At 42.6% G+C, this 144,179-nt stretch overlaps 1 protein-coding gene and 2 pseudogenes across 1 annotated transcript; all 3 read left to right on the forward strand.

Annotated features, from left to right (window-relative positions):
- The first annotated feature begins 4,099 nt into the window (after window positions 1-4,099).
- Window positions 4,100-5,365, forward strand: LOC120851425 (annotated as a pseudogene).
- Window positions 5,366-14,138: 8,773 nt separating this feature from the next.
- On the forward strand, window positions 14,139-15,509 carry LOC120851426 (annotated as a pseudogene).
- Window positions 15,510-17,331: 1,822 nt separating this feature from the next.
- On the forward strand, window positions 17,332-102,144 carry EVA1A (eva-1 homolog A, regulator of programmed cell death). Its single transcript, XM_040224183.1, has 3 exons — window positions 17,332-17,845; window positions 77,040-77,211; window positions 100,879-102,144. Exons 2-3 carry the CDS (start codon window positions 77,160-77,162, stop codon window positions 101,238-101,240), a joined length of 414 nt encoding a protein of 137 aa, XP_040080117.1. The 5' UTR covers window positions 17,332-17,845; window positions 77,040-77,159; the 3' UTR covers window positions 101,241-102,144.
- Window positions 102,145-144,179: the final 42,035 nt, after the last annotated feature.

A 144,179-nucleotide genomic window follows, 5' to 3' on the forward strand; every position in this document is an offset into this window, starting at 1 on the left:
GGATAGAGGTATAACTCTCACTTTCTTAAAGCACAACTATTAGAAATTTTACTTGGCATGTTTCCTGTTTCCATTGTCTCATTTCTTATAATTAAAACCTCTCAGTTACACAGTGACTTCCTATTCATTAGAAAGACAGTGTTTTGTATGAATGATTTATTAAAATTCTGTTCATGCTTATTTAGCCTGTTAGCTTCGATGAAAAAAGTAAAGGTCTCAGTCAAAGGATGAGAATTGCCCCATGGAAAATACTCAGCTATATTTATAGTTTCACTGGTGAATATGTTTTGATTTAAAACCCATCAGTAATCAGAAGTAATATTGTATTGGGCAGCAGAAACTGGCTAGAGAAATATTTTGATTTCTACTCTGTTACCTCAAACAAGATACGGTGGTTAAGCCAAGAGGACTTAGATTTCTACTCTTCTGACTGGACCCATGGGGAAATAATTCAATGAGAGATAAACTTCCACTTTGCAATAGAATAAAGACATCCTTAGTGGATGCTTGTTCCTCATTATTTCATCTATTTTAAGTGCATAACATTTTAAGAAAGATGGAGGAAATAATTAGAACACTGGGAGGCCAGTTGAGGGGCTTAGCACTTAGCTGTGTGGCTTAAGTTCTCTCTGCTTTTCAGTTTTATGAAATTTTTTTGACTAGTGTATCCAGCATCTCCTTGTATTTCTTGGTATAGGTAAAACATCACTTTCTGAAAATGAAGAAAAGACCAGAGACCATTTATTTGCCTATCTGTCTCTGGAAACTAGGGAGGGCATAACTGTCAATATTGGCTTATTTGGTGATCAAAGGTGAAAAAGTTGATGAAAGGCCTGGCTGTAAGTGGTGCTGCATTCTTCAACCTTTGGTCTCTAAGAGGTATTAGCAACTAATACTATTAAGGTTGGTGATAAAGTAATTGCGGTTTCAGACCATGAATTTTAAATCATTATAACTAGGCTCAAATACATCTTTATTAAACAAAATAGAAACCATTACAATTACCACATTTTTGCCAATAAAAAATAAATTTGTTTATTCCTGTATCATAAAAATCCATACCTCAGATTTGATGAACTCTTGGAAAGCATTTTCTGCACGCCCTTGGTTGTGGAAGTGTTTTCCTTGCAAAAAGCTGTCAAGATGTTGAAGAACTGGTAGTTGGTTGGTGAGAGGTCAAGTGAATATACTGGATGAGGCAAAACGCTGTAGCCCAATTTATTTAACTTTTGAAGTGCTGGTTGTGTGACATGCGGTCAGGTGTTGTCATGAGAAGAATTGGGCTCACTCTGTTGACCCATGCTGGCTGCAGGCATTGCAGTTTTTGGTGCATCTCATCAATTTGCTGAGCATACTTCTCAGATGTAATGGTTCTGCTGGGATTCAGAAAGCTGTAGTGGATCAAACGGGCAGCAGACCACCAAACAGTGACCATGGCTTTTTTTGGTGCAAGTGTGGCTTTGGGAAGCACTTTGGAGCTTCTTCTCAGTCTAACCACTGAGCTGGTTGTCTCCAGTTGTCATATAAAATCCCCTTTTCATCACACGTCATAATCTGATAGAGAAATGGTTCGTTCTCACTGCATGGAATAAGAGAAGATGAAACTTCAAAACAACGATTTTTTTGATTTTCAGTCAGCTCATAAGGTACCCACTTATCGAGCTTTTTCGCCTTTGCAATTTGCTTCAAATGCTGCACGACCACAGAAGTGCCAACACTGAGTTCTTTGGTATCTTCTCGGAAGAGGATCAGCTTCAATAATCTTCTCAATTGTCATTGTCAACTTCCGATGGCCAGCAAGCTCTCGTCTCCTTTGAAAACTTCTTGAACCACCGCTGCAGTATATGTTTGTTAGCAGTTCCTGGGCCAAATGTATCATTGATATTGTGAGTTGTCTCTGCTTCTTTAAGATCCATTTTGAACTCAAGTAAGAAAATCTCTCAAATTTACTTTTTTGTCTAACATCATTTCCCAAATCTAAAATAAATGTAAAATAAACAGCAAGTAATAAGCAAGTCATAAGTCACTAAAAAAAACCATAAAATGAGAAATGCACATTAAAATGATGTATAATATAACCACATTTATTTAAGAATGTAACTCAATATCAAACAGCAAATTTCAATAATGCGAAACCGCAATTATTTCTGCACCAACTAAATATCATATGATTAGCATCATTTCAGTGGGAAGTTATGAGGTGAATTTATTTTTTTTATTTTTATTTTTACTTTATTTTGCTTTACAATACTGTATTGGTTTTGACATACATTGACATGAATCAGCCACGGGTGTACATGAGTTCCCAATCCTGAACCCCCCTCTCACCTCCCACCCCATATCATCTCTCTGGATCACTCCTGTGCACCAGCCCCAAGCATCCTGTATCCTGTATCGAACATAGACTGGCAATTCGTTTCTTACCTGATAGCATACATGTTTCAATGTCATTCTCCCAAATCATCCCACCCTCTCCCTCTCCCACAGAGTCTAAAAGTCCATTCTATACATCTGTGTCTCTTTTGCTGTCTCGCATACAGGGTTATCATTACCATCTTTCTAAATTCTATATGTATGTGTTAGTATACTGTATTGGACAGAGTCGGACACGACTGACGCGACTTAGCAGCAGCAGCAGCATACTGTATTGGTGTTTTTCTTTCTGGCTTACTTCACTCTGTATAACAGGCTCCAGTTTCATCCACCTCATTAGAACTGATTCAAATGTATTCTTTTTAATGGCTGAGTAATACTCCATTGTGTATATGTACCACAGCTTTCTTATCCATTCATCTGCTGATGGACATCTAGGTTGCTTCCATGTCCTGGCTATTATAAACAATGCTGTGATGAACACTGGCGTACATGTGTCTCTTTTAATTCTGGTTTCCTCAGTGTGTATGCCCAGCAGTGGGATTGCTGGGTCATAAGGCAGTTCTATTTCCAGCTTTTTAAGGAATGTCCACACTGTTCTCCATAGTGGCTGTACTAGTTTGCATTCCCACCAACAGTGTAAGAGGGTTCCCTTTTCTCCACACCCTCTCCAGCATTTATTGCTTGTAGACTTTTATGAGGTGAATTTAAATGTCACCTGGTTAATGACTATCCATGGGCGTTAACAGAAACTTTATTAGTTTTATTAGTTTTCCAGGGAATGTAAAGTTAAAAGTGAGAAGGTGGATTTTTTAAAAAAGAAGAAAAAAAGGAAGCAAGAAACAAAGAGAAAGAAATTGTCTTGCATCCTGTAATATTTTACACAATGTTAAATATTAAACAAGATTATTTAAACAATCTTACTTATGTTAAGATTAATAAATATGAAAAGACTATAGGGTAGAACATTTTAAAAAATTCACAGCTTCCTGATTTTCCTAATGTATATCATTAATGGTGGCTGTATAAAATCCCCATTGACAGACACTGATGTCTGTCTGCACATCGATTAGTCTCTTATAAGGTCATGAGGATGACAGGGGACCAGATGGTTGGATGGCATCACTGATACAATGGACATGAGTTTGACCAAGCTCCGGGAGATGGTGAAGAACAGGGAATCCTGGTGTGTGGCAGTCCATGGGGTTGAAAAGAGTTGGACAGGACTGAGTGACTGAACAACAAAAGTCGTGAGGCAATTTCTTTTGTCTTGCCTTTACATGTTTATATTACTGTCTTGCTCTGACTCTTAGAGATCATCTACTACTTCTGAAATTATAAGTGCTTGATGTATGAATGCTTCTTGTAAATAGCAGTGTCATAAGAGAAAGGACAAGAATTCTGGTTTTGATCATTTGTACTTTCTTAGGACAGAACAAGATTTCCTACTCTTCAGCATGTGTTGATGGCCTCACTTGCTCAATACTGAGATAAGTCCAGGGATTTTTGTTAGTTTGGTGTTATCTTAACATGCTTCAGTCAAGAGAGAGATTTTGATATTTTCCTTTTCTTGATGGCGCCTTTCCAACAGAAGTGTTTCTTAATCCTGACTGTACATATTAATTACCTGCAGAGGTTGAAAAAATGGGCTCCACCCCTAGAGATTCTAATTCAATTGGTTTGGAGCCCAGCTTGCAATTTTAAAATAGTCTCTATTTCTCTGCTCCTGCCCATTCAACATATAGCCGCGACTTCCATGCTGTGCCAGCTGCATCCCTGAGACAAGATGGTGAAGGCCAGAGTGAACGGATTTGGCCACATCAGGCACCTGGTCACCAGGGCTGCTTTTAATTCTGGCAAAGTGGACATTGTCACCATCAATGACCCCTTCATTAACCTTCACTACATGGTCTACATGTTCCAGTATGATTCCACCCATGGCAAGTTCCATGGCACGGTCAAGGCAGTGAACGGGATGCTCATCATCAATGGAAAGGCCATCACCATCTTCCAGGAGCAAGATCCCGCCAACATCAAGTGGGGTGATGCTGGTGCTGAGTACGTGGTGGAGTCCAATGGGGTCTTCACTGCCATGGAGAAGGCTGGGGCTCACTTGAAGGGTGGCGCCAAAAGGGTCATCACCTCTGTGCCTTCTGCCCATGCCTCCATGTTTGTAATGGGCGTGAACCACGAGAAGTATAACACCCTCAAGATTGTCAGCAACACCTCCTGCACCACCAACTGCTTGGCCCCTCTGGCCAAGGTCATCCATGACCACTTCAGCATTGTGGAGGGACTCATGACCACAGTCCACGCCATCACTGCCACCCAGAAGACTATGGATGGCCCCTCTGGGAAGCTGTGGCGTGATGGCTGAGGGGCTGCCCAGAACATCATCCCTACTTCTACTGGTGCTGCCTAGGCCATGGGCAAGGTCATCCCTGAGCACAACGGGAAGCTCACTGGCATGGCCTTCCGCATCCCCACCTCCAAAGTGTCTGTTGTGGATCTGACCTGCCACCTGGAGAAACCTGCCAAGTATGATGAGATCAAGAAGCTGGTGAAGCAGGCATCAGAGGGCCCCCCTCAAGGGCATTCTAGGCTACACTGAGGACCAGGTTGTCTCCTGCAACTTCAACAGTGAAGCTCACTCTTCTACCTTTGATGCTGGGGCTGGCATTGCCCTCGATGACCACTTTGTCAAGCTCATTTCCTGGTACCACAGTGAATTTGACTAGAACAACAGGGTGGTGGACCTCATGGTCCACATGGCCTCCAAGGAGTAAGGTCCCCGGACCCCAAGCCCCAGCAGGAGCACAAGAGGAAGAGAGAGTTCCCCAGCTGCTGGGGAGTCCTTGCCCCGCCTCCATCCTCCACCACACTAAGAATCTCCCTACCTCCACACATTTTCCATCCCCAAGGCCCTGAGGAAGGGGAGGGGCTTAAGGAGTCCTGCCTTGTCCTGTACCATCAATAAAAGTACCCTATACCCCCCAAAAAAATAAATAAATAATAAAATAAAATATTCTCCAGGTTAGGAGTGAGTGTAACATGCCTCTGGTATCTAGGAAAATTCTTTGTGAAGGCAGGTAGTCTCCAGGAAATGGCAGATAAATTGAACCACACTGGTAAGTAGGCTACAGAGGCCAGATGATTTTGAGTGAGGACATGTCTGGACCTATTTCACTGCAAGCATAGTGCAATATCTTACCTACATCATTTGGGGGTAAAATCATAGGGGCCTGAAGGTCTCACCTTAGTTTCACTGTCCCCCTCTGGGAGCTGTGCCTTAATTTCCTCATCAGTAAAATGGAAATAACCAAAGTTTGAGGTCATATTTTTGTTTGAGGCAAAAACCAGTATCAGTAAAGGTTTGCCACAATAAGCTCTGTGTAATATCATCAAATTGCAGTCATGCAAACACAGATGAGAGTTTGGGAAGTGGAAGCAGCAAAAATGTGTCTGGGGTCCTTGTTTAAGTTGACTGACAGGGCTCCACAATGATGTGGAGTTGGAATCTCCTACTAAATCCTAGCATCATGACATTAGTGTTGCTGAACAAATGCTACAGTCTCCACTGACTGAGGGTTAAAAGTACCACTTCTCTTTTGTGTTAAAAAAAGGGGCTCTGAGGACTGTGTTAAGTCACTTCAGTCATATCCGATTCTTTGCAACTCTATGGACTATAGCCTGCCAGGCTCCTCTATTCATGGGATTCTCTAGGCAAGAATACTGGACTGGGTTGCCATTTCTTTCTCCTGAGGATCTTCCCAACCCAGGTATTGAATCCTCATTTCTTTTTCTTTTAATATAAATTTATTTAGTTTAATTGGAGGCTAATTACTTTACAATATTGTATTGGTTTTGCCATACATTGACATGAATCCACCACGGGTGTACATGTGTTTCCCATCCTGAACCCCCTTCCCACCTCCCTCCCCATCCCATCCCTCTGGATCATCCCAGTGCACCAGCCCCGAGCACCCTGTATCATGCATCAAACCTAGACTGGCAATTCATTTCACATATGATAATTTACATATTTCAATGCCATTCTCCCAAATCATCCCACCCTCTCCCTCTCCCACAGAGTCCAAGACCGTTCTATACATCTGTGTCTCTTTTGCTGTCTCGCATACAGGGTTATCGTTACCATCTTTCTAAATTCCATATATATGTGTTAGTATACTGTATTGGTGTTTTTCTTTCTGGCTTACTTCACTCTGTATAATCGGCTCTAGTTTCATCCATCTCATTAGAACTGATTCAAATGTATTCTTTTTAATGGCTGAATAATACTCCATTGTGTATATGTACCACAGCTTTCTTATCCATTCATCTGCTGATGGACATCTAGGTTGCTTGCATGTCCTGGCTATTATAAACAGTGCTGCGATGAACATTGGGTACACGTGTCTCTTTCAATTCTGGTTTCCTCAGTGTGTATGCCCAAGAGTGGGCTTGCTGGGTCATATGGCAGTTCTATTTTCAGTTTTTTAAGGAATCTCCACACTGTTCTCCACAGTGGCTGTTCTAGTTTGTATTCCCACCAACAGTGTAAGAGGGTTCCTTTTTCTCCACACCCTCTCCAGCATTTATTGCTTATAGACTTTTAGATAGCAGCCATCCTGACTGGCATGAAATGTTACCTCATTGTGGTTTTAATTTGCATTTCTCTGATAATGAGTGATGTTGAGCATCTTTTCATGTGTTTGTTAGCCATCTGTATGTCTTCTTTGGAGAAATGTCTGTTTAGTTCTTTGGCTCATTTTTTGATTGGGTCTTTTGTTTTTCTGGAATTGAGCTGCAGGAGTTGCTTGTATATTTTTGAGATTAATTCTTTGTCTGTTGCTTCATTTGCTATTATTTTCTCCCATTCTGAAGGCTGTCTTTTCACCTTGCTTATAGTTTCCTTTGTTGTGCAGAAGCTTTTAATTTTAATTAGGTCTCATTTGTTTATTTTTGCTTTTATTTCCAGTACTCTGGGAGGTAGGTCATAGAGGATCCTGCTGTGGTTTATGCCAGAAAGTGTTTTGCCTATGTTCTTCTTTAGGAGTTTTATAGTTTCTGGTCTTACATTTAGATCTTTAATCCATTTTGAGTTTATTTTTTGTGTATGGTGTTAGAAAGTGTTCTAGTTTCATTCTTTTACAAGTGGTTGACGAGTTTTCCCAGCACCACTTGTTAAAGAGATTGTCTTTGAACCTTCATTTCTTACGTCTCCTGCATTGGCAGCCATGTTTTTTTTACCACTAGCGCCACTGGGAAGCCCATGGGACTGGACCTCTTCCATGAGTCAAGATGTCCTGCTGCTAACTAGGACACCAGTGTACAGGGTGGTAGAGCCCTGCTCTTACCACCAGCACCTTGGGAGCCTAGCATACTCTTCAGGGAGGCCCAAGCTTGTTGACACTTGGGCTTATAAGCTTGTAAGCTTACAAGCTTACACTTGTAAGCAAGAGTGCTTACAATGAGAGTTTATTTCACAGCTCTGGGCCTGGACCCATGCATGAACTAGTTACTTCAGATTCTGGTTTCCCAGCATGAACACTTTTCCTCTTCTAATTCCCCACCCCTGCCTATAACTGGAGCCACAGGCCATGTCTGTGAGTATGGACTCCCTTCTGCTTCTGCTCCTACCTGGCTCATCCTATGGCTCTCAACCCCAGATTGTGTTCCTATTTAACTCAGCCATAGTGCCAGCCCAGCTGTCCCATAACCAGGGGAGTAGCTTCACAGGATAGCCACTGAGTATCTGCCATAGTCTAGAATAGGGACTTAATAGCCCCTCCTCACATTCAGTCTAAAGTCTTAAAAATTATACAGAATGCCAGATGGCACTAGTGGTAAAGAACCCGCCGGCCAGTGCAGGAGACATAAGAGACACAGGTTCGATCCCTGGATTGGGAAGATCCGCTGGAGGAGGGCATGACAACCCACTCCAGTATTCTTGCCTGGAGAATCCCATGGACAGAGGAGCCTGATCAGCCACAGTCCATGGGGTCACAAAGAGTTGGACACATCTGAAGCAACTAAGCACGCATGCACAGACATGGAAAATAGAGGATTCCCTCTTTTATGATAGTTGTGCTATTAATGAAGTACTGAACCCTCTCATCCTGGGATAAGTCTCCCCAATATGTTTGGTTTCTCATCACAGTCTATAGTTTCTCTCTCCTCATCTCAGGTTATGGAGGATCAAGCCATAACTTGATTGCGTGCTTGCTTGCTAAGTCGCTTCAGTCATGTCTGACTCTTTGTGACCCTATGGACTGTAACCTACCAGGCTCCTCTGTCCATGGGATTCTCCAGGCAAGAATACTGGAGTGGGTTGCCATGCCCTCCTCTAGGAGATCTTCCTGACCCAGGGATAGAACCCGTGCCTCTTACGTCTCCTGCATTATAGGTGGATTCTTAGCTGCTGAGCCACAGAGGAAGCCCCAAGCCATGCATAGTGTCTTGGTAAATGGGCAATCAAGGACAACTTATTTTACATATGGGAAAAGGGGGGACAGAGAGTTTTGATGAAGTGTAACTGTGACAAGTGAATGAGATCTGAAATAAGAACTCTTATTTCTATCAAAATGGTGGTGTGGGGGTAAAAGGGTGGTGATCAACGTGAACAATGGTGGTGGTCAAGTGTACCATTTGAGAAACTTGGATTTCAGGAACAAACAAATCTTCATTTAATGACATCTCAGTTTTCTCATTTATAAAACATGAAAACAAGAGTATTTAACATGTCAGGATGCTGTGAAGGTTAGGAAAAATATATGTGAAAAGAACCGTGGCAGGGTTTGGCTTTTGTAAGTAAGCAAGACAGTAAGTGCAAACAGGTGCAACCATGAAGTGGGTAGCTTTGAAGAGTCCCTTTCCAAGGCTTAACCATATAGTCCAGAGATCTCTTGAGATAGCTTCTGGGAGCATCCGTTCCTGTGGGGCCCTGGAGCAGTCACTCCAAAGCTCTTCCCTCAGGTTGGTCTCTATGGAAGCATTCTCTTTGAAGAGTGACCCCTAAGACCCCCAAGAAGGCTCTCTGGCCACATATGCCCAGTTGCACAACTAGAGGCAGGGGCTGCCCTGGATGCTGCCCTAGGGGCTGCCCTCATCCCTTTATGATTCCTGAAACTAATTGGGCTATAGAAGTTCAACAGTATCTTCTTCATTATAATGAAATGAGGTTATCCTAAGCAGAGCATTTAGCTCAATGCGTGGTGTGTACTAAGCATTCAACAAAGGTTTTATTTTTGTTGTTTTTTAGTTGCTAAGTTGTGTCTGACTCTTTGCGACCCCATGGACTGTAGTCCACAAGGCTCCTCTTTCCATGGGACTTCCCAGGCACGAATACTGGAGTGGGTTGCCTCTTCTTTCTTCAGGGGATCTTCCCCACCCAGGGATTGAATCTACATCTCCTGCGTTGGCCGGTGGATTCTTTACTGCTGAGCCACTAGGGAATAGTTTTAAATCCTAAGCTAGGTTTATGGGTCAAAGTGGTTCCAAATTCCAGAGTCCTTCCTCTAGATTAGGAAGCAAGTGAATATGATCTGGGTTAAGGCCAATTCATGGAACATCTATGCCACCATTATGAATGATATTTATTCATTCATATATTTATTTACACATTTAGTACACATTTACTGAGCATCACTTATGTGTGTTGCTCTTGCTCAGCACATAATTCTCTGATCTCTGGTGCTTATGAATGGCAGCTGCACACAGTGTTTTATCAGGAAAACCCACCTCTGAACATCACTTTTTCATTTGCGTGCTGATAAAGCCAGCAAGTTAGAAAGAGCTCTGATCATGGCACCTTTCAAGCCAAGGTGTGAAATATAGAGTTAGTCATGTGTGTATTTTACAGATAAGAAACTGAGGCCTGAGAGGCCTGAGGCCCCAAGTTTGGAACAGTACTTCAGAGGCCATCTGAGGCTAGAATCTGATTCCCTGATTAGTTTAGGAAACAAGGGCCCTTTCCAGCAGACCCGTTGCCTCTGTACAAGGGTGAGATAATTGGTCTTTACTTTGTCATTTACACATAGGTGTTCTTTTCTTTCTGAAGAGGTATCCTTCAAGGTTAAATGAAATAGCGTTTGAATAAGTCTAGAACAGCGGTTTTTAACTCTGACTGTATTAGACCATCTGAAAAGCATTTTTAAAACACTGATTTTGGAGCCTCACCACCACCGCTGCTGCTGCTGCTGCTAAGTTGCTTCAGTCATGTCCGACTCTGTGAGACCCCATAGATGGCAGCCCACCAGGCTCCTCCGTCCCTGGGATTCTCCAGGCAAGAACACTGGAGTGTGTTGCCATTTTCTTCTCCAATGCATGAAAGTGAAAGTGAAGTTGCTCAGTCGTGTCCGACTCTTAGTGACCCCATAGACTGCAGCCTATCGGGCTCCTCCGTCCATGACATTTTACAAGCAAGAGTACTGGAGTGGGGTGCCATTGCCTTCTCCAAGCCCCACCACAGACCAACTAAATAAACCTTTGTGGGAGCAGGGGTCTGGGGGCCTCATATTGTTTTTTAAAGCTCTCCAGGTGTTTCTAATTAAAAAGCTCCACAGTCTAATACCCAGTCATTCTTATACACAGTCAGTGCTCTAGAGATCAGTGCTTTTGAAATTCTAATGCACATTTGAATTATCTGGGATCTTGTTAAAATTCAGATTCTGATTCAGTAGGTCAAATAGGGCTGTAAAGTTCCCATTTGCAACAAACTCTCAGTTCATGTTAATAATGCCAGTCCCCAGATCACACTTGAAAGAGCATCCCCAGAAGGTGCTCTGGATTCTGGTCATCCACTGGTCACCAGTGTGTCCAGCCAGAGGCCTGGAAGTTGCCTCTTTACTTCACCCACTCATCTGTACCCTATCAGCTCTTGGTCACTAGTTCTTGTCAGTGCCAGCCCACTGTTCTCTGTAGCTTGTCAACTTAAATGCACAATGTGAGAGTTGCAAGTTTTATCTGCAGTAAAATGAGGACTGCAGCCAGGAGACAGCACCTCAGATAGCTCTGAGAAACTGCTCCAAAGAGGCAGTGGGGGAAAGGTCAGTATATATGATTTTTTGTGAACAGGAAATACATGCAATCAAACACATTATTTTTCCGGGTTTCTATTAGTCTTGTGAAGCCTTTGCTAGTCCTGAGGAACAGTGTCACCATGAAGGATTTTAGTGTTCCAGATAGGAGGAGATGCAAGAATTGCGCTCACAAAAATCAGCTCCTGAGAACATCTAACTATCTAAAGACCTGTCCTGTCAGTTTTCCTGGGGCACAGATTGCCTCATTTCTGCTCCTCACCCTGAACTCCTTCAGGGGATGTTGAAAGTCAGCAGCAACAAATGATTGAATCCTTGTAGAGGTAAATGGCAAGCACCCAGGTATGTGTGTGTGCTTAGTCAGTCAGTCATGTCCAACTCTTTGTGACCCCCAAAGACTGTAGTCGCCAGGCTCCTCTGTCCATGGAATTATCCAAGCAAGAATACTGGAGTGGGTTGCCATTTTCTTCTCCAGGGGATCTTCCCAACCCAGGGATTGAACCCGCATCTCTTGAGTCTTCTGCATTGGTAGGTGGATTCTTTAGCACTAGTGCCGCCTGGGAAAGCCAGAGCACCCGTGGCAAGTGCAATCTGTGGTTGACAAGTTCTTAATTCTTTCTTAGTAGACTGGTCACCATTCTCTTCCACATTCATCTACCGTCACTCCCCGTCCTGGCTGTGTTCTCTGATAGACCACCTCCTGACGGGAGTTTTCCATTCCTTCTTAGCTCTGTGCATGCCTTTTTTACTCTGTAGAAAGCTCTTCCAGTACTTGACCTATCTTGTAAGAGACCACAGAATTCCTGGGCCTCTGTCTGCACTAGACACATATTACAATTGTCCAGGAACAACTTGCCCTACTGGTTCTTTGCTAAGTTCCTAGAGCCCAGCTCAGCACGTATCAGGCTCTTAAATAAAACAGTCCTTGAATTTAGGAAAGAAAATCCCAAATTTGAATGAGCAAAACCAAACAAAGACATCAAATACTCTCCTCATCAAAATAACATTCTTTTGAGATTACGCATTAGGTTTTAAACACCCGCATTGGGGAAAAAAAGCTGTCCTTTTCATTATAGGGGACTGGAATGCAAAAGTAGGAAGTCAAGAAACACCTGGGGTAACAGGCAAATTTGGCCTTGGAATACGAAATGAAGCAGGGCAAAGGCTAATAGACTTTTGCCAAGAGAACGTACTGGTCATAGCAAACACCCTCTTCCAACAACACAAGAGAAGACTCTACACATGGACATTACCCGATGGTCAACACCGAAATCAGACTGATTATATTCTTTGCGCCAAAGATGGAGAAACTCTATACAGTCAGCAAAAACAAGACTGGGAGCTGACTGTGGCTCAGATCATGAACTCCTTATTGCCAAATTCAGACTTAAATTGAAGGAAGTAGGGAAAACCACTAGGCCATTCAGGTATGACCTAAATCAAATCCCTTATGATTATACAGTGGAAGTGAGAAATAGATTTAAAGGACTAGATCTGATAGATAGAGTGCCTGATGAACTATGGAATGAGGTTCACGACATTGTACAGGAGACAGGGATCAAGACAATCCCCATGGAAAAGAATGCAAAAAAGCAAAATGGCTGTCTGGGGAGGCCTTACAAATAGCTGTGAAAAGAAGAGAGGTGAAAAGCAAAGGAGAAAAGGAAAGATATACACATCTGAATGCAGAGTTACAAAAGATAGCAAGGAGAGATAAGAAAGCCTTCCTCAGCAATCAATGCAAAGAAATAGCGGAAAACAACAGAATGAGAAAGACTAGAGATCTCGTCAAGAAAATTAGAGATACCAAGGGAACATTTCATGCAAAGATGGACTCGATAAAGGACAGAAATGGTATGGACCTAACAGAAGCAGAAGATATTAAGAAGAGGTGGCAAGAATACACAGAAGAACTGTACAAAAAAGATCTTCACAACCAAGATGATCACGATGGTGTGATCACTCACCTAGAGCCAGACATCCTGGAATGTGAAGTCAAGTGGGCCTTAGAAAGCATCACTATGAACAAAGCTAGTGGAGGTGATGGAATTCCAGTTGAGCTATTTCAAATCCTGAAAGATGATGCTGTGAAAGTGCTGCACTCAATATGCCAGCAAATTTGGAACACTCAGCAGTGGCCACAGGACTGGAAAAGGTCAGTTTTCATTCCAATTCCAAAGAAAGGCAATGCCAAAGAATACTCAAACTACCGCACAATTGCACTCATCTCACATGCTAGTAAAGTAATGCTCAAAATTCTCGAAGCCAGGCTTCAGTAATACGTGAACTGTGAACTTCCAGATGTTCAAGCTGGTTTTAGAAAAGGCAGAGGAACCAGAGATCAAATTGCCAACATCTGCTGGATCATCGAATAAGCAAGAGAATTCCAGAAAAACATCTATTTCTGCTTTATTGACTATGCCAAAGCCTTTGACTGTGTGGATCACAATAAACTGTGGAAAATTCTGAAAGAGATGAGAATACCAGACACCTGACCTGCCTCTTGAGAAACCTATATGCAGGTCAGCAAACAACAGTTAAAACTGGACATGGAACAACAAACTTGTTCCAAATAGGAAAAGAAGTATGTCAAGGCTGTATATTGTCACCCTGCTTATTTAACTTATGTGCAGAATACATCATGAGAAACGTTGGGTTGGAAGAAGCACAAGCTGGAATTAAGATTGCTGAGACAGTGGCTCCCCAGCCCCAGGCCGGGAGGCCCAGATGGGGCAACCCCACGCTGGGGCCCTCTGGACGATGGCAGTGGCTGGACAGGAAGTAAGGAAGGAAGCAAGGAGCGCACCGGCGGAAGTGAGGGGGTGAGGGGTGATGGGAGCCCAGACGCAGAAGGTGTGTGGAGTCCAGACATCGAGCAGAGCTTCCAGGAGGCCCTGGCCATCTACTCGCCCTGTGGCTGGCGGAAAATCATCCTGTCTGATGAAGGCAAGATGTATGGTCGGAATGAACAGATTGCCTGCTACATCAAGCTGAGAACGGGAAAGACCCGAACTCGCAAACAGGTCTCTAGTCACATCCAGGTTTTGGCCGGAAGGAAATTGAGGGAAATCCAGTCCAAGCTCAAGGCCCTGAATGTGGACCAGGTTTCCAAGGACAAGGCTTTCCAGACAATAGCCACCATGTCCTCTGCCCAGCTCATCTCAGCACCTTCCCTGCAGGCCAAACTGGGTCCCGCCCATCCTCAGACCCCGGAGCTTTTCCAGTTTTGGTCGGGGAGTTCTGGGCCCCTGTGGAATGTTCCTGATGTGAAGCCATTCTTGCTGACACCATTCTCCTTGTCACAGACTCCTCCATCTACTGACCTCCGAGGGTATGAGCCCCCACAAGCCCTCTCACCTCCTGCTTTGCCCCCATCTACCCCATCACCCCCAGCCTGGCAGGCTAGGGCTCTGGGCACTGCTCGGTTGCAGCTGGTGGAGTTCTTGGCCTCTCTGGAACCACCGGATGCAACTGATTCTTACCAGAGGCACCTGTTTGTACACATCAGCCAGCACTGCCCCAGCCCTGGAGAGCCTCCCTTCAAGAGTGTGGACGTCCGGCAGAATATATGACAAATTCCCTGAGAAAAAGGGTGGTCTGCGGGAGCTGTATGATCGTTGGCCCCCCCGCCCATGCCTTCTTCCTGGTCAAATTCTGGATGGAGCGTGCCCAGCTGGAGGACGGAAGGTTCGTGTACCGTCTGCTGCGCTCACCCATGTTCGAGTACCTGGTGAATTTTCTGCACAAATTGCGGCAGCTGCCTGAGCGTTACGTGATGAACAGCGTCCTGGAGAACTTCACCATCCTGCAGGTGGTGACAAACAGAGACACCCAGGAACTGTTGCTCTGCACCGTCTACGTCTTTGAAGTCTCCACCAGTGAGCGGGGGGCCCAGCACCACATTTATCACCTGGTCAGGGACTGAAGGGGGACCCCAAAAGTGGCTCACCCTCCAGAATACCCTCTCCTCCCAGGCAGGTCCTCCAGCTTTTCCCATGTTTCTTACATGGGGAGAGGACTGCTCCCTGTTAGGACTGTAAAAGCTGGGTGGTGAGTGGAATGAGCTGGGACTGAGAGGGGAAGATGGATCCTGATCTTGGAACCTCACAGGGGTTTCTGAAAGGACAGGTCACCCCAGAGCATTAGGCACTGAGGACAGGAGTGAGACAACCCCGGGGATAGCACTGGTTTCTGTCTCTGAGGGTGCCCTCCCTTTCCTTTGTTCTGGATGTTCTGCAGGGCCCCAGTGACACATGGGCTCGTCTCTCCCTGTTTTTCCACATCTCCCTGTTCTCACTCTCCCTCTTCTTACCACCTCCATCCCGGGAACCCTGATATCGAATATTGAAGGTTAACCCTTTCTGTGCAGGGGCAGAGTCAGGTGGGCCCTGGAAATATATTATTACTTTTTAATATAACGAGATATTTATAAGTGGGTATTAGGGTCGTGACTTTTTCTCAGCTGGGCAAGCAGTGGGGTGAGGCTTTTTAATCTCATGCCCTCTTCTAAATGTGCCATGGGGCTAGACTGTGTTGCCTCCCTCTCCTCTCTCCTCCCACCCCCCCACCCCGTCCTGCCTCAAATGTGTTGGTTTGTGTTTTGACAGAGGATAAAGGTATTTTACCAAAAAAAAAAAGATCGCCAGGAGAAATATCAATAACCTCAGATATGCAGATGACACCACCATTATGGCAGAAAGTGAAGAGGAACTAAAAGCCTCTTGATGAAAGTGAAAGAGGAGAGTGAAAAAGTTGGCTTAAAGCTCAACATTCAGAAAACGAAGATCATGGCATCCGGTCCCATCACTTCATGGCAAATAGATAGGGAAACAGTGGCAGACTTTATTTTTGGGGGCTCCAGAATCACTGTAGGTGGTGATTGCTGCCATGAAATTAAAAGACACTCCTTGGAAGGAAAGTTATGATCAACCTAGACAGCATATTAAAAAGCAGAGACATTACTTTGCCAACAAAGGTCCATCTAGTCAAGGCTATGGTTTTTCCAGTGGTCATGTATGGATGTGAGAGTTGGACTGTGAAGAAAGCTGAGCACTGAAGAATTGATGCATTTGAACTGTGGTGTTAGAGAAGACTCTTGAGAGTCCCTTGGATTGCAAGGAGATCCAACCAGTCCATTCTAAAGGAGATCAGCCCTGGGATTTCCTTGGAAGGACTGATGCTAAAGCTGAAACTCCAATACTTTGGCCACCTCATGCGAAGAGTTGACTCATTGGAAAAGACTCTGATGCTGGGAGAGATTGGGGGCAGGAGGAGAAGTGGATGACAGGGGATGAGACGGCTGGATTGGCATCACCGACTTGATGGACATGAGTTTGAGTGGACTCCGGGAGTTGGTGATGGACAAGGAGTCATGGGCATGCTGCGATTCATGGGGTTGCAAAGAATTGGACACGACTGAGCGATTGAACTGAACTGATTGGGGGGGAATAAGTAGCTTAAGAGGGGCTCAGGTATGTCCCTGGTGGTTCAGTGATTCAGAGTCTGGCCTTCCACAGCAGGGGGCACAGGTTGGATATCTGATCCTAGAACTAAGATAGGGAACTAAGATCAGAAAAAGGGACCCCCCCCACACACACACACACAAAAGGGCTAAGGCAAGCAAGAGGACAGGAAGGAGAGGATGGGATGCTGGAAGCAGCTTGGAGGTTAGCTTTTAAATCTGGGCTGGTCCCAGCAAGGGCGCCCCTCATAGCTCAGTTGGTAAAGAATCTGCCTGCAATGCAGCAGACCCTGGTTGGATTCCTAGGTCAGGAAGATCCCCTGGGGAAGGGATAGGTTACCCATTCCAGGATTTCTGGCCTGGAGAGTTCCATGGACTGTATAGTCATGGGGTCGCAAAGAGTGGAACACGACTGAGCGACCTTCACTTTCTTTTTCTTTCCTCCTAGCAGGGGAAAAGGGAAGAGCTCTGGGGCAGGGTGGGGACAGCCCACGGAGAACCTTTCAGAGCCCTGGGGACTGTTCGAAGTGCGCGGAGAAGGCACGAGTTTCGGAGCTTGAACTAACTTGCTGCGGAGGGAGGCGCCGCGAGCCGCAGCCATTCAGGTTTCAGGTCTTTCCAGCGCCCTTACGGGTAGCTGGTTTGGGGAAGGGGAGGGGAAGGGAGGGCAGGTCCAGAGCAAAGTGGGTGGAGTGGAGGGGGCAGACTGAAGGAAATGAGACAACCTTTTCCTCCCACCGAATCGTGGTCCTCCTGCGTCTGCTGGGGTTACCACCGCCGCCCGTGAGCGCCCAGGCCGGGACCCCGTGCCCACAGGTCTCCACTGGGATTTCTTTCCGAATCGCCAGTGCCAGCCCAAACCTTGGCCACAGCTGTGTTGCGTCCTCTTAGTGATCGGCTCCTGGTCCCCCGGCTCCGCCCCCAGCACCCGGAGCCAGGACCCCGGAAGTGCGCGTTGGCTGCTCGGGCGAAGGTAAGCGTTGCGGTTGAGCGCGCTCAGGGTGTAGGGGCGCCTGGCATGCCCAGCGCGCCGTGGCCTGCCCTGAACACCCCTGCTTTGGAAATACGTAGAGTACTTCTGACCTGAGGAGGCTGCTTTGTTCCTGACCCCCTGCCCAGGTGTTGTAGCCTGGGTACCCCCAAGGAACTTTGCTTACCGGCGCTTGTTTTCTCTCTCTTCTTCTCACTTTCCTCTTGCTTCCTACCCGCATCCCTCCTTCTCTTTCTTTCTGGATCCAGGAACTCTCCGCTCCTTGCCTATGCAAGCCTGGCTTCGGAGAGCGAGTCCTTTCCTAATCTCTGCACCTCTCTCCTCCTCCGCCTCCGGGACCAGGGGCTTAGTTCCCAGCCGGCGACAGTGACTGGCTTTGACCTCGGACCTGCCCTGTCCGAAATTTCCTTGGCTCTAGTTGATCTCATTTTTGTTCAGTGGCTCAGTCGTGTCTGACTCTTTGCGACCCCAGGGACTGCAGCACACCAGGCTTCCCTGTCCTTGACCTTCACCATCTCCCAGAGCTTGCTCAAACTCATGTCCACTGAGTCAGTGACATCCAACCATCTCGTTCTCTGTTGTCCCCTTCTCCCCCTGCCTTCAATGTTTCCCAGCATCAGGGTCTTTTCCAATGAGTTGGCTTTTCCCATTAGGTAGGTGGCCAAAGTATTGGAGCTTCAGCCTCAGTTCTGGGTTGATTTCCTTTAGGATTGACTGGTTTGATCTCCTTGCAGTCCAAAAGAGTCTTCTCCAACACCGCAGTTCAAAAGCATCATTTCTTCCGTGCTCAGCCTTCTTTATGGTCCGACTCTCACATTCATACATGACTAATGGAAAAACCATAGCTTTGTTTTATGAATGTTTTAAGCCAGCTTTTTCACTCTCCTCTGTCACCCTCATCAAGAGGCTCTTTAGTTCCTCCTCACTTTCTGCCATAACGGAGGTGTCATCTGCATATCTGACATTTACCAGACTCCTTTCCAGGAACTCAGCCTGCTGCAAGCTTTTGGTGGCCCCAGAAATCAAAGTGGATAGGGGGGTGAAAAGGTAGTTGGTGGTCCCTAAATCCTTAGGGGGATGCTGTGCTCACGGAGAGGAGTGTAGTCAGCTTCTTGCAGTTCTGACTGGGTTTCTCAAGGATTAGGGTGTCAGGGTGGGGATGAGCACTGAATATGGGATTTGAGGGTGGAGGTAAGGAGGCTGATTTGGAAGGAGAGGGAAGGAAACCATTTTGTGTTAGTTTGCCATTTCGCTCTTGTTAACTACCCGAGTTCTCACATCAAGCCTCTGAGTAGGGACTCCTATCCCTGTTTTACAAAAGGGCCAAGTGAGATGCACAGAGGGTGAGTAATGCTGCCAAGGCTATGCAGATGGGAAGGGATACAGCCAGGATTTGGGAATCAGCTGGTTTGTACCAAGCATCCCCATATCCTGCCCTACAAAGAGTTCCTCTATCCAGTTTGAGCAGAATACCAACACCTGTCCCTGGGTCATACCACATGGGACCAGGCTCTTTACTTTTTGAGCAAATACATCTTGATTCTATTCAAATCCAAATGATTTATTTAGTACCTACTATCCTCACAATTCAGTGGAAAGCACTGAAGCTTCAACTTGAAACCTCACTCCTGTATCTTCTGCCCGTCATCTAGTCTGTCATCAAATATGTAATTCTTCCCCAGAAGGATGACTTGAGTCTCTCTCCCCAAAAGACTGTTAAGCTTGTTGGCTAACCTAAACCCTAGAATGGGACCACTAGCATTTAAATCCTGCATGAGGCCTTTCTGTAGTTTTCTGTGTCTGGAAAGTAGGGATGGGAGGATTTAAAATAGAAGCTGTCAGCCAGGGTTTCAGTTTTGCCTCCCAAATGGTATCTGACAATGTCTGGAAACATTTTTGGCTCCTAACATGGAAGTTTAGTGTCCTCCCACCCTCAGATGACAGAAGAGATGAGAATCTTCACGTGTTTTACGAGCACTGAGGTAGATCCTGTGCATAATATAATTTGAGAAACACTGTCTCATAGAATAAAATCTAACCTCAGACATTGATCTCAATTTACCTTCCCAAATTCATCTCATGACACTTCCAGTATGCACTTTCTATTCCACCCAACTTCCTATTCTTTTGGTATTCTAGGTCTTGACTTTTTGGAACGCCCGTCTTTCTCCATGGCTAGCAAATTCCTCATTATTCTTTGAGATCAGATCTCAAGTCCCATGCTGGGTGAAGCATAATTCAGCCCCTACAGGTGGTTTGATGTTATCCCTCCCTGCTACCCCATCCCCAGCCATCCTCTCCCATTTTTTCTTTTAATATCTCTCTTGTAGTGTTTACTGTGCTTTATAGGGATCTCTTGTTCATCACCTGACTGGTCTACCTGGAACCCAGCACAGTGCTGTCCTCATGCTGGTGGTTAAACTTGCAAGCTTTGGAATCAGGCTGCCTGCATTCAAATTCTAGTTCTGCCACTTTGTGACCTTGAGACATTGACTCAGCCTCTCAAAACCTTATTAACAAAATAAGAATAGTCTGCCTTCTCTGCAGACGAGTGTTATTAACTAGTGGGATAATAATTGTTCATATTAGCACTGAGTGCCAGGACAGGGTTCAATTTTAGCATTTTATATTTTTACTAATTTAATTTTTATGAGGACCCTATTATTTAGTACTAGTATTACCCTATTTTCCAGGCAAAGAAATGGTGTCCTGGGAAGCTAAGCAGTTTGCCCAAAGTCGCACAGCTAATGTAGGCCAGGATTCACCAGACATCTGGACTGTAAAACACATTCTGGTAAAGGGCTTAAACCACATATAGTAAGTGTATAAACATGAGCTGGATTTGTTGTGTACATTGAGAAGAGCCAAAGTCTATTGGGTTTTTCAACTGCACCACCTTGTGATCTAAGACTGTGCCTTTCTTTTTACAATTCCCATTCCTTTCCTCTCCATCTTGCCCCTAACCCAGTCTCAGAGGGACAAGACACTGGGGTCAGTCTCCTGTCACAGTTCTCGGTCAGCACCAATGACCTTGATGCCAAGTGGAGCCTTTTGTGAGCCAGGTCAGGGTCAGAGCAGCATTCACTCTTTGAGGACGGGCCATAGAATCAGCACACTTGCTGGAGGTGGGAGGTGCTGAGGAGGAGTTAGGAGCTGCCTGACTCCAGCTTCTAAGCATTTTCTGTTTTGCAGTGTGTATAGCACATCAGTATTGTGTTAGATCAATCAGTGAATGTGGGATGAATGGATGAATGGTACGAGGTGGATCTCCTGCCTATGCTCGATGATTCAGAGTATGCTTTTTCTCCAGGTGTTATATATTGAAGGTAAAACTTATTAAGAGAGTTTAATGACTTGCAGAGTTTTTGAGAACCACATTTGCAACCTGTCACTGACCACTTTTATGAGTTATGTGTGACACTGGATACTAGGTTACAGCTGATCACTTTATTAACTTGAGATCCTTTTCCCTGAATGTAGCCCTGCCTTTGTTTTTTTTTTTTTAATATAAATTTATTTATTTTAATTGGAGGTTAGTTACTTTACAATATTGTATTGGTTTTGCCATTCATCAACATGAATCCGCCACAGGTATACACGTGTTCCCCATCCTGAACTCCCCTCCCACCTCCCTCTCCATCCCATCCCTCTGGGTCATCCCAGTGCACCAGGCCCAAGCATCCTGTATCATGCATTGAAACTGGACTGGTGATTTGTTTCATATATGATATTATACATGTTTCAATGCCATTCTCCCAAATCATCCCGTCCTCTTCCTCTCCCACAGAGTCCAAAAGACTGTTCTATACACCTGTGTCTCTTTTGCTGTCTCGCATACAGGGTTATCGTTACCATCTTTCTAAATTCCATATATATGCATTAGTATACTGTATTGGTGTTTTTCTTTCTGTCTTACTTCACTCTTGCTGTATAATAGGCTCCAGTTCCATCCACCTCATTAGAACTGATTCAAATGTATTCTTTTTAATGGCTGAGTAATACTCCATTGTGTATATGTACCACAGCTTTCTTATCCATTCATCTGCTGATGGACATCTAGGTTGCTTCCATGTCCTGGCTATTATAAACAGTGCTGCGATGAACATTGGGTACACGTGTCTCTTTCAGTTCTGGTTTCCTCAGTGTGTATGCCCAGCAGTGGGATTGCTGGGTCATAAGGCAGTTCTATTTCCAGCTTTTTAAGGAATCTCCACAGTGTTCTCCATAGTGGCTGTACTAGTTTGCATTCCCACCAACAGTGTAAGAGGGTTCCCTTTTCTCCACACCCTCTCCAGCATTTATTGCTTGTAGACTTTTGGATCACAGCCATTCTGACTGGCGTGAAATGGTACCTCATTGTGGTCTTGATTTGCATTTCTGTAGCTCTGCCTTTGAAAGCTGAAAGCTGAACCCCTTCTTTGCTGGTCCATTGGCCACTTGCTGTATAGGCCAGACTGCCTTACACGAATACCTGCACATTTGTGTACTCTGGCTTCTTTCACAGCTGAATCAGACAGTTGTGACCCCCCTGAGTTGGCTTGTTTGGCAGGTTGTCCCTCAGACTTTAGTGGAGTGAGGTTGCCTGGTATGTGCAAGGTGTTGAGGTTTTGTTAGGAGGTCACAGAAATACTCTAGTAAGGCTGCTTTTGAGGATGGAGCAGGGTGAGAACTTCCCTGTGCATCAACGTGTTGCAGACCACTCAGATTCCCCATAGCACTTAAGACCAGACTCTTACTGCCTCTGGTGGTAATGTCTCTGGCATTATCCCCTTTCCTGGGTCACCAGATGACTGATCTGAGAAGCATTTCCCTTGAGTGCTAATGACTGGAGTAAAAGGCTCAAGATTTTGGGAGCATCACTTGTATTTTCACTGAGGCATTTATCTAGAAGATAAACTAGCCCAGGAGGGGCATGTCAGGCCCGGCACTATGTTTTCAGGCCTCTGATGTCACAGCTTGGCTGCCGTCTTAGGTAGTACCTCTTAACCTCTTCTACCTCTCGAGTAGGAGCTTGCTGGATTTGTGGGGACTGGTAATCATGAGTGTGACAGATAGAAAGCTGTATGTACCTGGAATATAGCTAAAGAAGGGCCTGACAGATGCATAGGTGTATGGTGACTGGAGGACAAGAGATGGGTCTGGGAGATGGCTCTGACTTTCCAGCAGTCCTGGAATCTGTTTCTGTATGTTGGGAGATAGTGGAGTGGGTTCAGGTATGCTGAGCTCTTTGAATGGTGGCTCTCCCTTCTGTTTCCTCCTGTGGCAGTGGAACCAGAGCCCAGGGGGAGGGACAGTGTGTCCAGTAAGCAAAGAAACCAGAGTCACAAGGTTGTGCTCAGTGGTTGAAGGTTTTTTTTCTTTTCCTTCAAAGCCCTGGCTGATAAACTGTGTGGATGCCTCCTCCTGAGTCTGGATTTTTGAACATTACCTTTAGAGAAGCCAAAAGTCTGTCTGAATTGATAAGTAATTGCTAAGTTTCTCTGGACTTAGAGAGGGAGGAAGAAAGCAACAGAGAGAGAGAGACAAGAAAGAGAGCTAGGGCACTCTCTATCAGGTCTGTTTTTTATAAAATCCAGCGTGTGACCTAGCAGATCACTATCGTGGCTGATACATTTGCTGGGAATCATGTTCACAGTTGCAGTCCTTTTCTTTGATCCAAAAGCCTTTTGTCAAAACACACCTCAGGGGCTAGGTACATGTTTGTTGATTGGACAACTGATATAGGTCATTCCCAGATTTCACTAGTTTGTTTACCACTTAGTGACACGCCCCTCCCCCCACATATAAGCGACACTTAGTGAGTGACAAACAGTGAACAAATGCACTAGCATGAAAGTCACATCTTGAACCTCAATATGTTCATGCCCTAAATGGGGAGATAGACAGGAAAACCAGCACAGCACAGTGGAGTAGTTCTGTGACAGAGAAAATACAGATGCAGAGGAAGACTCAGTCTAGCCAGGGGTCAGGGAATGGAGGCCAAGGGAAAGGAGGTCTCTTTGTGGAACATTCTTCCTCCATGGAAGGTGGTCCCAAGGCGGTTCCTAGTGGTCAGTTGCAATACGAGCACCTGGGAGTTGGTGCCAGAACCCTTGTTAAAGGTTTTATGTCCCTTCGTTGTGTTGATCCTCGTAACCATCCTCTGAGGCCACTATTAGAGGAGGAATCGGAATCCTACCCTTAGCTAAAAGGCAGATCTGGCATTGGACCCAGGCCCCTGGACTCTGAGCCCGTCACCATTGCTCCAGACAGTGTCAGGGTGGTCATATTATCATCAGAGCCAATTCGAAAATCTAATTTTCAAAAAAGAAAGTACAGGTGTGTGGGTTCTTGTTGTCTGGGTGGGAGTGGCCCTTTCCTCTATGTTTTTCCCCCCTTTTCCTCTCCCTTGCCTGATATCTGAGGCCTTGACTTGTGAGAACTTAAAAGCAGTTAGACGCTCTTTGCTCTGGGAATCTGTGCCTCTTTTTTCTACCTCTTACCTCCTCTCTTATCACCTAGGCATCTTGCACTTTTTTCTCCAAGATGAGAGGAGGTGGAAATGCTGCTCATAGACAAGTAACCATAGAGTTTTGAATAAAAGAAAGCTTTCTTAAAGAACAACAACAACAACAACAACACCCTGCTGTAGTTTAAGCCTTTCCCCTTTGCCCTGTGCCCTCCTGCCTGTGTCACTCGGATGGTTAATAGTAGGAGGAAACTGACTTCAGGGGGCCTTGTTTCTACACAGGGACCCTTGATCAAAAGGGCTACCAAAACTTGCCTTACCCTAAGGACCTACACAAATCACAAATATGGCTGACTTGTCTTTTTGCTTGGCAAAGACAAGGCAAAAAGGCAAGACAGGCCACAGCAGCCCATGATAAGGGTCTGTAAGGGCCTCTTATTGGAAGACACATACACTGTTTTCCTTAAGTGCCTATCCAGTGTTCCACTAGGCTGAGCAACCTTTGATGTTAGTTTCCTTCCCTGCTGGAGTACACTTTGAGGACCTCATGAAAATACAGAAAACAGACTTGGACATATTAGAGTCTGGAAAAGACACGCATGAAAGTGAAGAGTGTGCCTGTAGATAGCCTTGTATGCTCACAGAGATGGCTTGGTGGCCTTGGTTTGTCTGCTTAGCTCAAACTGTCAGTGTTTGGGCTTCCCGGGTGGCTCAGTGGTAAAGAACCTGCCTGCTCAAGTTCAGTTCTGTGGGTTGGGAAGATTCCCTGGAGAAGGAAATGGCAACCCACTCCAGTATTCTCGCCTGAAGAATCCCATGGAGAGAGGAGTCTGACGGGCTACAATACAGTCCATGGGGCTACAATATAGTCCACGGGGTCACAAGAGTTGGACCCAACTGAGCACACATGCTGCACGTCAGCGTTTACTGACACCCTCGAGTCCCAGACATCGTTCTAGGCCCTGGGGTTGTAGAGATGAACAAGACGTTCTTCCTGTCCGCCAGGCTTCTTTGCCCATGGAATTTTCCAGGCAAGGATACTGGAGTGGAGTGCCGTTTCTTATGCCAGGGGATTTTCTCAGCCCAGGAACTGAAACTGTCTCTTGCATCTCCTGCACTGGCAGCCGGATTCTTTACCACTAGCAGCATGTGGGAAGCCCCAGTGTAGCCTTACATTATTACAGCACTATTCTGCATCGTAGCAGCATTATTACATTACTGTCTTGTGGTATTACTGTGCTATCCATCTCTCTCATTAAAGCAAATTCTCTGAAAGCAAGACATGTGGGCTTATGCATGCTGAATTGCTAAGTCATGTCTGACTCTTGACGTCCCTGTGGAATGCACCCCACCAGGCTCCTCTGTCCATGGGATTTCCCAGGCAAGAATACTGGAGTGGGTTGCCATTTCCTTCTTCAGGGGATCTTCCCAACCCAGGGATCAGACCTGCATCCACTGCATTGACAGGCAAATTCTTTACCACGGCACCACTGGGGAAACCTAAAACCTGTCTTACTGATTCCTAAATCACTAGAGCCCACCCTGAATTCTTGCACTTTGGTAGGTGTTCAATCAATGACTGTTGCAACCACTCAAAAATTCAGTGCTAGAGGTAATCACTAGCACTTTGGGCATCCAGAGGAGGAACAGCTACACTCAACTTGGACAGCAGATGGGTCCAAGAGCATCTAAGAGGCTGAAGGGGAGGCATCTAGGCTTACAGAAGGGCATCACAGGCAGAGGAATCAGAGAGAAATACAGCATGACTCAGTGAGTGGGCATGGTCTGCTCTAAGAACAAGAGAGAGATAGGTGTGGTTGGAGATAGGGAGGCAGATCTCTAAATGGGCAAAGTGGCACACCAGGAAAAGCCTTGTAAAGAATTGGAATTGTATTCTGAAGACACTGGGGAATTACTGTAGGATTTCACACAGGAGAGATTAGATCAGAGTTTCATTGTAAAAACAGACCCCTCTGTCAGTAGATATTGGAAAGGAATAAGACAGGTGGCAGGAAGACCAGTTAGGACACCATTGCAGTTTAGAGAATAGAAAAGGCCCAGGGTTTGGAGTCAGACAGACCTCAGTCTACATACCAGTCTCACAACATCTTTGTGTAGCTAAAGCTATTATTAAGTTTCTCAGCTTCTGTCTTTCCCATCTGAAAACAGGGAAGGATGATCCTCTCTATCAAGGATAGATGGCTCTCAAGACTATGGATGATGAAGTATGTAAAGTGTCTGCTACAGTAATCGATCAACATTTGGCATGTGAAAATGGTGGTGAATATTAGTTTTTAATATTATTGTCATTAATCCAGGTGAAAAAAAAAATGAGTTTCTGTCTAAGACACTAGTAATAGGAGCAGAGAATTGGGCTCAACTCAGGACATATTTTGGCAATAAAGTTGACACAATTTGGTGACTCATTCATGCTGTGGAATTTGAGGGTGGGGGAAAGAGTCTGGGATGACTGGGATTTTAACCTGAGCAATAAGAGTAAGGACAGTGGGGCCATTCATTAGGAGAGTTATAGAGGAGGAGCATTTGGAAAAAAAGATGATGAGCTCAGTTTCAGACAAACTGAACTTGAAGCATTTTGGGGACAGCTGAGGACTTCCCAGGTGGCTCATTGGCAAAGAATTCACCTACCAATGCAGGTCACAGATACTGAGCTGGGCCCCATTTGTTATACACCAGCTTCCTGGTAGTTATGCTTTTTGCATGTGTTGTGCTTACTCAGTCATGTCTGACTCTTCGTTGACTCCATAGACTTGCCCACCAGACACTGCTGTCCATTGAATTTTCCAGGCAAAAATACTGGAGTGGGTTGCCATTTCCTCCTCCAGGGGATCTTCCTGCCTCAGATTGAACATGTGTCTCTCATGACTTCTGTATTGGCAGGTGGATTCTTTACCACTGAGGCACCTGGCAAGCCTCTATTTTGCATATGATAGCTTCTCTCTCAATTTGCCCTACCCTTTCCTTCCCCTACTGTGATCACCAGACCAATTTCTATGTCCGTGTCTCCATTCAGTTCAGTCCAGTCACTCAGTTGTGTCCAAATCTTCACGACCCCCATGGACCACAGCACACCAGGCCTCCCTGTCCATCACCAACTCCCAGAGTCTACTCAAACTCATCTCCATGGAGTCAGTGATGCCATCCAACCATCTCATCCTCTGTCATCCCCTTCTCCTCCTGCCTTCAATCTTTTCCAGCATCAGGGTCTTTTCTAATGAGTCAGCTCTTTACATCAGGTGGCCAAAGTATTGGAGTTTCAGCTTCAATATCAATCCTTCCAATGAACACTCAGGACTGATATCCTTTAGGATGGATCTCCTAACACCACAGTTCAAAAGCATCAATTCTTCGGTGCTCAGCTTTCTTTCTAGTCCAACTCTCACATCCATACATGACTACTGGAAAAACCAAAGCCTTGACTAGACGGACCTTTGTTGGCAGAGTAATGTCTCTGCTTTTTAATATGCTATCTAGGTTGGTCATAACTTTCCTTCCAAGGAGTAAGCGTCTTTTAATTTCATGGCTGCAGTCACCATCTGCAGTGATTTTTGAGCCCTCAAAAATAAAGTCAGCCACTGTTTCCCCTGTTTCCCCATCTATTTGCCATGAAGTGATGGGAGTGGATGCCATGATCTTCGTTTTCTGAATGTTGAGCTTTAAGCCAACTTTTTCACTCTCCTCTTTCACTTTCATCAAGAGACTTTTTAGTTCCTCTTCACTTTCTGCCATAAGGGTGGTGTCATCTGCATATCTGAGGTTACTGATGCTTTTCCCGGCAATCTTGATGCCAGCTTGTGTTTCTTCCAGTCCAGTGTTTCTCATGATGTACTCTGCATATAAGTTAAATAAGCAGGGTGACAGTATACAGCCTTGATGTACTCCTTTTCTTATTTGGAACAAGTATGTTGTTCCATGTCCAATTTTAACTGTTGCTTCCTGACGTGCATACAGATATCTCAAGAGGCAGGTCAGGTGATCTAGTATTCCCATCTCTTTCAGAGTTTTCCACACTTTGTTGTGATCCACACAGGCAAAGGCTTTGGCATAGTCAATAAAGCAGAAATAGATGTTTTTCTGGAACTTTCTTGCTTTTTTGATGATCCAGCAGATGTTGGCAATTTGATCTCTGGTTCCTCTGCCTTTTCTAAAACCAGCTTGAACATCTGGAAGTTCACAGTTCACGTATTACTGAAGCCTGGCTTCGAGAATTTTGAGCATTACTTTACTAGAGAGTGAGATGAGTGCAATTGTGTGGTAGTTTGAGCATTCTTTGGCATTGCCTTTCTTTGGAATTGGAATGAAAACTGACCTTTTCCAGTCCTGTGGCCACTGCTGAGTGTTCCAAATTTGCTGGCATATTGAGTGCAGCACTTTCACAGCATCATCTTTCAGGATTTGAAATAGCTCCACTGGAATTCCATCACCTCCACTAGCTTTGTTCATAGTGATGCTTTCTAAGGCCCACTTGACTTCACATTCCAGGATGTCTGGCTCTAGGTGAGTGATCACATCATCGTGATTATCTTGGTCATGAAGATCTTTTTTGTATAGTTCTTCTGTGTATTCTTGCCACCTCTTCTTAATATCTTCTGGTTCTGTTAGGTCCATACCATTTCTGTCCTTTATCGAGCCCATCTTTGCATGAAATGTTCCCTTGGTATCTCTAATTTTCTTGACGAGATCTCTAGTCTTTCCCATTCTGTTGTTTTCCTCTGTTTCTTTTCACTGATCGATGAGGAAGGCTCTCTTATCTCTCCTTGCTATTCTTTGGAACTCTGCATTCAAATGAGTATATCTTTCCTTTTCGCCTTTGCTTTTGGCTTCTCTTCTTTTCACAGCTATTTGTAAGGCCTCCTCAGACAGCCATTTTGCTTTGTTGCATTTCTTTTTCTTGGGGATGGTCTTGCTCCCTCTCTCCTGTACAGTGTCACGAAGCTCCATCCATAGTTCATCAGGCACTCTGTCTATCAGATCTAGTCCCTTAAATCTATTTCTCACTTCCACTGTATAATTGTAAGGGATTTGATTTAGCTCATACCTGAATGGTCTAGTGGTTTTCCCTACTTTTTTCAATTGCAGTCTGAATTTGGCAATACGGAGTTCATGACCTGAGCCACAGTCAGCTCCCAGTCTTGTTTTTGCTGACTGTATAGAGCTTCTCCATCTTTGGCTGCAATGAATATAATCAGTCTGAATTTGGTATTGGCCATCTAGTGATGTCCTTGTATAGAGTCTTCTCTTGTGTTGTTGGAAGAAGGTGTTTGCTATGACCAGTGCATTCCCTTGGCATAACTCTATTAGCCTTTGCCCTGCTTCATTCTGTACTCCAAGGCCAAATTTGCCTGTTACTCCAGGTGTTTCTTGACTTCCTACTTTTGCATTCTAATCCCCTATAATGAAAAGGACATCTTTTGTGGGTGTTAATTCTAGAAGATCTTATAGGTCTTCACTGAACTGTTCAATTTCAGCTTCTGGTCAGGACATAGACTTGGGTTACCGTGATATTGAATGGTTTGCCTTGGAAATGAACAGAGATCATTCTGTCGTTTTTGAGATTGCATACAAGTACTCCATTTCATACTCTTTTGTTGACTATGATGGCTACTCTATCTCTTGTAAGGGATTCTTGCCCACAGTAGTAGATGTAATGGTCATCTGAGTTAAATTCACCCATTCCAGTCCATTTTAGTTCTCTGATTCCTAAAATGTTGACGTTCTCTCTTGCCATCTCCTGTTTGACCACTTCCAGTTTACCTTGATTCATGGACCTAACATTGCAGGTTCCTATGCAGTATTGCTCTTTATAGCATCAGATCTTACTTCTATCACCAGTCACATCCACAGCTAGGTGTTGTTTTTGCTTTGGGTCTGTCTCTTCATTCTTTCTGGATTTATTTCTCCATGGTTCTCCAGTAGCATATTGGGCACCTACCAACCTGGGGAGTTCATCTTTCAGTGTCCTAGCTTCTTGCCTTTTCATACTGTTCATGGGTTTCTGAAGGCAAGAATACTGAAGTGGCTTGCCATTCTCTTCTCCAGAGGACTACATTTTGTCAGAACTCTCCACCAAGACCCGTCCATCTTGGGTGGCCCTACATGGCATGGCTTAGTTTCATTGAGTTACACAAGGCCATGGTCCATGGGATTAGATTGGTTAGTTTTCTGTGATTGTATCTCCATTACTTGTCTGTAAATACGTTCTTCAGTACTATTTTTCTAGATTCTGTATATGTGTATATTCACAATCAATAGCCAGACAAAAAATAAAAGATAATTACAGTTGCAAGCTGCAATGGAAACATGATTAACTTAACAATATTAAATAATTACATGCAATTTGAGGGGTCAAGCAGAATGATGCGGGAAGTGGACGTACACACACATGCACATGTTTTCATCTGCCCAGCCAGTCTTTTGTCTTTTGATTGGTGCGTTTAATCCATTTACATTTAAGATAATTATGAATATGTGATCCTCTTACCATTTTCTTAATTGTTTTGGGTTTATTTTCTGTAGGTCTTTTCCTTCTCTTGTGTTTCCTGCCTAGAGAAGTTTCTTCAGCATTTGTTGTAAAGCTGGTTTGGCGGTGCTGAATTTGCTTAACTTTTGCTTATCTGAAAAGCTTTTGATTTCTCAGTCAAATCTGAATGAGAGTCTTGGGTAGAGTATTCTTGGTTGTAGGTTCTTACCTTTCATTACTTTAAATGTATCATGCCATTCCCTTCTGGCTTGTGGAGTTTCTGTTGAGAAATCAGCTGATTATCTGATGGGAGTTCCCTTGTATGTCATTTGTCGTTTTTCCCTTGTTGCTTTCAATATTGTATCTTTGTCTTTAATTTTTGTCCATTTGATTAATGTGAGTCTCAGTGTGTTCCTCCTATGGTTTATTCTGCCTGGGACTCTGTGCTTCCTGGACTTTGTTGACTATTTCCTTTCCCATGGTAGGAAATTTTTCAGCTATTATATCTTCAAATGTTTTTGCCGGTCCTTTCTCTCTCTCTTCTTCTTCTAGACCCCCTATAGTGTGAACGTTGGTGCACTTAATTTTGTCCCAGAGGTCTCTCAGGCTGTCTTCATTTCTTTTCATTCATTTTTTCTATATTCTGTTCTGTGGCAGTGATTTGCACCATTCTGTTCTCCAGGTCACTTATCTCTTCTTCTGCATCAGTTATTCTACTATCGATTCCTTGTAGAGTATTGTTCATCTCTGTTTGTTTGTTCTTTAGTTTTTCTAGGTGTTTGGTAAACATTTTTTGCATCTTCTCAATCTTTGCCTCCATTCTTTTTTCCAAGATCCTGGATCAATATCACTATCATTATTCTGAATTCTTTTTCTGGAGTGTTGCCTGTTTCCAATTCATTTAGTTCCTTTTCTGGGGTTTTACCTTGTCTGTTTATCTGGGATATAATTTTCTCCTTTTTCATTGTGATTAACTTTCTGTAATATGATTTTTGTTTTAGCTGCTGTGAGACTGTTTCTTCTTGCTTCTTCTGTCTGCTCTCTGATGGAGGAAGCTAAGAGGCTTGTGTAAGCTTCCTGATGGGAGGAAGTGGCAATGGGAAAAAGTGAGTCCTGCTCTGGTGGGCAAGGCCTTGCTCAGTAAAGTTTTAGTCCAATTATCTGTGATGGGTAGGGTGTACGCCCTCCCTGGTAGTTTTTTGGCCTGAGGTGACCCAGCCCTGGGGTCTATGGTAGGGTTAATGGTGACCTCCAAAATGGTTTATGTCAAAGGGGACCTTCAAGGCTTGCTGTTTCTATGCCCCTATCCTGGTGGTGAGCCCCTGCCAACCCACACCTCCACAAGAGGCCCTCCAACACGAGCTTTGGTTCAGCAGCCTGTGGGGGTCATTGCTCTTTTCCCCTGGGTCTTGGTGTGTGCAAGATTTTGTTTGTACCCTCCAAGATTGGAGTCTCTGTTTCCCCTAGTCCTATGAAAAGTGAAAGTGAAAGTTGCTCAGTTGTGTCCAACTCTTTGCCACCCCATGGGGTATACAGTCCATGGAATTCTCCAGGCCAGAATACTGGAGTGGGTAGCCTTTCCCTTCTCCAGGGGATCTTCCTGACCCAGGAATTGAACCAGGGTCTCCTGCATTGCAGGCAGATTCTTTACCAACTGAGCTCTGAGGGAAGCCCCAGTCCTGTGGAGTCCTGTAATCAAATCCTGCTAGTCTTTGAGTTCAGATTTCCTCAGGATTCCTAGTTCCTTTGTTGGATCCCCTGGCTGGGAAGCCTAACATGGGGTTTAGAACCTTCACAACAGTGGGGAGATTTCTTTGGTATTATTATTCTCCAGTTTGCGGTTCACCCACCCAGCAGGTTTTGGAATTGATTTTATCGTGATTGTGCCCCCTCCTGCTGTCACGCTGCAGCTTCTTCTTTCTCTTTGGATGTGGGGTACATTTTTTGTGTGTGTTCCAGCCTCCTCCTGTCTATGGTTGTTCAACAGCTAGTTGCACTTTTGCTCTCACAGGAGGAGATGAGTACACATCCTTCTATTCCACCAGCTTGAACAGGAAAGTTTAAGTCTAATTTTTTTGAAATTAAAGAATCTAGCTAATGGTTTGTCAATTTTGTTTATCTTCTCAAAGAACCAGCTTTTAGTTTTATTGATCTTTGCTATTGTCCTTTCATTTTTTTTCCCATTTATTTCAGCTCTGATTTTATGAATATTTCCTTGTACTAACCCTGGAGTTTTTTGTTTCATTTTTTTCTGGTTGCTATAGATGTAAGCTTCACCAGTCCATTCTGAAGGAGATCAGCCCTGGGATTTCTTTGGAAGGAATGATGCTAAAGCTGAAACTCCAGTACTTTGGCCACCTGACGTGAAGAGTTGACTCATTGGAAAAGACTCTGATGCTGGGAGGGATTGGGGGCAGGAGGAGAAGGGGACGACAGAGGATGAGATGGCTGGATGGCATCACTGACTCGATGGATGTGAGTCTGAGTGAACTCTGGGAGTTGGTGATGGACAGGGAGGCCTGGCGTGCTGTGATTCATGGGGTCGCAAAGAGTCAGACACGACTGAGTGACTGAACTGAACAGATAGATGTAAGGTTAGGTTGATTATCTGATGGTTTCCTTGTTTCTTATTTTTTCTCTTTTTTAAAAAAGTTTATTTTTAATTGGAAGAAAACTGCTTTACAATATTTTGTTAGTTTCTCCCATACATCAACATGAATCAGCCATAGGTGTATATGTATCCCCTCCCTCTTGAACCTCCCTCCCACCTCACTCCATCTCTCTGCATTGTCATAGAGCACCAAGTTTGAGTTCCCTGAGTCATGCAGAAAATTCCCAGAACAAAGCTAGTGGAGGTGATGGAATTCCAGCTGAGCTATTTCAAATTCTAAAAGATGATGCCGTGAAAGTGCTGCACTCAGTATGCCAGAGAATTTGGAAAACTTAGCAATGGCCACAATACTGGAAAAGGTCAGTTTTCATTCCAATACCAAAGAAAGGCAGTGCCAAAGAACATTGTAATGTAACTACCTTACAATTGCTCTCATTTCACATACTAGCAAAATTATGTTCAAAATCCTTCAAGCTAGGCTTCAGCAGTGTCTGAATCAAGATCTCCAAATGCACAAGCTGGATTTAGAAAAGCAGAAGAACCAGAGGTCAAATTGCTAACATCTGCAGGATCATAGGAAAAGCAAGGGGATTCCAAAAAAATCTACTTCTGCTTCATTGACTACAAGAATGCTTTTGACTATGTGGATCACAACAAACTGTGGAAAATTCTTAAAGAGATGGGAATGCCAGACCACCTTAGTTGTTTCCTGAGAACCCTGTATACAGGTCAAGATGCAACAGTTAGAACCAGACATGTAACAGTGGATTGGTTCTAAATTGGGAAAGGAGTATGTCAAGGCTGTAGATTGTCACCCTGCTTATTTAACTTAAGCAGAGTACACCATGTGAAATGCTGGTCTGAATGAATCACAAGCTGTCATCAAGATTGCCAGGAGAAATACCAACAGCCTCAGATATGAAGATGATACCACTCTAATGTCAGAAAGCCAAGGGGAACTGAAGAGCCTCATGATGAAGGTGAAAGAGGAGAGTGAAAAAGGTGGCTTAAAACTCAACATTCAAAAAACCAAGATCATGACATATGGCCCCATCACTTCATGGCAAATAGATGGGAAACAAGTGGAAACAGTGACCTATTTTACTTTCTTAGGCTCCAAAATCACTGTAAATGGTGACTGCAGCCACGAAATTAAAAGATGCTTGCTTCTTGGAAGAAAAGCCATGACAAACATAGACAATGAATTAAAAAGCAGACATCACAGTCAGCAGAGGTCCATATAGTCGAAGCTATGGTTTTTCCCCTAGTCGTGTACAGATGTGAGAGTTGGACTATAAACTAGGCTGAGTGTCTAAGAACTGATGCTTTTGAACTGTGGTGCTGGAGAGAACTCTTGAGAATCCCTTGGACAGCAAGGAGATCAAACCAATGGAAATCAACCCTGAATATTCATCGGAAGGGATGATGCTGAATAGGAATGATGCATGATGCTTGACCACCTGATGCAAAGAGCTGACTCATTGCAGGGTACCCTGATATTGGGAAAGATTGAGGGCAGAAGGAGAGGGTGGGACAGAGGATGAGATGGTTGGATGGCATCACTGACTAGATGGACATGAGTTTGAGCAAGGTCTGGGAGTTGGTGATGGACAGGGAAGCCTGGTGTGCTGCAATTCATAGGGTTGCAAAGAGTAGCACATGGCTTAATGACTGAACCACAGCAATCTATTTTACATATGTTAATGTTTATGCTTCAATGCTACTCTCGGTTTGGTCCACCCTCTCCTTTCCCTACTGTATCCACAAGTCTGTTCTTTATGTCTGCATCTCTATTGCTGCCCTACAAATAAGTTCATCAGTACCATCTTTCTCATTACATATATATGCATTAATGTACAATATTTATTTTTCTCTTTCTGACTTAACTCTATATAATAGGCTGTACGTTCATCCACCTGATTAGAACTGACTGAAATGCATTCCTTTTTATCACTGTGTGATATTCCATTGTCTATATGTACCACAACTTCTTTATCCATTCATCTTAATGAATGTCCATTCATCTTAATGAATGTCCATTCATATCCATGGACATCTAGGTTGCTTCCATGTCTTCACTGTTGTAAATAGTGCTGCAATGAATATTGGGGTATGTATGTCTTTTTCATTATGGTTTCCTCATGGTATTAACCCCAGTAGTGGGATTGTTAGATCATATGGTAGTTTTGTTCCTAGTTTTTAAAGGAATTTCCATACTGTTCTCCATAATTGCTGTATCAATTTAGATTCCCACCAACAATGCAAGAGAATTCCATTTTATCCACACCCTTTCAAGTTTTTATTGTTTGTAGATTTTTTGATGATGGCCATTCTGACTGATGTGAGATGATACCTTACTGGTTTTTATGATTTGCAATTCTCTGATCATATGTGATATTGGGCATCTTTTCATGTATTGATTAGCCATCTGTATTCTTCTTTGGTGGAATGTCTGCATCGGTCTTCTGCTCACTCTTTGATTGAGTTGTTTGTTTTTCTGGTATTGAGCAGCATCAGCTTCTTGTATTTTGGGGGAATTAATCCTTTGTCATTTTTTCCTTTGCTATTATTCTCTCCCAATCTGAGGGCTGTCTTTTCACCTTGTTTACAGTTTTCTTTTGCTGTGTAAAAGCTTTTAAACTTAATTAGGTCCCACTTGTTTATTTTTATTTCTGTTCTTCAGGGTGAGTCATGGAGGATCTTGCTGTGATTTATTCAAGGAGTGTGCTGCTTATATTTTCCTCTAAGAGCTTTATTGTTTCTGGCCTTATATTTAAGTCTTTAATCCATCTTGAATTAAGTTTTGTGTATAGTGTTAGGGAGTGTTCTAGTTTCATTCTTTTACGTGTCCAGTTTTCCCAACACCACTTATTGAAGAGGTTTTCTTTTCTCCATTGTATATTTTTGCCTCTTTTGTCAAAGATAAGGTGTGTGGGTTTATATCTAGGCTTTCTATCTTGTTCCTTTTGTATATATTTCTGTTTTTGTGACTGTAGCTTTGTAGTATAGTCTGAAGTCAGGAAGGTTGATTCCTCCATCTCCATTTTTCTTTCTCAAGATTACTTTAGCTATTCACAGTCTTTTGGTTTCCATACAGATTATGAAATTTTTTTTGTTCTAGGTCTGTGAAGAATATCATTGGTAGTTTGAGAGGGATTGCATTGAATCTGTAGGTTGCTTTGGGTAGTGTAGTCATTTTCACAATATTGATTCTTCTAATCCAAGAACATGGTATATCTCTTCATCTGTTTGTGTCGTCTTTGATTTCTTTCATCAGTGTCTTATAGTTTTGTGCATACAGGTCTTTTGTCCCTTTAGGTAGGTTTATTCCTAAATATTTCATTCTTTTCATTGCAATGGTGAATGCAATTGTTTGCTTAATTTCTCTTTCTGATTTTTCATTGCTAGGATATAGAAATGCAAAGGATTTCTGTGTATTAACTTTATATCCTGCAACCTTACTATATTCATTGATTAGCTCTAATAATTTCTGGTGGCACCTTATGGTTTCTATGTATAGTCTCATGTCATCTGCAAAAAGTGAGAGTTTTACATCTTCCTTTCTAATCTAGATTCCTTTTATTTCTTTTTCTTCTCTGATTGCTGTGGCTAGGGCTTCCAAAACTATGTTGACTAATAGTGGCAAGTATGGGCACACTTGTCTTGTTTCTGATCTTAGCAGAAATGCACCCAGTTTTTCACTGTTGAGAATAATGTTTTCTGTGGATTTTTTGTATATAGCCTTTATTATGTTGAGGTAGGTTCATTCTGTACCTACTTTCTGGAGAGGTTTTTGGTTTTTTTTTAATCATAAATGAGTGTTGAATATTGTCAAAAACTTTCTCTGCATCTATTGAGTTGATCATATAGCTTTTATCTTCAGTTTGTTAATATGCTGTGTCACAGTGATTGATTTGTATTATTGAAGAAACCTTGCATCCCTGGGATAAACCCCACTTGATCATGGCATATGAGCCTCTTAATGTGTTGTTGGATTCTGTTTGCTGAATTTCGTTGAGGATTTTTTAATGCATCTGGGTTCATCCATGATTTTGGCCTGTGATTTTCTTTTTTTGTGTGATATTTTGGTCTGGTTTTGGTATTAGGGTGTTTGTGGCCTGATAGAATGAGTTCAGGAGCTTTCCTTCCTCTGCAATTTTCTGTAAGCATTTAGCTCTTCTCTAAACTTTTGGTAGAATTCACCTATAAAGCCATCTGGCCCTTGGCTTTTGTTTGTTGAAAGATTTTTGATTGAAGTTTTGATTTCTGTGCTTGTGATTGTTCTAGTCATATTTTTTTATTTTTTAGCTTTTAGTTCAACTTTGGAAGATTATGCTTTTTCTAAGAATTTGCCCATTTCTTTGGGGTTGTCCATTTTGTTGGCATATAGTTGCTCACAATATCTGTTATAATCCATTATATTTCTGTGTTGTCTGTTGTAACTTCTCCTTTTTCATATTTAATTTTATTAATTTGAGTCTTCTCCCCTTTTTTCTTGATAAGTCTGGCTAACGGTTTGTCAATTTTGTTTATCATAGTTTTAGTTTTATTTATCTTTGCTATTGTCTTCATTTCTTTTTCATTTATTTCTGTTCTGATCTTTTTTATTTCTTCTACTAACTTTTGGAGTTTTTTGTTCTTTTTCTAGTTGCTTTAGCTGTAGCATTAGGTTGTTTATTTGATGTTTCCCTTGTTTCTTGACGTAGGCTTGTACTGCTGTAACCTTCCATCCTAGCACTGGTTTTACTGCATCTCTTAGGTTTTGAGTTGTCATGTTCTCATTGTCACTTCTTTCTAGATATTTTTTAGTTCCTTTTTGATTTCTTCAATGACCTCTTTGTTATTCAGAAGTGTATTTACCACCTTCTATATATTTTTTTAACATTTATTCCCCTTGTTTTGATATCTAATCTTGTAGCATTGTGGTCAGAAAAAAATGATACAATTTCAAGTTTTAAAAATTTGTGAAGGCTTGATTTGTGACCAATGATGTGATCTATTCTGATGAATTGTCCATGTGCACTTTACAAAATAGTGAAATCTAGCCTTTTTGGATAAATGTCCTGTACATATCAATTAGGTACATCTGGTCCAATATGTCATTTAAAGCTTGTGCTTCCTTATTAATTTTCTGTCTGGAAGATCTGTCCATTCGTGTTAGTTGGATGTTAAAGTCCCCACTATTATTATGCTGCTGTCAATTTCCCCTTTAATAGTTGTTAACATTTGCCCTATGTCTTGAGGCAATCCTATGTTGTGTCCATATATATTTAAAATTGTTATGTCTTCTTCACAGATTGATCCCTTGATCATTATGTAGTGTCCTTCCTTGTCTCTTGGAATGGTCTTTGTTTTACTTTCACTTTTTTATGATGAATATTACTACTCTCACTTTCTTTTGATTTCCATTTGCGTGGAATAATTTTTTCCAGCCCCTCACTTTCAGTTTGTATGTGTCCCTAGGTCGGAAGTGGATCTCTCATAGAGAAAAACATTGGGGTCTTGTTTTTTTGTCCATTCATTTCTCTGTGTCTTTTGGTTGGAGCATTTAATCCATTTCCATTTAGGGTAATTACTGATATGTATGATCCATTTACCATTTACTTTATTGGTGAGTGTGTTTTTGTAGGTTTTTTTTTTTCTTGTGTTTCCTGTATAGAGAAGTTCCTTTGGCATTTGTTATAAAGTTGGCTTATTGGTGCTGAATTCTTTGAATTTTTACTTATCTGTAAAGCTTTTGATTTCTCCATCGAATCTGACAAAGCAAAGTCTTTGCCGAGTAGAGTAATTTTGGTTGTAGGTTTTTCCTTTTCATCACTTTAAGTATATCTTGCCACTCTTTTTTGCCCTGCAGAGTTTTTGTTGAAAAGATCAACAAAGATCAGTTGAAAAATCAACTGGTAGCCTTATGGGAATTCCATTGTATGTTTTTTTTTTTCCCTTGTTGCTTTTAATAGTTTTTCTTTCTGTTTACTTTTGTTAGTTTGTATAATAAGTGTCTTGACATGTTTCTCCTTGGATTTATCCTGTTTGGGACTCTCTGGTCTTCCTGGACTTGGGTGGCTATTTCCCTCCCCATGTTAGAGAAGTTTTTGACTACAATCTTCTCAAATATTTTATCATACCCTTTATTTTTCTCTTCTTCTTTAGGGACACCTATAATTTGAATGTTTGTGTGCCTTATGTTTCCCTAGATGTCTGTGAAACTGTTCTCATCTTTTCTTATTCTTGTTTCTTTATTCTGCTGTTTCAGTTACTTCCACCATTCTATCCTCCAGCTTGCTTATTCGTTCTTTTGACCCAGTTATTCTGTTATTGGTTGCCTCTAGTGTATTTTTTGTCTCATTGTTCATTGCTCATTGTCTGTTCTTTAATTCTTCTAGGGCTTTGTTACACATTTCTTGTATCTTTTCAATCCATGCCTCCATTCTATTAATCTGTGCCTCCATTTTTATTTCCATGATTTTAGATTATCTTTACTATACTCTGAATTCTTTTTCAGGTAGACTGCTTATTTCCTCTTCATTTGTTTGGTCTTGTAGGTTTTTACCATGTTCCTTCATCTGCTGCGCATTTTTTGTATCTTTCCATTGTGTTTAATTTCCTGTGCTTGGGATTTCCTTTCTACAGGATGCTAGGTCATAGTTCCTCTAATTTATGGAATCTGCCCGCCGTCGGTGGGGCTGGACCAGTGCCTCATGATGGTTTCCTGGTTGGGAGGACTGGTGCTTTTGTTCTGGTGGACAGAACTGGATCTTGTCTCTCCAAATGGCATTTCTGTATTATCCAGTGATGTGTTTTGGACTGTCTGTGTGCTTAGTATAGCCATACCAGCCTGTCTGCTAGTGTGCAGTGTTAGTCTTCTTGTTTTGCTGATGTTTTGGCTTGAGTCTTCCACACTGGAGCTTGCTGCCTTTAGGTGGTGCCTGGTCTTAGTGTTGAGATGGAGGCCTTTTGGAGAACTCTCACCAGTTGATGGTCCATGGGCTTGGGAGTTCTCTGGTCCAGAGTCCTGGACTCAGGTCTCCTACTTCAGAAGTTGAGGCCCAGCTCCTTACTGTAGCTCTGGACTCCACAAGGCATATAATGCAGAAGAGAAGAGAAAAAAAAGCAAGTCAAATGAATGTACAAACAAAAAATGGATGGACAGATAAAATCCCAAGACAAATGGTAATAGCAATACTCCACAGACAAGAACATCCGAAGAAGCTCACACGCTCACAAGAGGAAGAGGTAAAAAAAGAGAACAAAAAAAGAAAAATAAGAACCAAAAGAGAAGAGAGCAGTGAAGCCAATTAAAAAACCCATAATTAAAACAAATATAAAAACTAGCAAAAATACAAAATGGAAAACATGGGAAAAAATCCTATATATCTACAGAGTACTGTAAAAATAGGAAAAAATGAACAAGAAAAAAATATATATATATAGTGCACAGGAGAGAGAGGAGGAGAAGTAAGAATATCCTCCTGCGTACTCTGTTGTCCTTACCACACAGTGATCACCAGCCAATCTGTCTCCTCAGGAAGTCCTCCAATATCTCTAGGAAGGTGTCTGGACCTTCTGTGGGCATTCTGGGGTCAGCTCAGACCCAGATATGTCCTCTAGCTTGTACTTGCTTCCAAAGTCCACAGTTGCCCCCAAATCAGTCTCAAACCTATTGTGGGGATTTAACCTGGTGTCTGTGACCATGAAATTAAAAGATTCTTGCTCCTTGGAAGAAAAGCTATGACAAATCTAGACAGCATATTAAAGCAGAGACATTAGGTCCATATAGTCAAAGCTAAGGTTTTTCCAGTAGTCATGTATGGATGTGAGAGTTGGACCATAAAGAAGGCTGAAGAATTGATGCTTTTGAGCTATGGTGTTGGAGATGACTCTTGAGAGTCTGTTGGACTGCAAGGAGATCCAAATAGTCCATCCTAAAGGAAATCAGTTCTGAATATTTATTGGAAGGACTGAGGCTGAAGCTGAAGCTCTAGTACTTTGGCTATCTGATGCAAAGAGTTGACTCTTAGAAAAGAACCTGATGCTGGGATAGATTGAAGCAAGAGGAGAAGGGGACAGAGAACAAGATGATTTGGATGGCATAACAAACTCAATGAACATGATTATGAGCAAGCTCCAGGAGATGGTGAAAGACAGGGAAGCCTGGCGTGCAGCAGTCCATGGGGTTGCAAAGAGTTGGACACAACTGAGCGACTGAACAACAACCTGTTGCACCTGCAGCTGCAGGAATGCATTCCCTTCCTCTTCTCAGGTCACACAGCCCCTAGTGCTCAGCTTTGGTTTTGGCCCTGCCTCTGGTTGTAGGTCTCTCTCTGGTGTCTGTTCCACCCAGGCAGGAGAGGGCAAAAGTATCGGCTTATTAGGGCTCACTTTCTCAGACAGGCTAAGGAGATGGAGGGAAATAGCAGATACAGTTGGGGTTTGTGAGGTGTGCCTTCTGCAGCTGAGGCCTGAGGAAAGTTGCTGTAGTCTGAGGTGGTTCATGTGCTCTCCTGAAGAAACTGGCCCTGGACTGTGTGTCCCTTGGCAGAGTCAAGCTGCATAGGCTCCCAGGAAGGTGCAAGTAGTGACCTATGCCTGTTCACAGTTTGGTGGCAGCTGCTACCTCTGGGGTCGGGACAGCAGTGGTGTTTTGTCCCTTGCCTTTCGCACTCGTGCAGGCTTTGGTGGTGGCCATTTGGCCTATTTCCACCTTTGGGACTGAAAACTATATACCCTTCTAGTCCTGCTTCTGTCACTCGTGCCAGCTTTGGTGGTGCTGGCCAGCGTATCTACCTCTGGGGTCACAGTCCGCAGCTGCATCTTATCCCAACTATGGCACCAGCGAAGGCAGAGCCCTGTGGTCTGTGAGTATGTGGAGTTAGAGGGTCCCCACGGCAGTGATCTTTTGTGTCTCTGGCAGGCCCAGGCTTTTCCCTGGACTCCCTCAGCTGTGTCATACTAGCTCTTTCAGAGTATCTTCACAGCAGTCAACCCAAGTCCTTTACCTGGAGTCTGATCCCCACAGCCTGAACCTTAGCACCCAGCCCCTGTTTGCCACAGCAAGTGTGCAAACAGCCTTTCAGCCTACAAGGGCTGGTTGGCAATGATCTCTGTAGTGAATTCTTTCCATTTTGCCTTCCAAGCACCTATTGCTGCATCCAGCTTTGAGGTTCTGAAGCTCCCCGCCCTTTCCCTGCCCGTGAAGGGGTTTCCGAGTGTGTGGAAACTTTTCCTCCTTCACAGCTCCCTCCTTGAGATGCAGGTCTCTGTTCTAAATCCTTTTATTTTTCTTTTCCTTCTATCTTTTACCGTACCCATTCTGTGAAGATAAGCTTGCGTTTTTGGAAGTCTGGGACCTTCTGCTAGCATTCAGGTGTTTTGTAGAAGTTGTTCCACATGCAGATGTATTTTGGGTGGATTTATGGGGAGAAAGGTGATCTCTTAGTCTTACTCCTTAGCCATCTTGAAACCTACTCCCATTTAACTTCTTAATAATGGGAAAGACTGATATTTCCTTATGAATGTTCTGTAACCAGGCTTAAAGGACAGTTCCAGCAAACTCTTAGAAGTGTATCTAGATCCAAAGACAATCTCCATGTTTTAATACATAGAATTCTTTCATTGCTTGACCAGAGGTAGATGCCACAGAGGGCTGAAAGCTTGATTTAAACAAGAAATTCAGCTTTGCCTTCATTCATGGAACTGACATCCCTGAGGCTGCAAGGTAGAAATAGAGTTTGACTGCCAGCTTCATTAATTTGCCTTGGTTGAAAAGGTGTCTTTGCTCTTCTTGGAAACATCTCAGTGAAATGCACACACCTCCATAGAAAGCCTTTGTGGGTGGGGCTGTCTCTCAAAGAGACACTGTCCAAAATCAAAAAGGCCACACAGGAAATGGCCTTGGGATATTTTTTTTTCCCCCTACACTAAGCAGCAGCTAAGCTGAATTTTTCGCTTGATCTTGAGCTTCAGGTCTTAGGAAGAATGAACAATACAGCTTTCAAGAGTCACAGTCTGGGCTTAAAGATTTCCTCTGTTGGAGTCAAGGAAGGATCATTCCAGCCTGGCAGTCTCCTCCAACCCTTCCCACCCAGGCCTCTCATCTGTATGTGGGCATGGTGTGTGGTGCCTTTAGCTGGATGTGGGTGTGATGCACGGATAGGACACCCTCCTTAGGGACAGAGAGAAGTTGCAGTAGTCTTGCTCACCTTTCCTTAGTAGAAAAGGAGCAGAGAATGTCTTTTTCCAGGAAGTCATGGTTGGGATACTGTATCGTTCAGTGAAAATGTAGACTCAGTGACATAAAACTATAGCTTTATTCTAGTTTCACGAGGTCTGAATTTGAACTCATCAAAAGGGCTATGTAAACGTTCCACACAGATTCCAAGAACAAGTGAATAGAACTGTATACTTATTCCAAACATGCCCATCAAAGCCTATCCAAACTTTTGGACCATCTGAATGCCAGAAGAATTTGAGGGGCAGTATCTGGTGTACTCAGAAAGTAACAGTTTTGATTCTTTAGATTATTTCATTGGTATTTGTTTCATTAGTAAAATCTCTGTTTTCTTTTATCATTCATTCATTCATTCAACAAATTGTACAACTATTATTTGGCTGGCTACAGGATACGTGATGGTGAATCCAACAGTCTTAGTTCCTGTCTTCTTGGAGCTCATTGTGATTAGGGGACAGACATTAAAGAAATAAATATACAATGAAATACATGATTATAAATTACAGTAAATTCTATGTTGGAAAAGAACAGGGTGTTCCAGGAGGGAAAGAGAAAAGACAGTTTAGCTTGGGGATGTCTAGTGAGGAAGACAGCTATGTAGACTCATATCTACTGTATTTGTTGGTGTTCAGTTGGTAAGGTGGGTCTGTCTCTGTGACCCCATGGACTGCAGCATGCCAGGATCCCCTGTCCTTCACTATCTCCCAGAGTTTGCTCACAATCATGTTTGTTGAGTCAATGATGCTATCTAACCATTTCATCCTCTGCCCTCCTCTTCTCTGTTTGCCTTCAATCTTTCCCAGCATCAGGGTCTTTTCCAAAGAGTTGGCTCTTCGCATCAGGTGGCCAAAGTACTGGAGGTTCACTTTAGTCCTTCCATGAATGTTCAGCGTTGATTTCCTTTAGAACTGACTAGTTTGATCTCCATGCAGTCTAAGGGACTCTCAAGAGTCTTCTCCAGCAGCACAGTTTGAAAGCATCAATTCTTTGGCACTCAGCCTTCTTATTGGTACAACTCTCATATCTGTACATGACTACTGGAAAAAAAAAAACCCGTAGCTTTGACTATACAGACCTTTCTTGGCAAAGTGATAACTCTGTTTTTTAATATGCTAAGTTTGTCATAGCTTTTCTTCCAATGAGCAAGTGTCTTTTAATTTCATAGCTGCAGTCACAATCTGCAGTGATTTTGGAGCCCAAGAAAATAAAATCTGTCACTCCTACTTTTTCTGCTTCTGTTTGCCATGATGTGATGAGACCAGATGTGGATGATCTTAGTTTTTTTCATGTTGAGTTTCAAGCCAGCTTTTCAGTCTCCTCATTAACCCTCATCAAAAGGCTCTTTAGTTCCTCTTCAAATTCTATCATTAAAGTGATATCATCTGCCTATCTGAGGTTGTTGATATTTCTCCCGGCAGTCTTGATTCCAGCTTGTGGTACATGCAGCCTGACATTTTGCAGGATGTACTCTGCATATACGTTAAATAAGCAGGGTGACAATATACAGCCTTGTCTTACTCCTTTCCAAATTTTGAACCAGTCCGTTGTTTCATGTCCAGTTCTAACTGTTGCTTCTTGACCTGCATACAGGTTTCTCAGGAGATAGGTAAGGTGGTCTGGTATTTCCATCTCTTTAATAATTTTCCAGTTTGTTGTGATCCAGACAGTCAAAGGCTTTAACAAAGTCAGTGAGCAGAAGTAGATGTTTTTCTGGAACTCCCTTGCTTTCTCTTTGATCAAAAGAAGACTGGCAATTTGATCTCTGGTGCCTCTGCCTTTTCTAAAGCTAGCTTATCTATCTGGAAGTTCTTGATTCACATACTGGTGAAGCCTAGCTTGAAGGATATTGAGCATAACCTTACTAGCATGTAAAATGAGAACACCCGTACAGTAGTTGGAACATTTTTTGGCATTGCTCTTCTTTGGGATTGGAATAAAAACTTACCTTTTCCAGTCCTGTGATCACTGCTGAATTTTCCAATTTTGTGACATGTTGAGTACAGGACTTTAACAGCATCATCTTTTAAAATTTGAAATAGTTTAGCTGGAATTCCATCACCTCCACTAGCTTTGTTCATAGTAACACTTCCTAGGCCCATTTGACTTCACACTCCAGGATGTTTGGCTCTAGGTGAGTGACCATACCATCGTGGTTATCTGGGTCATTAAGACTTTTTTTGTATAGTTCTTCTGTGTATTCTTGCCACCTCTGCTTAATCTCTTTTGCTTCTGTTAGGTCCTTACTGTTTCTATCCTTTGTCGTGTCCATTGTGCATGAAATTTTCCCTTGATAGCTCCATTTTACTTAAGAGATCTCTAGTCTTTTCCATTCTATTGTTTTCCTCTACTTCTTTGCATTGTTCTTTGCAGAAGGCCTTCTTGTCTTTCCCTATTCTCTGGAACTCTGTGTTCAGCTGAGTGTATCTTTCCCTTTCTCCCTTGCTTTTCACTTCTCTTCTTTCCTCAGCTATTTGTAAAGCCTCCTCAGACAACCACTTTACCTTCCTGCATTTCTTTTTCTTTGGGATAATTTTGATCACTGCCTCCTGTACAGTGTTACGAACTTCTGTCCATAGTTCTTCAAGCATTCTGTCTACCAAATCTAATCCCTTGAATTTATTTGTCACCTCCACTGTATAATCATAAGGGATTTATGCTCTAAATCAGACCTGAATGGCCTAGTGGTTTTCCCTACTTTCTTCAACTTAAGCCTGAATTTAGCAATAATAAGCTGATGATCTGAGCCACAGTCAGCTCCAGGTCTTGTTTTTGCTGACTATATAGTGCTTCTTCATCTTCAGCTGCAAAGAATATAATCAGTCTGTTTTCAATATTGACCATTTGGTAATGTCCATATATAGAGTCATCTCTTGTGCTCTTTGAAAAGGGTGCTGTGACCAGTGTGTCCTCTTGACAAAAGTCTGTTAGCCTTTGCCCTGCTTCATTTTGTATTCCAAGGCCAAAATTGCCTGTTATTCCAGGTATCTCTTGACTTCCTTACTTTTGCATTCTAGTCCCCTGTGATGAAAAGGATATCTTTTTTTTGGTGTTAGTTCTAGTAGGTCTTGTAGGTCTTCATAGAACTACTCAACTTCAACTTCTTCAGCATTAGCAGTTGGGGCATAGACTTGGATTACTGTGATGTTGAATGGTTTGCCTTGGAAACGAACAGAAATCATTCTGTTGTTTCTGAGATTGTACTCAAGTACTGCATTTCAGACTCTTTTGTTGACTTTGAAGGCTACTCCATTTCTTCTGAGGAATTCTTGCCCACAGTAGTAGATAATAATGGTCATCTGAATTAAATTCACCCATACCCATCATTATAGTTTACTGATTCTTAAGATGTTGATGTTCACTCTTACCATCTCCTGTGTGACCACATCCAACTTATCTTGATTCATGGGCCTAACATTCCAGCTTCCTATGCAATGTTGTTCTTTACAGCGTCAGACTTTACTTTCACCACCAGACACATCCACAACTGAGCATCATTTCCACTTTGGCCCAGTCACTTCATTCTTTCTAGAACTATTAGTAATTGCCCTCTAGTCATCCCCATAGCATACTGGACACCTTCCAACCTGGGGGGCTCATCTTCTGGTGTCATATCTTTTTGTCTTTTCATACTGTTCATGGTTTCTCGCTGCAATAATACTGAAGTCATTTGCCATTTCCTCCTCCAGTGGACTGCATTTTTGTCATAACTCTCCACTATGACCAGTCCATCTTGGGTGGCCCTGCATGACCTGGCTCATAGTGTCATTGAGTTATGCAAGTGCCTTCTCCATGACAAGGCTGTGATCCATGAAGCAATATGTACTGAATATGACATGTCAGTTATTGGTGGGATATTATTTCCAAGGAAGGAGTGCCTGCCCCTTGGATAGGGCTGAGGCAGCAATTCTAGAAGGCTTCATAAAAGAAAGGATATTCAAGAAGTATATTGAAGTACAAATAGAAGTGGGTTTTTGTTGTTGTTGTTGTTGTTGTTTATGTGGAAAGGGTGTAGTGTTGTTCTAGGTGAAGAGATTCTGGTGTGTTTTGGGGAGCCTTATTCTGCAAGAAGTTTAGGCTGCAAGTAGGAGAATGGTGAGAGATGAGTCAGGATAGACTGGTTAGGGCCGACTAACACAGCTTAGACTTTATCTTATAGGCAAGTCACTGAAGGGAATGATGAATTACCAAGGGGGAATGTTCTAGAACAAATTACCAAGGGTACTGCAAGCTTTCTTAAAGAACCAGATAGTAAATATTTTAAGCTTTGCAAGCTATACTGTTTCTGCTGCAGCTACTCAGATCTGCCACTATAGTGTGAAAGTTGTAATAGATGGTACATAAGCAAATGAGCATGACTCTGTTCCAATAAAACTTTATTGATACAAACAGCCAGTGGGCTTGACTTGCCTGGGAACTTACCAATCACTATTCTACAATGACAATTCTAGGGCCTCACTCAAGATTGGATTGGACCATGGGGAGAGAATAGAGGCAATGAAGCCACTTAGGCTCCACTGCTTTAATTCAGGGGAACTAAAACGGAGGGACTTTGAAGAGAAATGGCTTGTGACATGCTCAAAAGTCAAAATGACAGGACTACATAACCAATTTTATGAAAAAATCTCTGGCTGTTTCTTTTGCTCAGTGGACTGATTCTTCCAGTAAAAAAAAAACTAAACTGTAAATATTCTGTATTTGTGACTCAGAATTATGTGTACATCCTGGGGAAGTCACCTCTTGAACACAAGACACTATGCTGGGTGTATTATATAGATTATTATGTAGAATTCTTAAAAACATTTTTTTATTTCCTGTTTTTCAAACTGAGGTTTGGAAATGCTAATCCATTTGCCCAAAGTCAAGTAGCTGGTAAACGGTGGAGCTGAAATTGGACCAGACCTTGTATCAAAGCCTGTGACATTCTTAAAATATAGAGTCTTCTCCCCACCTCTCACAGTGTGGCATGAAGCCCCATTCCATAAGCCTATGCAACTCTCTCTTCTCTGTCCCTGCTAAGACCCACCTAGCCCTTCAAGGTTCTCAGTTAGCCTCTAGCATAGCAAGGACTGTGTTTTAGCTACAAAAAACAGTTAGGTGTGAGATTATTCTTCTGTGTTTGACAAAGGACATGCAGAAAAGCTCAGACCCCAACTTGAGGTTCTAACCTGATGATTTTTGCATGTTACGCTTTGGACAAAGTGTGGTATTAGGTTGTGTATTAGGGAATTCCTGAATTTAAGTGTCTAGATTAGAACATTTTCTTATCCACTGCCTAATCATCTAGGGTATGTTTGTTAAATTCAGGTAATAATATCTGATAAGAGAAAACTTGTTAACTTACACCCTGGAGGTCCAGATTAACTTCTGAAAGGACAAATGACCATTATGGTCAAGGAAATCAATTCAGTTACCATTCTCCCTCAGGTTATCTAGTAACCCCACTGATTATTACTTTAGTGCCTTGTCCAGGTTCAGTAAGAGACAGTCTCTGCATTGAATATTTCAAACAGGCCTTCAGAGACAGAGAAATGTCCAAAACCAACTGAATTATATCATGGATGCTGTGCTGTGCTGCTGTGCTAAGTCACTTCAGTTGTGTCTGACTCTGTGAGACCCCATGGACTGTAGCCCACCAAGCTGCTCTATCTATGGGATTCTCCAGCCAAGAATACTAGAGTGGGTTGCCATTTCCTTCTCCAGCGGATCTTTCCAACCCAGGGATTGAACCTGCATTTCATAAGTCAGGTGGGTTCTTTACCACTAGCGCCACCTGCGATACAGCAGTCCTTTTAGTGAGACCTCTTGGACAGAGTTGGGTCACATGGTACATGGAATGGCAAAGAGATCTCTGTGACTGAAGTGAATCAACTCCATGTCCCATACCTTGGGCCAGGGAGGATGGACAAACAAAGCAGAGATCTAAGGAGGACAGCATCTTGGAGATAAACACCAGTGCCTGCCACAGGTTTTGGTCTGTTTTGACTTCCAGCCTGTATTAGTTTCATAAGGCTGCCATAACAAAGTACTACAAACTAGATGGCCTATAATAACAGAAAGTTATTGTCTCACAGTTGGGGAGCCAGAAAAAATATTAGCAGGGCCATGCTCCCTCTGAAGGTCCTAGGGAAGTGTCTGTGCCAGGTTTCTACCTGGCTTCTAGTAGCCTTAGGCATTTTTGTTTCCTCCCTGTGTCTCTTCACATTGTCTTCCTTCTGTGTATGTCTGCATCCAAACTTCCCCTTTATATAAGGACACTAGTCATATGGAAGGACCCACTCTAAAGACCTCATTTCAACTTGGTTAAATCTGTAAAGATCCTGTTTCCAGTTAAGGTTACATTTTGAGACTTCATATCTTTTTTGACAACCCCTTCTCAAGGAGAGTTCAGGACTCCTTCCTCATACCAAGGTGATTGAGTAGCTCTACCCTAAGGTATCTTCATCTGTGTTCTTTAGGCCACACTCACAGCCTTTGGCCTTCCAGTCTCTCCTTACTTTAAACTTTGCTCATTCATTTAACAGTAAGTGTTCATGTAACAGTAAGCATTGAGTTCCTGTTGCATTTCAGGTACTATGCTAAGTGCCCCTCTACCATGCTCTCTTCACTTCCTTTGGAAACAGTACTCCTTTCCCCCAAAGAGACACTGACCAAAATTTGTTTGTCTTCATAACTCAAGTACTAGTATCCTGCCCGTGTTAATAGGTGCTTTATCAGTAAATGAGTGAATGAATGAATGAATGATTCCTAGGCTATGCTGCACTGCTGCTTTCCAGGCTGCATTCTTCTCTTGGCCTCCTTCCCTCAAAATCATGTCTAGTCACCACTCTTTTTCTACATGCCCAGAGCAAGTAGCACATGGCATTCTTTCCATTATGCTGATACCTCAGCTATGCTGGTCCTAATCATCCATGGATACATTTGGCTACCCATTGACCACCATCTCTCTGTCCTGCTTCACACAAAGAAAAGTCCAACTTCAGTTCAGTTCAGTTCAGTCGCTTGGTCGTGTCTAGCTCTTAGTGATGGGGCCATGACTGCAGCACGCTAGGCTTCCCTGTCCATCACCAACTCCGGGAGTTTACTCAAACTCATGTCCATTGAGTCGATGATGCTATCTAACCATCTCATCCTCTGTTGTCCCCTTCTCCTCCCACTTTCAATCTTTCCCAACATCAGGGTCTTTTCTAATGAGTCAGTTCTTCTCATCAAGTGGCCAAAGTATTGGAGTTTCAGCTTCAACATCAGTCCTTCCAGTGAATATTCAGGACTGATATCCTTTGGGATGGACTGGTTGTATCTCCTTGCAGTCCAAGAGTCTTCTCGAGACAACACAGTTCAAAAGCATCAATTCTTTGGTGCTCAGCTTTCTTTATAGTTCAACTCTCACATCCATACATGACTACTGGAAAAACCATAGCCTTGAATAGACGGACCTTTGTTGGCAAAGTAACATCTCTGCTTTTTAATATGCTGTCTAGGTTGGTCGTAACTTTTCTTCCAAAGAGTAAATGTCTTAATTTCTTGGCTGCAGTCATCATCTGCAGTGATTTTGGAGCCCGTCCCCACCCCGCCAACCCCCCCACAAATAAAGTCTCTCACTGTTTCCCCATCTATTTGCCATGAAGTGATGAGACCAGATGCCATGATCTTAGTTTTCTGAGTGTTGAGCTTTAAGCCAACTTTTTCACCCTCCTCTTTCACTTTCATCAAGAGGCTCTTTAGTTGTTCTTCACTTTCTGCCATAAAGGTGGTGTCATCTGCATATCTGAGGTTATTGAAATTTCTCCTGGCAATCTTGATTCCAGCTTGTGCTTCATCCAGCCCAGCGTTTCTCATGATGTACTCTGCATATAAGTTAAATAAGCAGGGTGACAATATACAGCCTTGACGTACTCTTTTCCCTATTTGGAACCAGTCTGTTGTTCCATGTCCAGTTCTAACTGTTGCTTCCTGACCTGCATACAGATTTCTCAAGGGGCAGATCAGGTGGTCTGGTATTCCCATCTCTTTCAGAATTTTCCACAGTTTTTGGTGATCCACACAGTCAAAGTCTTTGGCATAGTCAATGAATCAGAAATAGATGTTTTTCTGGAACTCTCTTGCTTTCTCAATGTTCCAACAGATATTGGCAATTGGATCTCTGCTTTTTTAAAACCAGTTTGAACATCTGGAAGTTCGTGGTTCACGTACTGTTGAAGCCTGGATTGGAGAATTTTGAGCATTACTTTACTAGAGAGTGAGATGAGTGCAATTGTGTGGTAGTTTGAGCATTCTTTGGAATTGGAATGAAAATTGACCTTTTCCAATCCTGTGACCACTGCTGTTTTCCAAATTTGCTGGCATATTGAGTGCAAAACTTTCACAGCATCATCTTTTAAAATTTGAAAAAGCTCAGCTGGAATTCCATCACCTCCACTAGCTTTCTTCATAGTGAACAAAGCTACGAACAATGTTCAACTTGCTTGCCCACAGAAAGATGGCTCTCATAGGAAAAGCAAAACTTCTTCCATAGGCATCTTTGTTTCTCCATTTCTAAAGTTTCCCTCTGTTGCAATTTCAGAAGGAAGGGACATACCATTTCTGCTACATTGATTATTTCAGCAAGTATTTTTTCTAGTCCCACGTTTATAGATGGGGCTATGTTTAAAGCACATTAACTCTTATCTAGTTTCTACCTTTCTAATAAAAAGGCCTGCTTCTTTAACTTCTTCCTGTTTAATATATTGGGTTTCTCCTATGTATTGAATAACACAGTGATGTTTAAATTTTTTTTAGCATTAATACTCTTCAAATGAAATCTTAAATGGAATATCAATGAGTTAAAGAGAAGAAACAAAAATTGTGTGGTATATTTGAAAACAATGAGACTGTTATGATGAATATAAAAATATAAATTGAAATTTTGCTATGACAGGGCAGCCTTGGAGTCTCCTCACTATTAATACTTCTCTGTGTTTTGTATTGGCTGTACAGCCTTAAGAAAGTTATGGCAGCCAGACATTCAAAGTGATAGCACTTTTAAACAGGATACCTTGCAGATTCAGGTTATTTTGATTAAAATGATCCAGAAACTTGAAAGAAGAATATAGGAAAATGTGGTTTTAATGTTGACTAATTAATACTATGTAACAACTGTTTGCAGAGAAGGCAATGGCACCCCACTCCAGTACTCTTGCCTGGAAAATCCCATGGACGGAGGAGCCTGATAGGCTGCAGTCCATGGGGTAGCTAAGAGTCGAACACGACTGAGCGACTTCACTTTCACTTTTCACTTTCATGCATTGGAGAAGGAAATGGCAACCCACTCCAGTGTTCTTGCCTGGAGAATCCCAGGGACGGAGGAGCCTGGTGGGCTGCCATCTATGGGGTCGCACAGAGTCAGACACGACTGAAGGGACTTAGCAGCAGCAGCAGCAGCAGCAACAACTGTTTGCATTCTTTAATTATAAGGGATTTAATTGAAAGTAATAGATAAACAGGTTCTTCAACCAATTTTTATCTTCCTTTCACAGAAAATACTTCTTCAAAGCATATTGTGCCATAATGATATGTTAATTAAGAGTTTTGTGATTCGGTGCCTGTTTCTATTTAGTAATCACTTAAAGCCCTTAATGGGCTTCCCTGTGGCTCAGGTGGTAAAGAATCCACCTACAATGCGGAAGACCTGGGTTCCATCCCTGGGTTGCAAAGATCCCCTGGAGGAGGGCATGGCAACCCACTCCAGTATTCTTGCCTGGAGAATTCCATGGACAGAGGAGCCTGGTGGACTGCAGTCCATGGGGTTGTAAAGAATCGGACACAACTGAGTGACTAAGCACAGCACAGCACAAAGCCTTAAACACAGCAAAAAATATTTAATTTGGCATGTTGAGGCCAAACTTCAGTTGTCATTTTCATCACTGACATTTTGGCCTGCATTGCTGAGTTGGCCTTATTTGGATTTATAAAAGCCTTCCAAGCACTATAAGAATAAAATAAACATTAAAGATACCAATAATTACACAGTGCCACAGGTAATGTGGTCACTTATTACTATATAGTTTACTGTTACCTCTTTATGTGAGCATGCACTCAATGGATGGATATCCCAGAGTCTGGAATTTAACCGAGCCATGGCATACTTGAGCCAAAGTGGTGGTGGTGGGCTTACTTGTCCAGTTTTACAAAGAAAAGACTTGAATGGATCTGAATCACTAAAGACATTTTCAGAATTATAGCTTTCCTAATTAATGACGTTAGAAACATCATTCCTTGATGGCTCAGTGGTAAAGAATCTACCTGCCAAGCAGGAGATGTAGGAGACATGGGTTCAATCCCTGGGTCAGAAAGATCCCCTGGAGGAAGAAATGGCAACCCACTCCAGTATTCTTACCTGTAAAAAATCCCATGGACAGAGTAGTCTGGCAGGCTACAGTCTTTGGGGTTGCAAAGAGTTGGACATGACTAAGCACAAGCTACCCTTAATATATTCAAACATACTCATGATTTTCCTTTATTCTGTGCTTGTTCACATTTGGCATATCACACACTGAATATATATGTTTATGGTTTAAGAAATATTTTAAAAAACATAAATTGAGTCAAACATTTGTAGAACCCTTAAAGCAAATAGTTTGAACTCCAGTGTGTTGGAGTATGATGTAAGACAATGGTGGCTTCTAGGAAGCTGTAGAACTGACTTGTTGGCATCAGATAAATGTCTGCCCAGCTCATGGCTTTTCACCTTCTGGGTGTTCAGCAGTTTGTCTGCATTGCATTGAATTGAATTGGCCCAGAGCAGGTCCTGTGTATCTCTGGACTAGTTCCCCCTGGAAGGTCTCAGGTGGAATCTATCTACCTTCTCAAGAATCCACACAGCTCCTGCCAAAGAAGGCTGGCACACCCCTACCTAGAATTTCCCTTTTCTCCAGCTCCCTGGGGGACTACCGTGGGTTTCCAGACTCTACCTTGTTTTTCACTCTTCTGACTTCTTGTCTTCTTTGGGCTTCCCTTGTGGCTCAGCAGGTAAAGAATCTGCCTGCAATGTGGGAGACCTAGGCTCAATCCCTGGGTTTGGAAGATCCCTTGGAAAAGGGGAAGGCTACCCACTCCAGTATTCTGGCCTGCAAAGAGTTGGACATGACTGAGCAACTTTCACTTTCTTTCTGACCTCCTCAGTGTCCCTGTGCTTATGCTCTGGTTTTAATAATTATCATGGACAGAGTCAGCTTGGGACTTGGGAAGCCAAAACGGAAAAGAATCATGACCGGTAATGTTTCTTGCTCCCATTTGTGTGTTCCTTGGTGGGGTGTTATTTTTGTGAGTTCTCTACATTTACAGATACCCCAGGTATACAGGACTTGGGAAGCCCTACTGGTGGCAGGTGAAGCCTTTGCTTGAGGAATACAGGTTAAGAATAAAATGGCAAGTGGATTGCCTTTTTTAATGGCCTGGATTAAAGATCCACAAATCTGTCATCATGTTCTGCCTTTTTTGCAACCGTAGAGAGAAAATCACACAGGATTTAGTCAGAATTACTCAAGCACATGTTGGTTGGCTGACCATCAGGACTGAAATTCTTTTCATGCCCAGTGTGGTACAAATGCTGTGATTCTGTTTGACTGCTTCTGCCATCTCCATGAAGTTTCTTCTTTCTCCATCTGACCCTTGGCAGGCTAGTTTTCACTAGGTTTCAGCCATGAGCTCTTTCCTTTATCTTTGGTATTCTTCATCAGGGTTACCTCGTCTGTTTTCATACTTCAGCTGATGACTCTCAAATGCTTTTAATTATCACTCCAGGATCACAGTATGACTCCAGAATTCCTTTACGTTATTATTCCTCCAAACCTCTTTACATGTCTTATAAGCTGACCAAATTCAATGTTCTTGGATCTCCCTACATTTCCTTCATGAAGGAGAATCTGGTATAAGGCCCCTAATTTCAAAGAACTTATATAGCCTAATGCAAAAATATAGGAAACACATACTTTTACCACATGCAAAATATTGTCACAGAGGGCTACAGGGCTACAAGAGAGGGACTCATTCTGTATGATGAGGAGAATCAAAGAACGTTCTTACAGGAGATGATGTGACATGGATCTTGAAGGGTGGATAGGACTCAGAAGTGCATGAATATAGAGAAGAGCATTCAGCAGAGCAAAGCCCAGGGGTAGAACTGAGTGGAAAGTATATGAAGAAGAACATGATTCCATTTGCTGGGACTTTGGCTGTGTTGGAAAGCTAGGTTGGGAAGAACCTATGAAGGGCCTTGATTTACAGGCTCACACTTGAATTTTACTCTGTAGGTGGCGATTTTAGAACAGAGGAGTGGCATTATTAGACCATTGTTTCTGAATGCGCAGTCCGACACCAGTATATGATCTTGGGGTAAGAGAAGAAGAAAGGGGAACTCCTAAGTTAGGTGAGTGGCAACAGAGACCAAAGAGGGGATATGAGGTAGAATTTTCAGGGCAAGGGAGAGGAAGGGCCCAAGATGACTTCCAAGTGTGAGTATGAGTGATTGGGAGGGTCAGGATGTTGTGAAAACTGTGGAGAAAATAGAAAATAGTTTAGTGGGATAATGAACTTAGGACACACTGGGCTGGGGAGATCTCTGAGAAATCCAAGTGGAGACTCTCATCCCGCCTCATCCATCCTCAGTCCTTTAGACTCCCCTTTCAGGTTAGGGTGGTTTGGCTCCCTGCCCAGCTCTCCAAGCTAGAATCAACCCCAACTTATATGCCCAGGCCTGTCTTACTTGGGGCAGTAAATATATAAGAGGATCCCCTGACCTTCCGGGCACATATATTTGGGCATTAGTCAAAGAGTCAGACACAACTGAAGGGACTTAGCACAAACCTACCAGGCCAGCCTAGGGCTGATCCTAAGAACCTTGCAGGTTAGACCACCTCTAACACACATGGTCTCCTTCACAGGACTGGTTTTTGTTTATTTCCCTTTCAAATTCTTGTCCCCTTTCTTGTGTTCTCACTCCTGTATGCCCTCCTGGGACAGAAACCCCTGCTCCCAGACTAGTGCTAGAGTCCTAATACATATGGACAGAATCCAGCGGCTGAAAGCTAGTCTTTAAAGATAGCTTCCTGGATTCTGACCATTTTTAAGGCCCTTAGAGTTGACTCAGGATTCCCAGGTGGCGCTAGTGGTAAAGAACCCACCTGCCAATGCAGGAGAAATAAGAGGCGCAGGTTCGACCCCTGGGTCAGGAAGATCCCCTGGAGGAGGGCATGGCAACCCACTCTAGTATCTTGCCTGGAGAATCCCATGGACAGAGGAGTCTGGTGGCCTACAGTCCTTGGGGCCTCAAAGAGTCGGACAAGACTGAAAGTGACTTAGCTCTGGCACTAGAGATGACTCCACTCTTCTATCTACAAGATCAAATCCTCAGTGCCTGCATCATCCTTAGGGATGGGCCCTGGTTCTCTTCCCACTTCCAGGTGCTACTTCAAGCCCAGTACCACAGCTCACCAGTGACTTCCAGGAAATGTGAGGTGTCCAACATGTGCATGGCACACTCTGAATCTTGTACCTATCTGGGCCCTTATGAAAACATCGTGCATCCTGCCTCCCAAGTTTTGAACATTCCTTTAGATCCTCACTCTTCCCTCTGTTGTACTCTGGTTGACCTCCCACACGACTGGACACCTGACCTTCATGCCATACTGGAGGTATTTGGATTGCTGGTGCTTGATATTTCCCATATTGGTTGTTTCTGCTGCTGGTTGCCCCTTGGTTCGGACAGTGTCATCATGCAATTCCATGGGTACTTCCTTTATGTTTGTGGTTTCGGGACTTCAGAAATAAACTGAAACTGGGGAGGAATCCGGGCGTATCCAGAGCCTTTGCGATTGACTTAGTCAAACATCTTCAATCTCTTTTTTCTCATAGTGAAGACTTCACATAATTAAAACCATTCCTGGCCAACACTAAATAAACTTTGCACATGCTGCTTGAGTTACTATGCAATTTTACCCTAGTGTGGCTTTGTCTGAAATTAATATTTCACTGAAACTCTTCCTCTGAATAGGCTGAAACCAGAAACAGTGGAAACCCAACATTTGCTTTGTACAATGAAACTTTAGGACAGGACATCCCCCCCCCACCCCCAACACATTACTTAGATATGTAGCTCATTTGGGGGGGGGGGGAAGCATTCTTGGCAGAATCCATGTAGCATGAGCCAAATATCCTAGCTTGTGTTTCTATATACTCAGATATAAAATGATGGAGAAAATGCAATTCTAAATGCCCATCGTAGAGCACTGGTGTATAAAAGTTAGGATTACTATTTATTGAGTATCTACTATGTGCCAGGCTGTGCATCCTCAAAAACATCCTGTGAGTATAAATGTGTCAAACCTGGGTCATCTGGTTTTCTGATCCGTACTCTGCCATGCATAGGATGGACTAAATTGGAGGCTGCCTTTCTCAGGCTTAAGGGTGCTCTGATTTCCTGCGAGGTTTGGTCAGTAGAGTTACCAGTGAATGAATGGTTGGAGGGTGAGGAAAGGAGGACGCTGGAGCATTTCCCTCCTCTCTCTTTTCCTCGGGTGTCTCCTCCAGTAGTGGCTGCATCTCCATGGTTCCATCTTCCACTGTTTCAGTGCTCCATGGTTCCAGGTTCCTCCTGGTGACCCTGGCTCCTGGAAAACACAGCCTTCTTCCTGTGTCCCTTCAATTGGCTCCTGCTTATTGTTGCTAATCTCTGGTTTATCTCTGGCCCATCTTGTACAGTCTCACTCCAACTATTTTCCTCTTTTTATTTATTTATTTATTATTATATATTTTTTTAAATTTTATTTATTTATTTGGCTGCTCTGGGTCTTAGTTGTAGCATGTGGGATCTAGCTTCCCTGACCAGGGATCGAACCCGGGCCCCCTGCACTGGGAGCTCAGAGTCTTAGCCACTGGACCACCAGGGAAGTCCCTATTTTCCTCTTTTTAAAGTTCAAACCAATCGGAAAAGATTTTTAAATTCTTGACTTTGTCATCTATTATAGCAATCTTCAAATCTCAGCTTCTCTGTCACCTTCAACCTGTATTTATATCTTTATCAAATGCAGTTCTCTGAAATAAATTTCTTTTGTTGTAAACACTTGAAGCAGTTTCTCTGGTTAGAAGGGGATTGATGGATTGAAGCTGGAATCATTAGCCTCACTTTAAGGATGAGGAAACAGAGGATCAGAGGTTAACTGATTTGCTCAGTCTTAAATATAGGAAATAGAACTCTGGTTTAAATTCATGCTTGATCAGTCCTGAAGCTTGTGCCCTTTCCCCTATGTACATCTGTGTTCTGCTTACTGCTGCCACACAAGTGGAATCTAATTTTTTTCTGTATAAATCCCTTCATCTTCTGGAAAAAGAAAACTCTCATAACCTCCTTCTCCAAGATTTCCCCAGATGAAATGTTCTATATCTCTTCAACTGTTCCTTATGAAAAAGAATTTTGAATTTCCCAAGAATCCTTCTGTGGCCCTTCTATTGCCATACTCACTTCCCTTCTGACCCTAACCTCTCCTTAATCCCTAAAACCACTAATTTACTCACCATTTCTATAGTTTTGGCATTAAAGAAAAAAAGACTATTACATAAAGTCATACAATATGCAACCTTTTTGAACACTTTTTTTTAGATTCACTTTTTAAAAATATTTATCCATTCATTTTTGGCTGCTGTGGGTCTTCGTTGCTGTGTGCAAGTTTTCTCCAGTTGTGGCGAGCGAGGGCTACTCCTTGATGTGGTGTGCAGGCTCCTCATTGTGTTGGCTTCCTGGGGTGCATGGGCTTCAGTAGTTGCAGCCCGTGGGCTCTAGTTGTGGTGCACAGGCTTAGTTGCCCCACAGCATGTGGAATCTCTCTGGACCAGGGACTGAACTTGTGTCCCCTGCATTGGCAAGTGGGTTCTTAACCACTGGACCACTAGGGAAGTCCTGAAATCTTGGATTGAGTTTTTAACTCAACTTAATTTTTTAGAGATTTATCCAGGTTGTTGCATTTATTAAAAGTCTGTTCCTTTTTTCTTGCTAGGTAGTATTCCATGGCATGAATATACCACAGAACATTTACCCCTTGAAGAAAACTTGGGTTGTTTTCAGTTTTTGGATATTACAAATAAAACTGCTTTAACTATCTGTGTGGGTTTTTGTGTGAATGTAAGTCTTCCTTTATTTGGAATAAATGCCCAGGAATAGTGCAATTGCTGGGTTATGTGACAGTTTTTTGAGGAACTATGGAACTGTTTTCTAGAGTGGCTGCCTAATTTTACATCCTCACTAGCAATGTATCACTGATCTAATTTCTCCATATCTTTGTCAGCAATTGGTATTGTCTCTATTTTTTAGTTTTGCTGTTTTGATAGATATGTAGTGGTATCTCATTGCTTTAATTTCATCTTCCTAGTGACTAATGGTGTTGCATATCTTTTCGTGTGCTTATTTGCTATTTCAGTATCTTCTTCAGTGAAATGTCTCTTCATGACTTTATTCCTGTTCTAAATGGATCGCTGTTTTTTATTGTTGAGTTTTGAAGGCTCTTTATATATTCTAGATAGTAGTCCCTTTGACAGATATATGACTTGCACACTTTCCCCCACTCTCTAGTTGTCTCTTCATCCTCTTAACAGAGAGAATGTTTTTAATTTTGATGAAATCCAGATTATCAATTTTCCCTATTCTGCATCATGATTTTGGTGTCAAGTCTGAGAATTCTTTACCTAATGCTAGATCCCGAAGATTTTCTATTTTTTTTCCAAAAGTTTTGTAGTTTTATGGTTTGTATTTGGTCTGTGATTCACTCTGAGTAAACTTTTATGTAATATATGAGGCTTGGGTCAAGGTTCACTTTTTTGCCTTTGGCTGTCCAGTTTCTCCAGCACCATTTGTTGTAAAAGCTCTTTCCTCCATTGAACTGCAAAGCACCTTTGTCAAAAATCAGTTGGGCATATTTATGTGGGTCTATTTCTGGGTTATTTATTCTGCTCCATTGCTCTATGTTTCTGTCTTTCGGAAGTAACACACAGTCTTGATTAATGTAGTTGTATACTAGTAAGTTTTGATATAGGTAGACTTATTCCTCCCACTTAATTCTTTTTCTAACTTGTTTTAACCATTCTAGTTCCATTGCATTTTTATATAAATTTCAGCAAAATCTTATTTATATCTACCAAAAGTCTTGCTGGTTTTCTTGTTTGTTTGCTTTCTGGCTGGGCTTTTAATAAGAATTCATTGTATTTATATCTCTTTGGCCTTTTATACAGCTCTCACAGCAAGTATACTAGGGTGGCTTGCCATTCCCTCCTTCAGCGGATCACATTTTGTCAGAACTCTCTGCTCTGACCTGTCTGTCTTGGGTGGCCCTGCATGGCATGGCTCATAGCTTCATTGAGTTACACAAGCCCCTTTGCCATGACAAGGCAGTGATCCTTGAAGGGGACTGTGCACACAGAAGAGCTGTATAGAAAAGATCTTAATGAACTAGATTACTACGATGGTGTGGTTAGTCACCCAGAGCCAGACATTCTGGAGTGCAAAGTCAAGTGGGCCTTAAGAAGCACTACTGTTAATAAAGCTAGTGGATGTGATGAAATTCCAGCAGAACTGTTTACATCCCTAAAGGATGATGCCATCAAGGTGTTACATTAATTCTGTCAGCAAATCTGGAAGACCCAGCAGTGGCCACAGGACTGGAAAAGGTCGATCCTCATCCCAGTTCCAAGGAGGGTAGTACCAAAGAATGTGCTAACCATCAGACAGTTGCACTCATCTCCCATGCTAGTAAGGCCATGCTTAAAATCTTGCATGCTAGGCTTCAGCGTTATGCGAACCAAGAAATTCCAGATGTCCAAGCTGGGTGTAGAGAAGGAAGAGGAACTAGAGATCAAGTTGTCAATATTCACTGGCTTATAGAGAAAGCAAGGGAATTTCAGGAAACATCTTTGACTGCATGGATCATGACAAACTGTGGAAAGCTCTTTCAGAGACGACTCATTGGACAAGCCCCTGATGCTGGAAAAGATTGAGGGCAGAAAGAGAAGAGGGTGTCAGAGAATGAGAGGGCTGGACAGCATGACTGATGCAATGAACATGAACTTGGGCAAACTTCAGAGGATGGTGAAGGACAGAGAGGCCTGGCATGCTGAAGTCCATGGCTCACAAAGAGTCGGACACAACTGAGCGACTGAACTGAACTGACAGGGCGACCGCACAACAACAACAACTACAAAATACTTGTATATCACTTTGGGGAGAATTAGTATTTTTACTATATTGAATCTTTCAGTCCACAACCATGATTTCCTTTCAGTTTTTAGATCTTTGATTTCTCTCCGCAGCATTGTGTCGTTTTCAGCTTTAGAGTTCTATACATGTTATGTCACATTTATATCTAGGTGTTTACTTTTTTGAGCAACTGTAACTGGTATTGTGTTTTTAATTTCAGTGTCCACATGCTCATTACTAGCATTTAGAAATAAACTTGATTTTTGGATGTTTTATCTTCCCTGTGATATTGCTGAACTCACTTATCAGTTTTTAAGGGTTTGTTGCGGTTGTTGTTGACTTTTTTGTTTTGTGTTTTTAGATTCCTTGGTATGCTCTATGTAGACCATCAGTTCAGTTCAGTTCAATTGCTCAGTCATGTCCAAGTCTTTGTGACCCCATGGACTGCAGCACACCAGGCTGCCCTGTCCATCACCAACTCCCGGAGCTTACTCAAAGTCATGTCCATTGAGTTGGTGATGCTTCCCAACCATCTCATCCTCTGTCATCCGCTTCTCCTCCTGCCTTCAATCTTTCCCAGCATCAGAGTCTTTTCCATTGAATCAGTTCTTTCCATAAGGTGGCCAAAGTCTTGGAGTTTCAGCTTCAGCATCAGTCCTTCCAATGAATGTTCAGGACTGATTTCCTTTAGGATGGTCTGGTTGGATATCCTTGTAGTCCAAGGGACTCTCAAGAGTCTTCTCCAACACCACAGTTCAAAAGCATCGATTCTTTGGTGCTCAGCTTTCTTTATAGTCCAAATCTCACATCCATACATGACTACTGGAAAAACCAAACCCTTGACTAGACGGACTTTTATTGTCAAAGTAACGTCTCTGCTTTTTAATATGCTGCTAGGCTGGTCATAGCTTTTCTTCCAAGGAAGAAACGTCTTTTAATTTCGTGGCTGCAGTCACTGTGTGCAGTGATTTTGGAGCCCCTGAAAATAAAGTCTCTCACTGTTTCCATTGTTTCCCCATCTATTTGCCATGAAGTAATGGGACTTGATGCCATGATCTTAGTTTTCTGGAAGCTGAGTTTTAAGCCAACTTTTTCACTCTCTTTCACTTTCATCAAGAAGCTCTTTAGTTCTTCTTCTCTTTCTGCCATGAGGGCGGTGTCATCTGCGTATCTGAGGTTATTGATATTTCTCCAGGCAATCTTGATTCCATATTGTGCTTCATCAGATAGCTATAGCTTAATTTGCTTTCAAGACTTCTTTCTTTGTTTTAGTTTTCAGAAATTTAATTAAAATGTGTTCTGGGGACTTCCATCTGCCTGCCAGTGCAGGGGACATGGGTTCGATCCCTGGTCCAGGAAGATGCCCAGGGCAACTAAGCCCATGTGCTGGATCTCCTGAAGTCTGTGTGCTCTAGGGCCCATGCTCTGCAACAAGTGAAGCCACACAGTGAGAAGCCTGCACACTTCTCTCGTTGTGGTGAGTCGGGGAGAGAGTAGCCCCCACTCACCACAACTAAAGAAAGCCCACATGCAGCAACAAAGACCCAGTGTAGCCAAAAATAATACATAAAAATAAAAAAAATTTTAATATGTTTTAGCATAGATTTGTTTTTTGATAATAGCTATCTTTATTTAAGTTTAAATTTTTATTGGCATACAGTTGGTTCACAATGTTGTGTTAGTTTCAAAGTAAATCATTTATGCATATATCCACTCTTTTTTAGATTCTTTTCCCATATAGACCATTACAGAGTGTTGAGTAGAGTTCCCTGTACTATACCATAGATCCTTATAAGTTATCTATCTTATATTTAGTAGTGTGCATGGAGAAGGCAATGGCACCCCACTCTAGTACTCTTGCTTGGAAAATCCCATGGACGGAGGAGCCTGGTGGGCTGCAGTCCATGGGGTCGCTAGGAGTCAGACATGACTGAGCGACTTCACTTTCACTTTTCACTTTCATGCATCGGAGAAGGAAATGGCAACCCACTCCAGTGTTCTTGCCTAGAGAATCCCAGGGACGGCACAGCCTGGTGGACTGGCATCTCTGGGTTCGCACAGAGTCGGACACGACTGAAGCGACCTAGCAGCAGCAGCAGCAGCAGCAGTGTGCTTACGTCGATCCCAGTCTCCCAATTTATCTCTCCTACCCCTTTCCCACCTGGTAACCTTAAGTGTGTTTTTTACCTCTGTGACTCTATCTCTATTTTACAAATAATTTCATTTGTACCATCTTCTTTAATATTCTACATATAAGTGATATCATATGATATATCTGTCTTTCTTTGACTTACTTTAATCAGTATGACAGTCTCTAGTCCATCCATGTTGCTGCAAGTGGCACTATTTTGTTCTTTTTTATGGCAGAGTAATATTCCATTGTATATATGTCCTCCATCTTCTTTATCCATTCCTCTGTTGCATGACTTTTAGGTTGCTTCCATGTCCTGGCTGTTATAAACAATACTGCAATAAACATTTGGGTGCATGTATCTTTTCAAATTATGATTTACTCCAGATATATGCTTAAGCGTGGGATTGCTGGATCATATGGTAACTCTATTGTTCATTATTCTTCTTCATAGTGCCTATACCAATTTACGTTCCCACCAATGGTGTGGGAAGTTTACCTTTTCTCCGCACTCTCTCCAGGATTGATTGTTTTTAGATTTTTTGATGATGGGCATTCTGATCATGGTATGAGCTGATGTCTCATTGTAGTCTTGATTTGCATTTCTCTAACAGTGCAAATCTTGGGTGGCCCTGCACAACATGGCTCATAGCTGAGAAAAGAAGTGAAAGGCAAAGGGGAAAAAGAAAGATATACCCATCAGAATGCAGGGTTCCAGAGAATAGCTAGGACAGATAAGAGAGCATTCCTAAGTGAACAATTCAAAGAAATAGATGAAAACAATAGAATGGGAAAGACTAGAGATCTTTTCAAGAAAATTAGAGATACCAAGGGAATGTTTCATGCAAGATGGGCACACTAATGGACAGAAACTGTGTGGACCTAACAGAAGCAGAAGATATTAAGAGGAGGTGGCTAGAATACACAGAAGAACTGTACAAAAAAGATCTTCATGACCCGGATAATCATGATGGTGTGATCAATCAGCTAGTGCCAGACATCCTTGAGTGTGAAATCATGTGGGCTTTAGGAAGCTCACTACAAACAAAACAGAAGGTGATAGAATTCAAGCTTAGCTATTTCTAATCCTAAAAGATGATGCTGTTAATGTGCTGCACTCAATATGCCAGGAAATTTGGAAAACTCAGCAGTAGTCACTGGAAAAGGTCAGTTTTCATTCCAGTCCCAAAGAGGGCAGTGCCAAAGAATGTTCAAACTACTGCACAATTGCACTCATCTCACACATTAGCAAAGTAATGCTAAAAATTCTCCAAGCCAGGCTTAAACAGTGTGTGAGCCAAGAACTTCTGATGTTCAAGCTGGATTTAGAAAAGGCAGAGGAACCAGAGATCAAGTTGCCAACATCCATTGTATCATAAATAAAGCTAGAAAATTCCAGAAAAGCATGTACTTCTGCTTCATTGACTATGCTAAAGCCTTTGACTATGTGGATCACAACAAACTGTGGAAAATTCTGAAAGAGATGGGAATACCAGACCACCTTACCTGCCTCCTGAGAAATCTGTATGCAGGTCAAGAAGCAACAGTTGGAACCAGATGTGGAACAACAGACTGGTTCCAAATAGGGAAAGGAGTACATCAAGGCTGTATATTGTCACCCTGCTTATTTGACTTATATGCAGAGTATATCATGCAAAATGCCAGGCTGCTTGAAGCACAAGCTAAAATCAAGATTGCTGGGAGAAATATTTTTTTTTTTTGGGGAGAAATATTAATAATCAGATATGCAGATGTACCGGGGTCCAGCCCTGGTGGATCCAGGGAATTCGAAGGTTTGGAAAAATACATATTTAATTACAGATATAGAGAGATTAGAAACGGATAGTGTAGTAAGAGATAGTGCAGTGGAGAAAAGGAGGCTGAATCCAGATGGGAATTCAGCCAGAGAAACGGGAGCAAGAAAGAAGCGACATGATGGAATCAGTCTTTCCGGAAACTGATCCGATTTCTTTATTTTGGGGTTTGCTTATATACCTTTTGTTACACATAGGGATGAATACAGAGTCACGCGGGGGGTCTTAGGGATATTACATCATCTTCTGGCCATGAGTGAGACCTGCTGACATTCTATGATCCTTTCTGATAACCAAAAACCTCATTTCTTCCAAGGGTGTTTTTTTTTAAACCAGGCACCACCCTCCAGATAAAGTTGCATTCCTATAGGGTGAGGGTGTAGTGAGTTACAATCAAGAAAGGAATTTATTTAACCCAAGGTTAACAGGATTAATCTTAAAGGTTAATGCTTATCTCTCCTATATGCTTAAAGATTAATACTTATTTCTCCTATATGTTAGTTATATTCATTATAAGGGCAGGGAACATGGAAATTTAGCAGCAAACATCAGCCCAACAAATGAAAATCCTTTTACCAATGCTCCCCTTAAGATCTATTTAGTCTTAAGATAGCGATAAAGTTACATTTTTATATAACAAAGACACAGTGATTTATAACAAAGCACAGTGATCTATTACAAAAGAGAAAATTCATTAACTCAAAAAGTCTAGTATTGCTAACATCAAAAACTACTATATTTCCTTTTCTATATTCCAAATACAATGATTAATATGTTCCCAGGTGCCTAAGGATATGGAGGCCTGGCAGCAATCATTGACTCAATGAGAAGAAAAAGCCCTATGCTAATTAAGACTCTCAAAATACTCCAAAACTCTCTGTGCTGTTTATGGTTAAGAGGTAGTAAACAATCATGTGGCAGGAGTATGGATAATCCTGTCACACAAGCTAGTCTGTCAGCAGAGAGGTTTGACCTGAGACATCCTTGTCCCACCCAGAGCAGGGAATTAGCAGCAATTATTGGCACAACAAATGAAAAACCCTTCACCAATATAATTCCTAACCAACCCACTGTATTAATAATTTCTAACTCCCCAAAAGAATTTGCCTTTAGTAAGTCTAAAACATCTCGTGCCTCTCAGATTGGGAGGCTGTAAACAATCACATGTGGCTGGACAAACCTATACAGGCGGGCTAGATAACCTTCAGAGCAGTCCGTAAGCTGAAACACTCTTGTCACGCCCAGGAATTTTTATTGCCTTGGAGCTGCACGTTTACTCCTTCTCCGAGAGAAATGGTTATGGGGGAGAGCCCCCCGTAAAGTCAGAGGTGTAGACGAGAGCATAAAACAGACTCTGGTTTTGGGGTAGATGCTTGGGAACAGGGGGTTTCCTGAGGCTTGATCACGCCTTTGTGTATGCCAAGCCTCTTTCCTCATGACCTTTGCCATGGGCGGAGTTCCTCACGATGGCCCCCAACACAGATGGCACCACACTTATGGCAGAAAGTGAAGAGGAACTAGAGAGTCTCTTGATGAAGGTGAAATAGGAGAGTGAAGAAGCTGGCTTAAAACTCAACATTCAAAAACTAAGATCATGATATCTGGTCCTATCATTTCATGGCAAATAGATGGAAAAACAATGGAAACAGTGAGAGATTTTATATTCTTGGGCTCCAGAATCACTACAGGTGGTGACTGCAGCCATGAAATTAAAAGATGCTTGCTCTTTGGAAGAACAACTATGATAAACCTCAGTTCAGTTCAATAGCTCAGTCATGTCTTACTCTTTGCAAACCCATGGACTGCAGCACGCCAGGCTGCCCTGTCCATCACCAACACCGGGAGTTTACTCAAATTCATGCCCATTGAGTCGGTGATGCCATCCAACCATCTCCTCCTCTGTCGTCCCCTTCTCCTACCACCTTCAATCTTTCCCAGCATCAGGGACTTTTCCAATGAGTCAGTTCTTTGCATCAGGTGGTCAAAGTATTGGAGTTTCAGCCTCAGCATCAGTCCTTCCAATGAATATTCAGGACTGATTTAAGTTGACTGGTTGGATCTCCTTGAGGTCCAAGGGACTCTCAAATGTCTTCTCTAACACCACAGTTCAAAAGCATCAGTTTTATGGTGCTCAGTTTTCTTTATAGTCCAACTCTCACATCCATACATGACTACTGGAAAAACCATAGCTTTGACTATATGGACCTTTGTTAGCAAAGTAATATCTCTGCTTTTTAACATGCTGTCTAGGTTGGTCATGTGTTACCTTTTATAATTTGAAATAGTTCCTAAAAGATCAACATTCAGAAAACTAACATCATGGCATCTGGTCCCATCACTTCATGGGAAATAGATGGGGAAACAGTGGAAACAGTGGCTGATTTTATTTTGGGGGGCTCCAAAATCACTGCAGATGGTGTCTGCAGCCATGAAATTGAAAGACGCTTACTCCTTGGAAGGAAAGTTATGACCAACTCAGACAGCATATTAAAAAGCAGAGATATTACCTTACCAACAAAGGTCTGTCTAGTCAAGACTATGGTTTTTCCAGTAATCATGTATGGATGTGCGAATTGGATTATAAAGAAAGCTGAGTGCCAAAGAATTGATGCTTTTGAACTGTAGAGCAAGCGTCAATCTTAGTTTTCTGAACGTTGAGTTTTAAGCCAAAAGATCAACATTCAGAAAACTAACATCATAGCTTTGTTCGTAGTGATACTTCCTAAGGTCCACTTGACTTCACATTCCAGGATGTCTGGCTCTAGGTGAGTGATCACACCATCGTGATTATCTGGGTCGTGAAGATCTTTTTTTGTACAGTCCTTCTTGTATTCTTGCCACCTCTTCTTAATATCTTCTGCTTCTGTTCAGTTCAGGTCAGTTCAGTCACTCAGTTGTGTCTGACTCTTTGCAACCCCATGAATCGCAGCACACCAGGCCTCCCTGTCCATCATCAACTCCCAGAGTTCACTCAAACTCACGTCCATTGAGTCAGTGATGGCATCCAGCCATCTGTCGTCCCCTTTTCCTTCTGTCCCCAATCCCTCCCAGCATCAGAGTCTTTTCCAATAAGTCAACTCTTCGCATGAGATGGTCAAAGTACTGGAGTTTCAGCTTTAGCATCATTCCTTCCAAAGAACACCCAGGACTGATCTCCTTTAGAATGGACTGGTTGGATCTCCTTGCAGTCCAAGGGACTCTCAAGAGTCTTCTCCTCCATACTATTTCTTTTTTTTAATTTTGCCCGTCTTTGCATGAAATGTTCCCTTGGTATCTCTCGTTTTCTTGAAGAGATCTCCAGTCTCTCCCATTCTATTGTTTCCCTCTATTTCTTTGCACTGATCACTAAGGAAGGCTTTCTTCTCTCTCCTTGCTATTTTTTGGAACTTCTAGCAGATGAAACAAATCAGGCTCACTTGGCTAGAGGGCCAGTATTTACGGAAATGACACTTAGGATTTTAACTTATCCTTGACAACTGTAGTTCTCAATTTCTTTACCCTTGTTTTTAAAATTTACATTTTAAAAAGATGGCAGAGATAAAGTGTTCCCCTGAATACCAGCTATGAACATTTACATTTTGAAGGTATAGGCAGATTTCTCCTAGGATGACTTTGTTTCCCCTCTGTTTAATACTTACAAGCCTTTTGAGAAAAATAAGGTTTTGGGAGTGGTAAAAGGGATTGGTGGGCTTTGGATTACTTTTGGAGCACACTTCTGGTCCTGTAAAGACCAAATTTGTAAAACAAGGATGGTTTGTTTTTATTTCTCTCTCCCTCCCTCTCTCTCTCTCTTTTTTTTTCAAAGTTTGGGTGGCTACCCCAGTGATATGGAAGGACTAACATACCCATTTGCCTGTGCTGGAATGTTTTTGTTTTACTATTTAGCTTAAGGGAGAAGGCCTTTGCCTAAAATTCCTCCAAATGTTAGCTATGGTTAGTGTGAAAGTGAAAGTGTTAGTCACTCAGTCATGTCTGACTCTTTGTGACCCCATGGACTCTAGCCTACCAGGTTCCTCTGTTCATGGAATTCTCCAGGCAAGAATACTGGAGTGGGTAGCCATTTCCTTCTCCAGGGGATCTTCCCCAGTCAGGGATTGAACCTGTGTCTCCTGCATTGCAGGCAGACTGTTTACCATCTGAGCCACTAGGGAAGTCCAGGATTAGTGTAGTGACCTCCCATTTTGGTAGTCTATTTACAAACACTTTTGAGGATCTTCCCTAGGCTTAAGGAATTTGTACCTTACGTTTAGACACTCTTAAACCGTTTTTACTTAATAATCATTGGCTGGATATCTTCAGCCAATCCTAGAACCTTGATATTCCACGTTATAGGGTCTACTAGGGGGCAGGAGGAGAAGGGGACAACAGAGGATGAGATGGCTGGATGGCATCACTGACTCGATGGACGTGAGTCTGAGTGAACTCCGGGAGTTGGTGATGGACAGGGAGGCCTGGTGTGCTGCGATTCATGGGGTCACAAAGAGTCAGACATGACTGAGCGACTGAACTGAACTGAACTGAAGGCTTCTATTTTAGTTTCAGCTTTTATCTGTTACTTTCTACTTTCTGTTAGAACCACTTGGTGATGAGGGTGATTACCTTGCCCCTCAAGAAACAGAGAAGTCCCTAACTTGGATAATAAATCTCTTCCCATTAAAGGGATGGGACAATCAGGCACAAACAGAAAGGAATGTAAAAACAGCTGGCCATTGATTTTGCACAAAAGAGGTTTCTAGGAAAGTGTGCCCCTTCCTTTTCCCTCACACCCCCATTACATACTCTTTATGGTTGCTAAGGTTTCCAATACTTTGGGTTAAGACTGAAAAGGTTGCAACATATTTAACATATTTCTCTGAGTATGTTAAGACTTTCTGGCCATATCCCTATTACTGAAAACCAAATAAGCCCATTGGAACAAATCATTCATCAGTGTCTGAGGACCAGCAATTATTTTCTGAATTTTGTTTCTGGGGCAGACTTGGATATGAAATGCATTAAAAAAAGGGTCTGTCTCTCAGGGGAGGAGGTATCTGTGTTCATGTACCTCCTTATAGGCTCTACTATATTGGAAGACTGCAAGACTTTTCTCTTGTCCCTGTCAGACCTCTTGTCTCAAACTTCCATCTTGTATGTGGTCCTCTCATAATCCTGAGGAAGTACCCTGCTTGCCACCCAACTCAGAACCAGTCAGCCCTGGTATCCTTTTAGTCTTCAAAGCGGCTCACTCTAAAATCTACTCAGTGGCGGATTCATGTTGATGTATGGCAAAACCAATACAATATTGTAAAGTAATTAGCCTCCAATTAAAGTAAATAAATTTAAATTAAAAAATAAAAATAAAATAAAAGTTTTAGTGATACACCAAAATAAATAAATAAATAAAATCTACTCAGAAATACTCTCTGAGACTTACTCATGCATGCAGAATGTCGTTAGTCACTCAGTCATTTCCAACTCTTTGCAACCCCATGGACTGTAGCCCACCGTACTCTTTTGTCCATGGAATTTTCCAGGCAAGAATACTGGAGTGGCTAACCATTCCCTTCAGGGGATCTTCCCGACCCAGTATCAAACCCATCTTCTGCATTGCAGGTAGATTGTTTACTGTTTGAGCCACTGGGAAGCCCTTATGCATACAAAGCTCATGCCTAATTGCTCTTTTTGTTTTTCAACTGGCTAGAATTTTATTGAGAAACTTTCATCAGGTACCATGCTAGGTACCAGGATAATAAGGATTTGTAAGATGCCTCTTCAGTAAACCAGTAATTCCAATTACAATAGTATAAGTGCAATGTTAGAAAAATATTTGGATACTTTGATAGAGAAGAAAAGAGTCTGGAGCATTTGAAGCTTTGCTTCATTAGACTATTCTTTTTTTAAAAGAATCATGACTTTTTATTAATTTTTACACAAACACATTTTTACATTCAGTGACATATGTTTTTCCTCTTAATCTATAAATGTGATAGAATACAGTTATTTACATTAAATTTTTTATAAGTGAGATAATAAAAGCTTTTACATAAAGTTAAGCCAGATTTGAATTGTATTGACTTCAGCTTTTTACATCAAAGTGTAGTTTATGTATAATATTCTATAAATTACAAGTGTACAATATAGTGATTCACAATTTTTAAACATTATACTGCATTTTTAGTTATTATAAAGTATTAGCTATATTCTCTATGTCGTATAGTATATCTTTGCAGCTTATTTTATACATAATACTTTGTACTTCTGAATCCCCTACTCTATATTGCTCCTCCCCCCTTCCCTCTCCTCACTGATAAACACTGTTTCTCTATATCTGTGAGCCTGCTTCTTTTTTATTATACTCACTAGTTTGTTGTATTTTTTTAGATTCCACATATAAGTTATATCATGTAGTATTTTGACTTCAATTTTAATATCACCATAATTCTATTACCATTCCTGTTAACTGAAAATCAATATTTGATTACAGAATTCTCTAAAGAATCTTTAAAATTTAACCTTTAAAATTTATTGTGTACCTCATCAATAGCTTATATTCTTATTATTTTAAAAATTTTGAAAATTTCCTGTTTTAGTCATTTTTAAATGCACAACTCAATGGCATCAAGTACATTTACTTTGTTGTGCAACCATCATCACTATCCATGTCCAGAACACTTTTCATCTTGCAAAACTGAATCTTTGTACTCTGTACCCATTAAACAGTAATTTCCTATTCCTGCCTTCTCCCCACCCCTAACAGTCACTATTCTTCCTTCTGTGTGTATGAATTCGACTCTTCTAGATAGTTCATATAAATGGAATCATACTGTATTTGTTCTTTTGTGACTGGATTATTTCATGTAACACAATGTCCTCAAGATTCATTCATGTTGTTACATGTATCAGAATTTCATTCCTTTTGAAGACTGTGAGTAATATTCCTTTGTATGCATATACCACATTTTGCTTATTCATTTGTCTAAGGATAGACACTTTGATTGATTTATCTTTCAGTTCAGTTCAGTCCCTCAGTCGTGTCCGACTCTTTCGACCCCATGAATCGCAGCACGCCAGGCCTCCCTGTCCATCACCAACTCCCGGAGTTCACTCAGACTCACGTCCATCGAGTCAGTGATGCCATCCAGCCATCTCATCCTCTGTCGTCCCCTTCTCCTCCTGCTCCCAATCTCTCCCAGCATCAGAGTCTTTTCCAATGAGTCAAGTCTTCACATGAGGTGGCCAAAGTACTGGAGTTTCAGCTTCAGCATCATTCCCTCCAAAGAAATCCCAGGGCTGATCTCCAGAATGGACTGGTTGGATCTCCTTGCAGCCCAAGGGACTCTCAAGAGTCTTCTTCAGCACCACAGTTCAAAAGCATCAATTCTTCGGCACTCAGCTTTCTTCAAAGTCCAACTCTCACATCCATACATGGCCACAGGAAAGACCATAGCCTTGACTAGACAGACCTTTGTTGGCAAAGTAATGTCTCTGCTTTTCAATATGCTATCTAGGTTGGTCATAACTTTTCTTCCAAGGAGTAAGCGTCTTTCAATTTCATGGCTGCAGTCACCATCTGCAGTGATTTTGGAGCCCCCCAAAATAAAGTCTGACACTGTTTCCACTGTTTCCCCATCTATTTCCCATGAAGTGATGGGACCGGATGCCATGATCTTCGTTTTCTGAATGTTGAGCTTTAAGCCAGCTTTTTACTCTCCACTTTCACTTTCATCAAGAGGCTTTTTAGTTCCTCTTCACTTTCTGCCATAAGGATTTATCTTTAGGCTGCTGTAATAGTGCTTCATAATTGATAAACAAATATCTGAGTCCCTGTTTTCAGTTCTTTTGGTTGTAGACCCAGAGATGAATTGCTGAATCATATTTTTAAAATTTTTGTTTGAGAAACTGCCATACTGTTTTCCATAGTGCCTCCACAATTTTACCTTCCCACCAAGAGTACAAGTGTTCCTCTCAAATCGCCTCAAATATTTGATCCTTTCTCTTCTTTTTTTTTTTTAATAGTAGCCATCCTAATGGAGAATCCCACGGATGGAGGAGCCTGGTAGGCTATAGTCCACATGGTCACAAAAGAGTTGGACATGACTGAGTGACTTCACTTTCACATCCTAATGGATATGGGGAGGTATCTCACTGTGTTTTGATTTGTATTTCCTTAGTAATGTTGAGTATCTTTTCATGTGCTTATTGGTCATTCATAAATCTTCTTTAGAGAAAGGGGTATTCAAACTCTAAGCACATTTTAAAATAAGATTGTTTTTTGTTGTTGTTATTGAGTTGTAGGAGTTCTGTATATAATCTAGATATTAACCCCTCATCAGATATATGATTTGCAAATATTTTCTCCCATTCCATGGATTGCCTTTCACTCTGTTGAATGTATCCTTTGATGTACAGAAGTTTTAAGTTTTGATGTAGTCCAGCTTATCTACTTTTATTTTGTTGCCTGTGCTTTTGATATAAAGTTCAAGAAATCATTGCTGAATCCTGTGTCATGGAAATTTTCCTCTATGTTTTCTTCTAGGAGCTTTATAATTTTAGCTCTTCCATTCAGGTCTTTTATCCATTTTTAGTTAAAGTCTTTTAGTATGGTGTAATATAAGGGTTCAACTTCATTCTTTCACAGATAGATATCCAGTTTTCTCAACAAGACTATTCTATCCAAGTTGTATGGTCTTGGCTCCTTTGTTGAAAATAATTGAACCATATATATAAGGTTTTATTTCTTGGCTCTCTATTTTATTCCATTTATCTATATGTCTGTCTTCATGCAAGTATTATATTGTTTGGGTTACTGTAGCTTTGTAATATGTTTTGAAATCAGGAAGGGTGAAGCTTCCAGCTTTTTTTATTTATTTGTTTAAGACTGCTTTGGTTATTTGGATTGGTTGATATTCCATATGAATTTTAGTATGGATTTTTCTATTTCTTAAAAAGGGAAGTCTTTGAGATTTTGAGACTATCATAGACTTTTGAATTATTTCTCAAAGGAAACATTAGCCAGACAGATAAAAGGAGGAGGGGCTTTTAGGCAAAAGGAAGGGTATAACAAAAAGCATGAAAAGATAAAAGAGACTGGTATATTTGGGGAACTGAAAGTAATTTGGTATTTTTGAAGTATTAGGCATATTTCTATCTCTGTGTATATGTGTAAGAGTGTAGACTTGAATAGGAGATGAATTAGGAGCTAAAATAGAGGTCATATATTGTGAAAGTAGATATGTGTTATTAAGTTTAATGAGGATTAGTTGAAGGGTTGGACTATGGAGTGAAATGATCAACTTTGTACTTTATATATAAAGATCTTGTTGATGAGCGTGGGTGTTAGGTTGAATAGGAAGAGTTATTGGCAGAAGCATCAGTTAGGAGGCTATTAGAAAACTCACAGAAATGAAATGAGATTTGTACTGTAATAAATCTTGATGGGGATAGAAATGAGGGAATGGACCTGAAACAAACAGCTTTGTCCCACTACATACTCCATTTTTCATTGACTTGACTTTCTTCCTAGGCCCCGAAGTCCTCAGACCTTCAGTTCAGAGTTCAGTCCCTGAACTCAGTATGGTGGTTCCAAGTCTTCACCTATATCATCTAGTTGTCACCATTTAGGAACTCAAATGGCATTGGGGGCTCAGAGATACATGGGTCCCTAAGCAGCATCTAGCCCCCTCTCAGAGCCCCCTAGTTCCCACTCGTCATCCTGCTTCTCTCTAGGCCTCTGGCTGCTCCAAGGACCTTATGTTGGTTTCTATCTGTGGGTTGGTCTGTCTTTCCTTGCTTTAGTCTTCCATAAGCCCATTGGAATTCATCAAACTGAGAGTTACCTTATCTGTTGTGACCCATTCCACCTACCTATGGAACCGTGGTTCTCCAAGCCCTCTAAATGTGATCCATATTACCAATGTCTGTGACCCATCTGAGAACCTGTTTCTTCTGCAAGAACTGGAGTTTTCTGCTTCTCTTACTTTCCTCAGGGCTTCCCTTGTGACTCAGCTGGTAAAGAATCTGCCTGCAATGCAGGAGACCTGGGTTCAGTCCCTGGGTTGGGAAGATCCCCTGAAGAAGGGAAAGGTTACCCACTCCAGTATTCTGGCCTGGAGAATTCCATGGACTGTGTAGTCTATGGAGTCGCAAAGAGTTAGACACGACTGAGTGACTCATTTCACTTCACTACTTTCCCCAACCTGACATCCCTCCATACCCTATGACTCAGTTTCCTGTTTTCAGCTGGACAGTGGCACTGACTAGGAATCATTAAAATCTTTGCCACTTGAAATCTTTAGCTGTCTGCCAGGGCTTCATTGAATCAACTGGGTAATGATAATGTTGGGCTTGAGCAACGGTAGCAGCGGGGAAAGAATGTGTTCCCCCAGCCAGAGGCTGAGCCGCTGATACTGAGACCCCACGTTCCTGTTTGGAACCCCAGTGATACAGTTCTTCTGATGGGTGTTCATAGCACTGCATCTGTGTTTGGTGGCCCACTACTGTCACAGTGGAGTCATGGAGCTAGGTGCAGGGAGCATGCTTGAGCTCCCAACTTCTTGGGGGCATTTTAGAACTGGAACCTCTTTAGCAGTTCTAAAATAGCCAGCTCTGACCCATTTCCAAGAATCCACATCTGGTGATATGTGGGATGAGGCAAACTGATCAAAGTACCCGAGTGCCAACAGTACAGGGGAAAGCAGAGCCAAGTGAAGAGCAGGCTGTGGCTTGGGGTTAAAATGCAGTGACTAAAATGATGATGGACTGCACCTCATAGACAAGCCAGTGAGAATGAAATGAAACATCACAGAAAGATGAGGGAGAAATGTTAAAATGGGAAATTGGAAAGAGATGGGGAAGAGAAGGGCTTCTCAGGTGGTGCTAGCAGAAGAGAAGCCACTTGCCAATGCAGGAAACACGGGTTTTATCCCTGGGTCAGGAACATCCCCTGGAGGAGGGCATGGCAATCCACTCCAGTACTCTTGCCTGGAGGATCCCATGAATAGAGGAGCCTGGTAGGCTATAGTCCATAGGGTTGCAAAGAGTCAAACATGAGGAAAAGAAAGGAGAAAGGCCAGGAAAAAAAATGACTTAAAGAGTTAATGCTTCTTTGAAAGCCAAGAAGCTGTTATAGCAAAGGGAAATAAGACCTCAGGTCTTTGCAGCCCCCTGGCTGGGAAATTGGACTGACTTTTGTTCTTGAGCCCAGGCTACCTGGAACACAGCTTCAGGAAATCAGAACGTGTTCTCATCACTCACTTTGTGTTCCCAAACAGAAGAGAAGAGAGGGAGGGTGGCCACCTTGATCCAGCTAAAGCATCTCCAGGAGGCCTTCTCTGGATGTCACATCGAGGCTGCCCTTCTGCCACAACACGGAACTGGTGATCCCCGAGCGCATGGACATGGCTTTGCTCAGCAATATCCTAGCGGCCTATTCCTTTGTCGCAGGTAGTTGTCCAGTCTCAGCTGGGCCAGGTCTGAAGCTTTGGGCTGGGCAGAGTCATTTCCTGAGTGGCCATCTCTGGCCTTTTACTCAGGAGAAAAATGGTATGCAGACTTAACAGAGGGGCTCTGTTTTACTGAGTTTTGAATGGAAAATCTTCTGGTTTGAAAGTTAAGTTTTCTCTAATTTGGCAAATGGGTGTTCTAAGAGCTTTATATAATGTTTGGTTTCCTTTTGGGCTCAAATGAGTGAAAGAAGTAGCCTGGGTCTGCTGCTGGCTTCTGTCATTAAGCATTTAACTCCAATATGAAAGGCCAGAATGGAGTATCCTCAGCCTGATTTTTTCTAAGCAGTGTTTCTCAACCCTGCTTTGGGTGTGTGTGTGTGTGTGTGGTCTGTGTTTGGGGGGCTATGTGGAGAAGTTTGATAACTCTCTGGGAGACATGGAAACAAAAAGTATGAGTCTGGGAGAGTCTAATATTTGCCTCTTCCTTGATTCCAGGTTGTTTTCTTTTAGGAAGCTGGCTGACTTCCTCAAGATCATTTCTTGAGAACAGGTGCTGTACATATAAAAGGAGTCATTTGAAAATACATGAAAATATACCTCAAAAGCTGAAACTTTTAAAAAATACATGAAAATGCTCAATGGTTTGAATGACCAAATTGATTTTCTGCTGCTGGAGTGAGTTTTTAAGCTTTGGTAGTTGACCTTTCTTTATCTTAATGTCTCTATTCTGTTGATTAGAAAGGAAGGGACTGAGGTTCTGAATAGATTTCCTTTGAGAGCCTGGTTTTACTTTCTAGCTCTCTAGTCAGGGTTGACATGTGATGACCTCAGAGTTCAGATACAAAACCTGACTCTTCTATTTACAATGTCAAATCTGAGCCAGGATTGAGGATAAAGGAAGTTCATGGCTTCTTGCTGAGAGAGCATCTTGGATGGTGTGCAATCTGATTTTAGAATGGAAGACTTCTCAGGAGCTTGGCTGGCTCCTTAGTGGTTGGCAAGATGCAGCATGTCATCTTCACATGTATTGAGGCCAGGGTTTTCCCTTCTCAGATCAGCAAAGGCCCAGGTCATCAGTCAGCTCCTCACCTCCCAAAGTGATGCCAAAAGCTCAGCTTCTCTATAAACTGGTGCCAAATCGAATCGCAGAGACAGTTTTAGGTGAAGTAGAAATGGATAGCTTTATTACTTTGCCAGGCAAAGGGGACACAGTGGACTCCTGCCTCAAAAAAAAAAACAAAAAAACAAAACTATGTGTCCCCACTTGGAGAAGATAGAAAGTTTATAGTAATTGTTCAGAGAGGGCATGATCAGCTCATGGGCATTCTTCTGATAGGTTGATGGTAAGTAGAATGCAGCATCACAAACGTTCAGGTTCCAATTAGTCTGGGTCTCCATACTTGTGGTCAGCATACCATCATTAACTGTTAATTTCTCCCGCTTGGAGGGCGGTTTCAGTATCTGAAAACCAGCTCAAATATATTGTGTGTATCTGTTGATGGGGAACCAGGACTGTGCCCCAAGGCTGAATAATTTGTTTCTCTTGACTGTTCCTTCCTGGTCTTGCATTCTCTCCCTTCCCTAATTAACAACTGCTAGAATCTACCCGTTGGAACTCAGCAAAGGTCATGGAGGCTGAATGAAGGCTATTTTCTGTAATCAAAGAAATGGGGGACATAGAAAGGCTTTGTGCCCAGGAGACCCACAGGACCCTGCTCAGTAGCGAAAGGAAGTTCTAGTGCCAGGAGCCTCCTTACCTGGGTACCCACACATCAAAGGAATCTCAGTTCTGCTCTTTCTTCTAGGCTAGTCTGGGGAGAAAGGACACTGGAGCTGGAAAAGAGATGATTGAAACTATGGTATCATGTTTTCACAGGCAATTGAATGATGGTCTCCTCAACTCTATAGTGAAGACACCCCAAAATGAAGTGGGGTATGGCAGGGAGGGTCTGAAGTTTCCAAGGTCTCAGATGACACTTGCAAATAAGCTGTTGCAAGAAAATATCTCTGGTGAGAATAAACAGGCTATTGGACTTTGAAACTGTTCTCAGCACAGGAAGTACCTGGCAGATTTCCATTTTGGCCAGCATAACCCTGAGTTGTGATCATTGAATGTGGTAACTCATTGAATGCCCTGGTTTACCATGTGTCTTATGATCTTAAGGTGAAAGGGTATGTGGCCCTGTTTTTCTTCCTCCTTCAAACTTTTTCCTTCCCACTCCATATTCTGGAATTAAATATTGCTTAGGATACAGGAAAATAATTTTTCTTTTGAGTATGGGCTGAGATAAAAAGAGAATGCAAGGAAATGGAAAGTAGAGTAGCTAAAATAAAATGCATTAGAACTAGTAAGTAGATTTGGTGGTGGCTAAAAATTCACTCCAAGTATGATCTTGAACGCTGCCTGACTATAAAGGAAATGAATTAAAACATTTAAAATCTTAAAGTATTGACTTTAAAAATATTCACAACCTATTAATAAAAATTGAGAGTAATATTTTATTTAGTGGAAATTTGGGGGATTTCAAGCCTGGAAGACAGCATTTCAAGTGCCCCTGAGAGAACTGCTCCGAGGAGGTGAGGGAGGAGCCAAGTTATATAGAAGTTTTGCGACAAGGGGCAGGTAGTCTTAACATCAGAAGATGATTGTTAATTAAAGAAAACCAGATACTCCGAGTGAAAGAATTCAGTGCTTTATGGCAGGAAACATTTCATTTCTCAAAGGTGAATATAATATCCCCTAACCTCTCCTAGCTTCTCCCAGCTTATCAATTGCCTCATTCATGTGATCCGTCCTTTCAGCATCACCCTTGCTAACACACATAATTCCCTTATTCCTGTCTCGTTTCTGACTAAACCAACAGGCAAAATCCCAACTCCTAAGTGAATCCTTCTTTCTCCCCTTTCTTTCTCTGCACTCAAGAAACCAAACACTGCTAAAACTGAAGATTGAAACAATTAGAAATTCATGGAAACCAGCCTTTGCTGAGCCTAATATTGCATCATTCTTTCTGTTTGCTTTTGGATCCATCTTGTTCCCATTCTTCACATTTTTCCCCATTTTTCACCATTTCAAACCTTGACCATTCCAGTGATTTAAAATATCTGTTTATCAAAAAGTACCCTTAGTTGGCAAATGCAACTAAGAATAAAATGTAGCATTAATGAAGAAAGGTTAAAGTTAATATGTAAAGAGCTCTTACAAATGAATAAATGTTTTAAAAGAATAGGGGCAAAGGATACGAATCAGGAGGTTGCCAAAGAAAAAACACAAATTGCTGATAAACATAAGCAGCTCAGGTTTTAGAAATTAAATGCAAAATGAAAACAACAGGTTAACATTTTTATTTTATAAAATTGTCAAATATATGAGTGATTATAATTTCAGTTTGGGAGAAAGTGTAGGGAGATGAGTATTTGCACATATGCTGATAAGGTTATGAATTGTCACAGCCTCTTTGGGAACACCTGTCAAAAGCCTTAAAACAACATTTAGCCAGCAATTCCACAAGTAGGAATTTATCCTAGTGAAATAGTTAAGGTTATGGGCCAGAATTTTATTGTGATGTGAGGACAATTTGTCTCAGAACTATTTATAATAGTAAAAAAAAAAATCATAAAAGTAGGTGAATATTACTTTAAATAGAAAGATGTTTATGATGTGCTATTAAGTAAATAAAGCCTGTTACACACAGCATATGCAGTATAATCCTGTTAAGTGCATATATTCATATGTATATGAATTGTATACATATGTGTTTTTTTTTTTACTACAAACTGTATCTGAATGCTGGGATTGTATGAATATATCTGTGTATTTTTAATTCTCTTTTGCTTAGCTGTATTATTAAGTATTCTATACTTAATTGATATTACTTTTGCAGTTAAGTAATGTTATTTTATTGGAATTTAAAATTTTGACATATATATATGCCACTGCTTTACTCTTTTTCTGACTTCTCTAACTAAGTATCTAAATGTCATGAACATTACCACTTAGATGTGCCCTAAGCATTTCAAATTCAACTTGGCCTGGAATGGAACATTATCCTCTTTAAATATATGTATATAATATATATCTAATCTTCTTCAGACCCTTTTCCATTATAGATTATCACCAGATATTGAGTATAGTTTCCTGTGCTATATAGTGGGAACTCATTGTTTACCTATTTTATATATAGTAGTGTTAGTATGTATATGTTAATTCCAGACTTCTATTTTATCCTTCTCTTGCCTCTCCCTTTTGGTAACCATGTTTGTTTTTTAAAATATCTATTTTTATTTATTTGTTTGGTTGTGCCAGGCCTTAGTTGTGGCACATGGGCTCTTCAATTTTTATTGTGCCATGTGAGATCTTTAGTTGTAGCACATGGAATCTAATCCCCTGACCAGGGATCAAACCTGGGCCCCCTGCATTGGGTGGAGTCTTAGCCACTGGAACACCAGGCAGGTCCCTCTAAGTTTGTTTTCTGTGTCCGTGAGTCTATTTCTGTTTTGTAATTAAGTTCATTTGTATCACTTTTTAGATTCCATATATAAGTGATAAAATATTTATCTTTCTCTAATTTGCATCACTTAGTGTGATAATCTCTACATCCATCTATGTTGCTGTAAATGGCATCATTTCATTTTTTTTTTTACATTTAAGTAACAGTCCATTGTGGTGTGTGTGTGTATACACACCATATTTTTATCCATTCACCTGTTGATGGACCTTTAGGTTGCTTTCATGTCTTGGCTATTGTAAATAGTGCTGCTTTGAACATTGGGGTGCATGTGTCTTTTCAAATTAGAGTTTTCTTCAGATATATACCCAAGAGTGGGGTTGCAGGATCATACGGTAACTCTATTTTTAGTTTTTTAAAGAACCTCTATACTGTTCCCATAGTGGCTGCACCAGATAACATTCTCATCAACAGTGTTGAGACGGTTCCTTTTTCTCCACACCCTCTCCAGCGTAATTGTTTGCAGGCTTTTTAATGATGGCCATTCTGACTGGTTTTGATTAGAGTTTTAATTTGCCTTTCTCTAATAATTAGTAGTGTGGAGCACTTTTTGTGTATTTGTTGGCCATCTGTAGGTCTTTTTTGGAAAAATATTTATTTAGATCTTCTGCCCATTTTTAAATTTTTTTAATATTAAGCTTTATGAGCTGTTTGTATATTTTGGAAATTAATCTCTTGTCAGTAGCATCATTTACAAATTAAATATGCTCCTTATATTTTGTGTTCCATCTAGGACATCACCTACACCAGAAGTATGAGTTTTAGCCTTTGATGTATCTTCTTCACTGCCCATATCCAATTATTTACAATTTCATTTATAAGATCCATTTCACCTTTCAATGTCCCTGAAATGCATCCTTTCTACTTTATTCCCACTATCACTGAGTTGACTTAAGCTCATTCATGTTTTTGCCTGATTTGCCATAATGGTATTTTTCCATGGTCTACTAACCTCTATTGCCTATGTTTTGTAGTGAAATGGTCTTTCTAAAATGTAGATAAGATGATGAAATTCTTTTTACTTTTTAGAATCTAGGAAATAATCCAAACACTTTTGTATGCTTTAACAGTTAGGATTGTTTTCAGCTGCAAATAATAGAAACCTTCAATTTCGTGGCCTAAATCCATAGGAATTATCAAACCCACTCCTATGGGAGAAGTCTGGAGGTAGGTGATTGCTAGCATTAGCTCACAAATGTAGGGGCCAGCTTCTCTGACTCTTGTGGTTTTTCTTTTATGCTTATCATCTCATGGCTGCAAAATTGCTGCTGTTGCTTTTGCCTTTCAAGTAAGGATTGAAAGGATGAAAAAGGAAGGAAGTTCCAGTAGACCATCTCTCATGTTTCATTGGCTAGACCTGTGTCACGTAGTGATTTCTAGCTGCAAGGGAGGCTGGAAAAGTGAGAATTCTAGATTTTTCAACTTCCAGACCAGTGGTTCATAACCAGGGGTGATTTTGCCCTATAAGGGGATTTCTGACAATTTCTGGAGATATTTTTGGTTGTAATAACAGGTAAGGGGGACTGTTACTGGCATCTAGTGGGTAGAGAAACATACTGCAATGCATAAGACAACCCCAATGACAAAGAGTTAACCATTCCAAGATGTCAGTCATGCTGGGATTTAGAAAACATGCCAGAAGAGAGACAAGCAAGGGAGAAGGGATTTAGGGGTAGTTTGAGGTACTCCAATCTGCAGTTTTTTATATGGCTTACCAGTTTTTTATATGGTTTTTAATGCTTACCTTGACATCTCCATACTCTTATTTAGTTATAGTCCTCCCTGACCAAGATCTCACTTGGGTTATTCTGAACCATCTGCCTGGCCTTTGCTCATCTCTTTGCTTTTGCACAGTCATTTCCTTTTCCAAGAATTCTTTCACTCAGTCTTGGATTGGCTAACTCCTTCCTAGTCTTTAGAACTCACTCAGCCATCTTCTCCCCTCACTCCCCATTTTGACCTAGGTGTCCATCCATCTAAGGATCATCAATGTGTTCTCCCTACACATTTAGTTTCCTCTATCTCAGCACTTGAATTGGAGCAGTAAACACTTCTTGTTTTAACTACTTGAAAGCACCCCCTTGAGATCATAATACAGTAAATTAAAATAAGGATATAATCTCATCAATAATAACCTTATTAATAATTAATATTAATAATTTCTAAGAGCATTGTTTGAAAAATTAAACTGAATGGTTGCTCTTTTTTAATTCAATGTTTTTAATTGATAATACATTCTCCAGCCTCACTCTTCCATTTTTTAGATTTTTTTCCTTAAAAATCACCTTCTTAGTGAGATTCTGATCACTCTGTTAACTTCCTTGCCTCCAGCATACATTCAATACATCATAACTTCTTTCCTGTTTTTTCTGTTTTCTCCTTATCACCATCTAACATACCACCTATTTTATTTATCTTGTTTATTATCTATCTCCTTACTAGCTTACTAGAATATAAAAGCTCCCAGGAGCACAGAGATTTGTGTTTCTTTTACTGACTGCCATACCCTTAGCACAAGAATAGGGCCTGGTACCTATTAGGTATTCAGCAAGTTAGTGAATGAATATTGTTCAATGATCAAATAATATAAAAGGACATATAGTAAGGGGTCTCACTCCAGAGCTGCCCCCTCCTTCCAGTCCCAAAGTGTGATGTATTACCAGTCTTCTCTGCACTTTTCCAGTGCTCATGGTGCAGATGTAAGAAACTCTGAGCTCAACAGTTTCATCCTCCCCACTTCTATAGACAGGTAGCATATCCTGTGTACTGTATTGTACTTAACTTTTTTTCACTGAACATATATTATAAAAGTATTTAATATCAGTATATAGAGAGCTTCCGCATTCTTTCAGACAACTACATACTGTTTCATTATATAGCTGAATCAGTTTAACCAGTCCTCCAGTGGGAATGATTCGAATCTTTTTGAATAGGAAAACAAACCCACAATAAATAACCATGGCATACATATATGTTCAAGTACATTTGTAGAATAAATTCTCAAAAGTAAAATTGCTTGACCAAGTATAAATAAATTACTGCTTGAGATAAGTATTACCAAATTGCCATTTAAAAAGTTTCACAAATTTACTGTTCATAAGATGTGTGAGAAGACACTGTTATAGTATTTTCAAGCTGTTGGATTTTTGACAGTCTGATAGATTAAAAATAGTATCTAAATGTCATTTAATTTTTTTTTATCCAGGTCACAGGTCAGTAAACTTTTCTTTAAAAAACCAAGTAGTAGATATTTTTAGGTTTGTAGGCCATATGCAGTCTCTATTCTAACTCTCAAGTCTGTTGTGGCATGCAGGCAGACACAGACAACACGTAAATGAACCGGCATCAGTTTAGTTCAGTTCAGTCGCTCAGTCGTGTCCGACTCTTTGCGACCCCATGAATCGCAGCACGCCAGGCCTCCCTGTCCATCACCATCTCCCGGAGTTCACTCAGACTCACGTCCATCGAGTCCGTGATGCCATCCAGCCATCTCGTCCTGGGTCGTCCCCTTCTCCTCCTGCCCCCAATCTCTCCTAGCAGATCATAGCTATGTGCAAATAACAAAATAGCTAGCTAGCCAGATTTGGCTTGTGCACCACAGTGTGCCAACCCCTGCTGTCCGTGAGCATCTTCTCACATGTTTTAAAGAACCATTTGTATTTACTTTTCTGTTTTTTGTTCATTTCCTGTATTGATTGTCTTTTTCTTAGTGCTTTTTCTAGGTACTCTTTATATATTAGCTCTTCATCTTTGTTACATATTTCAAATATTTTTCCCAGTTTAGCATTTGTCATTTAACTTTGCTTATGGTAATTTTTTCAGTGAATAAGTTTTGGGGAATTATTTTTCTATTTAACCAATATTCTTTGGATGTTTAACTGCCAAACTGTTTGGCTGTACAGGCCATGTAATATTTAACCAGAATTTAAATCACTGTTCCTATGAGATTGGCCTGAGGGAGATGATCTCAGCAATGAGGGAGTGTAGGCCACCATTGCTCAATTGATAGTCACAAATTTGGGGATTTAAGAAAGTATTGTAATTTCTATTTTCTAGTATTCCCCTTTATATGGAAATCTGGTGAGGGCTAAGAACCTTTACATCTCTAGGTCAAAGGCTTTGTAGACTCACAATAAATTTTTGTGATATAAAGTGACCATTTACTGACAAAAAATTTAGAATTTTTTTCAACAGTTTGAATGTATCTTCTTGGAGAGTTTGGTGAAAGTGGTCATTTCATACATAGCTGTTGGCAAGACAAATTATTGTACCATTTTTGAACATTCACTTAGCAATGTATTTTAAGAGGTATAAAATTATATACCCTTTTGACATGAAGAGTTCTAGTCTGAGAACCCATTATAAAAGCTATAAGTGAAACAAGCAAAAAAGGAAGTAGTATTAAGCACAAAAATGCTCCTTCCATCATTTTTAACATAAAAAGAAATTGGCAACAACTTAAATATTCAAAGGTAGGAAACTGTTTTTGTAATGTGTGGTGAATTCACTGGGTGGAATGCTATGTAGCTATTATTAGGTATGATTGACTGGAAGATTATGGAGCAATACAGAAAGACATTTACATTATATAAACTGTATATCCTTGGAAAGAAGGGTGAGCAGGTGGAGCACAGGATTTTTAGGATAGTAAAAATGCTCTGTACAATGAATACATGTCACTCTGCGTTTTTTGAAACTGATAGAAAGTACACCACCAAGAGCAAGCCCTGGTATAACCACTGGCCTTTGGGTTAGTATGTGTCTATGTAGTTTCATGTAATAAATGTAGTAATTGTACCAAATGTAACAAATGTACCACTCTGCTGGGACATGTTGATAATGGGGGGAGCTATTGCATGTGTGAGGTTGGGAGGTATATGGGAAATCTCTGTACCTTCCTCTGAATTTTCCTCTGAATGTAAAACTACTCTAAAAAAAAAAAATCATTGTAAAAGTAACCAAAAAGTATATCCAGAGAAAAATATATAAGTTGTATATAAACTGACAATAACCAAGTAACTATAAGTATATATAGGAGAAAGAAGGGGGAAAATTCACTTCACTGCATTTCATAGTGTGTAGTTATATTCAGGTTGTGAGATTATGATGATTTGATAGATTTTTTTCTGTTGCCATCGCTTCATGGCAAATAGAAGAAGAAAAGTGGAAAGAGTGACAATTTTATCTTCCTGGGCTCTGAAATCACTGTGGATGGTGCCACAGCCATGAAATTAAAAAACTTGCTCCTTGGAAGAAAACTATGACAAACCTAGACAGTGTATTAAGAAACAGAGACATCATTTTGCTGACAAAGTCTGTATAGTCAAAGCTATGGTTTTTCCACTAGTCATGTACGGATATGAGAGTTGGACCATAAAGAAGATTGAATGCTGAACTGTGGTGGAGAAGACTCTTGAGAGTCCCTTGGACTGCAAGGAGATCAAACCTTTCAATCCTAAAGGAAATTAACCCTGAATATTCATCGGAAATACTGATGCTGAAACTGAAGCTTCAATTCTTTGGCCACCTCATGTAAAGAGCTGTCTCATTGGAAAAGACTTGGATGCTGGGAAGGATTGAGGGCAAAAGAAGTGGGTGGCAGAGGATAACATGGTTAGAGATTATCACTGACTCAATGGACATGATTTGAGCAAACTCCGGGAGACAGTAGAGGACAAAGGTGCCTGGTGTATTGCAGTCCATGGGGTTGCAAAGAGTCTTGGTGACTTAGCAACTGAACAATACTCTTAATATTTCAGCCTCCTCCTCTCTTCTTTCCTTTTTTTTTCTCCCTCCCTCCCTTCCATCCTTTTCTTCCTTCTACCCTCCTTTCATTCCTTCCTTCCTTTCTTTATTCCTTTAATTGAGATATAATTTGACATATAACATTGTATAGATTTAAGGTTTATAAGTGTATAAAGTTATACATTTCTGTATTGCTGCATGATCTCTTGTAATATTAGCTAACACCTATTTCACGTCATATAATTACTCTTTCTTTTTTGTGATGAGAACAATTAGGATCGTGTCTCTTAGAAATTTTGAAGTCTATAATAAATATTGTTGTGTATAATGACTATGCTGTACATTAAGTCTCCAGAACTAATTTATCTACTAGTTGCTAATGGTTACATTTGAAAAACATATCCACAGTTCTCCCACCCCTCAGCCCCTGGTAACCAGCATTCTACTCTGCTTTTATGAGTTCAACTTTTTAAGATTCCACATGTTACTGATATCATACATTATTTGTCTTTCTTTGTCTGATTTATTTAATTTGGCATAATGCCTTTGAAGTCCATCCATGGTATAAATGGCAGAATCTCCTTTTCTTAATGGCTGAATAATGTTGTAATATATATCACATTTTTAAAATCTATTCGTCTGTTGATAGGTTGTTTCCATATCTTAGTTGTTGTGAATAACGCTGCCATAAAGATGGGACTGCAGGTATCTCTGTAAGATGATGGTTTCATTTCCTTCTGTTTCTTTGATCATCTCAATAGATGCAGAAAAAGCATTTTACAAAATACAACTTTCCTTAATGATAAACCCTAAACAAGTTGAGTACAAAAGGAATGTATCTCAATATGGGCTTCCCAGGTGGCTCTAGTGGTAAAAGAACCTGCCTGCCAGTGCAGGCGATTGCCTGAGACAAGGGCTCGATCCCTGGATCAGGAAGATCACCTGGAGGAGGTCGTGGCAACCCTTTCCAGTATCCTTGCCTGAAGAATCCCATGGACAGAGGAGCCTGGCAGACTACAGTCCATAGGTTCACAAAAAGTGGGGCATGACTGAAGCGACTTAGCACACGTGCATGCATCTCAGTGTGATAAAGCCAATATATGACGGGCCCAAAGCTAACGTACTAACTGGTAAAAGACTGAAAGCTTTTTGTTCACATATGAAGCCTCTACCGTTTTACTCCCCTCTTTACATTTTGATGTCACAGTTTACCTCTTTTTAATATTGTGTATTCTTTAACAGATTATAGTGTTATAGTTATTAATACTCTTTAACCTTTAAACTGAAGTTAAGTGGTTAACACACCATGAAAGTGAAAGTGAAGTCGCTCAGTCGTGTCCGACTCTTTGCGACCCCATGGACTGCAACCTATCAGGCTCCTCTGTCCATGGGATTTTCCAGGCAATAGCACTGGAGTGGATTGCCATTTCCTTCTCCAGCGGATCTTCCCGACCCAGGGATCGAATCCAGGTCTCCAGCGTTGTAGACAGACGCCTTACTGTCTGAGCCACCAGGGAAGTATGCTATTACAAAATTAGAGTTTTCAAAAATCTGAAACTGTATTTACAGTGTATTTACCTTTACTGGTGTGTTTTATACTTTAATATATTTTCATGTCACCAATGGCTTCCCTCATAGCTCAGATGGTAAAGAATCTGCCTTCTGCGTGGGAGATCTGGGTTTGATCCCTGAGTCGGGAAGATCCCCTGGGGGAGGGCATGGCAACCCACTCCAGTATTCTTGCCTGGAGAGTCCTCATGGACAGAGGAACCTAGCAGGCTACAGTCCACGGGGTCACAAAGAGTCAGACACAACTGAGTGACTAAGCATAGCACAGCACAGCACCAATTAGCAAATTTTCTCCTTGATATCTGAAGGATAACTTTGCCAGATAAAATATTCTTGGCTGGCTTTCTTTCTTTCAACAATTTGAATATTTCATTCTATGCTCTCCTGACCTATATAGCATTTCTGCTAATGAGTCTTCTGATAGCCTAAGGAGGGTTTGTTTGCAAGTTTACTATCTTTTTTCCTCTGGCTTTTAAAAGATTCTCTCTTTTTCTTTGATTTTTGACAATTTCATTATAATAGATTCTTGGTAGTCTTTTGCATTGAGATAGTAGGATGATTTATTAATTTCGTAAACTTGGATTATCTATGTCTCTCCTTAGGTTTGTGAAGTACTTAGCTAGTGTTCCTTTAAGTAAACTTTCTGCCCCTCATTTCTCCTTTTGGAACTCCAGTTATGCTAAATATTTGTACATTTGATTGAATCCCATAGATTATGCACACTTTTCTTCCCACTTTTTCATTCTTTTTTCTCTGTTCACCTCTGATTGGGTTATTTCAAAGTCACTATCTTCCTGGTTGCTAGTCTTTGATCTATGCTGCTGCAGATTCTATTGCATTTTAATTTTAATCGTCAAATTCTTCAGTTCTGGAATTTCTGTTTGATTCTTTTTTATGGTTTTTAACTTTTTGCTGAATTTCTGATTTTGTGCATGCATTTTCCCCTTGGTTTCATTGAATTGTCTTCTGTGTTTCTTGTAGTCTATAGTTTCCTCAAAACAGCTATGTTTAATTCCTTAATGGATCAATTATAAATTTTTTTCTGCTTTTGAGCTCAGTTATTGATGGATTATCTTTTCTTGATTCTTCCTTTCTTGTATCAGACATTTCCTCAAATCTTTGCTAGTTGCCTTCAGATAGGGTATATACTGTTTGTTAATCCTGTTCTATCTGGGGTTCTCTCTGACCTCGTATTTATACACCTGCTTTGCACTTCTTGCTCCCTCATGTGGCAGAGTTCATAAGCTTTTATGTCTTCTGTGGTTCTTACAACTCACGTGGCTGGCTGCTTGAAACCTCTCCTGTTTTTCCAGAAAGTAGAGCTATAGCTCAAGTTTGGTTTTCTCTTTTGCCAACAGATCCTGGTCTGTTTTTGTCATAGCACTCCTTTTACTGTACTCACTCCTGCTACCAGTCTCTGCTCACAGAAGCCACCCTAGAGGGAGGCGAGGCATGGTTTTAGTTCTTGGGACATTGAGGGTGACCACTAGCTATTGGGGAGATCCTTGGCTGAGCCTCCCAGGGGCTTTTAAGTGGACTTTCTGCTGAAGCTCTGAGCACAGACAGCAGGACCCATGACCCTTTAGTGCCTTTTGATGTTCTTATTTAGCCTTTCCTGCTCTCTCCCCTGCCTCCCAGTAACGGAGCTCCCTGCTTCCAGTACTCTTACTGTTGCTGGAGGAAAGTGGATTTCTTGTGTGCAGCATCTAGCACAGCGGGGGTAGCCATGCACTCACTACATCTCCTTTTCACCTGTGGAGAAGTCATCATGAGACAGACAGTTCAGTCTCTTATTGTGTCAGCTTGTGGGGAGGGGCAGAGCTGATCAAATTCCTCTTTCCCTCTCTGCTACATTCAGACTCGTGTGTGTGTGTGTGTGTGTGTTCCCTCCAGTGGTGTGCTCTGATCACCTCCATAGGGCTGGACTTTTACAAATTCTCCCTCATCTGTGGGTATTTGCCCAAGTCAGAAATCTCCAGGTTTTCCCCAGTTATGGCTGGGAGTTGTTGGGGCAGGTTTGCTCACTCTGCTGATTCTGCAAACCAAACCAAGGACTTATCTATTACCAGATGAACAAGTAGGCGAGATTCCTCCCTGGTCCCTTGGTTTATGTTGATAGATCACACTGTGCCCGCAGAGGCACTCTTGTTTGTGTTTGTTTAAAAAGAAGGGACAAAAAGTAGACTCACACTACCATGATGCTGCGGCCGCTCCTTTTCATCATGTTGCACTGTTTGTTGGCCACGCGTACGTTGACTCTTCATGTTTCCTACTTTCTTCTCTATTCCTTTCTTTGTAAAAATACCTATCATTTGGATCTATTTTATGTATGTCACTGTCACTTCAGTGGGGATTTCAGAGAGAAGGAGGGATCATTAAACACATGGGTTCAATATGCTGTGTTCAAACTGATAGAACCTCAGAGTGCCTAAGCCCTTTGATGCCAAGTTCTGTTTCTAGATTAATTAACCTGTAGAAATAGTTCTACATGTACATAAAGAGATGTGTACAAGGACACAAAGATATGATGCTAGCATTGATTATAACAATGAAAAACTGGAAACAGTTTATATACTATCAACAAGGAAAAGGTTAAATAAACTTTGATGTCTATACTACAGAAAAATATGCAACAGTAAAAAAGAATGCTATTGGCATATGTTCAAACCTCTCTAATAAATATTAAGTTTAAAAAGCAAATATAAATAATATATAACCCCACGTATATTCTTTAAAAACATACAAATACAGGGTTTTGAGCACATCATACAGGGATCATCACTGGGCCCACCAAGTATATTGCTCATCAGCAGAATGTTTATTTTTCTTTCTCACCAAGGAAGAGCTTAAATTACTTCCCCACAAATTAACCTGATGAGGTCATTCAAAAATGCCCACACTGGCTTTCAATCTATGATTGTATAAGTTATGTATTGTTGCATAGTAAATTATGGATCTTCTTAACTTATTCACTGTAAGTTTAAAATATCATAAGTCAAGATGCATTTACTTTTTTAAAAAAATTATTTTATATTGGACTATATTTACAATATAGTTGTGTTAGTTCCAGGTGTACAGCAAAGTGATTCAGCTGAAAATATACATATATATGTTCTTTTTGAAATTCTTTTCCCATTTAGGTTATTACAGAATATTAACCAGATTTCCCTATGCTATACAGTCAGTCCTTGTTGGTTATCTATTTAAAATATAGTATTTTGTGTATCTCAGTCCCATAGTCCAAGTTTATCCCTTTCCTCTACCTTTCCCCTTTGATAACCATAAGTTTTTTCTAAGTCTGTGAGTCAGTTTCTGTTTGGTAAATTTTTAAGTAGGAAGTTAGGCATGAGCAACTGAGGGGCGGCCTAGCTGAAAAAGATTCAAAGTGATATCTAAACCCCACCCCAGTTGCTTTAAGACAAGCAAAAGAAAAGAGAATTCAGAACAACAAAGCCTTTGACTGTGTGGATCACAAGAAACTGTGGAAAATTCTGAAAGAGATGGGAATACCAGACCACCTGACCTGCCTCTTGAAAAACCTATATGCAGGTCAGGAAGCAACAGAACTGGACATGGAACAACAGACTGGTTCCAAATAGGAAAAGGAGTACATCAAGGCTGTATATTGTCACCCTGCTTATTTAACTTATATGCAGAGTACATCATGAGAAACACTGGGCTGGAAGAAGCACAAGCTGGAATCAAGATTGCTGAGAGAAATATCAATAACCTCAGATATGCAGATGACACCATGCTTATGGCAGAAGTGAAGAGGAACTAAAAAGCCTGTTGATGAAACTGAAAGAGGAGAGTGAAAAAGTTGGCTTAAAGCTCAACATTCAGAAAATGAAGATCATGGCATCTGGTCCCATCACTTCATGGGAAATAGATGGGGAAACACTGGAAACGGTGTCAGACTTTATTTTGGGGGGCTCCAAAATCACTGCAGTTGGTGATTGCAGCCATGAAATTGGAGGACGCTTGCTCCTTGGAAGGAAAGTTATGACCAACCTAGATAATATATTGAAAACCAGAGATATTACTTTGCTGACAAAGGTCCATCTAGTCAAGGCTATGGTTTTTCCAGTGGTCATGTATGGATGTGAGAGTTGGACTGTGAAAAAAGCTGAGTGCCAAAGAATTGATGCTTTTGAACTGTGGTGTTGGAGAAGACTCTTGAGAGTCCCTTGGACTGCAAGGAGATCCAACCAGTCCATCCTAAGGGAGATCAGTCCTGGGTGTTCATTGGAAGGACTGATGCTGAAGCTGAAACTCCAATACTTTGGCCACCTCATGCAAAGAGTTGACTCATTGGAAAAGACCCTGATGCTGGGAGGGATTGGGGGCAGGAGGAGAAGGGGACGACAGAGGATGAGATGGCTGGATGGCATCACTGACTCGATGGACATGAGTTTGAGTGAACTCTGGGAGTTGGTGATGGACAGGGAGGCCTGGCGTGCTGTGATTCATGGGGTCGCAAAGAGTCAGATACGACTGAGCGACTGAACTGAACTGAGCTGAAACCAGTTTTACAACAAATGTTTAAAGAACTTCTCTAAGCAGGAAACACAAGAGAAGGAAAAGACCTACCTACAGTAAATAAACCCAAAGCAATTAAGAAAATAGGAATAAGATCATACATATTAATAATTACCTTAAATTTAAATGGATTAAATGCACCAACCAAAAGACATAGATTTGCTGAGGTGGATACAGAAACAAGACCCACATATATGTCATCCAGAAGAGCCCACCTCAGACCTAGGGATATCTACAGACCGAAAGTAAGGGGGTGGGAGAAGGTATTCCATGCAAATGGAATTCATAAGAAAGCTGAAGTAGCAATGCTCATATCACACAAAATAGACTTTAAAACAAAGACTATTATAAGAGACAAAGAAGGACGCTACATAATGATCAAGGGTGTAACCCAAGAAGAAGATATATCAATTATAAATATATATGCATCCAACATAGAAGTACCTCAATATGTAAGGCAAATATTAATAAACGTAAAGGGAGAAATTGACAGTAACACAATAATAGTATGGGACTTTAGTACCCTATTTTCATCAATGGACAGATCATCTGAACAGAAAATTAATAAGGAAACACAGACCTTAAATGACACTTTAGACAAGTTGGACTTTATTGATATTTATAGAGCATTCTACCCAAAAGCAGCAGACTACTCAAGTGCACACAGAACATTGTCCATGATTGACTACATGCTGTGCTGCAAGGCAAGCCATGGTAAATTTAAGAAAATCGAAATTATATCAAGCATCTTTTCTGATCACAACACTATGTGATTAGAAATAAACTATAAGACAAAACCTCTAAAAACCCCAAACACGTGGCAGCTAAATAATATACTACTCAATAACCATTGGATCACTGAAGAAATCAAAGAGGAAATAAAAAATACTTAGAGACAAATGAAAACACAATGGTCCAAAACTTACAGAATTCAGCAGAAAGCAATTCTAAATGGGAAGTTTATAGCAATACAATTTTACCTCAAAAAACAAGAAATCTCGAATAAAAACTTGTCAGTCCACACATGCCTAAATGAGTATGTAAAAGCCCTCTCTTGAAAATCCCTGTACCTCCTCATTCTGGCACCAGTGCCTCTCTTGGCTTGGCCCACCTCTCCCTTGAGGTGTTCCTATAAGACCTCAGATTCTTCTTAGTGTTCTTAAGAAGAACTGAGGCCCCACAAGGGAGGGTCCTCTTCAATTCTCCCTGTATCTGCTAATAAAAATAGGCTCATTTGTATCATTTTTGGAGGGTTCTGTATATAAACAATATCGTATGATACTTGCCTGTCTCTGTATGACTTGCTTCACTTAGAATGACAATCTCCAGGTGCATCCATGTTATTGTAAATGAGATTTCATTCTTTTTAATGATTGAATAATATTCCATTGTGTGTGTATATATATATATATATATGTATATCCGTTCATCTGTCAATGGAGATTAAGTTGCTTCTATGTTTTGGCTATTGTAAACAGTGCTGCAATGAACATCGGGTTGCATATATCCTTTCAAACCATGATTTTCTCCAGATATATGCTCAGGAGTGGGGTAGCTAGTTCATATGGTAGCTCTGTTTTTAGTTTTTAAGAGAACCTCCGTACTGTTCTCTATAGTAGATGTACCAATTTACAGTCCCACCAACAGTGTGAGAGTTTTCCTTTTTCCACACCCTTTCCACTAATTATTGTTTATAGACTTTATGATGAACAGTAGTCAGAGCTATGATTTTTCCAATAGTCATGTATGGATGTGAGAGTTGGACCATAAGGAGGCTGTTGTTGTTCAGTCACTCAGTCATGTTTGACTGTTTACAAACCCATGGACTGCAGCACGACGCTAGGCTTCCCTGTCCTTCGCCATCTCCTGGAACTTGCTCAGACTTATGTCCATTGAGTCATAATGGGTCCATTATGGTGCAGTCATAATGGGTCCATTATGGTGCAATCATAATGGCAATGACGCCATCCAACCATGTCATCCTCTGTCGCCTCCTTCTCCTACCCTCAGTCTTTCCCAGAATCGGGGTCCTTCCCAGTGAGACAGCTCTTCATATCAGATGGCCCAAGTATGGGAGCTTCAGCTTCAGCTTCGGCATCAGTCCTTCCAATGAATATTCAGGGTTGATATCCTTTAGGATTGACTGGTTTGATCACCCTGCTGTCCAAGGGACTCTCAAGAGTCTTCTCCAGCACTGCAATTCAAAACCATCAGTTCTTCAGTACTCGGTCAGCTTTATGACGTACATGACTACTGTACATATCACATCTGTACATGACTACTGGAAAACCATAGCTTTGACTATTCGGACCTTTGTCGGCAGTGATGTCTATTTTTTAATATGCTGTCTAGATCTGTTAGAGCTTTTCTTCCAAGGAGCAAGTGTCTTAATTTCATGGATGCAATCACCATCCACAGTGATTTTGGAGCCCAAGAAAATAAAGTCTCTCACTGTTTCTATTGTTTCCCCATCTATTTGCCATGAAGTGATGGGACCGGATGCCATGATCTTCATTTTTTGAATGTTGAGTTTTAAGCCAGCTTTTTCACTCTCCTTGTTCACCTTCATTAAGAGGCTCTTTAGTTCTTCACTTTCTGCCGTTAGTGTGGTGTCATCTGCATATCTGAGGTTATGGATATTGCTCCTGGCAATCTCAATTCCAGCCTGTGATTTACCAAGCCCAGCATGTCACATGATGTACTCTGCACATAAGTTAAATAAGTAGGGTGATATACAGCCTTGACATACTCCTTTCCCAATTTGGAAACAGTCCGTTGTTCCATATCCGGTTATAACTGTTGCTTCTTGACCTGCATACAGATTTCTCAGGAGGCAGATAAGGTGGTCTGGTATTCCCATCACTTTCAGAATTTTCCACAGTTTGTTGTGATCCACACAGCCAAAGGCTTTAGCATAGTCAATGAAGCAAAAGTAGGTGTTTTCTGGAATTCTCTTGCTTTTTCTATGATGCAGTGGATGTTGGCAATTTGATCTCTGGTGTCTCAGCCTTTTCTAAATCCAGCTTGTATGTCTGGAAATTCTCAGTTCAAGTACTGTTGAAGCCTAGCAGGAAGGATTTTGAGGATTACCTTTCTAGCATGTGAAATGAGCACAGTTGTGCCCTTTTTTGGGGATTGGGATGAAAACTCATCTTTTCCAGTCCTGTGGTCACTGCTGAGTTTTCCAAATTTGCTGGCTTATTGAGTGCAGCACTTTCACAGCATCATCTTTTTGGATTTGAAAAAGCTCACCTGGAATTCCATCACCTCCACTAGCTTTGTTCATAGTAATGAGGTCCACTTGACTTTGCAGTCTAGGATGTCTGGCTCTAGGTGACTGACCACACCAACACGGTTATCTATGTTATTAAGATCTTTCTTGTACACTTATTCTATACTTGCCACTTCTTAATTTCCTCTGTTAGGTCCATACCATTTCTGTCCTTTATCGAGCCCATCTTTACATGAAATGTTCCCTTGGTATATCTAATTTTCTTAAAGAGATCTCTAGTCTTTCCCATGCTATTGTTTTCCTCTATTTTTTGTGCATTGTCTACTTAAGAAGGCTCTCATCTCTCCTTGCTATTATTTGGAACTTCGTTCAGATGTGTATATCTTTCCCTTTCTTTGCTTTTCACTTCTCTTCTTTTCTCAGACAAACATTTTGCCTTCTTGCATTTCTTTTTCTTTGGGATGGTTTTGGTCACTGCCTCCTGTACAATGTTATGAACCTCTGTCCATAGTTCTTCAGGCCCTCTGTCTATCAGATCCAACTCCTTTAACCTATTTGTCACTTCCACTGTATAATCATAGGGGTTTGATTTAGGTCATACTTGGATGGCCTATTCATTTTCCCTGGAGTCTTCAATTTAAGCCCGAATTTAGCAATAAGGAGTTCATGATCTGAGCCACAGTCAGCTCCTGATCTTGTTTTTGCTGGCTGTATAGAGCTTCTCCATCTTCTGGTGTAAAGAATATAATCAATGTGATTTTGGTATTGACCATCTAGTGATGTTCATGTGCAGAGTCATCTCTTGTGTTATTGGAAGACGGTATCTGCTATGACCAGTACATTCTCATGGCAAAATTCTGTTAGACTTTGCCCTGCTTCATTTTGTATACCAAGGCCAAACTTATCTTGGAGTAACAACTCTAGGTATCTCTTGACTTCCTACTTTTGCATTCTAATCCCTTATGATGAAAAGCACATCTTATTTTGGTGTTAGTTCTAGAAAGTCTTGTAGGTCTTCATAGACCCATTCAACTTCAGCTTCTTCAGCATCAGTGGTTGGGGCATAACTTGAATTACTATGATGTTAATGGTTTGCCTTGGAAACAAACTGAGATCCTCCTGTTGTTTTTTGAGATTTCACCCATGTACTGTATTTCAAACTACTCTTGTTGACTATGAGGTCTACTCCACTTCTTCTAAGGGATTCTTGCCTACAGTAGTAGATATAATGGTCATCTGAATTAAATTCTCCCATTCATCCATTTTAGTTCACTCATTCCTAAAATGTCAATGTTCACTCTTGCCATCAGAATTCCAATTGTGGTGCTAGAGAAGACTCTTGGGAGTCTCTTGGACTGCAAGGAGATAAAACCAGTCAATCCTAAAGGAAATCAACCCTTAATACTCATTGGAAGGATTGATGCTGAAGCTGAAGGTCCAGAGCTTTGGCTGCCTGATGTGAGGAACCAACTGATTGTAAAAGACCCTGATGTTGGGAAAGATTGAAGGCAAAAGGAGAGATAGAGGCAGCAAAGAGTGAGATGTTTAGATAGCATCATTGATTCAGTGAACATGAGTTTGAGCAAACTCTAGAAGATAGTGAAGGACAGAGGAGCCTGGCATGCTGCAGTCCATAGGGTTGTAAAAAATTGGACACGACTTTGCAACTGAACAACAACATTCTGACTGGTGTGAGGTGATATCTCATTGCAGTTTTGATTTGCATTTCTCTAATAATTAGTGGTGTTGAGCATCTTTTCATGTGCCTCTTGGCCATCTGTATGTCTTTGGGAAAATGTCTGTTTAAGTCTTCTGCCCATTTGTTGTTTTCTCATATATTTTAAAAAAGGTATTTAATACACCTAACCCTTGGAATATCATAGTATATAGCCTCGGTTCAGTTCAGTTCAGTTGGTCAATCGTGTCCAACTCTTTGCATCCCCATGAATTGCAGCATGCCAGGCCTCCCTGTCCATCACCAACTCCTAGAGTTCACTCAAACTCATGTCCATTGAATCGGTGATGCCATCCAGCCATCTCATCCTCTGTTGTCCCCTTTTCCTCCTGCCCCCAATCCCTCCCAGCATCAGAGTCTTTTCCAATGAGTCAACTCTTCACATGAAGTGGCCAAAGTACTGGAGTTTCAGCTTCAGCATCATTCCTTCCAAAGAATACCCAGGACCAATCTCCGTTTATAACACTTACATTAATCTGTAGTTGGGCAAAATCATCTAATACAAAGCCTATTTTATAATTAGAATCTCATATAATTTATTGACTACTGTATTGAAAGTGGGATAGCAAATGGTTGTCTAGCTTCAGAATGGTTGTAACTGATCACGTGGCTAACTGGGAGCACAGCTTGCTGCTACTCCCCAGCATTAGGAGAGAGTATTATACTGTATATTTCTTGCAGAAGGAAAGATTAAAATTCAAAATTAGAAGTACAGTTGCTACTTAAATGCACGTTGCTTTTACTCCCTTGTGAATTAAAAAAATTGTAAGTCCAGCCATTGTAATTCAGGGACACTCTGTATCTCAAAACAAAAAGTATTTATTTTCTCAGTTTCTCTAAGTCAGGAATCTGGGATTTGCTTAGCTGGATTCTCTTTTCAAGGGGTTCCACAAGATTGCTGCAAGACCAGGATTGTGGATACCTCAAGGATTCACCAGGAGATGATTCACTTTAAAATTTTATGTCCCAGTAAAATAACATTACTTATTACAAATGTGATAGCAATAAGTATAGAATACTTTAAAAATACAGCTAAGCAAAAGAAAATTTAAAAGACAAATACACATATTCATATACATCCAATGAGCAACTCTTCGCATGAGGTGGCCAAAGTACTGGAGCTTCAGCTTTAGCATCATTCCCTCCAAAGAAATCCCAGGGCTGATGTCCTTCAGAATGGACTGGTTGGCTCCTTGCAGTCCAAGGGACTCTCAAGAGTCTTCTCCAATGCCACAGTTCAAAAGCATCAATTCTTCGGCACTCAGCTTTCTTCACAGTCCAACTTTCACATCCACACATGACCACTGGAAAAACCATAGCCTTGACTAGACGGACCTTTGTTGGCAAAGTAATGTCTCTGCTTTTAAATATGCTATTTAGGTTGGTCATAACTTTTCTTCCAAGGAGTAAGCGTCTTTTAATTTCATAGCTGCAGTCACCATCTGCAGTGATTTTGAAGCCTAAAAACTCTGATGCTGGGAGGGATTGGGGGCAGGAGGAGAAAGGGATGACAGAGGATGAGATGGCTGGATGGCATCACTGACTCAATGGACATGAGTCTGAGTGAACTCCGGGAGTTGGTGATGGACAGGGAGGCCTGGAGTGCTGCTATTCATGGGTTTGCAAAGAGTCGGACACGACTGAGCAACTGAACTGAGCTGAAACTGATACACATCCAAGCTCACTTACATGGCTGTTGGTGCAGTCCAGTTCTTTGAAGGTTGTTAGTCAGAGGCCACCCTTAGTGGGCCTCTCTGTAGTACAGCTCACAGCATGGGAACTGACTGCTTCAGAGCAAATGGGTGAGAAAGAGAGAAGCTGGAAGTCAGACTTAGGTTACCTAATCTCAAGTCATCCATCGTGTTTGTTAAAAGTAAGTCACTGGTGCAGCACTTGGGGGGAAGGTCTTTGTAAGAGTATGACTACCGAGAGGTAAGGATCGTCTCTGAAGTTGCTTACAACTACAGTTAAAAGATAATTCAAGGAGTTTCAGGAGAAAATTCAGAAGCAAAGATTTGTGTAATATCAGCAAATGGCATCTAAGCACAGTTACTTGCTTATAGTAGATGCTAAACAATATTTTTTAACTTTTTTTTTTGAAATAGTTTCAAAGTTAAAGTTTCAAGAATAGTGAAAGAATTCCATACAGTCTTTATCCACACTATTTGTTGAAAATTATATTTTAATACATTATGCAATGTGTCACATGAGAAGGTATTATTTGTAGCCATCAAAGCTTTGGGGCCTGGTGAGAGGGGTAGATCCTGTGCTGAAGTCATGTTTGCTTTCTGAGTATGTAGTTGTCATCTTTCAAACGTTCTCCTCTTCCTCCAACAGAAAATCCCGAGGGAGCAGCTCTGTACTTTGTCTCTGGTGTGTGTATTGGACTGGTCCTCACCCTAGCTGCCTTGGTGATGAGGATCTCTTGCCACACAGACTGCTGTCAGCATTCCCAGAAGTTTCTGAAGGACCAAGAAAGCAGCAGCGACAGTGAGGATGGCAGCTCGGATGCAGCATCTGACCTCTCAGTCAGGAGACATCGGCGCTTTGAAAGGACTTTGAACAAGAACGTCTTCACCTCAGTGGAGGAGCTGGAGCGAGCCCAGCGGCTGGAGGAGCGGGAACGTATCATCAGGGAGATTTGGATGAATGGCCAGCCTGAGGTTCCTGGCACCAGGAGCCTGAACCGCTACTACTAGGGGCAGGAGCAGGAACCCGTACCCCACTGTTTAGCTGCCTGGGAGAGAAAGGGCCCCGCGGAGACAGTGGGCGCTAAGAGTTGAATGCAGTTCTGCTAATGTTATGGTGGCAGAGATGAGCAGGACGCTGCCACTTTCGAGGCAGTATGACAGCTTTGTCCCTTTTGGCTACAGGGAGAAGTAGAAAAACCAAGTCGTTTCATCAACCTTTCTTGGAATGGTGCTGAAAACCCTCTCCAGCAATGTGGATGGAGATTAGAGGAATGGGACTTGTGGTTTCTCTTGATTTCTGAGGACCTCAGAAGTTTCTGCAGACTTCCTTGCTATGTTTTATTTCTATAGAAAAGGAAATATTATTATAGCAAGAGGGCTAGGAAGATCAGGGTTACCTTAACTTAGTAAATGCAACTTAAATGACTGTTTGCCATGGAGGTGATTTTAATCCAGATAGCATGATCCATGCTTATTATTTAAGGCCTATTTTCAAATCTTGCATTGTAATTGCAACCTCTTCCATTTAAACTGGCACCTCAGGGATTAAAATCCTGTTTTTTATTACAGTTACCACTTTACTCATGAAAATGATTAATGTATTATAGGAGATGTGTCAGTGAACTAGAAAAATGTCAATAACCTCAAAGGATGAAGGGTTTTATTTTAAATAGCTTCTAAGGAATATATTAACGTGCATTTAATGCTGTATGCATTTGAAAATGCAGCAGCAGAACAAAAGCTGTGTCTCCCCCCTTTTGGAGAAAAGAAAATGTTATGACTCTAGATAATTAAACATTTTGTTAAAAAAGTAAAAACCATGTTTGGATTTATAGTAAGAGAATGGGAATGGGAGGTGACGAATAAAGCCCAAATTAGGTTGGGATAAAAAATAAAAGTTACATAAAATCTTTTTTGTTTCATGTTTGTTACTTTAAACAGCATACCCCTTCTATAAGTGGGTATGGTCTTTTGCCAGATCCTTCAAATAACTGGAGAACTGTGAAACAGAGAATCTAGAGAATGGAGAAAAGACACCCAAGGGCTTGTTATTTTATGTATGTTTCTATTATGATTACAGTATAGTTGAGTGGTAAGTTGATATAGGACTAGAAGACTTACCAAAGGCTAGAACTAATAGGGTGGCCTCATATGGAGAGGGGAAGTTGGTAAGGAAGGGAGGCAAGGCTGAACCACGTTTAGAAATGGGTTACAGAGGACAATGCAGCATCCTCCAACCTGATACACAGGAATAATGTTAGTTCTGTGTGACTGTCAGATCCCTTTTCTTGCCATACAGTAGATTCCTTAGTCTGCCTGGATACTCCAGAGCCTTCCTACTAGATTTCTCCTGTTCATTGGCTTTGTCATCATACCTGAGAGGCTGATTGGGAGACTTTCTCTGCTGGATTCTCTATTAATGATACTTTGGCAACCCACTCTCTGTGATAGGGGCTTGGAAGTCTGCCTTAAGAACTGAGAAGTTACAAATACATGTTTCCCAAGGGAGCAATAGTTTGCTTGAAACCCTCAGTGGCTAGCTTGATTATACCTTTTTCAGCAATCTCACTTGCAACTGCCAAAAATTCTGTTAAATCAAGCATCTCTGAATCTGGTTTCAGTCCCTTGCCAACAAGTACAGGAATCATGTCATTTCCCCTGAGCGTTATATTAACATCATCTATATTGGTCTCTGCCTCTTTTTTAATTTTTAAATTTATTTTATAAATTAATTTTTATTGGGATATAGTTGCTGTACAATGTTGTGTTAGTATCTGACTGTGCAGAAACATGAATCAGTCATACATATATCTACTCTTTTTCAATTTCCTTCCCATTTAGGTTACCACAGAACATTGAGTAAGAGTTCCCTGTGCTATACTGTAGGTTCTAATTAGTAATGTATATACTTCAGTCCCAATCTCGCAATTTATCCCACCCCGTCCCTTCCCCTCTTGGTAACTATAAGTTTGTTCTCTACATTTGTGACTCTATTTCTACTTTGCAAATGAGTTCATCTCTACCATTTTCTAGATTTCACATGTAAGTGGTACTATACACCATTTGTCTCTTTCTGATTTCACTCTGTATGACAGTCTCTAGGTTCATCCACATCTCCACAAATGGTACTATTTTGTTCGTTTTTACGGCTGAGTAATATTCCATTGTATATTTGTACCACGTCTTCTTTCTCCATTCCTCTTTCAGTGGACGTTGAGGTTGCTTCCATGTCCTGGCTATTGTAAACCATTCTGCAACGAACATCAGGATGCATGCATCCTTTTGAATTATGGTTTTCTTTGGATATATGCCTAGAAATGGGATTGCTAGGTCATATGGTAGCTCTGTGTTTTATTTTTTAAGAAACCTCCATACTGCTCTCCACAGTGGCTGTGTCAATTTACATTTCTGTCAACAGTTGCGGGATGGTTCCCTTTCCTCCATACCCTTTCCAGCACTTATTATTTGTAGAATTTTTGATGATGGCCATTCTAGCTAGTGTGAGGTGATACCTCATTGCAGTTTTGATTTGCATTATCCAATAATTTAGTGATGTTGAGTCTGTTTTCATGTGTTTGTGGCCCATCTGTATTTCTTTCTTTGGGGAAATATTTTGGTCTTGTCCTTGTAGGTCCTGTGACCACTTTTTGATTGGGTGGTTTGTTGTTTTGCTATTGAGCTGAATGAACTGTTTGTATATTTTAGAGATTAATCCCTAGAAGATGGCTGTGTCATTTGCAAATTTTTCTCCCATTCTGAGGGTTATCATCTTGTTTATGATTTCCTTTGCTGTGCAAAAGCTTTTAAGTTTAATTAGGTCCCATTTGCGTATTTTTGTTTTTATTTTATTTTCATTACTGTAGGTGGTGGATCAGAAAAGATTCTATTATCACTTATGTCAGAGAGAGTTCTGTCTATATATTCCTCTAAGAGCTTTATAGTATCTGGTCTAACATTTAGGTCTTCAAGTTGTTTTGAGTTTATTTTTGTGTGTGATGTTAAAGAGTGTTCTAATTTCATTTTCTAACATGTATTTGCCCAGTTTTCCCAGCATCATTTATTGACAAGACGGTCTTTCCTCTATTGTATAGTCTTGACTCCTGTATTATAGATTAATGGATCATAGGTGCATGGTTCCTTTCTGGCCTTTCAGTCCTGTTTCATTGAATTATATTTCTATTTTTGTACAAGTACTATACTGTTTTGATGGACTGTAGCTTTGTCGCATAGCCTAAATTCAGGAAGCCTGATTCTTGAAACTCCGTTTATCTTTCTCAAGATTGCTTTGACTATTCAGAATCTTCATGTTTCCATACTATTTGTGAACATTTTTGTTCTAATTCTGTGAATATTGCCATTGGTAATTTGATAAAAATCGCATTGAGTCTGTAGATTACTTTGGGTAGTATAGTTATTTTGACAATATTGATTCTTCCACTTCAAGAATATGGTACCTCTCTCCATCTGTTTGCGTCTTCTTTGATTCTTTCATTAGTATCCTATAGTTTTCTGATCACAGGTCTTTTGCCTCCTGAGGTAGGTTTATTCTTAGGTTTTTTATTATTTTTGTTGCAATGGTAAATAAGATTGTTTCCTTAATCTCTTTTCTGATCTTTCATTGTTAGTGTCTAGGAATGCAAGAGACTTCTGTATGTTAATTTTATAGCCTGCAACTTTACCAAATTTATTGAGGAGCCCTAGTAGTTTTCTGATAGCTTAGGATTTTCTATGTATAGTACTGGGCTTCCCTGGTGGATCAGTGGTAAAGAATTTGGACTCTATGGGAAAAGGCAAGGGTGGGATTATTTGAGAGATTAGCACTGAAACATGTATATTACCATATGTAAAACAGATGACCAGAGCATGTTCGATGCATGAACAGGGCATTCAAAGTTGTTGATATGGGACAACCCAGAGGGATGGGGTGGGAAGGGATGTGGGAGGGGGGTTCATGGTGGGGGACACATGTGTACCCAAGGCTGATTCATGTTGATTTATGGCAAAAATCATCAAAATATTATAAAGTAATTATTCTCCAATTAAAATAAATAATTTAAAATTTAAATTAAATATAACTTAAAAGGCAAAAAAAGAAACTCACTGCCAAGCAGAAGTTACAGACTTGACTCCTGGGTCAGGGAGATCTCCTGGCAAAGGAAACAGCGAATTTCCTGTATTCTTGCCTGGGAATTCCCATGGACAGTGGAGCCTGGACAGTCCAAGAGGTCACAAAAGAGCTGGACATGACTTAGCAACTAAACAACAACATGTAGAGTATGTCATCTGCAAATAGTGAGTTTTAGTTATTTGTTTCCAATTTGAATTCCTTAATTTTTTTTTATCTGATTGCCATTCTAGGACTTTAAAGCTTTGTTGAATAGAAGTGGCAAGAGTGAACATCCCTTGTCCTGTTTCTGATTTTAAAGGGATTGTTTTTCAGCTTTTCACCTATGATATTAACTGTAGGTTTGTCATATATGGCCTTTATTACATTGAAGTAGATTTCCTCTAAGATTACTTTCTGGAGAGTTTTTATATATGGGTGTTGAACTTTGTCAAAAGATTTCTCTGCCTCTATTGAGATGATCTTATGGTTTTTATTCTTCCATTTTTTAATATGATATATATCATTGATTTGTATATATTGAAGAATCCTTGCATTTCTGGGATAAATCCTATTCGGTCATTGTGTATGATCCTTTTAATGTGTTGTTGAATTCTGTAGGCTAGTATTTTGTTGAGGATTTCTGTGTCTATGTTAATCAGTGATATTGGTCTATAATTTTCTTCTTTTGTGATATCTTTGTCTGGTTTGGGTTTCAGGGTGATGGTGGCCTTGTAGAATGAGCAGAGGAGTACCCTTCTCTGCAATTTTTTTGAAGCATTTGAGAAGGACAGGTATTAGATGTTCTCTAAATGTTGGAAAGAATTTCACATATGAAGCCGTTTGGTTTGGCCCTGGGCTTTTGTTTGTTGGAAGATTTTTTTAATAAGAGTTTCAATTTCACTACTTGTTATTGATCTGTTCATATTTTATATTTCTTCCTAGTTCAGTTTCTGTAAGCTATATTCCTTCTAAAAATCTTTCCATTTCTTCTAGGTTGTCCATTTTATTGGCATATAGTTGCTTGTAGTAATCTCTTATGATCCTTTTTATTTCTGTGGTAGCTATCATAACGTCTCCATTTTCATTTCTAATTTTATTGATTTTTAAAAGCTTTTATTTGTACTGGGGTTTATAGCCAATTAATAAGCAAGGTTTAATTTTTTTTAAAAAATTGATTAAAAAAAATATTTATGTACGTGGCTCCACCATGTCTTAGTTTGGCACACTAGATCTTCATTGCAGCATGTAGGATCTTTAGTTGCATCATGTGGAATCTAATTCCCTGACCAAGGAGCAAACCTAGGCCCCCTGCAATGCGACCATGGAGTCCTAGCCACTGGACTTCCAGGCAAGCCCCTAATTGTATTGATTTGAGTCTTCTTACTTTTTTCTTGATGAGTCTAGCTAAATACTTAAGAATTTTGTATATATTCTAAAGAACCAGTTTATATATTTTTTTATTTTTTGCTTTCTAAATTATGAAAACATGATAACACATTTACAAGAGACTTGGAAAACACAGAAGTTTACTATAGTTCTATTATATATTACAATTATTTTTTAAATATATAAAGTAAGATTTTTAGTTGGAGTTTCAATATCAAACACTCAAAAATTAATGGAATGAATAGACAGAGAAATAGAAAGATATAGTAGACCTAAAAAGCACTATGAACAAATTCACCATAATTAAGATTTATGCAATTTTCACACAACAGTAGGATACAAATTCTATTCAAGTTCCCATAGATTATGAACTGGGAGACATTAGAACATATCCAGAGACATAAGACCAGGTTTAAAAATTTCATAGTCTAAAGCTATTGAAATTATAGAGAGTCTGTTCTCTTATCACTGTGGAATTATGTTAGAGATCAATATCAAAACCTTTTGAAAATAACCCACATATTTTCAAGTGCAATGTGACATCTACCATGAAAGATCTTTGACTTAGCCTCTGAAAGCCTCAATAAAGTTAGTAGACTGAAAAACCACAGAAGGTGATTGCAGAGAAGAAAGCTTTTAAATGAGAAATTAATATCAAAGATACTAAAAAAAAAAAAAACCATGTGTTTGGAAATTAAACATTCACTTTTAAATGATGGGCATATCTAAGAAGTCATAACAAGGAAATAGAAGCTGTTTGAGAACCAGCTTTTAGTTTCCTCTATATTGACTGTTTTCTTTATCTCCATTTCATTTTTTGTGCTCTGATCTTTATGATTTCTTTCCTTCTACTAACTTTGGGTTTTCATTTGTTGTTGTTGCTGTTGTTGTTCTCCTTTCTCCAGTTGCTTTAGGTTTAAGAATAGGCTGTTTATTTGAGATTTTTCTTGTTTCTTGAGGTAGGATTGTTTTGCTATAAAATTCCCTCTTAGAACTGCATTTGCTACATCCCATACATTTTGGATTGTCATATTTTCATTGTCATTTGTCTCTAAGTATTTTTTCAGTTTCTCTTTGATTTCTTCAATGATCCATTGGTTATTTAATAACATATTGTTTAACCTCCACATGATTTTGGTTTTTACATTTTTTTTTTCCTGTAATTGATTTCTAATCTCATAGCATTGTGGTCAGAAAAGATGCTTGATATGATTTCAATTTTCTTAAACCTACTGAGGCTTGATCTGTGACTCAAAATGTGGTCTATCCTGCAGGACGTTTTGTGTGCATTTGAGAAACTATATTCTGCTACTTTCAGATGAAGTGTCCTATAAATATAAAATAAGTCTATCTGTTATAATGTACCATTTATGGCCTACATATCCTTATTAATTTTCTGGCTGGATGATTTGTCCATTAGTACAAGTGGGGTGTTAAAGTCCCCCACTATTGTGTTACTGTTGATCTCCCTTTTTTTTTCAATTAATGAATTGTTGTGTTGTTCAGTTGCTCAGTCATGTCTGACTCTTTGCAACCCCATGGACTGCATCATGCCAAGCTTCCCTGTCCTTCACCATCTCCCGGAGCTTGCTCAAACTCATGTCCACTGAGTCAGTGATGCCATCCAACTATCTCGTCCTTTGTCCTCCCCTTCTCCTCCTGCCTTCAATCTTTCCTAGCAATAGGGTCTTCTTCTAATTTATTTTAATTGGAGGAAATTACTTTACAGTATTGGGATGGTATTTGCATATATCAACATGAATCAGCCACAGGTATACATGTGTCCCCCCAAATCCTGAACTCCCCTCCCTCCCCTCCCTATCTCTCTGGGTTGTCCTAGAGCACTAGTTTTGGGTGCCCTGCTTCATGAATTGAACTTGCACTGGTCATCTGTTTTACATATGTGTAAAGTACATGTTTGAATGCTATTCTCTCAAATCATGCCACCCTCACCTTCCTCCACTGAGTCCAAAAGTCTGTTCTTTACAACTCTGTTTCCTTTGCTGCTCTGCATGGAGGATCATCAGTATCGTTTTTCCAATTTCCATATATAAGAGTTAATATACATTATTTGTCTTTCTCTTTCTGACTTCCTTCATTCTGCTCTGCATGATTGGCTCCAGGTTCATCCACCTCAATAGAACTGACTCAAATGTGTTCCTTTTTATAGCTGGGGAATAGTCCATTGTGTATATTTACCATAAATATTTACCCATTTATCTCCCAATGGACATCTAGGTTGCTTCCACGTCCTATCTATTGTAAACAGTGCTCCAGTGAACATTGGGATATATGTATCTCTTTCAATTCTGGTTTCCTCAGGGTGTATGCCCAGCAGCGGGATTGCTGGGCCATATTGCAATTCTATTTCCAGTTTTTTAAGGAATCTCCACACTGTTCTTCATAGTGGCTGTACTAGTTTGCATTCCCACCAACAGTGTAAGAGGGTTCCCTTTTCTCCATACCCTCTCCAACATTTATTGTTTGTGGACTTTTCGATGATGGCCATTCTGACTGGTGTGAGATGATAACTCATTGAAATTTTGATTTGCATTTCTCTAATAATGAGTGAGCTCTTCAATTTAAGAGCTCCAGGCTGTGCGGTGCTAGAGCCGCGAGCAGCTGAGAGGAGATAACCCGTATCCGAGGTCAGGAGCAGCGGCTGCTCTTCACTGGACCGGCCATGTGGAGATACCCCACATCCAAGGTCAGAGAAACTCTAGTAAGAGGGTAGGCACTGGAGCAGCTCTGAGGAGATACCTCATGTCCAGGGGCAAAGGAGAAGCCCCAGCAAGACGTTAGGAGGGGTGAATTCACATGTTCACAGACAGAACGGTGTTTGAGCATCCCTTTTGGAGGTACAGGATGGCAGTGGTCTGCCGCAGGGAGAGGGCAACCGGGTGTGGGTATGGCATAAGTCCTCCTGGAGGAGGTCACCGTGACCCCACCATAGAGCTGCCAGAACTCACACAGGACTGGGAAACATACTCTTGGAGGGCACAACAGAACCTTGTGCACCAGGACCCAGGACAAAGGAACAGTGACCTCACAAGAGACTGTCCCGGACTTGCCTGTGGGTGTCCAGGAATTTCCGGTGAAGGTGTGGGTCAGGGGTGGCCTGCTGCAGGGTTGGGGGTACAGACTGTACCAGTATACCTAATGGGATCTTTTCAGGGAGGTCAACATTATCTTCATTACCTCCATCATAGTTTGGGCCCAGGTAAATAGCAGGGACCAATGCTATAAAGAGCAATATTGCATGGGAACCTGGAATGTTAGGTCCATGAATCAGGCAAATTGGAAGTGATCAAACAGGAGACAGAAAGATTGAACATCAACATTTTAGGCATCAGTGAACTAAAATGGACTGGAATGGGTGAATTTAACTCAGATGACCATTATATCTACTACTGTGGGTAAGAACCCCTTAGAAGAAATAGAGTAGCCATCATAGTCAACAAAAGTGTCTGAAATGCAGTACTTGGATGCAGTCTCAAAAATGACAGAATGATCTCTATTCATTTCCAAGGCAAACCATCCAATATCATGATAATCCAAGTCTATGCCCCAACCAGTAAGGCTGAAGAAGCTGAAGTTGAACGGTTCTATGAAGACCTACAAGGCCTTCTAGAATTAACACCCCCAAAAGGTGTCCTTTTCATTATAGGGGACTAGAATGCAAAAGTAGGAAGTCAAGAAATACTTGGAGTAACAGGCAAATTTGGCCTTGGAGTACAGAAGGAAGCAGGGCAAAAGCTAATAGAGTTATGCAAAGAGAACGCACTGGTCATAGAAAACACCCTCTTCCAACAACACAAGATGAGACTCTACACATCAACATCACCAGAAATCAGACTGATTATATTCTTTGCAGCCAAAGATGGAGAAGCTCCATACAGTCAGCAAAAAGAAGACCAGGAGCTGACTATGGCTCAGATCGTGAACTCCTTATTGCCAAATTCAGACTTAAATTGAAGAAAATAGGGAAAACCACTAGACCATTCAGGTATGACCTAAATCAAATCCCTAACAATTACACAGTGGAAGTGAGAAATAGATTTAAGGGACTAGTTCTGATAAACAAAGTGGGTGATGAACTATGGACAGAGGTTCATGACATTGTACAGGAGACAGGGAGCAAGACCATCCCCAAGAAAAAGAAATGCAAAAAAGCAAAATGGCTGTCTGAAGTGGCCTTACAAATAGCTGTAGAAAAAAAGAGAAGCAAATAGCAAAGGAGAAAGGAAAGATATACCCATTTGAATGCAGAGTTCTAAAGAACAGCAAGGAGAGATAAGAAAGCCTTCCTCAGTGATCAGTGCAAAGAAATAGAGGAAAACAACAGAATGGGAAAGACTAGAGATCTCTTCAAGAAAATTAGAGATACCAAGGGAACATTTCATGCAAAGATGAGCTCAATAAAGGCCAGAAATGGTATGGACCTAACAGAAGCAGAAGCTATTAAGAAGAGGTGGCAAGAATACACAGAAGAACTGTATAAAAAAGATCTTCATGACCCAGATAATCATGATAGTGTGATCACACACCTAGAGCCAGACATCCTGGAATGTGAAGTCAAGTGGGCCTTAGAAAGGATCACTACAAACAAAGCTAGTGGAGTTGATGGAATTCCAGTTGAACTATTTCAAATCCTGAAAGATGATGCTGTGAAAGTGCTGCACTCAATATGCCAGCAAATTTGGAAAACTCATCAGTGGCCACAGGACTGGAAAAGGTCAGTTTTCATTCCAATCCCAAAGAAAGGCATGCCAAAGAATGCTCAAACTACTGCACAATTGCACTCATCTCACATACTAGTAAAGTAATGCTCAAAATTCTCCAAGCCAGGCTTCAGCAATACGTGAACCGTGAACTTCCTGATGTTCAAGCTGGTTTTAGAAAAGGCAGAGGAACCAGAGATCCAATTGCCAACATCTGCTGGATCATGGAAAAAGCAAGAGAGTTCCATAAAAACATCTACTTCTGCTTTATTGACTATGCCAAAGCTTTTGACTGTGAGGATCACAATAAACTGTGGAAAATTCTGAGAGAGATGGGAATACCAGACCACCTGACCTGCCTCTTGAGAAATCTGTATGCAAGTCAGGAAGCAACAGTTAGAACTGGACATGGAACAACAGACTGGTTCCAAATAGGAAAAGGAGTATGTCAAGGCTGTATATTGTCACCCTGCTTATTTAACTTATATGCAGAGTACATCATGAGAAACACTGGACTGGAAGAAGCACAAGCTGGAATCAAGATTGCCGGGAGAAATATCAATAACCTCAGATATGCAGATGACCCCACCCTTATGGCAGAAAGTGAAGAGGAACTAAAAAGCCTCTGGATGAAAGTGAAAGGGGAGAGTGAAAAAGTTGGCTTAAAGCTCAACATTCAGAAATCGAAGATCATGGCATCTGGTCCCATCACTTCATGGGAAATAGATGGGAAACAGTGGAAACAGTGTCAGACTTTATTTTGGGGGGCTCCAAAATCACTCCAGATGGTGACTGCAGTCATGAAATTAAAAGACGTGTACTCCTTGGAAGAAAAGTTATGACCAACCTAGATAGCATATTCGAAAGCAGAGATATTACTTTGCCGACTAAGGTCCGTCTAGTCAAGGCTATGGTTTTTCCAGTAGTCATGTATGGATGTGAGAGTTGGACTGTGAAGAAGGCTGAGCGCCGAAGAATTGATGCTTTTGAACTGTGGTGTTGGAGAAGACTCTTGAGAGTCCCTTGGACTGCAAGGAGATCCAACCAGTCCATTCTAAAGGAGATCAGTCCTGGGTGTTCTTTGGAAGGAATGGTGCTAAAGCTGAAGCTCCAGTACTTTGGCCACCTCATGCGAAGAGTTGACTCATTGGAAAAGACTCTGATGCTGGGAGGGATTGGGGGCAGGAGGAGAAGGGGACGACCCAGGATGAGATGATTGGATGGCATCACGGACTCAATGGACGTGAGTCTGAGTGAACTCCGGGAGTTGGTGATAGACAGGGAGGCCTGGCGTGCTGCGATTCATGGGGTCACAAAGAGTCGGACAGACTGAGCGACTGAACTGAACTAAACTGGACTTCTTTTCCTTCCACATCTTAACATCTGATTGGACAGGCTCTGCAACCACCACGTATCTTGACTGTATTTCTCACCATCTTTACAGCCCCGCCCTGGTCCCAGTACCACTGAACTCAGCAGGACCACGCAGCCCTGGATCCCTTCTCAGCTGAGCAACCAGAATGGCTGTCACATCCTCCTCTGCTCTGGACCACCCGGGGGAGGGGGCGCGGGGAGCGGGCATCACTCTCGGGAGAGCGGCCAAAGACCCCATCAAGCATGGGGGAGACACAGGATGGCTGTCCCGAAGGGAGAGTCTATTGACACATCCCTAGAGACGGGAAGCACGCACGCTTGGCCACGTGGGGGAGCCCAAGGGCCAGACCGGTGGTTCACTCTGTGGGGAAATGCTGCCAAGAGCCTTTTCTGTGGTTTCCACATGTAGGCACCAGGGGTTGAATAACTGCCCCTGGCTTTCCGATTCCTGGCCCCGGGTGAGCAGACCAGGGGAGCAGCAACCTGGACTGTGAGAGCCTCTGGAGAAAGGGCTGGGGTGAGCTGTGGATTGGGTGATTTGCCTATTTGCTGCCCCTGGGGATTAGCTGACATGGTAAGAAAACACGCTTCATACCCTGGCGCCTCCGCGAGCTGTGGCCCCACCGCGCACCTGAGCAGGACCGCTCCTTCCCCGGTCCCTGCAGGGCTCTCTCCTGCCTCCTTGTGGTCTTTGCTCAGACGATACCTTCTTAGTGGGGTCTTCCCTGCTCACCCAGTAGTTTAAAGTTGCACCCTGACTCTGTGCTCCCAACCGCCTACCCTGCTCTGCTTTTTTCTTTTCTTGCACTGACACTTTTCAATACCTCACATGATTTACTTTTTCATTGTTCACTGTGTTTCTGTCCTCTTTGACGACAGTGGGTGCATCCCCAGGCCTAGAGCAGGGTGTGGCGCACAGAGGCCCCAAGCCAACAAGTCTCCTGAACTACAGATAGAATCCCAAGCTACAGCTTTGAGGGTGAGTTAATTCAGGCAGCCCCTCTGCAGCTCCGGAGGAAGCCAAGTTCTGACTTAGGGAAGAAGAGGCAAAGAGCCAGCATAGACGGGGGACCCCCTCCACAGTTGTAGGTTTTTCTCTCCCGTGGCCAGTAGCCTCCAGCTGAGCCAAAAACGAGCCCCAAACTCAGGGGTTTCCCATGAAAAGGGCAGCATGAGGCTCTAGGCCTCTAGTGTATATCTCTTAGTTCTCCTGTCATGTTTGTTTTTCTGTTGAGATGTATTTCACAAGTCATAACACTCACCCTTCTAAAGAGTGCACTTCACAGCCCAGAGTTGTGCATCCACACCCCCATCATCAATTTTAGGACATTTTTATTGCCCAGGAAGACATTGCACACCCCTTCACTGGAACCCCAGCCCTAGGCACCCAGACTCTCTCCCCATCCCTATTAAGTTTGCTGTTCTGAATGCTCATGGAGAGGCAGCCATACTCTGCCATTGTGCTGGCTTCTTGCTGTGGCCGCTCTCCCTGGGTGGTGAGAGGCAGAAACTGAACACTGATCAGGAACTCTCCAGGATGCTTGAGGCTATGATGGATTTCAAAGTAGGCAAGGGCTCCTGGGATGCCAGGAGTCTGCAGTGAGGATTTACTTGCTGGCATGGAGCACGGGAGTGGAGATGAGCCTCAGATCCCCTCCAGCTTGGTCTTTGAGTTGGAAGTGTTTTAAGAGAGGAACAAAGGGCCTGGGATTAATCATAACCCTGTGACATTTCTTCACCATGGCTTCAGAAGTCAGGATGCCTCTGGCAGTTCATGGCTCAGGGGTCTGTGAGCTCACCTTGCACTGGAGAAATGACCTGCGTGTGTGACCTTAACACTGGTAGTGGTTTTCATTAGTATGACTGTTATATACAGTCTTATCAATAACAGCAATCTTAGTCACCTGACCCTGGTTGATTAGTGTTCAGTGAGCACAGGATGGAGGTCAGAGGGGACAAGAAAGGGAATAAAGTTATAGACAGGTTAATCATAGATACAGTAAGGAAGCTCAGTTTTAGGGGGACTCAGTTTCGGAAGCAAGGCTGCATTCCCCAGGGCCCTCACAAAGGCTCAGTTTCAATGTACAGGCTTTCCAGCTGGCTGCTGTGGTCCCCACTTCCATCCTCCTCCCACCCCTCAGTGGCAGGGGAAGGGACAGGAGGAGCCCGAGCCTGGACCTGAGATCAAGATTGTTGAAAAAGCTCCAGGTCCCACTTCTGGGACTGGCAGCGCTTGCAGAGTGCTGCACATGGCCCACTCCAGACCCGAACTGGCCGCTGCCTGAGGCCCTTGCCAAGTGTATGGTCAACAGAGCCCTCCTGCTTTGGCCCAGCTCTGAGCAGACCTGGAAACCGGCCCCAGAAGGAGCACCTCAGCTGAGCTCTCTGCCCTCAGTAGATCATAGGACACATCCTGGAGTGGCTCTCCCCAGGCCCCCAGGTTTAGGCAGAAACCACCATCGTTAGGTATTATATAAGGGAAGTTTCTCCCAGTCATTGACTGTGGCTGGTAAGTAGGTCTGTTTTTCTTCCAGCACATTTGCTGAGCTGCTGGCAGAGCTGCTGTAAACACTGCAGTTCTGGGACAGACCCCAGGCCTCAGCCGGTTGTTGTTTATAAAGAACCTGCCTTAGAGCAGGGACAGGGCTGACTGCTCCGAACATGGTGAAACCTGCAGAACCAGACACGGCCTGTCCTGGGGAGGAATCTGCTCCACCCAGGCAGTGCAGTTAGGCAGAAATGGAAGCCAAGGCTGGGCTGGGGAGGAACTGTCACAAAGTCACTGTTCAGAGCCTGAGGTCACTCCGTGTGCAGGAAGAAGGAAGCTGTGTGAAAGGAGGAGAGCCAGCTGGGGCTTGCAAAGTACCCCCAACCAGGGGGTGTCCCAGGGTGTGGTCACCGTGTGCTCTACTGATGGGGAGCAGCAGACCAACAGGAGGGGGCTGGGCCTCGGAGGGGCTCAATTTCCCACTCACTGTACGACCCTGAGCTGCCACCAGCCTCAGCTGACTGAGGTTCTGTCACCTGTGCCAGAAACTCACCTGGTCCAGAAGACTTCCATCATAAGCACATTCCTCATTAGAGTAACTACTGGAGGCTGGGGACCAGATGGCCTTTATCTCTGTGCCCCAGTATGTACCTGCTACAGACCAGGAAGTTTTATAAATTCTGGTTACAGTGAATGAAATGATAAGTAAGGGAGAGAGGGTTCCGATACTAATTTTGGGAGTTTGGCTATCGCTTTTTCCTGGAAAAACATTTTTCTGTTGTTCAGAGATACTTGGCTGTAGAAGAACTCTTACAAAAGAGCAGTTTTATGAGAGAAGTGTAGACCGTCCAGCCCATATGGATCAAATTTCCCTGTAAGTCCAAGAACGTTCTTTTACAAACATAGCAGAGATGAGCAGGGGGTGGGGATGCAGTGGGGGTGGGGGTTGGAGAGGGCTTTCAGAAGGGAGGAATATTAGAGCTTACCCAACCCAGTGCAGGAGAGGGAAGAGGCGATGGTGTGCAGTCCAGAGTGGCTGGATTTTGTTCCTGTATGGAGAAGTGGGTACTGAAACACACTGCAGCTAGTTAAAACTCTCTCCACGTGTGATTTTCTGCTGACTTTGCCCCTCCCCCATGCCTGCTGATCCCAGCACTAGAACTGCAAGATGAACAGCCTCAGTTCAAGTTCTACTGCTGTGTTGTCCTATGTGAAATAAAAATATCTACTGCCATATTAATAAACAAGAAACAGCACAGCCATCAGTGATTTTTGGCTTCCAAATGTGAGTGAGGGCTCCCGAAACTGTCATCATACAGATGCTGCCACCCCTATGGTGATGGCTGAGGAGCCGGGGGGACACAGGTAGCAGGTGGACAAGGACACAGGATCAGCTGCAGACAACTGAGCTGCACATGCAAAGAACGGACTCAGCGAGCCCAGAGGCTTGCAGCTTGCCATACGTAGAATGTTAAATTCCTTAATTTGATGCCTTCTGGAGTGCGAAGTCAAGTGGGCCTTAGGAAGCATCACTACAAACAAAGGTAGTGGAGGTGATGGAATTCCAACTGAGCTATTTCAAATCCAAAATGATGATGCTGTGAAAGTGCTGCACTCAATATGCCAGCAAATTTGGAAAACTCAGCAGTGGCCGCAGGACTGGAAAAGGTCAGTTTTCATTCCAGCCCCAAAGAAAGGCAATGCCAAAGAACTACTACACAACTGTACTCATTTCACACACTAGCAAAGTCAGACTCAAAATTCTCAAGCCAGGCTTCAACAGTTTGTGAACCAAGAACTTCCAGATGTTCAAGCTGGATTTAGAAAAGGCAGAGGAACCACAGATCAAATTGCCAACATCCATTGGATCATAGAAAAAGCAAGAGAATTCCAGAAATATTTCTGCTTCATTGACTACACTAAAGCCTTTGACTGTGTGGATCACAACAAACTGTGGGAATTTCTGAAAGAGATGGGAATACTAGACCACCTTTCCTGCCTCTTGAAAAATCTGTATGCAGGTCAAGAAGCAACAGTTGGAACCAGACATGGAACAACAGACTGGTTCCAAATCGGGAAAGGAGAATGTCAAGGCTGTACATTGTCACCCTGCTTGTTTAACTTATATGCAGAGTACATCATGGGAAATGCTAGGCTGGATGAAGCACAAACTGGAATCAAGATTTCAGGAAGAAATATCAATAACCTCAGATATGCAGATGACACCACCCTTATGGCAGAAAGCGAAGAAGAACTAAAGCGCCTCGTGATGAAAGTGAAAGAGGAGAGTGAAAAAGCTGGCTTAAAACTCAACATTCAGAAAACTAAGACCATAACATCCAGTCCCATCACTTCATGGCAAATAGATGGGGAAACAAAGGAAACGGTGACATATTTTATTTTCTTGGGCTCCAAAATCACTGCAGACGGTGAGTGCAGCCATGAAATTAAAAGACGCTTGCTCCTTGGGAGAAAGGCTATGACTAACCTAGACAGCATGTTAAAAAGCAGAGACATTACTTTGCCAATAAAGGTCCATTCAGTCAAAGCTATGGTTTTTCCAGGAGTCCTGTATGGAGGTGAGAGTTGGACCTTAAAGGAGGCTGAGTGCCAAAGAATTGATGCTTTTGAACTGTGGTGCTGGAGAAGATTCTTAAAAGTCTCTTGGACTGCAAGGAAATCAAACCACTCAATCCTAAAGGAAATCAATCCTGAATATTCATTAGAAGGAATGATGCTGAAGCTAAAGCTCCCATACTTTGGCCACCTGATGTGAAGTGCTGATTCATTGGAAAATCATTGGAAAATTTCTCCAAGAAATGGAACCAGAGCTCCTTGGAGAAGGGACAGATTCCAGGATTGAGGGGAAGGAGTGACCAGAAGACCCTAAACAGCTTCTAGGGCCGAAAGGTAAGAAGCACTCAGAAGTCAGCTGGACTCATCGACCTGAAGGAATCCCTGCCGGGGCAATGTGCACAGCAAAATAAACAAATGACAATTCTGGATTGAAACTCCAATAAAATCAGCATTCTAGAGTCCACACCACTGCAAACAGGTGACTTCATTGCATGCGCTGAGCCTCATCAGAGTCGGGGCCGAGCTGCACCTAGGCTGCATGTCCCTGGAGGAGCAGAGGCCGTGGTTAAAAGCTGTCTGTTCTCAAACACTGGGCGCCTATGAACAATGTGACTTACAGGGCAGATTTCACATACAAGCCCTTTCCTGTTCACACCAACAGGCTCCGGATTAGCAATGAAGCAGAGCCGTCAGCCTCCTCCCTGCGATCATCCAGGGTCAGAGGGGCAGGGCCTGCACTTGCTCTAGCGAAAGCCCAGGCCCCCAAACCCTTGTCACAGGCTGCCCCCTAACACCACACGGGCCCCGACGCAGACACCCAGTTACCACTGAGCCTAACTGGTAAAACGTCTGCACAAAGTCCTGAGACATGAGGCCAGAGGCTGGGAGATAAGGAAGTGCCAAAACTCAAAATCAACCATGAACCCCTCTAAAAAATTACTCTTCTGTGATATTTTTTCAGAAATTATAAAACGCAAAGTCGTCCCTCATAGTTTAGGCTTTTCCTCCAAAACTTGACCTGCTCTCCAGAGTCCCCATGCTCCTCCCCTCCTCTCCCTCCTCCCTCCAGCACAGGCCCTTCCTGGCCCCAGAAACCCTTCCCCCTGTTTTGTGGCCCTGATGTGACCCTTCCCATGAACACATGGCTGTTCCAAACACCCCAGAACCCAGCACCCAGGCCCCAGCCTAACAAGCCTCCAGGACCCATCACATTGGTGGGCCGATCTCCTTCTTGGGGGCTGTCCTTCTGCCACTGGCCAGCCCGTCACAGCTGCCTACGGGCTTTCAGCTGCCCCCACTCACAGCCTGAGCAGAGCACCAAGCACACAATGAGGGCTTGGTGAGATTAAAAATCATGCCTGGTTCCTGAGGGTGTGGGAGACATACTGCATGTAAGTTGGTGTGACCTCGACAAAGGCAATTCAGCAGTAATTGCCAAAGTTTGAAATACACACATCCTAAGACCCAGGAGTTCTCATCGGTGATTATCCTAGAGTTTTACTGCTGCAAGTACAACACTTTGCTTTAAAAACCTACTCATTGTAACATCATGTGCCCTTGCAGGCTTATCATTGACTCGGGCAACTGTTCATCCTCTGTCGCTCAGTTGTGTCCAACTCCATGTGACTGTAAGACCCACCCGCCCTGTAAGACCCCACCAGGCTCCTCTGTCTATGGGGCTTCCCAGGCAAGAATACTGGAGTGGGTTGCAATTTCCTCCTCCAGGGGATCTTCCCGACCCAGAGATCAAACCCACATCTACTGCGTCTCCTGCACTGCAGATTCTTTACCGCTGAGCATATCAGTGGTTACCTGGCGGAATAAATCACAAGCCCTCTGCATGTGGAATAATACTCAGATGTTAACAAGAAAGCAACAGGGCTGGTACACTGGTACAGGAAAGGTTGGCAGATGTCTGGCAGGTGACAATAGCCGTGAGCGCAGCGCAGTGCCACCTGTGTGAAAACATATGTTCACAGAAGCCCGTAAACATAGACCGTTTCTCACAGGATTCCCAAGAAGCCTGGCAGTGGTTGCCTGAGGTAATTAGATAGAAAGGCCAAAGACAGAGGAAAACTCGCTTTTCTCTTTCTTCACAGAATCTTAACTTTATAATTTTGTTCGTATGTATAGTTACTTATTCCCAAAAAATAAAATAATATTAAAAGGATGTATAGTTTTGTCTCTATTAACTTGGGGGACGTGAAAGGGTTACTGAATTTAACCCCCATGGGCCTTGTACTTGTTCCCTAAGAGTCACAGAGAAGAACACTAGGCGGTCTCCTCTCAGAGGGAAACGGCCAGTGTGGCCCCCAGCAGGTCCTCCAGGGGTCAAGAAGTGGTCAGGAGCCAGAGGGCCCTGGGGGTGGCCTGGCCACCTCAGGGGGACCCCAGCCCCGAGTTCTGCCCCAGAAGCCGTGCGTCTATTGCTTAATCTGCCAGCATTTTTGGAGGATGGTCACTGACTGGAGGGCTCAAGGACACAGAGGTGAGCAGGCCACGTTCCGGGAGCGATGTTGACTCTGCCAGGTCAGGCTGGGCCGCTCCCAGTCATGACACAGCCGAGGGAGGGGCCGCCTGGGCCACCGGCTCATGAGTCACAGCCTGACCCTCCCTGTGGCTGGGGCTCTGGGCCACCCCCACCCACAGTGCTGCCTGTGGCCCTGCAGGCTGTCTGGCCCCTGTCTTCCCTCCACCCCTCCCCCAGCCCAGGCCCCGCACCTGTCACCCACCCCCCGCACCTGTCACCCACCCCCCATCCTGCCTCCTCAGCAAAGTGCCCTCCCGCTCAGCTCCCCCAGCTCAGGGCTTTGTTCTGAGGGTCCCACAGCTTGACCCCTAACCACTCCTGCACTCTCCCAAGTAAGTCCTCTTTCCATGGAGGGTGGGGACTACGTTACTGCATGGCAGTGTCCTGACCAGCACCTTCCAGACTCCCACTTGACCTTTCAAACAATTGAATGACTTAATCTCCTCCTTCCTGGTCCCCCGTCAGGCTTGGTCCTCCCCAAGCCCATTCCTTGGGCCACACTGACAGGGATATTTAAAGAGAAAGAACTGTTTCCTTCTTACTGAACTAAGGAAATAGAGGAGAGGCTGATCTGTCCTTGCCACCGCCCTTAGAGGAGAGTCAGCAGAGGAAAGGAGCTGGCCCAGGCTCTTCTGACAGCATTCCACAGATGGTAACAGACTATCCTCCGCCTGACGGTGACAGTCCCCCTCACGTCACACAGGCACGGGTCCCCCGCCCAGAGCTGTTTCTGGGATGCTGGCTTTTCCTGTCCCTGGGGTTCCTTTGTGTGCTGCCCTCCCCGCTGTGTCTGCAGGCATCACATACCCATTTCAGGCTTCAGGGGGTCTCAGGTCTAGGAGCCAAGCCCACCCCTTTCCCAAGACGGGAGAGCCCAGTGCTCCCCCCATGTACACACAACCCACACCGGCCACACGGGGTCAGGCTTGGTGAAGCTCATACCATGGTCAGGCCTTCAGTCCCCTCTGGTTTTTCTTCCTGGAAGTCTGTGCTTCTCCAGTTCCCAGTAAAGTGCAAACACCATCTCCCCATTTCCCCACGCACACACGCACAACACACACACACATGCACACGCGGAGCACACATACCAGCTCTTCTGATGAGGAAATGAGATCATCATATCCAGATCCTGGGTCCATAACTGCCCCAGGCCGCTCTGTGGCAGCACTTTGTGGACGGCTCCCACAGGGACATAAACGGGCTTTGCTCAGCCCTGACGGTAGCCCAGGACCAGAGGCACAGTCCACCTTCTGTTTTTGCTCAGCTTTTGCCCATCTTTGCTCAGCTTTTGGCTTGAAAGGCTGTGAGGCGGCTCTGGATCCCCATTCATATCAGTTTCCTGATGTTAGCACAGCCTCTTAACCCCATCCCTGCTCTCAAATTCCCTCCAGACCAATGAAATCAGGATCTCTGGATGTGGGACTCAGAAACTGTGGGATTTTGTTTTCTCTTGTTTTATTCACAGCTACCAAGTGGGTGTAACTTTCAGCTGCTGTAACTGAGAACCACTGTCTGCTAGTAATTAGCTGTGTCAGGTTAGGATGCTCAGGGCTGTGACAAACAGGAAATCCCAGTTTAAACAGAAAGAAATGTCCTCTGTCCTCTAACAACAAGTCAAAGGTGAGGCGGTTCCACGGCTGCTATAACACCCTGACGTGTTGGCATCACCCCCTCTGTGCTCACCTCATCAGCCTGTCCCTGGCTCCCGGCAGCACATCCTCACATGGCAAGTTTACGGGGTGCGGCCTCCTCACCTCCCTTCTGGGAGTCAACTCTCTGGACTTGTCACACGTTCTTGGGTCCTTTCATGACTGAGTCATATTGCATTGTGTGTGTGTGTGTGTGTGTGTACACAATATATGTATACCACACCTTCTTTATTCATTCCTTTGTGGTGGCTGTTTAGGTTGCTTCCATGTCCTGCCTGCAGTGAACCCAGGGGTGCACAGGTCCTTTCAAACCACATTTTTCTCCAGACACATGCCCAGGAGGGATTGTTGGCTTGTACGGTAGGTCTGTTTTCAGCTTTTTAAGGAAGCTCCATCCTGTTCTCCACAGTCACTGACTCACTTCAGTTGCTCAGTCATGTCTGACTCTGCAACCCCATGGACTGTGCACGCCAGGCTTCCCTGCCCTTCACCCACTCCCAGAGCTCACTCAAACTCATGTCCATTGAGTCGACGATGCCATCCAACCATCTCATCCTCTGTCGTACCCTTCTCCTCCCGCCTTCAATCTTTCCCAGCATTAGAGTCTTTTCCAATGAGTCAGTTCTTCGCATCAGGTGGCCAAAGTTTTGGAGTTTCAGATTCAGCATCAGTCTTTCCAATGAATATTCAGGACTGATTTCCTCTAGGATGGACTGGTTGGATCTCCTTGCTGTCCAAGGAACTCCACAGTTCTCCACAGTAGCTTCACCAATTTACATTCCCACAAGAGCACAGGAGGGTTCCCTTCTCTCCACAGCCTGGGTGTGTATAGTTTAATTTTCATAAATCTTACCAAAATCCCCTCCAGAAATGTGTCCCACGTTACTCTCCCAAAGGCATATGAGAAATCCTATCTCCCACACCTCCACCAACAGCAGGTCATCATCGTCTGAGGTGCCTGTTGAGCTGACACGTGAAAAATCATCTCACAGCTATGATTTGTGTTTCCTCCATCACGATCCTGATAAGAGTAATGTTTTAAGTATTGTGTGGATAATAAGCACAGCACCCTCCATTTGCTGCCTGGGTGGGGGCCAGGGGGAGGGTAAAGAAGACCAGTTCCTATAAAGGCAGAGAGGCCCACTGCTGGCTGCTCACCGTGGTCTGACACTCCGGTGTCCTATGGATGGAGCTGGGAAGACCACCACCAGGATGATGTTTGGGTTGCCAGAAAAGGTGGGAAGTCTACCAAGGGTGGGCAGTCTCCTGCTGGACACCAGGTCCACCCAGAGACACCCAGTTCCCCCTCCAGTCTCTGTCCTGAACTGACGCCCACTGTGAGGTCTTCAGTGGGTTCCAGGGACCTTCCTCAGTCCTCAGACTGCCCAGGGAGGAGGACGGGTGGTGGTGGGGCTGGCCAATAATTCTTTCTTCCTGGATCAAGTACTGCTCTGAGCACAAATGGTGAGACAGAAATCGACACGATACAGTGGGAGCCCTGGGGAAGGCAGCCAGCCCTGGGAAAGCCACCAAAGGCCTGAGAAAGATCCAGGTCAAGGGGAATTTAGGGCTTACTCCAACCTCTGATGAGGTTCTAGAAACAGCCTCCTCTTCCCAGCACTATAAGTGCCACAAAGCAGTCCCTGGGCCACCCACCCCACAAGTCCTGGGCCAGCACACAGCAGGCACAGTCAGTGCTAGCGCAATACAAGAAAGGGCTGAGGGCAGGGACCACCACGCTGAAGAGCCCCTTTCCCAGAATGCTGGCCTCTCCTTGGTGAGTGGTTGTGGCCAGGCAGGCAGCTGGTCCAAGGGCAGGGACCACACTGCCTGGGAGCAACCCTGCTTTTCTGGGTCCTCACTCTTTAGACTGGGGACAAGTTACAGCCATCTGCCAGTTTCCCATCTGTGAAGGGGGATAAACCAGACATCCGAGGTCAGGGGAAGGGGCAATCCACTACATTACATGAAGTGCTTGCAACAGTGTGACCCTCGTAACAGTTCATCAATTTCCTGTCATCACATGAGCCGCCAACCCCACCAACCCACCTGTTCCCTCTGCGATCGACTCCAGGAAACCCCCTTGGGGTCTTCAACCTCCCTTGGAGGGCGGTCAGATCTGCCAAGTAACAGTACAGAACAGACAGTCTAAGAGCATCTCAGGCATACCAAACTAAAATATTGTTCACTGCTTATCTGAAATCCAGCTTTAACTGGGCATCCTGTACTTTATGCAGCAACCTGACTGCTAGACACTTTGTCAGAACCCCCCTTCTCCCCTACAAGAAACTGTAAAGTTATTACAGTACTTTGGAGTATTTTCAAAACATCATCTCACTATTCACAGTAATGTGTTTATTCTTTTCCAAAGAATGTTCTTTGCATCAGAACTGTTTCCAAAACTGGTCTTGATTAAAAGATAAGCCTAGAATCCTGGACCCCCTCAGACCAACCAGTCAGCGTCTCCAGGAGACAGCCTTGGGGGCGTGTTTTTGGCAAGCATCTCAGAGATCCTGAGACACAGGACAGGTAGGTCTGGGAAACACTGGGCTGAAGTGGATGGAAAGAATGTGGAAGAGTAAGAGCTCGTAAACTTCTGATGGCAAAGCGAACTATGACGCCTCCCTAGTGAAGCAGACCACAGCTGTGCGAGCCTCCCCAAGGCCACGACTGAGCACACTGGGATCCCTGCGGCCACTCAGCTGCCCTGGCTGTGACTCTCCAGGTCTGCCTCTATGAATCCCAGAGTTTCAGTGCTTTATCTTTCAAAATCATCACAGTCCTTGACTTCCTCCCCCTCTTTTAAAGATTTTTTTCTGGTGGGGACCACTTTTAAAGTCTTTATTGAATTTGTTACAACATTGCTTCTGTTTTATGCCTTTTGATTTTGTAGCCTGGAGGCAAGTGGGATTTTAGCTCCTCAACCAGGGATTGAACCCACCCACCCACCGTGCCCCACCTGCCACACTGGAAGGCGAAGTCTTAACCACTGGACCACCAGGGAAGTCCCCCACTCCACTGTCAAAGGGCACCCAGATTGTTCCTAATTCGTTATTACTGTGCTATCTTGTACCTGTCTTCTGGTGAATGTACTGAAGGGTGAAGACCTGATGCCCCACTAACACCATTTTGACATAATGACTCTTTGGAACTGAAGACACTTGAGAAATAGCAAGTGTGGGAAAGTCTCTCTTACCCCCTTTAAGATAAAACAAGTCCAAAATTTCCCATGAGAAGGACAACCTCTCTATACCAGGAAGAAATATCCTTATCACCAACAACCGGGAGTCCATACTGAAACAGCTATAAAAAAGAGACTCTTAAATCACCCTGGTGGGTTCCCAGGTATTTCCTGATCCCTGTCTCACAACCCACCACTCCTAGAAGCTTAAATCTTTTCCTCTGTCTTTTTGCTTCACAAACTTACGGTTTTGTTAAGAGAGTATCAGTTTGGTTCAGTTCAGTCACTCAGTCGTGTCTGACTCTTTGCAACCCCATAGATTGCAGCATGACGTGCTTCCCTGTCCATCACCAACTTCCAGAGCTTGCTCAAATTCATATCCATCGAATCGGTGATGCCATCTAACCATCTCATCCTCTGTCGTCCCCTTCTTCTCCTGCCTTCAATCTTTCCCAGCATCAGGGTCTTTTCTAATGAGTCAGTTCTTCATATCAGGTGGCCAAAGTAATGGAGCTTCAGTCTCAGCATCAGTCTTTCCAATGAATATTCAGGACTGATCTTCTTTAGAATTGACTGGTTTGATCTCCTTAGAGTCTAAGGGATTCTCAAGAGTCTCCAACACCACAGTTCAAAAGCAGTAATTCTTCAACACTCAGCTTTCTTTATGGTCCAACTTTCACATCCTTACATGACTACTGGAAAAACCATAGCTTTGTCTAGACAGACATTTGTTGGGAAAGTAATGTCTCTGCTTTTTAATATGCTGTCTAGGTTTGTCATAGCTGTTTTTCCAAGGAATAAATATCTTTTAATTTCATTTAAGAGAGTATAGAGGGATAAAAGATGGCTCAGTTCTACCTGCTTTTTTGGCTCTTGTTTTTCCTTTTTTCTAATTGTATTTATTTTGGGGCTTCGCTGGGTCTTCATTGTTCTTGTTTTGTGTTCTCATTGTGGTGGCTTCTCTTGCTGCAGAGCATGGGCTCTTGGCTCATAGGTTTTAGTAGCTGTGGCGCATGGGCTTAGTTGCTCCAAGGCATGTGGGATCTTCCCGGACCAGGGATCAAATCTGGGTCAGCTGCACTGGCAGGCAAATTCTTAACCTTTGAATCATCAAGGAAATCCCTCTTACTTTTCTTATGAAGGCTTCCATGAACACATAAAAAAATTAAATAAAACTGTAGGCTTTCCTCCTGTTAATATGACATGTCAGTTTAATTCTCAGGCCCAGTCACAGAACCTAAGAGGACAGAGTATCTTCCTTGCAGAACCTGTGCCTTTACCAGTGGGATGCTGGGTCCCCAGGGTATGGTGCTCAGCTCTGACAGGTAGTATCAAAGACAACGTACAGGGTATGCTCCCAACAGCAAGGTTTTAAAGTCCCACTTTCTCCACATTTTTACCAAAGCTAAGTATTATCACTCTTTTTCATTTTATTTTAGGTGTAAAGTCTGGGACTTCCCTGGTGGTCCAGTGGCTAAGATTCCATGTTCACTGCAGCAGACAGGGGTTCAATCCCTGGTCAGGGAACCAGATCCCACATGCCCTAACTAAAACCCGGCACAGTCAAATAAATAAAAATAAGTATTTTTTTTAAAAGAATAAAAGTAACCATTTAAAATGGAAACATACAGATTAGAACAGGGAAGGTTTGGGCAAGAGGTGAGAGTCATGTGGCTAAAACGGGAGCAAGAGTAGAGGGTGGGGCCTGACTGAAAGGGGTGTGGCCGAGTCTAGGCGGCCAATTAGTAATGATGATGATGAGTGGTCACTGGGTGTTTCTACATGCTCCCTGTGTATTAATACATTGAGTTCTACAGAGAGAGAGAATCACTATTACTAGAGCCCTGACTGTATAGATAAGACACAGAGATGCTGATAACTTTCCCCAGGTCACCCAGCTTCAAACAGAACTGCCACTGTCTACCTAGACTTGACCTACGACATTATTCTGTCCTGGAGCCAAATTCACACTGGGTCCATGGGCTCACAGCTGAGGGTGGGAGGAAGGGCTATGGCTTGCCTCTTGCCTTGGGATCAGACAGTTATCTTCAACTGTCTGGAAACCTTCAGGGTCATTGTCAAACTGTGAGCTTTGAAAACTGTGTAAAATGCACCTTCACATTGCTGGGCTCCGCTCAGATACCTGATACTGTTTCACAAAGTCTGGAGTAGGGTATGGTCCCGGTAATGTTATCAAGTCCAAGCTCACTCTGCTTGCTGCAGGACAGGCCAAAGAATCGGAGAGACAAGATGTTGAGGCAAAGAAAACGACTTTATTCGTGAAGCAGCTGACTGAGAAGATGGCAGCCTAGAGCCTCAGGATAACCATCTTATCGGGGTCTGGATGCCAGTTTCTTTTGTAGGTCAGAGATTGGGGGAGGTGAGAAAGCAAAATACAAAGGCCATTAGTCTTGCAAACATCTCCTAGAATGGCAAGCCTTAAACAGGGAACGTGTTAATTTCTTCCTCCATCTACAGGTAGACAGGGTTCTGAACAAAGGCAGTCTAGTTTAACAGTCAGGCAGAGATGCTGTGCTGTGGTGTGTCACTCAGTTATGTCCAACTCCTTGCGACCCCTTGGACTATAGCTCTCTGCAACCTTGCCAGGCTCCTCTGTCCCAGGGGGTTCTCCTGGCAAGAATACTGGAGTGGGGAAATGCTTTCAATTTTTCACCATTGAGGATAATTTTTTCTGTGGGTTTGTCATATATAGCTTTTATTATATTGAAGTATGTTCCTTCTATTCCTGCTTTCTGGAGGGTTTTTTTTTTTTTATCATAAATGGATGTTGAATTTTGTCAAAGGCTTTCTCTACATCTATTGAGATAATCATATAGTTTTTATCTTTCAATTTGTTAATGTGGTGTATTACATTGATTGATTTGTGGATACTGAAGAATCCTTGCCTACCTGGGATAAAGCCCACTTGGTCATGATGTAAGATATTTTAAATATGTTGTTGGATTCTGTTTTCTAGAACTTTGTTAAGGATTTTTGTATCTATGTTCATCAGTGATATTGGCCTATAGTTTTCTTTTTTTGTGGCATCTTTGTCTACAGTCAGGAACAAGACAAGGGTGCCCACTCTCACCACTACTATTCAACATAGTTTTGGAAGTTTTGGCCACAGCAATCAGAGCAGAAAAAGAAATAAAAGGAATCCAGATTGGAAAAGAAGAAGTAAAACTCTCACTGTTTGCAGATGACATGATCCTCTACATAGAAAACCTTAAAGACTCCACCAGAAAATTATTAGAGCTAATCAATGAATACAGTAAAGTTGCAGGATATAAAATTAACACACAGAAACCCCTTGCATTCCTATACACTAACAATGAGAAAACAGAAAGAGAAATTAAGGCAACAATTTAATTCACCATAGCAACAAAAAGAATAAAATACTTAGGAATATATCTACCTAAAGAAACAAAAGGCCTATATATAGAAAACTATAAAACATTGATGAAAGAAGTCAAAGAGGACACAAATAAATGGAGAAATATACCATGTTCATGGATTGGAAGAATCGATATCGTGAAAATGAGTATACTACCCAAAGCAATCTATAGTTTCAATGCAATCCCTATCAATAATTTCATAATTTGTATGGAAATACAAAAAACCTTGAATAGCCAAAGCAATCTTTAGAAAGAAGAATGGAACTGGAGGAATCAACTTGCCTGACTTCAGGCTCTACTACAAAGCCACAGTCATCAAGACAGTACAGCACTGGCACAAAGATAGAAATATAGATCAATGGAACAAAATAGAAAGCCCAGAGATAAACCCACACACCTATGGACATGTTATCTTTGACAAAGGAGGCAAGAATATACAATGGAGAAAAGACAATCTCTTTAACAAGTGGTGCTGGGAAAACTCATCAACCAGTTGTAAAAGAATGAAACTAGAACACTTTCTAACACTATACGCAAAAATAAACTCACAATGGATTAAAGGTCTAAATGTAAGACCAGAAACTATAAAACTCCTAGAGGAAAAACACTCTCTGACATAAATCACAGCAGGATCCCCTATGACCCACTTCCAAGAGTAATGGAAATAAAAGCAAAAATAAACAAATGGGACCTAATTAAACTTAAAAGCTTTTGCACAATGAAGGAAACTATAAGCAAGGTGAAAAGACAGCCTTCCGAATGGGAGAAAATAATAGCAAACAAAGCAACTGACAAAGAATTAATCTCAAAAATATACAAGCAACTCCTGCAGCTCAATTCCAGAAAAATAAATGACCCAATCAAAAAATGGGCCAAAGAACTAAACAGACATTTCTCCAAAGAAGACACAGATAGCTAACAAACACATGAAAACATGCTCAACATCACTTATTATCAGAGAAACGCAAATCAAAACCACAATAAGGTACCATCTCATGCTGGTCAGAATGGCTGCTGTCCAAAAGTCTACAAGCAGTAAATGCTGGAGAGGGTGTGGAGAGAAGGGAACCCTCTTACACTGTTGGTGGGAATGCAAACCATGGCCTATTTAGTTTTCATGTGTTCTCCTCATTTCACACCTTTGGAAATGGCCCCGGGAGTGACTTTGTCTGAGCTTCTACGGGCAGGAAGGCTGGAGTGCACTGCAGGCAAGGTTGCACATATACATTGAGTCTCCTTCAGGCCTGAGTCACGAGAGTTCAGTGACAGTGAATCAATAACTTATATTCAATATGGTGTCTACACTGAAGCACACAGAACAAGGTGCCATGGTGATCTGCTGATGGAAGTGCTGAGTCACAGGACCTACCCTTGTATTTCCCCGGTGGCAAAATACGGGTACAGAACAGACTGGCTGTGGAGGCAGCGAGACCATGTGCAGGGGCACCTCTGCCTTTGCCTCTACTGGGTCAGCCCAGGACAGGCCCTTCACAGCTTTGGCTGAGAGCGGAGCAGTGGAAGGCTCCAGGCTTGTTTCCTGATTATGCCCCTCCTGTGTGCCGGGTCCACATGGAGGTTCTGCTCTCGAGCTATGGGGTGGCCAGCCTGCCCTGCACCCATGAGCCAGTGGAGCCCCTTTGGCCTGGCTCCACGGTCTGGTTCAGGCTCCTTGGGAGCTGGAAGGAAAGAGGAGAAGGCAGAGTTGAGTGTCCACTGTGCACTCGGACCCCAGGGAGTCTGGTCACTCCTCAGGACTACCTGCCTCCTGCACAAAGTTCTCGGTGCAAATTCTTTAGGAGCTCACATTTGGAGGAAGGCTCTGGACGTTCTATCCTGGACTGAGTGAGCATGTCTGAGAGGCGCTTCTGTTGGATCCAGGCCAGCAGCCGGGTCTGTCCCTCAGGGATCGGAAGGCTCAGCCTCCCCACTCACTCAAACATGGCTAACCCTCTGGTGACAGATTCTTAAGTGTGAACATCTGATATCCTCAACATTTTCCACCCTGGGGGTCCTTTAAAATTTTTGTATTTTGAGCTGAGACAAAAGGAAGGAACTTAGCTAGTTTTAAGAGCAATCAAAGATGTGGTCTTGCCATAAGAAACTTTTGGTCTATACTTTCTGAGTGATAGGAAGTAGGGAACTGTTGCTAAGCAACTCTGTACATCTCCCAAGTCCCACATCCCCAGCAGCTCCTGCTCAGTAGGGTCCCAGGGCGCGTCCCTGAGGGGCCTGTGCCCCTCCCTCTGGTCAGCCATCTTGTCTCTCTCTGCAGTGGGATTTGTTGGGTGCTTGCAAGTCCCCCTGCCAGGTACTGGGGGTGCCTGAGTTAAACCAGGAGAGTCCAGCCTGGTTTTAGAGGGAGACAGCTCCAACGAGTGATTATATGACAGTGTGGCAGTTGCTCTTGTAAGGAAATAAAAAACTGCTTTATCTAAACAGCTGACACCAGAGTTTTCCACTGGGAGGAAACTGACTTTATCCGGGAAAATGACTTGGTAAACTTCAGGGTCAGGACTTGGCACACAGGATATGGAGGCTGCAGGCGCAGCCTGTGGGGTGGGAGGGAGTTCCTGGAAAAGAGAAGAGGAGGGAGGACAGAGAGCCCAGCTTCAAAAATCCTGGCTGAGGCCCAGCTCAAGAGGGATGTGGAGTTAACTGCGTGGCTTTTAAAGCACTTCCTGTGACCCACAAACCTTCAGTAAGCATTCTGCTGGTCCTGGTAGAATTCAGTTCACTGTCCCTGGGAAAGGCTGCTCAGAGTGGATGGGCCTCGACTCTTAGGGTGTCGGGACAGCAGTGGAGGGTGAGCCACAGCACAAAAGGGAAAGCAGACCACAAGACTGAGACTGGACATCAGTGCAGATCAACTTTGAGACCACAGACTTCCTGCTACCAAATTCAGAGAAGTCCTGGGCCAGGCACGGGTACAGCCTGAAAGCCAGGTGGCGGGACCTGAGCACCCCATCCAGATGGTGGGGTGGGGGGCCCCTGTGACACCAGGCCATCCTGTAGCACAGGTGGGGCAGGTGAGGGACCGTGCTACGGGGTCCTTCCCTCAAGAATTCCTGAAGGAGGGGCACAGTGCTGAAAAGAGAGTGAGCAAAAGTCACCTGCAAATAGGGCTGTCTGCCTTGGAAGACGGGGAGTGTGACATAAAGTGACAAATTAGTGAGGAGCAGAGCGGAGGTGGGAAACCTCAGAGATGACACCCCAGCATCTGAGAGATGGCGATCTCTTCCTCTCAGACCAGGTCGGTCTCACAGAGAAGATGACAGAGAGACAGACGCCAAGGAATTGCCCGCAGGGTCCAAGTCAAGTCAACAGAAGCCCAGATGGTGGCCTTGGCCACAAGGAGGTGTGGGGGGCCCTGGAGGGTCCCATGGGGGGCCATGGGGGATGAGCCCAGGGCTCCCAGGAGAACCAACCACCGGCCCGCAGACAGGAGGAGCATGCTGGGAACTGCCCAGCCTTCCTAAGGCAGAGTGAGCACACGCCCAAGTTGGTCATAGCTGGCATGCTTCCTTGTTTCAGGAAGAAAAATGCTTCCTTTCCTTTCCACAAAAACATTTACGACCCCTCGTTCAGCTGGAATTTCCTGGGTCTGTCCTGTCATGTCAGCTCTCTGGCTTCTGCTCTGACAAAGGCAATTTCAGGGCTCAGATATTTCCTCCCGGCCATGCTGAAAAGGCAGAAACCGTGCCCAATGAATCTAAGTGCCTGTACACGCCCGCCTGTAGCTCCCCTGCTTCTGAATGGGAACCACACCCAACTTGTACTCACAGTTACTCACTGAGTTGGGGCAGTGGGGAGAGTGCTGGTGCAGAGGTAATGCTGAGAGGCATCCTTCAAAGGGCACTGCCAGTGCTGAGGGAAAGCCTGGCCCCATGTGCACCCGAGGACCCAGGCCGTGCAGGTGGGAGGAGAAAGGCAGAGGGTAGGCTGGCGGGGGTGACCAGGGTGGGAAGGGTGACGGGGTGGATCTGGCCACGGTCCTTCCAGCCTGCTGGACCTCCTCCAGGGCACACGCAGCAGGACTGTGATGGCTATTACACTGGAGGAACCCCCACGCTGGGAAATGTTTGTGGAAGGATAAGCAGATGTAGTCTTGCTCCTGTAGTCTCCCTGCCCCACCCAGATGCCTGTGTTCCCACGGGAATCAAACACTCCCAGGGATAGGAAGGGCACTGTCTGCAGGTGAGGGGAGCTCAGGGCCTCCACCCACCCCGGGGGACAGTTTACTACACAGTCTTCAAACGGAGCCACCCTCAGTAGAGACCAGCAGGCAGGGTGGGGCTGGCACGGAAGGAGCCACGGGGTCCCGGGCTCAGGGAATTCCATGTCACTAGGCACCAGCAGGCAGCCCCCTGCGTTCAAGAGCAGCTGTCACAAGAGGCACATGGACAAAGGATCTGCTACTGTGTCTGCCAAGAGGCACATGGGCAAGGGCTTAGCCACTGTGTCCTCCGAGTTGGCAGGTGGCAGACATTCTCTAGCATCAGAGGAAGTCAGCACCTGAGGGCGCTTAAAAACATCACTGGAAATGAAGTGCAGCCAACGAAGAGGTGGATCAAAACAGAAAATTAAGGGAGGGAGGAGCCATGGTCAAAAGACTGGCAAAGAGGATGAATCTGTTCTATGGAGGAAACTGGTTTGAGAATAAAATGTAAAACTCAGCATCACAGAGCTGGCAAACTCAGGAGGCTGGGAGAGAGAAGGAAGGAAATGTGAGAAGGTGATTTCCTTATTCAGATCAAGCGTTAGTAGATACTATCCAAAGTTAAAACACATTTTAAAATAACTGCTGGGACGCCCTGGGGGGTCCAGTGGTAAAGACTCTGCATTTCCACTGCAATGGGTGTGAGTTCGATCCCTGGCTGGGGAACTAAGATCCCACATGCCACAGTCAAAACAAACAAACAAAATTAACTGCTGCTCACTAAAGCTTATCATAAATCCTTTTCTTAATTTCAGCAGCTTTAGCATAGAAAGTAGTACTTTTTTATGGTGAGGAAATATTTATCTGAAATTCTACATTCTCTCCATCTTACTTCAGTTTTTTTTCTGTTAAACGCAAGTACAGTGACACTCAGTATTTATCATTTAAAAATAGGTTGTTTTTGGGGATTTCTCCAGTGGTCCGGTGGCTAAGACTCCATACTCCCAATGCAGGGGGCCCAAGTTTGATCCCTGGTCAGGGGACTAGATTCCATATGCAACAACTAAGATCCAGCACAGAAAAATAAATTAATTAATTAATTTAAAAAAATAGGATGTTTGTGCTTACTGAGATGTAAAGGCTGACACAATAAAAACCTGTCACAGGCAGCCCTGAAAGAGTGAAAGGTGTTTCCCACAGGGTGCGAGGAGGTCTCTGCAACATAACCTGACACATTAATGAGAAACAGGAAGACAACCCAACAGGAAAACCAGGCAGAAGACCCAGTCAGACACTTTACCCACAAACACCCTGGACAGGCAATGACCACATGGACAGGTGTTCACCTCCTTAGTCTTCAGCAAAACACAAATTAAAACCACATGAGCTACAACTTTTCTCCCAGAATAGCAAAAATGCTTTATCATACTGTTGCTGGGGTTCTCTCCGCAAGAATACCGGTGCTGTGCTTAGTTAGCTGTCTGTCATGTCTGACTCTTTGTGACCCCATGGGCTGTAACCCATAAGTTTCCTCTGTCCATGGGATTTTCCAGGCAAGAATACTGGAGTAGGTTACCTTATCCTTCTCCAGGGGATCTTCCCAACCCTGGGATTCCCAACCCATGTCTCCTGCATTGCAGGTGGATTCTTTACCCACTGAGCCATCAGGGAAGTTCATTCCAATTCCAAAGAAGGGCAATGCCAAAGAATGGTCCAACTACCATACAACTGCACTCATTTCACAAGCTAGCAAGGTAATGTTCAAAATCCTTCAAGGTAGACTTCAGCAATACATGAACTGAGAACTTCCAGATGTACAAGCTGGGTTTAGAAAAAGCAGAGGAACCAGAGATCAAATAACCAACATTCATTGGATCATAGAGAAAGCAAGGGAATTCCAGGAAAACATCTACTTCTGCTTCACTGACTACACTAAAGCCTTTGACTGTGTGGATCACAACAAACTGTGGAAAATTCTTCAAGAGATGGGACTACCAGGCTACTTTACCTGCCTCCTGAGAAACCTGTATGTAGGTCAAGAAGCAACTGTTAAAACTAGACATGGAACAATGGTCTGGTTCCAGATTGGGAAAGGAGTATGACAAAGGCTATATACTATCACCCTGTATATTTCACGTATATGCACAGTACATCATGAAAAATGCTGGGCTGGATGAAGCACAAGCTGGAATCAAGATTGCCAGGAGAAATATCAGTAACCTCAGACATGCAGATGACACCACCCTTATGGCAGAAAGCCATAAAGGAACTAAAGAGCCGCTTGATGAAGGTGAAAGAGAAGAGTAAAAAAGCTGGCTTAAAACTCAACATTCAAAAAATGAAGATCATGGCATCTGGTCCCATCACTACATGGCACATAGAAGGGGGGATAAGTGGGAAGATTTTATTTTCTTAGGCTACAAAATCACTGTGGACAATGACTGTAGCCAGGAAATTAAATAATACTTGCTCCTTGGTAGGAAAGCTATGACAAACCTAGACAGTACTAAAAAGCAAAGACATCACTTTGCCAACTCTTGAGAGTTCCCTGGACAGCAAAGAGATCAATCCAGTCAGTCCTAAGGGAGACCAACCCTGAATATTTATTGGAAGGACTGATGCTGAGACTCCAACTGGCTACCTGATGCAAAGAGCTGGCTCATTGGAAAAGACCCTGATGCTAGGAAAGACTGAGGGTAGGAGGAGAAGGGACAACAGAGAGTGAGATGATTGGATGGCATCACTGACTCAGTGGACATGAGTTTGAGCAAACTCTGGGAGATGGTGACGGACATAGGAACCTGGCATGCTGCAGTCCATGGGGCCACAAAGAGCTGGACATGACTGAGTGATTGAACAACAATGAGAAAGCTAAAATGCAGAAAGACATTGGATCCTTTTGAGCAGACCAGGCCGGGGGTCCTGGGACCCTCGTGTACTGTCTGCAAAGGTAAACTAATGCCGCTGCCTCAGAAAACTGGCCTTTTCTGACCGAAGCAGAGTGCACATGCTACGTGACTCGACAATTCTATTCCTGGGAATATCTAACAGACGTGTATACACGGGCTAAAATGTGCACAGGAACACCTAGTGCAGCATTACCCACAGCAGTCCTGAACTGAAATATCCACGTGTCCACTGACTATTCACGGAAGTCAACGGCACACTAGACAACAAAACCAGCAGCGGAGACACAGAGCAATGGTGATGAGACTCACAAACATCATTTTGAGCCAAAGAAGTCAGACACAAAGTAATACCGAATTCCTTTTCTTTTGTCCTGCACCCTGAGGCATGTAGGATCTTAGATCCCAGACCAGAGATCAAACCCACAACCCATCCCCTGTTAAGGGAGGAATCTTAGCCACTGGCCCTCCAGAGATGTCCCAGTGATTCCTTTTATAAAAAGTTAAGGCAAAACTAGGTTATGGTGACATAAATCAGGACAGTGGTCTTCTGGGGGGAAGGAGGAAGAAAGGGTGATGAGGGGGCCTTCTACAGAGGAGCAGGAGTGGGATTCTGGGCACTGATTTATTTCTTGACACAAGTGGAGTTTACACAGATGTATTCATCTTGTTGCATTTACAGCTTTGAAAATTTCCCCTTTTCCGTACGTACGGCATACTTACAAAGTTTTAAAATAAAATTTAGGAGTACAAGTAGGATTGTTGTCTATCTCATTTGGGGATAATTCATTTTATCTACATTAAAGTATTTACTGAGAAATTTCTGTGAGACTATTCACTAAACATTCATAAAGGTGCTTTCTGGAGGGAATTTAGGTGATTCTAAATTTTCCACTATTGCTTGAATTTCTAAATGCATGCATCATTTCTGCAGAAATTGAATGATGGAATTGTGCGACAAGCAGAGACCTTGCCCAGCAGGAAGGATGATTCAGAAGAGGAACAGATTTAACGAGGCCTGCCCAGCACCAGGACGGGACAGCCTGCTCTCCAAGCAGAAAAGAACACAGGCTTGACTTCGAGACTTTTCCACCTCATGCTCCTCCCAGCTCTCAGCCAATGCATCTAGGTCCACGACTGCAAGCAGGCTGGCCGCTGCCCGGTGACCCTGAGCAGGTACCTCGATGTCACAAGAGCCTTTTCCCCACAGCCAACTGGAAACAGTTCCTGGACGAGCCCAGTCTCTCTGCCACCACGTGGACTCATCAGCGTCATCACTGCTGCTGCGGCTCCTCTGGGTGTTCTGTCAGTCATCCTAACTCCTGTCTCAAGTGTTCTCAGCCTTTCCTTGTGGCTCGTTTCACGTTTGTTGATGTAGTTACGAATTTTCTGCAGACATTCTAAGCCATAATTCCATTTTTCTTTCACCCAAGGGAGACATGAGTTTCAGTGCTGCTGTTAGCAATGTATTTGGTTGGCAGGCTGAAAGGTTTAAATAACCTTTCTGCATTTAACAGCAAGGCACTTTGTATGTGTGGTCAACATTGGGTCTAAACTGGATCAGAACTCCACCGGGAAAGGGACATCTGGGACGTCTTTATCTATCTTGTTGATTTGTCCCCAACACCTCGGAAAACAACTGGTGCATAGTAGATTCTGAGTGAATGAATAAAATACCACCTTTGCCTTCAATTTTCTGCACTAGTGGAGGAGATAATCGTGCACCTAAGACACAAGGTTAGGGATCTGTGCAAAGTGCTGTGAGATCCCAGAAAAGGGAAAAAACTAGGTCTTTGGGGACATCAAAGGGACCCCCAGACTGATTCTCTGCTGTCTTCTCTGAGGCGTCCTGGCCCCTCTGTTCTCCCCACCTTGTCTGGAGCTCTGCTGACCCCTTTTCTAACCCTGAGCCCTGGGCATGCACACTCTGTCTGCCAGACCAGGTCACCCTGGCACACAGTGCCTGCTGTCGGGGCTGCACACACACCCCATGCCAGGCCACCTTCATCCCTCTCCTGGGCCCGCTCCATCCAGCCAGCCACTGGTGAGCCTCTGAGCACACTCGAAGTTGACCAACGATAAATCAGAGCATCTCTGTCAGAAGACAGTGCTTCAATCCTCGTCAACATTCACTTCTGAAAGGTAGCCAAGGCAACTGGGTTACTGTTAGCTGAGCTTCTTTGATTTTATCTAGTTTCCTTCTTGGGATATCACGGGTGTCATGGGTCAGTCTTTGAACAGCTTTAATATGATACTTTCACTGTGACTCGACATTGTTCTAAAAGAATCTCAGCACCAGATATCATTGTACCTATTTAAGTAAAGAGAAGACGTTGTGATTCTGATTCACATTTGTTAGAAGTGAAATCATTTTATTCAGGAAACAAGTGAGAATCAGTTTATGTCACATGAATTCCCATTTGTGCTAATTTCAAAGTCAGGAACTTGGTAAGACTTCCATGTCAAGTGATGGATGACAAGCAGCTAATCGAGCCTTTGGAGACCTCAGTCACCTTGGATTCCCTCTGAGAGTGGATCCACCCTCACCCTTTATAAAATGTCATTCCTAGTTTTTATGAGTAACACACACTAGACATGAAGTTAAAACCAACTGAAACATTTACTTCAAGTTGGACGTCACCTTGCACATGTATAAAGTGTTCTTTCTATGGAAATGCTGAGAAAGGACGTGGGTGTGAAAGAAAGAGAGCGCTGCTTAAACAAACAGCTGTCAGGCATCTGACATGCAGGGGGGCCTGCCTGGCCCCACAGAACTGGTTGCTAACCGTCACCAGGTGGGTAAAGTCTAGCTTTGGGCTGTTGAAGCCCACATGAAAGCAGAGGGTGTTTCTAATTTAGCTGAAATGACTTCATCTCTTAAATCATATCATGGATTTTCTTGGCTCCAATGTTGAAACAACTGGACGGAAGACCAACCTCAGGTTTGCGAATTTTTGCCATCTGTCCTTTCCTTTCTCCATCGTGGATCTTGGTTCCTCCTATGACTCTACTTTTCTACACTCTTTTCATTGTCTTAACAAAATCATAGACCACATTTTCTCTCTTTCTAGCCCCTTCAGGCCTTATTCTTCATTTACTAAAAACTGAGCTGAAGAAAACAGAAGACTCACACGACATTAATTAATGCCAGAGGCAAATTAACTGTACAATTGTTAACTAATCACTTGAGATATACTTCAGAAAGGATTATGTACATCAGGTACCTGAACAAATGAAGCTGGGCTTCCTTTGGTATTTTAGTGTTAAGAAAAGGAGTTGAAAATTAAAGGAAAGAAAGTAGTCCTAATGGACAGTGGACAAAAGGCAGGCAGAAGACATGTGTGGGGAGGACAACAGGGTTCTGCTCCATTTCAGGCACTCAAGCCAATGTCATGGACTGAGTACTGTCTGGGCCACAAGCCACATGTCAGTGCAGGCACAGCAGGACTCCATCGTCACGTGACAACGACTTCCTTCGATGCAAGGGAGTCCCTTGTTCAGAGCCAGGTTTTGCAGGATATTGTGATGATAAGTAGAACATTCTTTGCATCCAAGAATAGGGGCTAGGGACTTCCCTGGTGCTGCAGTGGCTAAGACACACATATCAGTGCCCTGCTAGACCATCCAGAACCTAGATTGTTCCAGGAAGCTTTAGGATCACTTGCCCTAAGAAAGTGATGCAACTGTTCTGCAACAAATGGTTGCATCCTAGAACTGTCATGTCATCACACAAGTGTGACGCTGTGAGGGTGGGGTCATGGCCCCTGCGGGCTGTCATGGCGCCCCAAGTTCATCTCCACCCAAGTAGTTACTTCTCTTAAACACACAAGGCGGGGAGGAATATTAGTGAAGAAAATATGTGCTCTGAAATTCAGCTCCTAGAAAATGGAATATAAAAAATTTGGAATTTTAAAAGAGACAAGGAGTTAATCAGATGTTTTACCAAAAAAAAAAAAATTCTTTATTTTAGGTAATTGTAAAATTCACAATACTCTTAAATACTGAGCCTCTGTGACACATTTCAAGCACCATTTTCAGGATAATTAGAACTCTTCTGCTAATGAAAGGAGAAGGTTAAATTACTCAAGATTTCAAAGCCATCTCCAAGTTTTCTGTTCCTATCTAAAAAGAAGCATCAGGACTTCCCTGGTGGTTCAGTGGCTAAGACTCCACACTTCTAATGCAAGGGGCCCATGTTCAATCCCAGATCAGGGAACTAGATCCCACATACTGCAACTAAGACCCAGTGACCTAGCACAGGCAAATAAATAAATAAAAAGAAGCTTGTTGCCCCCCCACCACCTTTATCTTGGACAAACAACATGGCTTGCAGATCTTAGTTCCCTGACCAGGGTTCAGTCCGGATCCAAGGCAGTGAAAGCACCGAACCCTAATCACTGGACCATTAGGGAATTCCCACCCACTCCCCTTTTTGGAATGTTTAGGTAGTCAGGTGTTTATTTTCTAGTTCTCAATAAAAATTGTCAGATTTTCATTTTTGGTAAGCACTGTGTCTTACCTTCTCGCTTTTTTGTTTAGTATTTATTTATTTGGCTGCACCGGCCCTCCAAATCTTCGACCTTCACTGTAGCATGCGAACTCTTAGTTGTGGCATGTGGGATCTAGTTTCCTCATAGGGATCGAACCTGGGACCCCTGCATTGGGAGCACAGAGTCTTAGCCACTGGGCCACCCTTACCTTTCTGCTTATAGTAGGAAGCTTATGCTTGAAGGTAGCAGTTCACAAGCACGGTTCTAAGTGAGACAGCAGAAGCTGATTTACTCTAAATAGGGTCGAGGTAGGTCCAAGCCAAGGCGACCTGGCCTGGTTACTCCCCTCTTAGGTCACCTGGTCACTGGTTAGGAGTTAGGGTGTCTACCCCACCACTCACCTGCTGAGTTGGAATCCATATTCAACAAGGATCCCAGTGGAGAAGCACTGCATTGTGGTTGGTGCAGGAGTTCCCACAAAAGCCACAAAACACAACAGTTGTGCTAAGTGCTCAGACTAGAGGTTTGAACCTGCTGGCTGTCCCAGCAGGTCCTGCAGGGACCCACACACATCTGGGGCTATTCCTAGCCTGGAGTCTCCTCTCTCCCCAAACCCTGCCAGCACAAGGAACACCCGTGACCTCAGAAATTCGAAGTGACACCCGCTGTCCTAGTTGGCTCACCAAATCTGCATCAGAGATTTTTCTGATTCTCAGTTCAGCTCAGATCAGATCAGTCGCTCAGTCATGTCAGGCTCTTTGCGACCCCATGCACTTCAGCACACCAGGCCTCCCTGTCCATCACCAACTCCAAGAGCTTGCTCAAACTCATGTCCATCTAGTTGGTGATGCCATCCAACCATCTCATCCTCTATTGTCCGCTTCTTCTCCTGCCTTCAATCTTTCCCAGAATCAGAGTCTTTTCCAATGAATCAGTTCTTCCCATAACGTGGCCAAAGTATTGGAGTTTCAGCTTCAGCATCAGTTCTTCCAATGAATATTCAGAATTGATCTCCTTTAGGATGGACTGGTTGGATCTCCTTGCAGTCCAAGGGACTCTCAAGAGTCTTCTCCAACACCACAGTTCAAAAGCATCGATTCTTTGGTGCTCAGCTTTCTTTATAGTCCAACTCTCACATCCATACATGACTACTGGAAAAACCATAGCTTTGACTAGACAGACCTTCACTGGCAAAATAATGTTTCTGCTTTTTGATATGCTGTCTAGTTTGTTATAGCTTTTCTTCTAAGGAGCAAGTATCTTTTAATTTCATGCCTGTAGTCACCACTTGCAGTGATTTTGGAGCCTAAGAAAATAAAGTCTGTCATTGTTTCCATTGCTTCCCCATCTTGTTTTTCATGAAGTGATGGGACTGGATGCCATGATCTTTGTTTTTTGAATGTTGAGTTTTAAGCCAGCTTTTTCACTCTCCTTTTTCACTTTCTTCAAGAGGGGCTTTAGTTCCTTTTTGCTTTCTGCCATAAGGGTGGTATTGTCAGCATATCTGAGGTTATTGATATTTCTTTCTGCAATCTTGATTCCAGCTTGTGCTTCATCCAGCCCCTAATTTCACATGATGCACTTTGCATGTAAGTTAAATAAGCAGGGTGACAATATACAGCCTTGACGTACTCCTCTCCTGATTTAGAACCAGTCTGTTGTTTCATGTGTGGTTCTAACTTGCTTCTTGACCTGCACACAGATTTCTCAGGAGGCAGGTCAGGTGGTCTGGTATTCCCATCTCTTTAAGAATTTTCCACAGTTTGCTGTGATCCACACAGTCAAAGGTTTTGGCATAGTCAATAAAGCAGAAGTAGATGCTTTTCTGGAACTCTCTTGCTTTTTTGATGATCCAACAAATATTGGCAATTGGATCTCTGGTTCCTCTGCCTTTTCTAAAACCAGCTTGAACATCTGGAAGTTCTTGGTTCATGTACTGTTGAAGCCTATCTTGGAGAATTTTGAGCATTACTTTACTAGCATGTGAGATGAGTGCAATTGTGTGGTATTTTGAGCATTCTTTGGCATTGCCTTTCTTTGGGATTGGAATGAAAACTGACATTTTCCAGTCCTGTGGCCACTGCTGAGTTTTCCAAATTTGCTGGCATATTGAGTGCAGCACTTTCACAGCATCATCTTTTAGGATTTGAAATAGATCAACTGGAATTCTATCACCTCCATTGGCTTTGTTCATAGTGATGCTTCCTAAGGCCCACTTGACTGCATTTCAGAATGTCTGGCTCTAGGTGAGTGATCGCACCATCATGGTTATCTGGGTCATGAAGATCATTTTTGTACATTTCTTCTGTGTATTCTTGCCACCTTTTCTTAATATCTTCTGCTTCTGTTAGGTCCATACCATTTCTGTACTTTATTGTGCCCATCTATGCATGAAATGTTCCCTTGGTATCTCTATAATTTTCTTGAAAAGATCTCTAGTCTTTCCCATTATATTGTTTTCCTCTATTTCTTTGCATTGATAATTTAGGAAGACTTTCTTATCTCTCCCTGCTATTCTTTGGAACTCTGCATTCAGAGTTCCTTTGCCTTTCACTTTCTTTCTTTTCTAAGCTATTTGTAATGCCTCCTCAGACAGCCATTTTGCTTTTTTTGCATTTCTTTTTCTTGGGGATGGTCTTGATCACTGCCTCCAGTACAATGTCAGGAACTTCTGTCCATAGTTCTTCAGGCATTCTGTCTATCAGATCTAATCCCTTGAATCTGTCACTTCCACTGTATAATTGTAAGGGATTTGATTTAGGTCATACCTGAATGATTCTAGTGGTTTTCCCTACTTTCTTCAATTTAAGTCTGAATTTTGCATAAAGGAGTTCATGATCTGAGCCACAGTCAGCTCCCAGTCTTGTTTTTGCTGACTCTACAGAGTTTCTCCATTTTGGCTGCAAAGAATATTATCAATCTGATTTTGGTGTTGATCTTCTGGTGATGTCCTTGTGTAGAGTCATCTCTTGTGTTGTTGAAAGAGGGTGTTTGCTATGACCAGTGTGTTCTCTTGGTAAAACTCTGTCAGCCTCTGCCCTGCTTCATTTTGTACTTCAAGGCCAAACTTGCCTGATATTCCAGGTATCTCTTGACTTCTTACTTTTGCATCCAGTCCCCTATGATGAAAAATACATCTCTTTTTGGTGTTAGTTCTAGAAAGTCTTGTAGGTCAACAGAAATCCACTTATAGCAGTTGAAGGGGGGGAAAGGACTTAATCATAAGGACAGGCGTGTAGATCATGAAACCCAAGGCAGCCTTCTGGGGGAATTCCCAGGACCTAGAGAATTAGTCCAAGTCCAGCCCCACAGCCACGTGGCCTCTGGTTGCTGTTTCTGTCTGCACATTGCAGGCTTCTGTCTTTTCACACTGTTTACATGACCAGCCCAGAGGTCCCCTCATGCCAGCAATATGCCCCCACCATCCTCACCTAGAAGGTGTCCTCTCAGATATAAACTTGGGGGAACCTCCATTTAATAAGAGAAAATTTACCCAGAGAAAAACATCTCTGGTTGACAGGGTGATTTCAGGCATCGCCCACAGACCTTGGCTGGGTGCCCGCTCAGCCACCTCACAGACTACCTGCTGCTCTAGGAGAAGGGTGTGGGTGGACTGCACAGAACCTCACTGCCAGCAGTAGCACTGACATTTAGAGTCCCACGGGCTTGTGAATGCGGCATTGTCCTTCCAGGCCACACAGCCAGAAAGCAAACAAATGCTGCTCAGTCAGCCCTGCATTGCTCTCCCTGGGGGTGGGGACCAGCCACAGCCAAGAATCAGGGAAAAGTCGACAGTTTGATCAGAGCGATTTCTGTTGACTTCTTCTTCTGTTTGTTTTAAGTGACAGGCTTGGGGTTTGGCAACACACAGTGTCCTGTGATCTGGAATCAGATATTGACAAGCAGCCGGGGAGCAGGCAGGAACAAGGTGCACGTTTGGATGACAGTGTCGCTTCTTTGGAAAGTGGAGCGCTAGCTGCAGGC

This window comes from Oryx dammah, unplaced genomic scaffold (assembly GCF_014754425.2).
Source record: "Oryx dammah isolate SB20612 unplaced genomic scaffold, SCBI_Odam_1.1 HiC_scaffold_25, whole genome shotgun sequence".
NCBI lineage: Eukaryota > Metazoa > Chordata > Mammalia > Artiodactyla > Bovidae > Oryx > Oryx dammah.

Bases quoted from the DNA above. Each gene is read 5' to 3' on its own strand.
- EVA1A (XM_040224183.1), top strand. From the start codon at position 77,160: ATGGACATGGCTTTGCTCAGCAATATCCTAGCGGCCTATTCCTTTGTC. The intron at 77,212-100,878 runs GTAGTTGTCCAG...TTCCTCCAACAG, and splicing joins GGCCTATTCCTTTGTCGCAG to AAAATCCCGAGGGAGCAGCT.